Source organism: Schistocerca serialis, chromosome 11 (genome assembly GCF_023864345.2).
Source record: "Schistocerca serialis cubense isolate TAMUIC-IGC-003099 chromosome 11, iqSchSeri2.2, whole genome shotgun sequence".
Taxonomy (NCBI): Eukaryota; Metazoa; Arthropoda; class Insecta; order Orthoptera; family Acrididae; genus Schistocerca; species Schistocerca serialis.
Window position 1 is genome coordinate 124,616,087 of NC_064648.1, and position 144,179 is coordinate 124,760,265.

A 144,179-nucleotide genomic window follows, 5' to 3' on the forward strand; every position below is an offset into this window, starting at 1 on the left:
CCAGTCACTGCTCATTTCAGTTGTATTCTATGACATCTTGCAGACTTTCTCCATCTGTTATTGGTGTCATATCATACGCATACAGTACATTGTTGCATGGCATATAATTTCAGAAGTCATTGATGTAAATAATGAACAGGAAAGGGCCAAGCACTGAGCCTTGTGGAATTCCTCTCTTTACTTTCATGGGTGTTGACTTTTGATAGTTTGTTTTTACTAATTGAACCCTATTGCTTAAGTATGATTGAAAATACTGTAATTAAATAATTCTAAAACTACTGCCTCTAGCGGAAACACAACCGAGTACAAAATTTAATTACGTCAAATTTCATACAATAAGGTCATGTTGACTTCTTTCTGTGGCAGCAATAGTTCTCGCATAGTGAACGAGAGAATAGGAGATCTTGCACGTGGTTTTTGAAAGGAAGGTAGAACATTGCAGGTTGCATAAAATGACACTGGCAGGGGCAGCTGAATCAGGCTGAATAAAGAACGTGGATGACATCACCCCTACCTGCCCTGTGTTGCTGCACCGAAATGCTAATCAATAGCACTTCCAAGCACATAGTGCACTTCATGCTAGTCTGGTGTTTGTTGTACGTCGACATCACGGTAGTGCAGTTTTAGCAGCCAGCATGCACTTACAGCCAGTTGGGACTTTCTCGTGAAATACAGCTCGTGTACAACTGTACCAATATGATCACATATATCACGTGTGAAGGATAGACGGTGTCATATTAAGTGATGTCTGTTTCACGTTCTTTGCCGATTTTGAAGGTGAGGCACTGGGAAGGCAAGGAATTACGAGAGAAGGAAGCAATACTTGAAAGAGTGGGTGGAGAAGGAAAAACTAGAAGGCAAGTCCTGATGAAAACAGCAGCACACCATGAAGATGGCGACAATGGGTCATTTGGGTCGGCAGTCGTGCTGATGGTACAATACACATCCAATGTAGGTAGGCTTTGTGCCAAGCTTTTCGTCTGCTTAGTAGTTCCTTGTAATGCCTAAGAGGCATTATGTGTCTGTGAGAGAAGAACCTGAAGCAAAGTCCGCAGCTCGTGGTCGCGCGGTAGCGTTCTCGCTTCCCGCACCCAGGTTCCTGGGTTCGATTCCCGGCGGGGTCAGGGATTTTCTCTGCCTCGTGATGACTGGGTGTTGTGTGATGTCCTTAGGTTAGTTAGGTTTAAGTAGTTCTAAGTTCTAGGGGACTGATGACCATAGATGTTAAGTCCCATAGTGCTCAGAGCCTGAAGCAAAACAAAGCAGGCAACTGGGTGTTCAATGATAAATTGCTACTGATGTTCTCGTTATGTCAAACTGATACAAACACCATTAATGGTTAACGTCGTTTGGTAATTGTGAATAATATACACTCGGCTATGAATGTACACGCACACTCACATTAACAGCAGTGTTATTACTTGAAAAATAGTTCCTGCAGTCTCTTATGGTTGGTGTCAGACACATGCTGTCACCCATGATCCTATTAATTTTCCTGGCTTACTTAAATCTGTACGTGGCAGTAGTACTTTGTTGTGGTTTTATTTTCTAAAATTCTGCATTTAACAGTTCAGCAAGGAATGTCATATGGCCAATGACAGCAACAAATCCATTGTTTGTTACCGTTCCACTGTTATTAAGCCTGTACATTTTGCGAAATCTACTGGTGGCTATTCACAGACTTAAACACAAAAAATGTGCTGCTTGTTGAGTTGTTAGGCAAGTCCACTAATGTTTGTAGCTCAACTAGAATGATAGTAATATTAATTTTCAGCTGACAGCATCATTATTGCAGTATGTGTGATCAGGACCTGTCCTTTCTTTCCCATTCTACGAGTATTTTTGTGGGAACATTAATTCTAGAAGGAAGACAAATAGCTTTCTATAAACTGATCATACATCTTTTTGGAAGTGGTGAAGAGTAAAACAACACAATGTTTTGAGACATATAGCATTTTGTAACATAATGTGTTTGACTGCTGTAACTTATATTTACAATTCACAAGAAAAGTTTGGATTACTTCTTCTGTAGTATCAAAAATAAACTATTTTTTCTAATGAATCAATCTCAAAAATTTCAAATGTACTAAAATATTATGTTCATATACAAATCTCTGTACAAACACTTTCATGTAAGCTATGTACATAATTATCATTAATAAAAATGTGCTTTAAAACTTTTGTAATTATTATAAACAAAATTGCTTCTGAACAGGTAGAGAATTTATAACAAATCTTTTGCGAGATGAAGAAAATGTGTTCCTGATTTTATATTAATTAAGACACTGTTAACGTTGTGGATAAGTTAGTGTGGTATCTCTAGCCTTTGTCATTACTGTGCATAAGTGATAAATGTTTATATGTGGATAATCAAGTTGGAGTTTAACCAACACTGTCCGTCTACAATTAATAGTTTTACAGCTCATTTTAAACTTCAGACAACTTATACATATTTCTATAGCAATGAATATGACTGAGCATTCTTCTCTCTTTTTTTCTGTTTAGCTCTTTTGTGTCAGATTTAATTCTGGAACAAAACCTTATATTTTCTTGTTAAATGCTTATTCGCCATTTCAAATGAGGAGATACTGCACTATTACAAATATTGAAGTCGTGGTTTTAGGTACCAATTTTATTACATTGTTTAACTAACATTTGGATTACTTTCTTTGAAATGCTTGAAAATAAACTGATTCTGCACTGGAGAATCTATTCCGAGTCTTTTATTTAAAATAAAGTCTATTTTTGATAGTTTATGACTTTCCTATCTAACTGCAGCTATTAAGTCTGCTTACATAAGCCTCATGTGGTATGTCACACAAAATCTATGGTACCAGTAAAACAAGTTTCCTGGCAGTGAGAAACTGAGTGATTTGATATAAACATCTTTCTTATGTGTAAAAGTAAAACTAATTAATGATTTTATATGCTAACTGGAAACATGGAAAAACTTTATTGAAAAGTAATTTGTTAATAAAAGTTCTGATACCATTACATATTATATATTATTTTATTGTAAAAACCTAGAAAAAAGCGTAATTAATATATAGTAGAAAAGGTATAAAAAAGAATTACCCTCACATCACTATAGTAGAAAGGTATAAAAAAGAATCACTACCAATGAGATTTTGTTACATATGTTCATTGTCAGTGAAATATCTGATATTTTATAACAGAACTTATATTTCCAAGAAATTTAACTGATTTAAGAATGACCACTAAGTAATGTAGTCTTGAAACTAATTTATGGGAAGTTTGGGTTCGTGTCAGGATGGTAATGAATTGAGTAATAACTGATTTTTAAAATCGTTCATTTTTATTTTATACATGGCACTATTCTCATACAGAAAAATTACAGTATTACAGTAAAAAACTGTCTTCTGATATATTCAATTATTTTCTTTATTTCTAAAAATGTAAAATGGAAGAATGCAATGGCATTTGATTTTTAAATAAGGGTAGATATAGGTACAAAAAATTACAGTTATTAAGACTATCAAGACAAAAATGTCAACTACAGTCTCGAAAGAAATATTGCCACAACCATAGGCTGTTAAGCTTTATGCATTTCACCACAGAACTAACATATGCTGCTGTAACAACTACAGCAATATTTATGGTGATGCAATGCTAAAAATAAAGGAATATTGATCAAATCATAGTATACTAGTATGTAATACATTAGACATTAATAAAAAGAAATGACAGTTAATTCTCACTGTATGTAGATGTGGACAGACAGATAGTATACTTAGGGACACATTTAATAGAAAAACAAAAAGTTGGCCTTCTTCCTAATAGACCATTTTTGTCAGTTTTAAGTGGCAGTTTCTCATCTTCTTTATGAGCTTTTATACAGAAAATTTGATGTGCAGTTTATTAATTAAGATAATTTATTCAAATTTTGGACTTTAAGAAACATGGATAATAAATTTCTGTTCTAATCCTAAAATGTATGGTTCCCTGATATAAACACAGTTTTTGCACAATGTATTTGATGTCACTACACAGAATGAATTTCACTGCTATGATTAAGACCGACATGATTGAATACAGAGAACTCAGCCTGTAGAATAACTGGTAAGTTCTCCTGTGTCGGACTATGCTTCTTTGGCGTTATCAGTTCATATTTTCCAATCATAACTTCTTCTGTATTAAATCATTTTTTTTATTTCATGATGAAATTAGATCCACAAAATGTCATTGTTCAAGCAAAGTTTTTACCTTCACAGTACATGAATATCACAGCCATTGATTACAATACACCACAAAAATCATTGTATCAGTCAAACGCTTTCTCTTAAACAAAAATTTGCAGATCAAAATATTAAAAATACATTATGAAAATATATGTTAGAGCTCACAGAAAAACTGAAGTAGAAGCAAAAAACTTCAAGTTTTCATAAAGCAAATTTCATGAGTCAGGTTTCACTGCAAATTAAATTACAGCACAATATGGTAGGAAGTCTTATTTATAATACTGTGAGAACATTTCATTTGAAATTAGTTGGAATGCACTAGTATTTATATGATCTTTTTTTCCTTTTTACCAAGCATTATTGATGCAATCTGTAATCAGTAAAATAAATTAATGTATTGTTCACTTTTTCTTTAAAATAGTTGCCTGAAACATTAAGGCTTTATTGGGTAAGAATGAAAAGTTTTGTCCAATCAGCCAGATGGATGTTATACTATCAAATCTGGTGAAAAACAGAGGGTAACAAGTTTTTACGGAAACTTGCTCATTGTTTAACTACAAGGAGAGGTAAACATTGGTGCCTAGTCTCAATGAATACTTCAAAACGAAATAATATATTTAAAGTGGGTGCTCAGCATGCTTCTGGAATGCCTGGAGATATTACAATATGTGAGAGACATATGACTAAGGCGAGAACTGTCATGGTAGTAATATACTCCTAGCATATGTGGTGGCACAAAGCTGGAACATCACCAGCAACTTCAACTAAATGTGGTAGAAATATGGTTTATTATGTGGGAAAAATACCCTGCTGGGGTAAAACACCTCTATCGCACTTAAAATTAGGATGGGCTGGGACAGGAGTTACACACAAAAATAATAGAAAGTGAGCTATAATAGTACATAATCCACAGTATTCTGTTATTACGACAATTGTTGACAGTCTTGATGACATTTGACGAATAGGTGTCATGGTGAGAGCTGAGGGGCGTAAGGGGATGATGTGTAATGTGGACTGTTTGGGTGTGCGGAGTAATTTCAACACATCACATCCTATCTGGAGATACACCCACCTAGCAAATGAGAGGTATTAAGGCCACCTGCAAAGGATACTGGGGTCATTGACTAATAAGTGTCAGTCCTGATGACATTTCTGCCCCACTGGTGTGGTAGGGAGTAGGAACAAGGTGACTTAAAAAAAAAAGTAACTGGGCAACAATGGATAATCAGCTAAGAGCTGACTGATGGCAGTTCATTTCAAAATTTCATTCCTTACCAGTTACTACAGTTTCAGAGCACCAGGCAGTAGTGTCACATAATTGTTACAAAACACACTTCAAGAAGTGAGATGAATGCTGAAGACACAATTTGAGTTGTACTGGGCACAGTAGCTTCACAAATTGGGCAAAACAGCACAAGTGAATCTTCAGACGTCGACGACACCCGGGATGTTAACACGGGTCTCGACACGCTGCGTGGTGCGCACAGCGATCCAGGCGTGAGAGTCAGTGGGTTGCCCTTTGGCCGGCTCCATGACAGGGGCAGCTACAGAGACACCGGTAATGGAAGCGGAGGCAGAGGCCAGTGCCCCCAACACAGCTCCAAGTGCTGAGGCGGCAGAGGCGGCACGGAACAGGCGCAGAGGTGCGCCCCCACCGAGGGCAATGCCACCGTCGAAGACGCAGCCGTCGACAGAGAGCAGGAGGGGCCGGTTGTCAGCACGGACCGTACCTGGAAGTACACCGGCATCAATTGTCATGCATAGTAGTGGCATCAGTACCTGTCTGTACATAAGATCTTGTTGTTGTGGTCTTCAGTCCTGAGACTGCTTTGATGCAGCTCTCCATGCTACCCTATCCTGGGCAAGTTTCTTCATCTCCCAGTACCTACTACCACCTACATCCTTCTGAATCTGTTTAGTGTATTCATCTCTTGGTCTCCCTCTACGATTTTTACCCTCCATGCTGCCCTCCAATGCTAAATTTGTGATCCCTTTATGCCTCAGTCATGTCCTACCAACCAGTCTCTTCTTCTTGTCAAGTTGTGCCACAAACGCCTCTTCTCCCCAATTCTATTCAATACCTCGTCATTAGTTATGTGATCTACCCATCTCATCTTCAGCATTCTTCTGTAGCCCCACATTTCGAAAGCTTCTATTCTCTTCCTGTCCAAACTATTTATTGTCCATGTTTCACTTCCATACATGGCTACACTCCATACAAATACTTTCAGAAACGACTTCCTGACACTTAAATCTATACTCGATGTTAGCAAATTTCTCTTCTTCAGAAACGCTTTCATTGCCATTGCCAGTCTACATTTTATATCTTCTCCACTTCGATCATCATCAGTTATTTTACTCCCTAAATAGCAAAACTCCTTTACTACTTTAAGTGTCTCATTTCCTAATCTAATTCCCTCAGCATCACCCGACTTAATTCGACTACATTCCATTATCCTCATTTTGCTTTTGTTGATGTTCATCTTATATCCTCCTTTCAAGGCAGTGTCCATTCCGTTCAACTGCTCTTCCAAGTCCTTTGCTGTCTTTGACAGAATTACTTAGCAAAGGAATTATAGATGGAGGGAGAACCACTTTTACAAGTGGCTGTTAAAAACTCTTCTTTACTAACTTTCAACATTCATAGAATTTTCGAAATGTGCAACCTATGTATGAATCATATTTAAGTGTGTGTAAGCTGTCACATGTGATGGTGTCACAGTCACAGCCAAACCAGTTTGAAAGTGTGCGCTGCTGCACTGATCTGGATGAGTTCTTGTTGTATACTATGAGTGGACCTCTTGCATCACAGTTACAGCCATACCACAGTCAAAGTGTCCACCCCTACATTTATCCAGATGAGTTTACATTGTATACCATGAGTGAACTTCTCAATGTGGTGATAAAAAGTAATAGAGAACACATTTATCAGCTGTGGTAATTTTATTTACTGAGACTTTCAACATCAAGAAAATAAAAATAAAAAGGTATAAAGAGTGTAAAAAAGAAGAGAGTTGCAGAATGAGAGGGAGCTGAGCAGAAACAATGAGAGCTATAGAGGAAGGAAGGAAGGAACATATATTGCATGCATAGAGGGGAATTTATGAGGAGGATACATAAACATGCCCAAAAAGAAACTATATAAACTCAGAGGAAGACATAGGATTCAAAAGAGCAGAATAGAAATGAGAAGGAATCTGGGAACTTCAAGTTAGAGAAGAATATTGAAGATTCAAGGATGAGCAATAAACCTGAGGAGGAGCAAAAGTTGATGATGTCAAATCTAAGTCTAATTTCAAGAATAAGGAGATAACAAAGACTGAGGAAAACAATTACAAGAATTTGTAGACAAAAAGGAGAAGACTCAAGAAGGAACAGGTAAGAAACAAAGCAGGAGGAGAAATAGAACTAAAATTAGGAGATATGAAGAATCAGAGAGAGCTCAATAAGAGTAAGCAGTACAGGAAGCAGGATCAGAAATTCATGATATGTAGGTACAAGTCAGAGCAGAGTGAAGGAGGCAACACGAGGCTGAAGAGAAATTAGCATGCCAGGGAATGATGAATGGGGCCAATGTAGAAAAAAAATGGAGAAAGAAGTGGAATGAAAATAGGAATGTTATAGCAACAAAGAGTCTAGCAGCAGAAGAGAGAATATATAAATAAAAAAAGAGGAGTAGCGATACAACCAATGCAACATTTTGATGGAAGAAAAGACAGAGAATAAAGAGATAAAGTGAAGGAGAACGAGAATTTGCTGACATATAAAAAGGAGAGAAAATAAGTCATCAGTAAGTAAACTCAAGTGAAAATATCTATAACTGTGATACAGGTGGCAATGTTTTCACTTGATACTATTTACTGAGTATTTGCTTTTTAATCAAATAAGTGGAAGGCACAATCTGGATGGATACCTCAATTGTGAGTTAACATTTCTGCTGTATATATGAAGGCCTTATTTCAATAGTGGTACAAGTCCATTTTCGTTCATTCTGAGATAAAGAGTCCTAAAGTTAAATGAGTGCTGAAAAATCTGCAGTTGAGATACCAGAAATATTCAAGTATATAGCTTCTTGCTAGAGATGAACCTTTCTTTCTGTTTGTTTGGACCATTAATGTCAGAAGCATTATAGACAGAAAAGTGGAGGTAATGGACTTGTACCACTATTGAAATCAGCCCTTCATATCAACTGTTTAGTGACTTATATCATGGTTAGAAATTTTCTGTTGACCTCTGAAGCTTTAGTGAGAAGCTGATAGAATCTACAAGCTTCAGTGAATTCAAGAATGCTACTCATGAATGCCATGTGTTTGAGTTCCCTAGCTGCGCACTGTTTTAGCTTTTCAGAGCTGGCTGTATGGATCAGATTGCCTTGTGCAACACATGAAAAATATGGGTAACAGGAAACAAAGTCTACCACATGCTATTCAGTGTTGAACAACTGGTAAGTGGATATAAGAATGCTGATGGAATGATGGACCAAGAAAAACTGAAAAGTAGTACATTTAAAGGAAATGACAGAGTAATCTGTAAAGGAAGTCCCACTAAAGAAAGAATAGTGCAAGGGAGGAGTGAATGGATGTGCAGTTTGATGAAATGGTGAAGGAAGAAGAAAGTAGAGTAGATTTAGGTGAAGTAAGTAGGAGAAAAAAAAGTGGTAGAGTCAGGGAAGTAAGGTGGGATGTCCTAAGCAGATCCCAATAAAGAGAGATGGCACACATGGGAGAAGTAAAGATGCATGCAGATGCATGAAATGGTGAAGGAATTATGAAGGAGAGTAGAGTTAGGTAAGGCAGCATGAAATAAACCAGAAACTGGTGGAAATGAAGAAACTAAGTAAAAATTTTGTAAGAAGGAACCACTGAAGAGAGCAGGGGCGTATGGGAGAAGTGGACAGATGTGCAGTTGACTGAAATAACGAAAAAAGTGAGAAGACAAGCTAGGGGACTGAGGAAGAAACCAAACACATGGATTCAGGGGAAATAAGAAATAATGATGTAAGCAGAGTCCACTCACTCAGTAGAAACAGGATGCATGGGTGAAGTGAACAGGTATGCAATTCAATGCAATTGTGGAAGAAGTAGGAAAGAGTATAGAGGAAGTTTGAGTTGTGTAGGAGAAACTCAAAAATAGAAGAAAATACGGAAAAATTAAGGAGGAAATAAGAAAGAAGTTGTGAGGTGATGGCACTGAAGAAAGGAGTGATGCACGGGAGAAGTGAACAGATGTGCAGTTGAATGAAATAGTGCAGAAAGTAGACAGCAGAGCAGAGTGAGGAGGGGAAGACTCACCAGTGACGGCATGCACCTCCCCGCTGGCCTGCTGGATTTTGACAGTGACTGTGGTGTCGTCTCCCTGGCTGCCAGCAGAGGCCTTCTCGGATGTCACTGTGACACCCATGTCGCGTGCCAGTGCTGGGGCGTTGACCAGGTTCAACCCATTCGGTGTGCGCCCAGACAGCAAACCAGTAACGGCTGCCGTGGCAACGAAGGTCAGCCGCTCACTACCAGGGCCTGCCAACATTAGACAAGGCTTCACTTACCACGAGTTCCACATCAGTCAGCATACTAGCTGTTCCTAATTGAGTGAAGTAAAGCCAAAAAAACAAGTGGCGAGAAATTTGAAGAGGAATTAGAAGAGTAACATACATCCAGATGAAACAATTATGAACTAGCGTGTTATGTAACATCAAGTGAACTTATTTAAACACCCAGTATGTGTGTACATGAAAATTACACATGAAAATTATTTCTGTCAGAGCTAAAGACCTATAGTTTTGCTTTCCTTGTGGCATGGCAACAGACCTTTTCTATACATAAATTCCAATGTATGACTTTATTTTCTTAGTGCACTGCACAACCCTGGAGATGAATAATATGAACGATATGACATGACGAATCAGTGATTAATTTCTGCATGTTGTTTATTTCAAACAATAACTTTCATCACAGCCAAACAATATTGCCTTTACATTATGACACAAAGGCTTACATTTCAATATTCAGCCAGTGATTGATACTAATGTACTCAATAAAACCATTTCTTAAGTTGGTGCCACTATAGTAAATGAGTCTCAGAAAATTATGACTGTAGTCCAGTCAAAAAAGGAAGGTTCAAAGGGCCCTCAATGAAAATGTGGTCAAACAAAAGTACTGAACACAAGTAAGCCAATAAATTAAACAAACTGAAAATCAAAAAAAGTCATAGTAAGTATGGGTCACAAGGACAATGTGGCTGTTCTGATACATGATGACGATTACATTGGCAAAAGATCAGATATTTTTCGTGGAAAGTAATACTGTCAATATAGAAAGAGATCCAACAAGCAAATTTCAAAGTGAGATAAAAGAAAAGATAGATAATAGTTATTTCTTGTTCATAGAAGAAGAAAAACATAGATTGAAACTAATGAATCTGAAAAGACCTGGACTTTGCTGACAAGTAAAACTAAATAAGCAAAAAAACAGGATTTGGCAAATTGTGCGTAACACGTTGTGCCCTAACAACAAAATCAATAGGAATTGTGACTGAAAACTGAAAGCTGTGTATATATTCAAACAAACAAGTAACATAAGAAGTTGTTATGCATTTGCTAAAGAAGTGAAGGATTTTGTTATACCTATGGAGGTACCTATAGCCTCTTTGGAAGTAACCAAAAATGGTGATCAGTGACTGAAAATAATTGTAGTAAAAGTGCCATCATGATTTCAGGCTCTCAGTATCCCATTATGTCAATTTCTTATGAAAGCACTGTCAACTGTGCGGTATTTGATCATGATGATGTATCTTTGTGTCCTTTGCATGTCTACAAACCATCGTTAACAAGATCCAAGAAGCTGAGAAATAGATGTAATTAAACCTCCACAAGAAGACAGCCATTTCATATGAACTTGCCAAGACTGTAAGTCCCTCTCCCCCCCCCCCCCCCCTTTAAACCAGCTAACCAAGACTGTAGAAAGCCTATTTAGTATCTATGTGTACTTATGTTAAATTTTTTGTGTTGCCATTGTAACCTGAAGATGAAGTTTGTGCCTCAAAACATGTTATTTCATTCAATAAATTAAGTAAATTGACAAATAATTGTGAGTAGTAGTGGTCTCTGAAAAAACGTATTCGTATTTGTGACTCACAGTCGACAAATAGACAATACAGCTTTAAAAATAGTATCATACGTCAGAGTTACATAACATTTTAGAAAAGTTGTAGAGCAAATGGACAAATCCTCAGTATCACCAAGGTGCTGTCACAACCTGTAAGACGAGTGGTTATGATGGTCTTACCAGAGGCTGTCACGTTGATGGCCGTCCCGGGCAGCGAACCCTGGACCAGACGGGCGGCCAGTGAGCCCAGCTCCTTTGCCAGCTGGAGCCAGGGCTGATTCCCCTCGTCCAGTGATGCAGACAGTGCGGGTGCGTTCACAACACCTGTCAGCTGGAACCTGCACAACAGCAGAAGCAACAAAATCAGGTGGCTGTCAGTGCGGGCCCTCCAAAATATAACAAGGAACTTAGATTGCTGCAGGTTCTCAGCCACTTATCACAGAGCTAGTAGCATTTGCACTAGAGTGTTTATGTAGCTGACGATTAGCACCTGTCGGGCTACTGGATAGCGGTGATTCTTAATGCCATATTTCAATTGCAGTGTCAGATTCTACAAGTCACTTTCTTTTGGATTAAGATTGAGTGATTTAGCGGGTCACTCCAGATGACAGAACACCCTGGGTCTACGTCAAACCAGGAATGTATGCATGCAGCCCTGTCAGTATGGCTGCTGTCGTCTTGGAAGGTGGGGGTGTGTACTGCACATTCATGAAGAAGATTTAAAAGAGAGGACAAGCCAGAAATGTTGAAACAAACGTCATAATTGATGTTCATGGTGTCTCAAATGGATATTGCCAAGTCATGGTACAAATATCAGCCCTATGAGCAGTAATCTCGCATGCTTCAATGGGTTAGTGTGAGTCTTTCTACTGGATGCCACTACAGTGATTTGTGTGACCCTGATTGCCCCAGTTATCCATCTGGGGAAAGGGAACCTATTGTTTAACGTGGAATCCAGTGGAATGCCACAGCAGTACCTCTGCCCTGAGTTGCACCTTATATATACTGTGATTTAAACATTTCACTGGACCATCAGTGTGCTCAACATGTTGCATCATCTGAAAAGAGCCAAAATCGTGACTCCTCGGACTACATCACACATCTCCAGTCGGCTGTTGCCTAGTTTCTGTGTTGATGTCAGATTCAAGTGCGACTGTGCTGTCTCTTTCACTACGTTCACTCACTTGAGGTTTTCTTGCAGTCATAGACAACAGCATTTCCTGTTGGATTTGAAACCATTGACAATGTGTGACACTTGTCTCCCTCCCGGTTAGCTGGGATCCTTCTACGAGCACAGTTTTTGTGGTTTGTTACATGGCTGTGGGTGGTACACCATTCCTTGCAGACACACTGGACATGCCACACTGGTACACCAATAAGTCATGGGCCCGTAGGGTGTTAACACTGTAGTGTCACAAACAGCAGTGGAGCCACAGTAACTTGAGTTTCAAAGAAGAGAAAAGTGCATCCAAACTTTCTCCCGCCTAGTAAAAGATGATAAATGGACAACTGTTGTGACTTTATTGAAATGAAAATCGCTGACAACCCTGTTTTTGAGAAAATCATCAGTACCAGCTGTAAGTAGCCTGTTTGTATGTTGGCAGTGCTATAGACTGCTTTAATATTGCTGACAGCCCTCATTGCCCTCACCGAGAGATTCTGTGGTTGTATGGACTAGCAGTTAGCGAGTGGATAGGAAAGTGTATGGACATGACATTTTTAGTGGCGACCCTGTGTTGGTAGGACATGCATTGTAAAGTGAGGTGAAATGGAGTGTTTATAAGAAAATACACAAGGAAATGCATGAGGATAGATGTTTGGTTGATATTGTTTGGGCAGTGGAATTATTGACAACTACAGACTTATTGGAACTGGATGTCAAATGAATAAGGTAAAATTTTCTAAATACATTGTTTGCTCTTCAATAAAATCTTTCTTTTGCTAACCATACACCTCCTTGTAGTTAGAGCTCCGAGTAGTTAGAATCTTTTTATGTAGCTAGCCGTAGTTTCTACTTGCTGTAATTGCTGTAGTTTGTGTTATGAAGATTTTCTATGAGGTAAGTGACTTATGGAAAAAAATGGGGTTTGCACTGTTGGGATTCGTGATTGAAATAAGTTTAGGCAATTAACAGAGTTGGAGGTAGTTTCATATTTCTTTAATTTCATGTTTTTTCGATTTGTATTATTGTTAGGATTTCTTGAAATACAGAGCCATTGTTTTGTGTTAATTATTGGAAGTCATGTTTTCAATGTATAGTAGTCAGATAGTGTTGGGCTTGTATATTGTGGGTAATAAATGAATAGGTTATCTCCATCAGGGAAAATTCTGTAGATCTGTGTTTAATAAAAATAATTAAAGAGATATTTTCGCGGCCTAATACAATATGACAAAATGCAGGTGGCTCATCAAGATCGAAAAAAGTGTGAATGTGCCCTGCAAGTTGAACAACATCTTGAAATGGGATCTTGGTGGCAGTTTCATGTAGCTGTATGAACATTCTGCATACTGTACTCCTGTGGGGGCTGGGGTATGTAGCATCAAAACAAGCATGTTAATTTGTTTCACTTTTACCATGTTTTTATTAAGTCCCTGTCTTGTATATCTGTTTGATACAAATTTTGTAATTGGTTTAAAGTTAACTTTCTGATGAATTAGAGGATTGAAATTTCAAATGTAACTCAGAACTGGATGACAATGCAACATTAAAATGCTTTTGTGTCAGCCTTTTCGGTAGGGATAGGGGTAGGTTTGAAAAAGTTTGGTGATGCCTGACATGTTGGCTGCCCTGCGACAGCAACATGTTGTGTGGGTTGGATTAGAATATGTTACAGGTAGTATCTGAGATGACAGGCACAGATGAGCAAAGACAGCGGGAAGATAAGATGCATATTTCGTTTTTATTTGTCTGTGTCTTCGGTACGAATTTCGCTTTACAGCTCAGTGCTTGGTGAAAAAGCAATATTAACTCGCTTTATCACCTGGTGTGTGTTGAAGATTCCCAGTGAGCTAGAGAGGTGAAACTTTCAATATGTGAAACTTATAAGCTCAGAACTGGGTGTGCGAGCACAAATCTCTCTTAACTTTTAGTTTCATGGTCTTTTCATGAGATATACGTAGGAGGAAGCCCTACATTTCTTGGGTCAGATGAGGGGAGACTGAAATAAACCTGAAAATTACCATGTCTCCCTTATTATCTCATCAATACGTTTGAAATCTATTAAAATTTTCAAACATACAAGACTAAAAGCAGAACATAATTATTTAAAGGAAAAAGAATTTTAAATGTACCATCCTTTTAAATTAGATCAGAAAGTTCAAAATAATTTCGCACAGGCTTGTATAGATTCCTAACCCAATACAGATAGTCCTGGAAATTTGTGATTGTGAACTTTTTAAGAAGTACTTGTAAGATTTAAAACAATAACTACGGACACTTGCAGTATGCATAATTCATGTCCTTACTTGTATGTAGTGTATCTGTAGCTAAGTTTTCCCTTTAAATTTTACAAGTATTTGCATAGCTATAATAATTTCACAGCCACACGTTTTCAGAACTATCTACAGACTCTGTATGTGGCTAGGAGAAATTTGAAAATGTAGTGTGTTAAAAATTCGCCTTCATTTACATAATTATTTAGTAATTCAATCACAAAAGTTTTTGTGACTGATGAGTAGGCATATCCGTACATGACAGTTTGTTTCTGCCATTGTGTGGTCTGTCAATGGTGGCTCACATTACTTCACTAATCCCACACAAATATGCACCACCTCATTGCCTTCACTCACGTCAGCAGTGAATGGCCCCATGATGACACAGTGCCAGTTGTACACCTCTTACAGTGATCCAAAGCAACCACAGAGATTAGCCTACTGTCTCGTGAGCTTGCGTCTGCCATATCAGAGGCCCAAGCAGTTCGTGCAGCTGCAATTCACAGCTAGTTCGGAGGACCCTCGAGGTTCTACTGGAGGGTCGCGATGTCAGTCCACTCGGGCGTATCGAGAGGCGAGGCAGGCAGGCGTGCTGCGACTCACCTGGCCCTCTGCGCGGCGGGCACGGTGGCGGAGAGTGCCACCAGCTGCTCGGCCGCCTCCCTGGCGACCCGCCGCTGCGCCTCGGCGGTGCTGGCGCCCAGATGGGGCGTGGCCACCACCTGCGGGTGACGCACCAGCTCCAGCAGCCAATCGGAGCGCGGCGGCTCCTCTGTCAGCACGTCCAGTGCAGCGCCACCGCAGCGGCCGTCCTGGAAAACGGCATCACATTATTAGGCGCCCAGCAAGAAGTGTTACTATATGCAGTGTTCTCTATGTGCTTCCACAAGCGACCTTCTAAAACAAAAACAGGTAGATATAATAGATACGTCAATTAGAGTTAGGTTTCATAATGGAAGAAAGATCTGAGAAAAACTGAGATATATTCATACGATTCATCAACCTATAAAATCTGATGGCAATGTGAAATAGTGCAAGACATTCAATAGACAATACGCATAAGAACTGAGAACAGGGAGAGTGGAAGAGCCAGAATGAAGTGATCAGACTACAAAGGGTATAAGACTATGTTGTATTTTTTCCCTCTACTTTTCAACTTATACATCAGAGATAACTGAAATAAAAGAAAGGTGCAGGAGGGGATCAAAATTCTGGGTAAAGGTTTTGTCGATGATAATATTTGGTGAGAACATTGCTAGCCTCAGGAAAAGGAGGAAGAATTACGGACTTGCAGAAGGAAATAAAGAGCCTAATGAATATATACTATGGATTGAGAGTAAACTGAAGAAAGATGAAGTAGCAGAGTAGCACAAATGTAATTAGCGATAAACTTAACATCAAAATTGGGAATCCAAAAGTGGAAAAGGTGAAAGAATTCTATTACCTAGGAAGCAAAGTAATACGCGACATACCCAGCAAAGAGCAGACTAGCACATTAATGCTGCAGTTAATTCAACAAATACAATATTTTTAAGCCTTTTGAAAGCATCCTTTAATGAAAATTGTGACACTGAGCACTTAGCTGTACAGCTCCAACAAGTTCAAAAACTGGCTTGTCGTCTGGGATGGCTTGCACAATTTTGGTATGGACCGTACTTAAGACAATTCTCTGCAGCAGTTTCTAGCGAAATCTAAGGAAATAATGCGTCCAACTGTCAAAAGGCTGCCAAATCTTGGCTGGGTGAATGACAGCCACCGATACCCTGCAGCACACTGTAAATGCCTGAATCTGTCCTCGTGTATTTTCAAGGGCAACATAACTACTCAATCTTTTATTTGTAGAAAAAGCGTCCTGGAGTGTCGCATGCCAACTCCTCTTTAATTTCCTCAACTGGAATATTTACAATAGAATTAACTCTTCCAGTGACATTGCTGCTCCTCGCTATACACTCAAATAAAATTCGAAGGATGATAGGTTTTCGACGTCCATTTGAGGCGAGTTTATTGGAGACAGAATACAAGCCCACACTGGGAAGCAAATCAGCCCTTTCATTTTCAGTCGACACATGGAAACCACAGGGAACAATGGACAAAGATGTGAACCCCCATTCCTACTGAAAGTGAGTCCTGTGACGTAGAGGCTGAGGTTCAGTCAGAGGCCACCCGAGATCTTCCCACAGAGCTGGATGTGACACTACTCTAGTCCTGTTGTGGAAGATGTGAGGGGAGAATGAGCACTGGTCACGTGTTTTTCACTTCACAGAGCGACCACAAGTACAACTCACATAATTGGCAACCAAAAAGTTACCGTTTGAGTAAGTTGCTGCAGCCTGTGTGTAACCCAGCATGACTCCATTGCTAATATATAAGCACTGACATGAAGGGAAGGGGTTGGAGTGGCCTCTGAACAGAGACTTTTTCCATCGCTCATTATATATTTTCATTGTTTCTTTTACTCACCTATAAGCCCCAATCTCTTTACTTATATCTGTGCATCACCCTACATTTCTCTCTATATTTCTATCATTTTGTCTGTAGAGTGAAAGATGAAGGTTGTTGTTGTTGTGGTCTTCAGTCCTGAGACTGGTTTGATGCAGCTCTCCACACTACTCTATCTTGTGCAAGCTTCTTCATCGCCCAGTACCTACTGCAACCTACATCCTTCTGAATCTGCTTAGTGTATTCATCTCTTGGTCTCCCTCTACGATTTTTACCCTCCACGCTGCCCTCCAATACTAAATTGGTGATCCCTTGATGCCTCAGAACATGTCCTACCAACCGGTCCCTTCTTCTTGTCAAGTTGTGCCACAAACTCTTCTTCTCCCCAATGCCATTCAACACCTCATTAGTTATGTGATCTACCCATCTAATCTTCAGATTCTTCTGTAGCACCACATTTCAAAAGCTTCTATTCTCTTCTTGTCCAAACTATTTATCGTCCATGTTTCACTTCCATACATGGCTACACTCCATACAAGGTATATCACTATATTTCTTTTTTTACTCTGTCTGTCTGTTGCTCTCTGATTCTACCTCATGTTTCACTTCATTTCTATTTATGTATCACTCTACATTTCTATCTTCCTCTCTACATTTCCATCATTCACCCAATCTCCAAGTGCCCATCTCTCAGTATCTTTCAGTTACACTTCAGTTCTGCCTGTACATCTCTCTCCTTTTTATTTTTCCCTCCATCTCTCTGTGAGTATCACTCAATTTTCAACTTTTCTCTTTATCTCTATCAGTTTATCAGTCTTTCATGCTATTCTACTGGTGCATTGCTTAAGATGTTGTTGCACACTGCTCCATATTTTGTATATTTCTCTCTATAACTCTCTTTATATTTAGACAGGTTTTTATCTTTCACTATTTCATTGCATATTTCTTTATATTTTTATCACCCAATGTATCTTTCTCTCAACCTGTATCTATGTATCTCAATATATTCCTGTTTTTCTCTTCATTTCTATCTACATATCCCTCCATATTGCCGGCTGCTGTGGCCGAGCAGTTCTAGGCGCTTCAGTGCGGAACTATTCTGCTGCTACAGTCACAGGTTCCAATCCTGCCTCAGGCATGGACGTGCATGATGTCCTTAGGTTAGTTAGGTTTAAGTAGTTCTTAGGGAACTGATGACCTCAGATCTTAAGTAAGTGACCAAACTCACTAATTTCAATAAACTGACTACACCAGGTGAGAAAAAGTAGAAAGACAGACTTTCACCACATACATTCTGAGCTGCATTCTGCAGCTGCCATTGAGTCAGATATGAGTGGATGTATGCTACTTACGTTTAGAGCCACCAGCAGTGCCTTCTCATCGATGATCCCTCCTCTTGCGACATTGACGATGCGGACACCACGTTTGCATTTGCTGAGCACTTCATCATTAATCAGATCTGTAACATGCAAGCATCAAAGAATGTTACTTCAGCAACATAATGTGTAGTGTTTGATGAAGTTAACAAATTATACTTACAACGACCAGTTACGCATCCCATATGAAATGTAATCCTTATATCACCTTAATGCTTTAACTATTCTAAAATTCCTTAGTAAGCCAGGTTATTTCGCTTCGAGAGGCCACAACAGAACATTAGAAATGTAAATATTTTTTGGCAGAAAAGTGGATTAGCTATGTCAGTGATGCCTTACACATATGTCTTGTAATAGGCCCAGCACTTCAAATGTATTGACTGAAAAAAAAATGTTCCACACTATTTGTATCGAAAAGTAACTTTAAGCCTTGAAAGTATTATCTATCAAGATATTGCATGGAACAGTTGACTACAATAATTACAACATAACTATGTGTTCTTTAACTTTATAACTTGTAGTTTACCATTGATGACAGTTGTTAAGTCTTGCGCCCATCTTATACAGGGTGAGTCACCTAACATTACCGCTGGATATATTTCGTAAACCACATCAAATACTGACGAATCGATTCCATAGACTGAACGTGAGGAGAGGGGCTAGTGTAATTGGTTAATACAAACCATAAAAAAATGCACGGAAGTATGTTTTTTAACACAATCCTACGTTTTTTTTTAAATGGAACCCCGTTAGTTTTGTTAGCACATCTGAACATATAAACAAATACATAACCAGTGCCATTTGTTGCATTGTAAAATGTTAATTACATCCGGAGATATTGTAACCTAAAGTTGACGCTTGAGTACCACTCCTCCGCTGTTCGATCGTGTGTATCGGAGAGCACCGAATCACGTAGGGATCCAAAGGGAACGGTGATGGACCTCAGGTACAGAAGAGACTGGAACAGCACATTACGTCCACATGCTAACACCTTTTTATTGGTCTTTTCCACTGACGCACACGTACATTACCATGAGGGGTGAGGTAAACGTACACACGTGGTTTCCGTTTTCAATTACGAAGTGGAATAGAGTGTGTCCCACTGGAAACGCGTCGACGTATGTGGTATCAGCATGATGGTGCACCTGCACATTCCGCAATTAACACTAGGCTGACCCTTGACAGGATGTTCGACGGGCATTTCATAGGACGTGGAGGACGCATAAATTGGCCAGCCCGTTCTCCTGATCTTACACCTCTGGACTTCTTTCTGTGGGGTACGTTAAAGGAGAATGTGTACCGCGATGTGCCTACAACCCCAGAGGATATGAAACAACGTATTGTGGCAGCCTGTGGCGACATTACACCAGATGTACTGCAGTGCTTACGACATTCATTACGTCAGAGATTGGAATTGTGTGCAGCAAATGATGGCCATCACATTGAACATCTATTGGCCTGACATGTTGTGAAAATGACCAATAAAAAGGTGTTAGCATGTGGAGTTAATGTGCTGTTCCAGTCTCTTCTGTACCTAAGGTCCATCACCGTTCCTTTTGGATCCCTACCTAATTCTGTGCTCTCCGATACACACGATCGAACAGCGGAGGAGTGGTACTCAAGCGTCAACTTTAGGCTACAATATCTCTAGATGGAATTAACATTTTACAATGCAACAAACGGCACTGATTACGTATTTGTTTATATGTACAGATGTGCTAACAAAACTAACGGTGTTCCATTTTAAAAAACGTAGGTTTGTGTTGAAAAACATACTTCCGTGCTCTTTCTTATGGTTTGTATTAACCAATTACACTAGCCCCTCTCCTCACGTTCGGTCTGTGGAATGAATTCCTCAGTATTTGATGTGGTTTACGAAATATATCCAGCTGTAATGTTAGGTGACTCACCCTGTATAATAAATTTAGCATTTCAAATTAACTCTATTGCACACGTTATATTCACATTTCAGTGTTTCTTAGTGGTAGTTCATACTGAGTTTAAACTTTTTGAAAGACCTCATTGTCACATTTAGCTGCTAAAATTGTTTAGATTTCAAAATTCACGTTTTTGGCCATTCAGCCACTTTTCTAGGGAGGTGCAGCGAAAATCCTGTGCTCCAGCACATGTCAAATTTTCGAAAGTGCTACAAATGTATATCTTTTTATTTCATGTATAGGCACAGTGTTTTACATTTTTTGCATCTTTTGCATACATGACATCAAAGAACTTCATATTTTCACACAGTGTGATGATGACACATCACTGATGTGTTTAAAGTTGTGATGAAACACTAAATTTTCTCTATGTTCTACTTTAAAATAGCTAAATAGAGAAAATTTCAGTGTGTTTTATAAAGAAATTATTCAAACAGTCACAGCTGACAGTGATGTCCTTCAAAAGGTTGACATTTTTGTCACCATGAAGATCTATACCTCACAATCACAATTAATTTTGATAATGATGAAACCTGAAGAAATGAATTAAAATTCAAACCCCACTTGGGACTTGAACCCAGGTCTGCTGCATACTAGGCTGAAGTGCTGGCTATAACATCACCGTAACAGTGTAGCTGACAAAGCTACATGGACTACCCTATTCCAATGCCCTCCCTAGCACTTCAGTCATGCCTTCAGTTTATTTTCCCCTTCTTAAATCGTCAGTATTGCTGAGGCTCTCAGGTATTGGAATAGCATTCCAGCCTTGTATGTAATGGGAAAATCCTGCCTGTAGCTCAAATGTGAGTGACTTATCTATGATTGATAAGCTACACTGCTGCAAGGGTGTAGTGGCTAGCACATCTGCCTTGTAGGTAGGAGACTTCGGTTCAAGTTGCAGTTGTGTCACAAAATTTAATTCATTTCTTCAGCTCCTATCTTTTTGAAGCTAAAGCTGAGACTCATATGTCTCAGGGAAAATGTAATTCTACAGATCAATAGATCACCTACATTTGAGATACAGGCAGGATTTCTCCATTATGTACAAAGCGGGGTTGCTATTCCAATACCAGATAAGTTTGGCAATAAAGAGAATTTAGGAAAGGGAAAATACGCTGAAGGCATGACCTGAATGTTGTGTTAGAGAGGGCAGTGGACTAGGGTATTCCATGCAGGTATCTGAACTACACTGCTCCAGTGGGGTAATGGCTAGCAAATCTGCCTAGCAAGCAGGTGACCTGGGTTCAAATCCCAGCTGTGTCACAAATTTTAATTCATTTCTTCAGCTTCTATTGCTATCAAAGATAAAGCAACTTGGGGTAAACTGTTCATCCGGTACCAACACCGTTATCTACTATAGAAGATGTAAGAAGAAGGGTTAATGAGGGTGGTAGTAATCAAAAACTTATATTATTTATTCATGGAAATGCTATATCTGGTGCACCAATTATTAATGGTACAAGTCAATTACCAAATCCACCAGTTATAATGGTCATTACTATGAAGAAAATTATTACAAATGCATGGGCTGTAATAATAACATTATAAATTTGGTTGTCTCCATTTAGAGATCCTGGTTGACCTAGTTCAGCACGAATAAGTATTCTTTTTGATGTTCCTACTATTCCTGCCCATGCTCCAAACAGAAAGTATAAAGTACCAATGTCCCTAAGGTTTGTTCAGAATAATCATTTTTGTGGTAAGATGGCTGAATTTTAGGCGGTAGACTGTAAATCTACTTACGAAATAATTTCTCTCTTACCATACTTTGGTCTTGTATTCAATTATGATTCTAGACTGAAATTCTAGAGGTGTAAAGTTTCACCAAGGCCTAAAAGATTATTCTTTTAATTATAACTTTGAAGATTATTAGTTTAATTAACTAAAGTCCTTAGTATAATGAGATTAAGGTTGATGTTGAAATCAATCCTGTTGTTGAAATTATTACGGTTATAGGAAGAATAATTCTTGATTTTTGAGAATTTATCTTTATAGATCATGAATTTTTGGTATATGATATAATTAAGGCTGAGAATCTAATATGTATGTAATAATAAAGTCTAATTGTAGTTAGTATGAGTATAATAGTTATAATGGTTGTTATGTTGTTTTTTATTAATGATTGTATTACAATTCATTTTGGTAGGAATCCAAGAAATGGTGGTAAACCACCTAGAGATAGTAGGGATAAAAATATTATGAATTTTTATCCAGTTCTTATGTTTCTAGCTGAATAAATCTGATTTATAAAGAATAAATTTATTTGCTTGAGTAATAAGACTATGATTAGTCTTAGTAATGAATAAATAATAAAGTATAGTTCCCAGATGTTTTCTCTGACTGTTAAGGATCTGATTATTCACCCTAAATGTATAACTGAAGAGTATGCTAGAAATTGTCGTAAAGATGTTTGATTTAAACCTCCTATTGGCCCAATAATAATTCTTAAAATGATAATGGTTCAAATAAAGGATCTTAGTTGAATACAATATGATAGTACCATTATTGGGGCAATTTTTTGTCGTGTTATTAATGTTAAACAGTTATTTCAGCTTGAAGCGCCTAAGACTTCTGGAAATCAGAAATGAAAGGGTACAGCTCCAATTTTTAATAATAATCTGGATCTGATTATTATTGAGGGGATAAATTCTGTTTCCCACCCCCGTCTCAAGGAAAATGTAATTCCCTCAGATCAACATTAATTTTGTTATGTGAAGTGTGACAGTAGAAGAAAAGTTGCACTGACTTCTATCCAGGAGACGAGTCACGTTTTTGTGATACATATGACAGCTGTTTACATGTGACCTGTAGAAGTACGTTTGAGAAGGCAGTGCTGTGTGCTGGAGATGGTATGATGAATCGTGAGGCAGTGGCGACAAACTCACTTCTGGTCTGCGGGATGAGCGGTGTGTGCACGGTGATGTAGTCAGCGCGCGGCCAGATCTCTTCCAGCTCCAGCTTCTCCACGCCGAACTGCTGGGCCGCCTCAGCGCTCACCAGAGGGTCAAAGCCAATTGTCTGCAACACACAGAGATGTGTCCTGTCAGTTTCACTCATCTGCTCACATACCATCTTCCCCAATTCATGATACACTGCCTCCAGTTTCATAGTGTGGCCAAATTGCTCGAGTGATGTTTTGCAACATTACCATGCACGCATGAGCTCAGACTGAAAATGAAGTGGGGGAAGAAAGGATAAGCCCGATTAATTAACGTGTTGCTGCAACCAGTCCATTGCAATGTGATCGGACTTTCAATGTCGTGCTGTCCACAAGGTACGGGAGTCCATGCCGGTCGGCACTGACGAGGTTGAAATGGAATAAGAAATTCGCAAATCGCGTGTTGGATGATTCCAGTTCTGGTCACTGGAGGGGCAGCACTGGGCAACGAACGAAGGGGTTTAGCAGGAACATATCAGAAGGTTGTAGCTGCAATGTACTGAAAAATGGCTCTGAGCACTAAGAGACTTAATTTCTGTGGCTATCAGTCCCCTAGAGCTTAGAACCACTTAAACATAACTAACCTAAGGACATCACACACATCCATGCCCAAGGCAGGATTCGAACCTGCGATTGTAGCCGTCGCGTGGTTCCAGACTGTAGTGCCTAGAACTGCTCGGCCATCCCGGCCAGCTTGCACTGAATTGGCGAGAGAAAAAAAAAGTGGGAGATCTGTGGAGAGGCACGGTGAAGTATGATGATTTTGATTCGTTACAGCCTCGCGGGGTTAGCCGAGTGGTCGAGGCGTTGAGTCATGGACTGTGCGGCTGGTCCCAGCGGAGGTTCGAGTCCTCCCTCGGGCATGGGTGTGTGTTTGTCCTTAGGATAATTTAGGTTAAGTAGTGTGCAAGCTTAGGGACTGATGACCATAAGATTTCACACACATTTGAACATTTGTTTAAGGTATGGTATTCTGTTTATGTTTTTCAAAAAGTGTAGATATACCAATATATGGACAACAGCATAAGTTTTGGTGTTATTATTGTACAAGGCTTGAATATAGTGTGAGTCAACTAGTATTATAATTTTACAGATAATTATCTTAACGCTAGCAATACCAGTGATGGGTACTTTGTGCCCATCTTTCGTAAATATTGTAATCTAGCCATGTACTTCATATTTTAAAATTTTTAACAAGCCTTTATCTGGATCACTATTGGGTGCCATTACCGCGTACACAAATGAAGGGCCCGTTATTTACGCGAATTACGTGGCCTGTGCGTAGTCATCTATGGCCTCACACACTATGTGATCAAAAGTATCCGAACACCTGGCTGAAAATGACTTACGAGTTCGTAGTGCCCCCCATCGGTAATTCTGGAATTCAATACGGTGTTGGCCCACCCTTATCCTTGATGACAGCTTCCACTCTTGCAGGCATACGTTCAATCAGGTGCTGGAAGTTTTCTTGGGGAATGGCAGCCCATTCTTCACGGAGTGCTGCACTGAGGAGAGGTATCGATGTCGGTCGGTGAGGCCTGGCATGAAGTTGGCGGTCCAAAACATCCCAAAGGTGTTCTATAGGATCCAGGTCAGGACCCTGTGCAGGCCAGTCCATTACGCGGATGTTATTGTCGTGCAACCACTCCGCCACAGACCGTGCGTTACGAACAGGTGGTCGATCACGCTGAAAGATGTAATCACCATCCCAGAATTGCCCTTCAACAGTGGGAAGCAAGAATGTGCTTAAAACATGAATGTAGGCCTCTATTGTGGAAGTGCCACTCAAAATAACAAGGGGCGCAAGCCCCCTCCACGAAAAACACGACCACACTATACACCACCGCCTCTGAATTTTCCTGTTGGCACTACAGACACTGGCAGATGACGTTCTCTGGGCATTCGCCATTCCCACAGCCTGCCATCGGATCGCCACATTGTGTACCGTGATTCGTCACTGCACACAACGTTTATCCACTGTTCAATCGTCCACTGTTTACACTCCTCACACCAAGCGAAGCGACGTTTGGCATTTATTGGCGTGCTGTGTGCCTTATGAGCAGCCGTTCAACTGTGAAATCCAAGTTTTCCCACCTCCGGCCTAACTGTCGCAGTACTTGTAGTGGATCCTGATGCAGTTTGGAATTCCTGTGTGACGGTCTGGATAGATGTCTGCCTATTACACATTACGACCCTCTTCAACTGAGGGCAGTTTCTGTCAGTCAACAGACGAGGTCGGCCTGTACACTTTTGTGCTGTACGAGTCCCTTCACGTTTCCACTTCACTATGACATTGGAAATAGTGGACCTAGGAATGTTTAGGAGTATGGAAATCTGGCGTACAGACGTATGACAGAAGTGACACCCAATCACCTGACCACGTTCGAAGGCCGCGAGGTCTGCGGAGCAACCCATTCTGCTCTCTCATGATGTCTAATGACTACTGAAGTTGCTAGCAGTAGTGGTCCGATACGAAAAACGTATGTTTCTGGGGCTGTCCGGATACTTTTGTTCACATAGTGTATCTCCACTAACCGACCATCAAACTACCGGATCCCTTATAGGCAGAATGACTGATGTACCGGGTGATCAAAAAGTCAGTATAAATTTGAAAACTTAATAAAGCACGGAACAATGTAGATAGAGAGGTAAAAATTGACACACGTGGTTGGAATGACATGGGGGTTTTATTAGAACCAAAAAAAAAAAACACCCCATATTGCTAGACGCGTGAAAGATCTCTTGCGCGCGTCCTTTGGGCCGGCCGCGGTGGTCTCGCGGTTCTAGGCGCGCAGTCCGGAACCGCGCGACTGCTACGGTCGCAGGTTCGAATCCTGCCTCGGGCATGGATGTGTGATGTCCTTAGGTTAGTTAGGTTTAACTAGTTCTAAGTTCTAGGGGACTGATGACCTAAGATGTTAAGTCCCATAGTGCTCAGAGCCATTTTTTGAAGCGTCCTTTGGTGATGATCGTGTGCTCAGCCGCCACTTTCGTCACGCTTGGCCTCCCAGCTCCCCAGACCTCATCCGTGCGATTATTGGCTGTGGGGTTACCCGAAGTCGCAAGTGTATCGTGATCGACCGACATCTCTAGAGATGCTGAAAGACAACATCCGACGCCAATGCCTCACCATAACTCCGGACATGCTTTACGGTGGTGTTCACAACATTATTCCTCGACTACAGCTATTGTTGAGGAATGATGGTGGACATATTGAGCATTTCCTGTAAAGAACATCATCTTTGCTTTCTCTTGCTTTGTTATGCTAATTATTGCTATTCTGATCAGATGAAGCGCCATCTGTCGGACATTTATTGAACGTTTGTGTTTTTTTGGTTCTAATAAAACCCCATATCATTTCAAGCATGTGTGTCAATTTGGAACTCTCTATCTACATTATTCCGTGATTTATTCAGTTTTCAAATGTATACTGACTTTTTGATCATGCGGTATTTCGTTCCGAAGACCACAAACGTATTTTGTTCCAAAGGCGGACAGACAAGCTATCAGCCTGGCCGCAAGGTGAGACGCAGAACAACTGAATGGCGCTGCGCACAGAGCGCAGCGTGACGTGACGTGACGCAGTTGCTGCGCTTGGTGACCCTGCGCACCGCAGTCTCCTGTACGCAGTTTACTTTTTTTTTTTTTTTTTTTTTTGTGGTTTTAGGGCGCACAACTTCAATGGTCATTAGCGCCCTGACTACGTTAAGAATGCACCGCGAGGCACAAGTTTAAAACAACTAAAAGGGAAAACACGGTAAAAGACAGACTGACAGGCATAGGATTAAAAAACAGCATCATCAAATGTCCTTAGCGAGGTTTGTCAAATTGATAAAACGAAGAACACGAGAAGCTGCTCGTGGGTCATCCGCTAAAATGGCATCTAAAGTACATGGCAGGTTAAGATCTAGACGCAGTGTGTTAAAATCCGGACAGGACATTAAAATGTGGCGGACCGTCAGCAATTGCCCACATGGGCAGAACGGCGCCGGTGCAGCCGTCAGCAGAGCAGATGGCGATGGCTGAACCGGCAGTGTCCAATGCGTAACCGGGCCAAAACGACCTCCTCCCGCCGAGAAGGGCGGGAGGAGGACGTCCAAGCCGCGGGAAGAGGTTTCAAGGCCCGAAGCTTGTTGTCTGTAAGTGCAGCCCAATCGGCATGCCACAGCGATAAAATGCGCCGACAAATGACCCTGCTACAATCTGATGAAGGGACACAACAAGAAGCTGTCCGAGGCTGGAGGACCGCAGCCTTGGCCGCGGCATCTGCAGCTTCGTTCCCAGGGATACCGACATGGCCAGGGACGCACATAAAGCTAACCGGAGAACCGACGTCCACCAGCTGCTGAAGAGAGCGTTGGATCCGGTGCACGAAAGGGTGAACCGGATACGGATCACTGAGGCTCTGGATGGCGCTCAGGGAATCGGAGCAGATGACATAAGCAGAATGTCGGTGGCGGCAGATGTAAAGAACAGCCTGGTAGAGGGCATAAAGCTCAGCTGTGAAGACCGAACAATGGCCATGGAGCCGGTATTTGAAACTTTGTGCCCCGACAATAAAAGAACACCCGACCCCGTCATTGGTCTTTGAGCCATCTGTATAAATGAAGGTCATATTGATGAACTTTGAACGAAGTTCAACAAAACGGGAGTGGTAGACCGAACCGGGGGTAACCTCTTTTGGGAGCGAGCTGAGGTCAAGGTGAACGCGGACCTGAGCCTGGAGCCAAGGTGGCGTGTGGCTCTCGCCCACTCGAAAGGTTGCAGGGAGTGAAAAATTAAGGTGTTGAAGGAGGCGACGAAAGCGAACTCCAGGGGGTAGCAGGGCGGAGACATACAACCCGTATTGACGGTCGAGAGAGTCGTCAAAAAAGGAATGATAAGACGGGTGGTCGGGCATTGACAGTAGCCGAGGTTCACGGTGGCTCTGGCTGTTGGTAGTTGGAAATGGAAGAAAAGCTAACTGAAGCCGTACGTGTTCGCAAAGTTCTGTACGATACCAGCCATGAAGATTACTTGCAAACGAAGCTGAAAGCTGAGAAGTGGGAGGAAGTGGCCAAGGAAACGGACACATGAAATGGCAAGTTGCATTGTAATTCGTTGTTAACATTCTACATTGACATTGTTAAAACTCTGTAGCAAATTTTCGTGATGTGCTCTGTCCTGGTTAAATGTTTATCAAAAAAGATGCCTAGCTTCCTTACAATATCATTCCTTACTAGCGTGTAGCCCTCCATATCTACCAGTGAAAACGGAATAGATGCATTTAACCACGTCTTTGATATCAATATATTCCGAGTGATGACACGAAGTTTTATGAGCACCGTTTAAATTCATTTGTTGTTGGATAGTCCTTATGACTAATAGGATTCTGTTTCTGCTACGAAAATACCGTTTATATTAATTGATAATAATGAAATTTGCCCACTTCTCGCTATACATACAGTAGCCCTGGCGACAGCAACGGCTTTTCTCACCAGCTACTCTGCCCCTTCTGACTCACGCCATATGCTCCTCCTCGTGCTTTCTTCGGTGTGAGAACCTGTAGCCAGTTTCATCAGAGCGATGTAGCATACCCGTGTTCTAGGGGTAGCGTCTTTGATTCATAATCAAAACGTCTTCGGTTCCGGGTTCGATCCCCGCCACTGCAGAAGACTTCCGGCATAAGAAGTCAGCCTCATTCTGCCAACGGCCTTGTCAAAGAGGGCGGAGGAGCGGATAGAGGTTCAGGGCACTCTCTTGTCCTAGGGGTGGGAAATTGCCCCTAAAGGCGGAAGAATCAGCAATGATCAACGACATGAGGATGCAGAAGGCAATGGAAACCACTGCATTAAAGACACGCAACGTGTATCCACAGGACATGTGGCCTGTAATTGAAGAAGCGTCATGATGATCTCTCCACTGGCAAAAGATTCCGGAATAGTCCCCCATTCGGATCTCCGGGAGGGGACTGCCAAGGGGGAGGTTACCATGAGAAAAAGATTGAATAGTCAACGAAAGGATAACGTTCTACGAGTCAGGGCGTGGAATGTCAGAAGCTTGAACGTGGTAGGGAAACTAGAAAATATGAAAAGGGAAATGCAAAGGCTAAATCTAGATACAGTAGGGGTCAGTGAAGTGAAGTGGAAGGAACACAAGGATTTCTGGGCAGATGAGTATCGGGTAATATCAACAGCAGCAGAAAATGGTATAACAGGTGTAGGATTCGTTATGAATAGGAAGGTAGGGCAGAGGGTGTGTTACTGTGAACAGTTCAGTGACCGGGTTGTTCTAATCAGAATCGACAGCAGACCAACACCGACAACGATAGTTCAGGTATACATGCCGACGTCGCAAGCTGAAGATGAACAGATAGAGAAAGTGTATGAGGATATTGAAAGGGTAATGCAGTATGTAAAGGGGGACGAAAAACTAATAGTCATGGGTGACTGGAATGCAGTTGTAGGGGAAGGAGTAGAAGAAAAAGTTACAGGAGAATATGGGCTTGGGACAAGGAATGAAAGAGGAGAAAGACTAATTGAGTTCTGTAACAAGTTTCAGCTAGTAATAGCGAATACCCTGTTCTAGAATCACAAGAGGAGCAGGTACACTTGGAAAAGGCCGGGAGATACGGGAAGATTTCAATTAGATTACATCATGGTCAGACAGAGATTCCGAAATCAGATACTGGATTGTAAGGCGTGCCCAGGAGCAGATATAGACTCAGATCACAATATAGTAGTGATGAAGAGTAGGCTGAAGTTCAAGACATTAGTCAGGAAGAATCAATACGCAAAGAAGTGGGATACGGAAGTACTAAGGAATGACGAGATACGTTTGAAGTTCTCTAAAGCTATAGATACAGCAATAAGGAATAGCGCATTAGGCAGTACAGTTGAAGAGGAATGGACATCTCTAAAAAGGGCATCACAGAAGTTGGGAAGGAAAACATAGGTACAAAGAAGGTAACTGCGAAGAAACCATGGGTAACAGAAGAAATACTACAGTTTATTGATGAAAGGAGGAAGCACAAACATGTTCCGAGAAAATCAGGAATACAGAAATACAAGTCGCTGAGGAATGAAATAAATAGGAAGTGCAGGGAAGCTAAGGCGAAATGGCTGTAGGAAAAATGTGAAGACATCGAAAAAGATATGATTGTCGGAAGGACAGACTCAGCATACAGGAAAGTCAAAACAACCTTTGGTGACATTAAAAGCAACGGTGGTAACATTAAGAGTGCAACGGGAATTCCACTGTGCAGAGGAGAGAGAGCAGATAGGTGGAAAGAATACATTGAAAGATTTGTCTGATGTGAAGAAACAGGAGTCGATTTAGAAGAGATAGTGGATCCAGTATTAGAATCGGAATTTAAAAGAGCTTTGGAGGACTTACGGTCAAATAAGGCAGAAGGGATAGATAACATTCCATAAGAATTTCTAAAATCATTGGGGGAAGTGGCAACAAAACGACTATTCACGTTGGTGTGTGGAATATATGAGTCTGGCGATATACCATCTGACTTTCGGAAAAGCATCATCCACACAGTTCCGAAGACGGCAAGAGCTGACAAGTGCGAGAATTATCGCACAATCAGCTTAACAGCTCATGCATTGAAGCTGCTTACAAGAATAATATACAGAAGAATGGAAAAGAAAATTGAGAATGCGCTAGGTGACGATCAGTTTGGCTTTAGGAAAAGTAAAGGGACGAGAGAGGCAATTCTGACGTTACGGCTAATAATGGAAGCAAGGCTAAAGAAAAATCAAGACACTTTCATAGGATTTGTCGACCTGGAAAAAGCGTTCGACAATACAAAATGGTGCAAGCTGTTCGAGATTCTGAAAAAAGTAGGGGTAAGCTATAGGGAGAGACGGGTCATATACAATATGTACAACAACCAAGAGGGAATAATAAGAGTGGACGATCAAGAACGAAGTGCTCGTATTAAGAAGGGTGTAAGACAAGGCTGTAGCCTTTCGCCCCTACTCTTCAATCTGTACATCGAGGAAGCAATGATGGAAATAAAAGAAAGGTTCAGGAATGGAATTAAAATACAAGGTGAAAGGATATCAATGATACGATTCGCTGATGACATTGCTATCCTGAGTGAAAGTGAAGAAGAATTAAATGATCTGCTGAACGGAATGAACAGTCTAATGAGTACACAGTATGATTTGAGAGTAAATCGGAGAAAGACGAAGGTAATGAGAAGTAGTAGAAATGAGAACAGCGAGAAACTTAACATCAGGATTGATGGTCACGAAGTCAATGAAGTTAAGGAACTCTGCTACCTAGGCAGTAAAATAACCAATGACGGACGGAGCAAGGAGGACATCAAAAGCAGACTCGCTATGGCAAAAAAAGGCATTTCTGGCCAAGAGAAGTCTACTAATATCAAATACCGGCCTTAATTTGAGGAAGAAATTTCTGAGAATGTACGTCTGGAGTATAGCATTGTATGGTAGTGAAACATGGACTGTGGGAAAACTGGAACAGAAGAGAATCGAAGCATTTGAGATGTGGTGCTATAGACGAATGTTGAAAATTAGGTGGACTGATAAGGTAAGGAATGAGGAGGTTCTACGCAGAATCGGAGAGGAAAGGAATATGTGGAAAACACTGATAAGGAGAAGGGACAGGATGATAGGACATCTGCTAAGACATGAGGGAATGACTTCCATGGTACTAGAGGGAGCTGTAGATGGCAAAAACTGTAGAGGAAGACAGAGATTGGAATACGTCAAGCAAATAATTGAGGACGTAGGTTGCAAGTGCTACTGTGAGATGAAGAGGTTAGCACAGGAAAGGAATTCGTGGCGGGCCGCATCGACCCAGTCAGTAGACTGATGACCAGAACAAAAAAACATACCGTTTCGAACTCAGAATCGGAATCCGATTCTGAGCTTATATCTATTAACACAGCAGAAGTAGTCGCCATCTCTGCCAGAGCCAAAGTTCCTCAGCCAACTGCGAATTGAAACTGCGATCCAGCTTGCGATGATTGTCGCCGTGACTCCCGCTGCCGTGAGGAATTTGGCGTGAGCACCCCTGCGTCACCTCACGGGCCTGCGTCTCATCTTGCGGCCCGCCTTAAGGAGGTGGTCGTAACGTTCCGGCTCATCAGTGTAATTGACTCCACTGCTGGTGGCTGTATGGGAGGCCCCGGAAGCCAATTAAAAGTGAATTATAAGGCGGGGTCGGGCCGTTATAGTAGGGAGGCAGGTGGTGGGTGGGCAGGTGGGGGCGGAGCCGCACTCACCGTCATGCCGAAGGCGCGCATGCGCGCCGCCACCTCCCTGCCGATGCGGCCCAGCCCCAGCACGGCGAGCGTCTTGCCGCTCAGCTCCGAGCCGGCCAGCTTGCTGCGCTCCCAGCGACCCTCCTTCAGCGACTGGCACGCCGCCGGCACGTTCCTGCAACAACACACCGCAGATCATCACGATGACGTCTGGTTTGTGGGGCGCTCAACTGCGCCGTCGTAAGCGTCCGTACAAAGTCCCAATATTTACACAGTGCAATTTTGTGCTCACAAGGGGACGCCACGACGTTTGGAATGTGGATTTTGGGTTGGGTTGGGGAAAAGACCAAACAGCGAGGTCATCGGTCTCATCGGATTAGGGAAGGACGGGGAAGGAAGTCGGCCGTGCCCTTTCAGAGGAACCATCCCGGCATTTCCGTGGAGCGATTTAGGGAAATCACGGAAAACCTAAATCAGGATGGCCGGAGACGGGATTGAACCGTCGTCCTCCCGAATGCGAGTCCAGTGTCTAACCACTGCGCCACCTCGCTCGGTGCGGAATGCGGATTTACTTCCAACTTCGTACACACGTAGTACTCCACGAGGACAATAGAATGTGTAAGCAGTAGCCCGTACTTCTCAGGCGTTACTGACAAGGGAACGTCCCCATCGCACCCCACTTCAGATTTAGTTATAAGGTGGCACAGTGGATAGGCCTTGAAAAACTGAAAACAGATCAGTTGAGAAAACAGGAAGAAGTCGTGTGGAACTGTGAAAAAATAAGCAAAATATACAAACTGAGTAGTTCATGGGAAGATAGGCGATGTCAAGGACACTGGGAACGCAGGAGCGCCGTGATCTCGTCGTAACGTGAGCAGCTGCGGAACGAAATGTCCTTGGTTCGAATCTTCCCTCGAGTGAAAATTTTAATTTTTTGTTTTCAGACAATTATTATCTGTCCGTCCGATGCGATCACTTGGGAGTGATAATCACATCCACAAGAAAACCTAAATCGGGCAAGGTAGAAGAATCTTTTTACCCATTCGCCAAGTGTACAAGTTAGGTGGGTCGACAACATATTCCTGTCATGTGGAGCACATGCCGTCACCAGTGTCGTATAGAATATATCAGATGTGTTTTCCTGTGGAGGAATCGGTTGACTTCTGACCTTGCGATCAAATGTTTTCGGTTCCCATTGGAGAGGCACGTCCTTTCGTCTACTAATCGCACGGTTTTGCGATGCGGTCGCAAAACACAGACACTAAACTTATTACAGTGAACAAAGACGTCAATGAACGAACGGACAGATAATAACTATGCAAAAATACAGAAAATAAAATTTTCACTCGAGGGAAGACTTGAACCTAGGACCTCTCTTCAGCAGCTGCTCACGCTACCACGGGACCACGACGCTCCTGAGCTCAGTTTGTCCTTGATGTTGCCTATGAAACACGTGGACTACTCAGTTTGTATATTTTGCTTATTTTTTCACAGTTCCACACAACTTGTTCCTGTTTTCTCGATTGATCTGTGTTCAGTTTATCAAGGCCTATCCACTGTGCCACCTTATAACTAAATCTGAGGGGGGTGCGATGGGGAGGTTCCCTTGTGAGAAAATCGCAAGATAATTTCGGTCGTCAAAGATATATCTGTGCGTGGCCATTTTAACCATGAAGTGGCTGCACCCGAGTGCTGCCGGCACGGTAGTTTAGCGTGTTCGGTCAGAGAGCCGGTTGGCCTCTGTAACAAAAAAAACTGAGTGGAAGGATCAACAAATGAACTTGAACGGATGTAATGTAACGTCCGCAACGACCAAACACAACGGTCAAAAAAAAAAAAAAAAGCGTGACCGGTCAGAGCGTTAGCTTCACTTTCTGATAAAAGAACTGAGCGAACGGATGAAGGAACAAACTGGAAGGGTTATCATCCGACGTCCGCCCTGAACAAATTCAGTGAACAATATAGAAGAAAATGTTTCTTTTTTTTAAAAAAAAAAAGTGACTGGCGTTCCAGCCGCTGGATCGAGTTTCGATCGACAGTTTTTTTTTAATTTTCAACAGAGGAATTTTCGTTCGTATTTGTATTGCAATTGATATAATGGGAAAAATACGTGTAATCGGATGAACTTTTATTACATTTACAATGTTATTTGGGCGTCTACTAATTTTTATTATCACAAATAATATAATATTCATAACTATCGACTAGTAAACGACCAAACGCATAAAGTGATACTGAAAATGTATGCTTGTCCGTGTCTTCAAAACTGTTTGTATTTAATCGAAAGGGAACAAGAAATTGCTTCTCGGAAGACGCTACTAAAATACACTCGATACTGCATAACCAATTATCAGCGCCGATTTTTAAGCAAATACTGCGTTATGCATGGTTTGCTTCCAAACTATCGTCTGGAAGAGAGGTTTTTGAAAATGTTAACGAGGTTTGTTTTTCCACGGAAAACGTCAAAAGACCTTGCGTATGCCGAAACATAGCACTTATTCAAGGCAGCTGGTGCCGTTTAACTTTGTGTTTTCCATGTTTTTACGAAAAATACCATCCTGCAACTTGTAATATCGAAAGCGACGATTAATTGTACATCTTTCGAAAGCAGTCTGTGCCGGTCAGAACTTCGAGGTAACAAGTCGTTCCGGGCTCCTTCCAGGTACAAGGGATTTCTCAAATCACGGACAAGCATACGTTTTCAGTATCACTTGATAGTTATGAATATTACGTTATTTGTGATAATAAAAATTAGTAGACTGCCAAATAATATTTTAAATGTAATAAAAGTGCATCCGATTACACGCATTTTCCCCAATGTATCAATTGTAATATAAATAGTAAAGAAAATGACTGTGTTGAAAATTTAAAAAAACTGACGAACGGAACTCGATCCAGCAACTTGAACGCCAAACACATTTTTCCTCAAAAAAAAAAAAAAAATTGTTGTATATTGTTATCTGAATTTGTTCAGGGCGGATGTTCGATGACACCCGTTCAGTTTTTTTCGTTCATCCCTTCACTCAGTTTTTTACTGGAATGGAAAGCTAACGCTCTGACCGAACACGCTGAGCTACCCTGCCGGCACCACTCGGCTGGAAGCGCTTCATGGTTCAAATGGCCACGCACAGGTATATATTCGACGACCGAAATTATCTTGCGATTTTCTCAGTAACACTTGAGAAGTACGCGCTACTGCTTACACATTTTGTTGTCCTCGTGGAGTACTGCGAGTGTACGAAGTTTGCAGTAAATCCGTGTTTCAAACGTCGTGGCCTCCACTTGTCAGTCCAATCGAGCCACTGCCACGAACGATGATGAGACTATGAGGACAACACAAACACCCAGTCTCCGGACAGAGAAAATCCCCAACCACGCCGGGACTCGAACCCGGGGCCTCGTGGTCTAGGGGCAGCAACGCCGGCCGCTAGACCGCGAGCTGCAGACAACACACCGGTGATACCGACGTTCACGCTGCCTGCATGAGGTGACTGGTCCACTGCTTCCCGGCAGAATACTTAACACACCGTGAACGAAGGAATGCAACACACTGGTGCAATATTCTGCAATCTACATCTACGTGATTACTCTGCTATTCGCAATAAAGTGCTTGGCAGAGGGTTCAATGAACCACCATCAAGCTGTCTCTCTACCGTTCCACTGTCGAACGTCGTGCGGGAAAAACGAGCACTTAAATTTTTCTGGGCGAGCCCTGATTTCTATTTTATCGTGATGATCATTTCTCCCCATGTGGGTGGCTGCCAGCAGAATGTTTTCGCAATCGCACGAGAAGACTGGTGATTGAAATTTCATGCGAAGATCCCGTCGCAACGACAAACGCCTTTGTTTTAATGACTGCCACTCCAATTCACGTATCATCTCTGTGGCACTCTTTCCCCTATTTCATGATAATACAGAACTAGCTGCGCTTCTTTGCACTTTTCGATGTCATCCGTCAGTCGCACCTGATCTGGATGCCACACCGCACAGCAATACTCCAGAATAGGGCGGACAAGCGTGGTGTAAGCAGTCTCTCTGCCAATGAATCGCAGTCTTTGGTTTGCTCTACCCACAATATTATCTATGTGATCGTTCCAATTTAGGTTACTTGTAATTGTAATCCCTAACTATTTACCTGAATTTACTGCGACCGAGGTTGTGCTTGCAGGCAGTTACGGACTTCTTCACGCAGCAGGCCACGGTGTTTTACCAAACGGATATGTTGAACATGTTGCGTCGATGGTATTCTGGACTGTAGGCCCTTGGAAGGGAAACTTTTTGATCATCGCTTATATCTACCACCGCTAGGATACACACACACTTCAAAGTTTTTTCGAGTATTTTCCAGAGCTGTATCGTATTGTTTTAAGAAACTGACTCCTGTAAGTACGAATAAAATCGAAGAGAGCAGAGCAGTCTTTAACTTGTTCGTGCGTTTCCTGTGTAAGACTTGGTGACGATAGCGACTCCTTGTTTACGACGCTGATACAACCTGTAGAGTAGATGTGTGCTGCAGGTTGCCTGCAGCGCAGGCGTTCTCCGCAGACGCACGTGAGACTGCTTACGTATAAAGGACAGGAGCTACGGCGCTACCATAACGGCGGAACCCGTTAGCAGCTTTCCTATAGCAGTTTTTACATTTATTGGGCCACCGCTCTGAGCAGCGGCAGAAGGAGCATCCACAACCCGTGTTACACTTCTCTTCGGCAGTATCGAGCATGGGTACTGGAAGTGTAAATTGGTCAAATATTTGCCAGGTTTGTTTTGTCTGATCATAGAGACACAAGGCATCATAATACGGTTCCCTTTCGACAAATTTCGAATGAAGTGGAAGTTAAATCGTGGACACCAGCCAAGAATACCCAGACCTCGCCCCCACCATGGAACCACTAACACAAGGCATCCAACTTCCCCCACACCTCACCCAAAGACACAGAAACTGACCCCAGAATATACACACAAACGCGCCTGCGCGCACACGAACACACACAAAACATACACAAGAACTGTAGACCTAAGCTACATCTAAAAAGTAGCATAGAAATAACAAATTAAACATTAAAAGTAGCATACACACCAAACTACGGTACTACTATCGTATGCTACAACCTCAATACACACTAAAGTACTCCAAGAAAACAAAGAAAACAATCATAACGGAAAATACGGTATAATTTATAAAGAAACACTATATCACAACATGACTTAAAATCTTTAACACTTAAACCTCAACCTCTAACCTCATTTTATGTAATATTTTTGTACCTATCTAATATCCTTGTACCTACTTTATATTTTGTTTTATTTTGTATTATTGTATTATTTTATATTTCTGCATTTTTATATATGCTATATCTTTGTATACTCAATATGATCAAATGCACTTTGCAAGAAATATTGAACTAATAAATAAATGAATGTACGAGTTATGTACAGCAAATGGCTGAAAAGGGCAATGCAAGCCCTCAAACAGCCCGCCCATCCCCATAAGGGGTGGGAATGAAAAGTGCCAAAAAAAAAAAAAAAAAAAAAAAAAAAAAAAAAAGATAACATGTATATGAAAAAGTTTATTTTCACAGTAATACATGTAATAACCAACAATGGTTTGAGGCAAGTTTGTAAGAGATTGGGAATATTCGTGGCCCATTGGCTTGGACTTGCAGCGGGGTCTGGATGTGTGACATCTGTTGAATTTAAACTTTAATGGTTTCTAACTACCTTAAGTGAAACAGGTCTACTAAAGAGACTGCTTACACCACGCATGTCCGCCCTATTCTGGAGTATTGCTGTGCGATGAGGGACTGACGGAAGACATCGAAAAAGTACAAAGAAGGGCAGCTCGTTTTGTATTATCGCGAAATTGGGGAGATAGTGTCACAGACATGATACGTGAATTGGAGTGGCAATGATTAAAACAAAGGCGTTTTTCGTTGCGACGGCATCTTCTCATTAAATTTCAATCACCAGTTTTCTCCACCGATTGCAAAAACATTCTTTTGGCACCCCATCCTACATAGGGAGAAATGATCATCACGATGAAATAAGAGAAACAGGGCTCGCACAGAAAAATTTAAATGCTCGTTTTTCCCACTTGCCATTCGAGAGTGTAACGGTAGAGAACCCTCTGTCAGGCACTTATTTGTGAATGGAAGAGCAATCACGTAGATGTACCACTACCAATCACAAAATTTCTTAACTAATGTATCGTTCATTTACTGTGCGATCTGTTTCGAGTGTAGGCCTATACCTCACCATCAGGCCTTATGGCATTACAAAAACAATTTCACAATAGGATCATGCAGATCTTAAACAGTCTTTTCATAAATGCTGTGGTTATCCTGTGGGAGAAGAAGAGAAGACCAAGTAAGAATCGATGTCACTTTGGAAGCAGGACTGATGTTTGCATGAAAAGTTTTGTAACAGGCACTCACTTTGTTCTTATGGCGTGATAGTCTCTCTGTAATGAGCTGAGATGTTTCCTACCACGCCATAAGAACAAATTGAGTGGCATCGATTCTTACTTGGTCTTCTCTTCTTCTTCCCCAGGATAACCACAGCATTTATGAAAAGACTGTTCAAGATCTGCATGATCCTATTGTGAAATTGTTTTTGTAGTGCCATATAGCCAGATGATGAGGTATAACCTCGAAACACCTCGCACAATATATGAATGATACACTAGTTAACACATTTTGTAACTGATAACGGTAGTTAGAAACCTTTACATTCACGGTCGGAAAATAGTCAAATTCGAATTTCAACTTGTTTTCACAACATGATAATGTTCAGTACGACCTCGGCCAGTGAGATTATGAAGTAAGCAAACGTATTTGACAATATCGTCGGTCACATGTACAGAACTTCGTATCGAGTGTTGATAATTAAAGTGCACCTGTTCAAGGCCTTTATTGTGGCTTGTAACTATCGCACAACAGTGGAACTTGGTAGATATGCTAATGCGTTAATGCAGGACCGATTTACTCGGGAAAACACATTAGTTACAATTGTGTCCACCTTGCGCTGTACGTTGTTTGTATGACGGTATGACATACACGCTCTCATTTTACAAGCCATGGAACGAGTGAACAATACAGAACTGATTTAATTAATGAAAGAATGAGTGATCTGTTAAATTTTAAACTTCTTGTTTAGAAAAAACTCAAATTTCATATTTAATTATCTGAATTTTTACCACAGTTTTTAACAGATTTGGAAAATTCTAGAGTTTCATACTTATGTAAGTATATTTTGCATGCTGTGCAGAATTCATCGAAGAATCTCCCTTGTTTATGAAGAAAAGTGTACCTTTAGTAACAAATGCAGCCAATAATAAGTTAAAAAATTATGATATTCCACATGTAAAAAAAATTATTTTGTTATGTTTTTGAACTTCCACTGCTATGAGTATGAATCCTGAATAGTTCCTGGTCATGCTGACAAAGTTTTATGAATTTATTTGTAAAAGTATAGACAGTGCAAATTAAAATGTCCTGTGGTGCCTCTCCTGTTCCGAAAGCCAGACATTTCTGATTGCAGTAACACAGCTGTGTGAGATGTTCATCATTTAATCCTCGCATGTCCCAGGTTCCAGCAACACAGCGAATAATTCCTTGCAGATCTTAGGAAGTCCAGAAAATCATTTCTACGAGCATTATTAGTCTCTTAGTACAGAACAGTAACTCATTCCTTAGATGGCTGAGAAGCAATTGTAAAATACGACCAAGGACCTATACAGAAATCACGACTTTATTCATTAATTAACAAACTTTTCTTGAATAATATCATTGCGAAACTAACATATCGGAAATTAACATAATTGATTGTATGTCAAAGAGTTCTACTGTGCAGACCTGTTTGTAAACATTTTTCCTGAAGAAAAATTTAATTATTGTTGCTATATTCAGACTTTATGCAGCTGCCCTATTTCGCTAATAGTGAAAAAGTGTTGTTCTTAAGTAATTTGCACGTTCATACCCTTCTAAAAAAAGTCTGTTTGTTGTTGTAACTGACGATGGTTGAACAGAGTAATTGTTGAAAGCTGAAGAGTGTAGTTGTTTACGTCTGAATAGCATGTAATACATAAAACTGCAACCAGTCACTTTCTTGAATAGTTATTTATTATTCCATTAACCGGTTTTCGAATCTTTTGAGGTTCATTTTCAGATGGTTTTCTGGAAGCTACACCACTATTTCCAGCATGATGCTGGCTACTTGCTCTGTGACAAAGATGGAACATGCTTTAATCATTAAAGCATGTTAAAGTTTAATGTATCGCCATGAGTATTTGTTCATCTGTCGATATGGACGCAAAATTTTAGTTTTGTACTTACTGCGACAATATGGGCGGCTTTTTTTTCTGTTAGTGTCCATCCGTCTGCCTCCATTCTGATGGCCAGTTGGTACATCAATTCACGCACTTTCACACAATTTGTAAACATTTACACTGTGATCGCGAAACTTTGCCAGCATCCAGCGTGTGCTATACAACTGTTGCTTGTTACGAAGATTTTGACAAACGATATGACATGGGCCTACTTTGCTCAGTGATGTTATTTGTTTTTGTTTTTATGTTTTAAAGTCGATATAGGGCGAAACAAAAACAGATAGTGTCTCTGACCAAAGTAGACCTGTGTCATATCTTTTGTCAAGATCTTTGTGACAAGCAACAGTTGTATAGCACACGCTGGATGCTGGCAAAGTTTCGCGATCACAGTGTAAATGTGTACAAATTGTGTAAAAGTGTGTGAAGTGATGTACCAACTGGCCATCGAAATGGAGGCAGAGAGATGGACACAAACAGAAAAAAGGCGCCCATATTGTCGCAGTAAGAACAAAACTAAAAATTTTGCATCCATATCGACAGATAAACAATACTCATGGCGATACACTAAAGCGTGTTCCATTTTTGTCACAGAGTTAGTGCCCAGCATTATGCTAGAAACAGTGGTGTAACTTGCAGAAAACCATCTGAAGATAAACCTGAAAAGGTTAGAAAACCGGTTAGTGGAATAATAAATAACTATTCAAGAAAGTGGCAACGGCCTTGCCGCAATGGATACACCGGTTCCCGTCAAATCACCGAAGTTAAGCGCTGTCCGGCTGGGCTAACGCTTGGATGGGTGACCGTCCGGCCTGCCGAGCGCTGTTGGCAAGCGGGGTGCACTCAGCCCTTGTGAGGCAAACTGAGGAGCTACTTGAGTGAGAAGCAGCGACATAGGTCACAGAGAACCATCATAACGACCGAGAGAGCAGTGTGCTGACCACACGCCCCTCCAATCCGCATCCTGCACTGAGGATGACACGGCGGTCGGATGGTCGCGATGGGCCACTTGTGGCCTGAAGACGGAGTGCTGCTGCTGCTGATTCAAAAAAGTGACTGGCTGCAGTTTTATGTGTTTACATCCTGAATAGTGTATCGAAGCTGCAGTCAAATGAAAAACACAAACATGGTTTGAGACAGCGGTGAGTCTTGTGGACTTACTGACCTGGCGAGCACGGTGATGAGAGAGCAGGTGAGTTCGCAGGCGCTCACGGAGTTGCCGCCAGGAGTGCTGGAACAGGCGAAACACGGTGAATGGTTAGTTAGACAACAGACAGTACAGAATGACAACAAATTATCATCACTTAATGCTAAACAGCTGTCATCCTAGAGGAAACGGTATAGCTTATGGAAGCTTACTGCATACTCCTAGGCTGAGAGGTTCGACTCCTGCCTCGCGCATGGATGTGTGTCATGTCCTTAGGTTAGTTAGGGGACTGATGACCTCAGAAGTTAAGTCCCATAATGCTCAGAGCCATTTGAACCATTTTGAACCTAAGCTGAGGGATAATTCAAACCTGTTTCCATTTTCTTGAGCTCAACACTTCACTGATTGCAGTGGGATGCTGGCTCAGTCTTTTTAGGCGGGTCAAGGGGGCGACGTGAAGAATTCTGTCGAATGGTGGAAGTATAGTCAAGGTGCCTGCCCGGCTAGCCGCTGGTTCAGCGGCAGTATAATACGAGGCAACATAGTGTAAAATTAGATGTATGTACACCGAAGAGCCAAAGAAACTGGTACACTTGCCTGATATCGTGTAGGGCCCTCGCGAGCACGTACAAGTGGCGCAACACGACGTGGCACGGACTAGACTAATGTCTGAAGTAGTGCTTGAGGGAACTGACACCACGAACCCTGCAGGCTGTCGACAAATCCGTTAGAATACGAAAGGGTTGACATCTCTTATGAACAGCACGTTGCAATGCATCCCAGATATGCTCAAAAATGTTCATGTCCGGGGAATTTGGAGGAGAGCGGAAGTATTTAAACGCAGATGAACGTTCCTGGAGCCACTCTGTGGCAACTCTGGACGTGTGGGGTGACGCATTGTCCTGCTGGAAATGCCCAAGTCCGTCAGAACGCACAATGGACATGAATGGATGCAACTGATCAGACAAAATGCTTATGTACGTGTCACATGTAATTCTGGACGTGTGGGGTGCCGCGTTGTCCTGCTGGAATTGCACAAGTCCGTCGGAATGCGCAATTGACGTGAATGGATGCAGGTGATCAGACAGGACGCTTACGTTTGTGCCACCTGTCATAGTCGTATCTAGAAGTATCAGGGGTCCCATATCACTCCAACTGCACACGCCCCACACCATTAGAGAGCCTCCACCAGCTTGAACAGCCCCTGCTGACATGCAGGGTTCATGGATTCATGTGGTTGTCTCCATACCCATACACGTCCATCCGCTCGATACAATTTGAAACGAGACTCGTCCGACCAAGCAACAAGTTTCCAGTCATCAACAGTCCAATGTTAGTGTTGAAAGGCCCAGCCGAGGCGTAAAGCCTTGTGTCGCGCAGTCATCGAGGCTACACGAGTGGGCCTTCAGCTCCAAAAGCCCACATCGATAATGTTTCCTGACGTTTAAGTGGTTAGACACTGGACTCGCATTCGGGAGGACGACGGTTCAATCCCGCGTCCGGCCATCCTGATTTAGGTTTTCCGTGATTTCCCTAAATCGCTCCAGGCAAATGCCGGGATGGTTCCTCTGAAAGGGCACGGCCGACTTCCTTCCCCATCCTTCCCTAATCCGATGAGACCGATGACCTCGCTGTCTGGTCTCCTTCCCCAAACCAACCAACCAACCAACCTGACGTTTATGGCGCAGCATTCAAATCTGAAGCAATTTGCGGAAAGGTTGCCTTTCTCTCACGTTGAGCAATTCTCTTCAGACGTCGTTGGTCCCGTTCTCGCAGGATCTTTTTCCGGTCGCAGAGATGTAGGAGATTCGATGTTTTACCGGATTCCTGATATTGACGGTACACTCGTGAAATGGTCGTACGGGAAAATCCCCACTTCATGGCTACCTCGGAGATGCTGTGTCCCGTCGGTCGTGCGCCGACTGTAACACCACGTTCAGACTCATTTAAATCTTGATAACCTGCCATTACAGCAGCAGTAACGGATCTAACAACTGCGCCAGACACTTGTCTTATTTAGGCGTTGCAGACCACACGTCGTATTCTGCTTGTTTACATATCTCTATATTTGAATACCTATACCACTTTCTTTGGCGCTTCAGTGTACATAACACATACGTAAATAGGGGTCTGACACAACAACCGTGTCCTCTTGAGAGGAGGGACCGTGCTCAGACATGGTTGACAGTGAGCTGCCATTTGAGATTGGTGTAACAGGGAAATCGCTATCGTCAAAAATGGTTCAAATGGCTCTGAACACTATGGGACTTATCATCTATGGTCATCAGTCCCCTAGAACTTAGAGCTAATTAAACCTAACTAACCGAAGGACATCACACAACACCCAGCCATCACGAGGCAGAGAAAATCCCTGACCCCGCCGGGAATCGAACCCGGCAACCCGGCCGTGGGAAGCGAGAACGCTACCGCACGACCACGAGATGCGGGCGCTATCGTCAATGAATAGTTTAGTAACTGTCCAGAGAGAAGATCTAATCATTTGTGTAAAATATTCGAGGAGTGCGGGCGCAAATAAACAGGTATCAATAATTATTTTAACCAGAGTCGCAGTATGAGATTTTAACTCTGCAGCGGAGAGTGAAACTTCCTGGCAGATTAAAACTGTGTGCCGGACCGAGACTCGAACTCGGGACCTATGCCTTTCGCGGACAAGTGCTCTACCAAATGAGCTACCCAAGCACAACTCACGCCCCGTCCTCACAGCTTTACTTCTGCCAGTACCTCGCCTCCTACCTTCCAAACTTTACAGAAGCTCTCCTGCGAACCTAGCAGAATCTGCCAGGAAGTTTCACATCAGCGCACACTCCGCTGCAGAGTGAAAATCTCATTCTGGAAACATCCCCCAGGCTGTGGCTAAGCCATTTCTCTGCAATATCCTTTCTTTCAGGACTGCTAGTTCTGCTAGGTTCGCAGGAGAGCTTTTGTAAAGTTTGGAAGGTAGGAGGCGAGGTACTGGCGGTAGTAAAGCTATGAGGACGGGGCGTGAGTCGTGCTTGGGTAGCTCATTTGGTAGAGCACTTGCCCCCGAAAGGCAAAGGTGCCGAGTTCGAGTCTCGGTCCGGCACACAGTTTTAATCTGCCAGGAAGTTTCAGAGTCGCAGTGTTCGCGTGCAGAATGGGTGAGACAGACGAGAAGAATGCGGTGCACCTAATGGTTGTAAAAGGGACCCATTGAGACAGGTCGGATCTGGAGGTTCATTGGACGGGGCAGAGCGGCGGCCGCAGCGATCCAGTGTGCTTACTTGAGGACGATGACGCCGCGGCGGGTGGCGGCGTCGACGTCGATGTTGTCGACGCCAGTGCCGGCCCTGGCGACGGCGCGCAGCGACGCGGCCGCGCCCGCAGCCACCACCTCCGCCGTCACCTTCGACTCGGAGCGCACCACCAGCGCGTCGTGCCTCTGAAAAAGTAAACACGGCCACATCACCGCCACGCCGACTTCACCGTAACAGCGACTTGTCGACATCACCACCGTATCAAAGTCAACGCAATCACATCACCGTGACAAAAACATAATCATAATGACAAGCAGATCACCACCAGCGCGTTGTGCCTCTGAAAAAGTAAACACGGCCACATCACCGCCACGCCGACTTCACCGTAACAGCGACTTGTCGACATCACCACCGTATCAAAGTCACCGCAACCACATCACCGTGACAAAAACATAATCATAACGACAAGCAGATCACCACCAGCGCATCGTGCCTCTGAAAAAGTAAACACGGCCACATCACCGCCACGCCGACTTCACCGTAACAGCGACTTGTCGACATCACCACCGTATCAAAGTCAACACAATCACATCACCGTGACAAAAACATAATCATAACGACAAGCAGATCACCACCAGCGCATCGTGCCTCTGAAAAAGTAAACACGGCCACATCACCGCCACGCCGACTTCACCGTAACAGCGACTTGTCGACATCACCACCGTATCAAAGTCAACGGAACCACATCACCGTGACAAAAACATAATCATAACGACAAGCAGATCACCACCAGCGCATCGTGCCTCTGAAAAAGTAAACACGGCCACATCACCGCCACGCCGACTTCACCGTAACAGCGACTTGTCGACATCACCACCGTATCAAAGTCAACGCAATCACATCACCGTGACAAAAACATAATCATAATGACAAGCAGATCACCACCAGCGCGTTGTGCCTCTGAAAAAGTAAACACGGCCACATCACCGCCACGCCGACTTCACCGTAACAGCGACTTGTCGACATCACCACCGTATCAAAGTCAACACAATCACATCACCGTGACAAAAACATAATCATAACGACAAGCAGATCACCACCAGCGCATCGTGCCTCTGAAAAAGTAAACACGGCCACATCACCGCCACGCCGACTTCACCGTAACAGCGACTTGTCGACATCACCACCGTATCAAAGTCAACACAATCACATCACCGTGACAAAAACATAATCATAACGACAAGCAGATCACCACCAGCGCATCGTGCCTCTGAAAAAGTAAACACGGCCACATCACCGCCACGCCGACTTCACCGTAACAGCGACTTGTCGACATCACCACCGTATCAAAGTCAACGCAATCACATCACCGTGACAAAAACATAATCATAATGACAAGCAGATCACCACCAGCGCGTTGTGCCTCTGAAAAAGTAAACACGGCCACATCACCGCCACGCCGACTTCACCGTAACAGCGACTTGTCGACATCACCACCGTATCAAAGTCAACGCAACCACATCACCGTGACAAAAACATAATCATAACGACAAGCAGATCACCACCAGCGCATCGTGCCTCTGAAAAAGTAAACACGGCCACATCACCGCCACGCCGACTTCACCGTAACAGCGACTTGTCGACATCACCACCGTATCAAAGTCAACACAATCACATCACCGTGACAAAAACATAATCATAACGACAAGCAGATCACCACCAGCGCATCGTGCCTCTGAAAAAGTAAACACGGCCACATCACCGCCACGCCGACTTCACCGTAACAGCGACTTGTCGACATCACCACCGTATCAAAGTCAACGCAACCACATCACCGTGACAAAAACATAATCATAACGACAAGCAGATCACCACCAGCGCATCGTGCCTCTGAAAAAGTAAACACGGCCACATCACCGCCACGCCGACTTCACCGTAACAGCGACTTGTCGACATCACCACCGTATCAAAGTCAACGCAATCACATCACCGTGACAAAAACATAATCATAATGACAAGCAGATCACCACCAGCGCGTTGTGCCTCTGAAAAAGTAAACACGGCCACATCACCGCCACGCCGACTTCACCGTAACAGCGACTTGTCGACATCACCACCGTATCAAAGTCAACGCAACCACATCACCGTGACAAAAACATAATCATAACGACAAGCAGATCACCACCAGCGCATCGTGCCTCTGAAAAAGTAAACACGGCCACATCACCGCCACGCCGACTTCACCGTAACAGCGACTTGTCGACATCACCACCGTATCAAAGTCAACGCAACCACATCACCGTGACAAAAACATAATCATAACGACAAGCAGATCACCACCAGCGCATCGTGCCTCTGAAAAAGTAAACACGGCCACATCACCGCCACGCCGACTTCACCGTAACAGCGACTTGTTGACATCACCACCGTATCAAAGTCAACGCAACCACATCACCGTGACAAAAACATAATCATAACGACAAGCAGATCACCACCAGCGCATCGTGCCTCTGAAAAAGTAAACACGGCCACATCACCGCCACGCCGACTTCACCGTAACAGCGACTTGTTGACATCACCACCGTATCAAAGTCAACGCAACCACATCACCGTGACAAAAACATAATCATAACGACAAGCAGATCACCACCAGCGCGTCGTGCCTATGGAAACGTAAAGACGGCCACGTCACCGCCACACCGACTTCACCGTGATAGCTGCACGTCGACATCACCACCATATCAAAGTCAATGCAGTCACATCACCGTGACATAAACATAATCATAACGACAAGCAGATCACCACCGGCGCGTCGTGCCTCTGAAAAAGTAAACAAGGCCACATCACCGCCACGCCGACTTCACTGTAACAGCGGCACGTCGACATCACCACCGTATCAAAGTCAACGCAACCACATCACCGTGACAAAAACATAATCATAACGACAAGCAGATCACCACCAGCGCGTCGTGCCTATGGAAATGTAAAGACGGCCACGTCACCGCCACACCGACTTCACCGTGACAGCTGCACGTTGACATCACCACCATATCAAAGTCAATGCAGTCACATCGCCGTGACATAAACATAATCATAACGACAAGGAGATCACCACTAGCGCGTCGTGCCTCTGAAAAAGTAAACAAGGCCACATCACCGCCACGCCAACTTCACTGTAACAGCGGCACGTCGACATCACCACCGTATCAAAGTCAACGCAACCACATCACCGTGACAAAAACATAATCATAACGACAAGCAGATCACCACCAGCGCGTCGTGCCTATGGAAATGTAAAGACGGCCACGTCACCGCCACACCGACTTCACCGTGACAGCTGCACGTCGACATCACCACCATATCAAAGTCAATGCAGTCACATCACCGTGACATAAACATAATCATAACGACAAGGAGATCACCACTAGCGCGTCGTGCCTCTGAAAAAGTAAACAAGGCCACATCACCGCCACGCCGACTTCACTGTAACAGCGGCACGTCGACATCACCACCGTATCAAAGTCAACGCAATCACATCACCGTGACAAAAACATAATCATAACGACAAGCAGATCACCATCACACCAACAGCGCCATTACTACAAGGTGAGGCAAACTTTAATGGTGTGAGAAATCACAATGGCGTCTGGTATAGGGTCTCTGTAGGTGGGAGGGAGGGGGCAACTTACTGGTGTCGTGGTGACGGCATCGGCCATCTTGAGAGGCGCCATCTTGGATGTAGTCACTGTCTAGGTATGAGAATCATTATTGCTTGCAACTTTCGACCTGTTCGTTTCCGAACCAGGGGTCCTTGCCTCATATCGATATATTTATCCATCTCCATCGTTCTAGAAAGTTTGTAAAACATCACAGAAACAGATGTGCAGCTGCCGTAGCCTATAATTTTGTCACCCTGTGTCGTCATCGGATGATATTTCTTGATATGGGTTCCTATTCAAAATATTACATACCCCCTCTACAAGTCCCAGAAATTCGTAACTGGAATTTTCGAACACCTAATGGGGCGTCCTGCACGGTTTGTAACTCCCAAGCCTCCGAATTTGATGGTCCAAACCTTTCTCATCATTGTGGGCTGGCATTTTTCATTTGGTGTTCACGATGCACGTTAGTGGTGTGTTTTGAACATATCTTGAATGCAAGAAATGTCTACTTTGTGAAGTGTGTTAGACATAGTAACCAGGCTGATTGAACATGAATGCTGCTGGAAGCTGCAGAATTCTGACTGCACATTTCCTGAGCATGCTCTGTGCAAGGTTCAGGAGTACCAGTCAGACAGCAAACAAAGACGAAATACTCAGCCCACAGCTGGCCGGAGTGGCCGAGCTGTTCTAGGCGCTTGCTAAAAGCTGAACTTGCAACCTCGCGTCCGAGGGCTTCCTTGCCAGTTGAGCTCAGTTTGTGGACTGGGCTGACCTCTGCGGACAGTTAGCAGTCTGAGACGGACGCTGACCTCTGGTGCGGCAGAGGACGAACCAGTTGGCGCCGGCGGCAATTGGCAGAATGAGGCGAGCAGGCTGGACGCTGGTTCTCAGCAGCCAGCCGCTTGTCGACCGCTGTCGAAGTCACTGCACAGTCCTGGCTCGCAAGAGCGGAGCGCAGCCAGTGCGAAAATCAACTTATCTCCTTCGTTACCTTTTTTGTAACGAATATAGTGTTTCACGACATTTTAATTATTACGTAATGGGATTTTCGTACTATTACTATTTTTATCATGGTGTTTCAAAAATGACCGGTATATTTGAAACAGCAATAAAAACTAAACGAGCAGCGATAGAAATACACCGTTTGTTGCAATATGCTTGGGACAACAGTACATTTTCAGGCGGACAAACTTTGGAAATTACAGTAGTTACAATTTTCAACAACAGATGGCGCTGCAAGTGATGTGAAAGATATAGAAGACAACGCAGTCTGTGGGTGCGCCATTCTGTACGTCGTCTTTCTGCTGTAAGCGTGTGCTGTTCACAACGTGCAAGTGTGCTGTAGACAACATGGTTTATTCCTTAGAACAGAGGATTTATCTGGTGTTGGAATTCCACCGCCTAGAACACAGTGTTGTTGCAACAAGACGAAGTTTTCAACGGAGGTTTAATGTAACCAAAGGACCGAAAAGCGATACAATAAAGAATCTGTTTGAAAAATTTCAACAAACTGGGAACGTGACGGATGAACGTGCTGGAAAGGTAGGGCGACCGCGTACGGCAACCACAGAGGGCAACGCGCAGCTAGTGCAGCAGGTCATCCGACAGCGGCCTCGGGTTTCCGTTCGCCGTGTTGCAGCTGCGGTCCAAATGACGCCAACGTCCACGTATCGTCTCATGCACCAGAGTTTACATCTCTACCCGTACAAAATTCAAACGCGGCAACCCCTCAACGCCGCTGCCATTGCTGCACGAGAGACATTCGCTAACGATATAGTGCACAGGATTGATGACGGCGATATGCATGTGGGCAGCATTTGGTTTACTGACGAAGCTAATTTTTACCTGGACGGCTTCGTCAATAAACAGAACTGGCGCATATGGGGAACCGAAAAGCCCCATGTTGCAGTCCCCTCGTCCCTGCATCCTCATAAAGTACTGGTCTGGGCCGCCATTTCTTCCAAAGGAATCATTGGCCCATTTTTCAGATCCGAAACGATTACTGCATCACGCTATCTGGACATTCTTCGCGAATTTGTAGCGGTACAAACTGCCTTAGATGACACTGCGAACACCTCGTGGTTTATGCAAGATGGTGCCCGGCCACATCGCACGGCCGACGTCTTTAATTTCCTGAATGAATATTTCGATGATCGTGTGATTGCTTTGGGCTATCCGAAACATACAGGAGGCGGCGTGGATTGGCCTCCCTATTCGCCAGACATGAACCCCTGTGACTTCTTTCTGTGGGGACACTTGAAAGACCAGGTGTACCGCCAGAATCCAGAAACAATTGAACAGCTGAAGCAGTACATCTCATCTGCATGTGAAGCCATTCCGCCAGACACGTTGTCAAAGGTTTCGGATAATTTCATTCAGAGACTACGCCATATTATTGCTACGCATGGTGGATATGTGGAAAATATCGTACTATAGAGTTTCCCGGACTGCAGCGCCATCTGTTGTTGACAATTGTAACTACTGTAATTTCGAAAGTTTGTCTGCCTGAAAATGTACTGTTGTCCCAAGCATATTGCAACAAACGGTGTATCTCTATCGCTGCTCGTTTAGTTTGTATTGCCGTTTCAAATATACCGGTCATTTCTGAAACACCCTGTATTTGACTCCGTAGTCTTAACGTAAGCTTACGTAAATCACGAACGTTGTACTTCCCACGCCAGATGGTGGGTACTATGTTTTTTAAAAAATTGTGTTATACCTCATTTCATGTTATTCATATGTTATTCTTTTTCCTTTTCTTTTTCGCTTTTACCTGTCCTGTACTCTGACAACTTATTATCGATCTGTCTTATGTTTTGTAAGTTGGTTTTTTAAGAAAACAATACGCCAGTGTATTTTAGATGTGTCCTTCCCCCTTCGTCTGCTATGTTTTTCACGTACAATTTAAAATTTGAATTACTTCGTGTGTCACAAATGCACAAGAGGTATTTTTTGGTTAATATCTTGCAAAACCGAGCGAGGTGGCGCAGTGGTTAGCACACTGGACTCGCATTCGGGAGGACGACGGTTCAATCCCGTCTCCGGCCATCCTGATTTAGGTTTTCCGTGATTTCCCTAAATCGTTTCAGGCAAATGCCGGGATGGTTCCTTTGAAAGGACACGGCCGATTTCCTTCCCCATCCTTCCCTCACCCGAGCTTGCGCTCCGTCTCTGATGACCTCGTTGTCGACGGGACGTTAAACACTAACCTCCTCCCCCTCCTCCTCTTCACGTGACACATGTCACATTGAGGGCGTTCCAAGCCCTGTCCCACCGAGGTCTGCTGTACAGGACCATGTAAACAGCGGCCTCAGCTTATGCGATCGCTCTAAGCTTCTGGTTATAGCTTGATACCAGTGCCTACCAATTTTAATTGTATATTACAGGTATGTTCCTACCAACTATTATGTTCATACGCAGGTGTAGTTGTGATTTTCTGTTTTATACTCTCTGATCGTTATGTGAAAATTTGTAACTTCTAGCACTGAGGATGGTCACTAAGTGACCGAAAATCGATTTTGCTGACAATAAAACACCAAAATACGGCCAATGCTGATTTTCCTTCCAATTCGATTCGCATTAAGCCATCGGGCCCAATCACTTTGCAGCAGAGGATCGAATAGGTAAAACGACAAGATCTAGCAGAAATGCTTGGATAACACAAGTGATATTGAATGTAACTGATGAAACGAGAAAATATAAAAATGTGGCAAGTCAAGGACGCTAAAGCAAATTCAGAAGTTTGAAATAATCAAACTGACCGGAAAAATGTAAGGGCTTAGAAGAGTATTTCATCAGCGGAAAGGTAGATACCGTCAATACGAAAATCAGAGAGGCATTTGGAGGAAAGAGAAGCAACTGCTTGAAACTCAACTCAGATTGGGTTGGCTCTGAGCACTATGCGACTTAACACCTGAGCTCATCAGTCCCCTAGAACTCAGAACTACTTAAACCTAACTAACCTAAGGACATCACATACATCCATGCCCGAGGCAGGATTCGAACCTGCGACCGTAGCGGTCGCTCGGCTCCAGACTGTAGCGCCTAGAATCGCACGGCCACTCCGGCCGGCAACTCAGATTGAAAACCAGTCCTAAGCAAAGAGGGAAAGCTGAAAGCTAGAAGGAATATATAGATGGTCTATACAAGGAAACTCTAGTTGAAAGCAATATTATGGAAATGGAAGAGGACGTAGATGAAGATGAGATGGTAGATATGATACTGTGAGAAGAATTTGACAGAGCTCTGAAAGATCTAAGTCGAAACAAGGCCATGGTATAGATGATATTCCGTCAAAACTACTCTAGCCTTGGGAGAGCCGACCATTACAAAATTCTTCCATCTAGTGTGCAAGAACTGTAAGACAGGCTAAATACCCTTAAACTTCAAGAAGAATATAATAATGCCAATTCCAAAGAAAGCACATGCTGACAGGTGAGAAAATTACCGAAGTATCAGTTTAATAAGTAGTGGCTGCAAAATACTGACACGAATTTTTTACAGAAGAATGGAAGAACTGAAAGAAGCCGACCTCGGGGAAGATCAGTTTGGATTCCGTAGAAATGTAGGAACACGTGAGGCGATACTGACCCTATAACTCATCTTAGACGATAGATTAAGGAAAGCAAACCCACGTTTGTAGCTTGTGTAGACTTGGAGAAAACTTTTGACGGTGGAATACTGTTTTAAATACTGAAAGTGACAGCAGTAAAATACAGAGAGCAAAAGGCTCATACAGAAAGCAAGCGGCAGTTACAAGAGTCGAGGGGCACGAAAGGGAAGCAGTGGTTGAGAAGGGAGTGAGACAGGATTGTAGCCTCTCCCCGATGTTATTCAATCTGTACATTGAACAAACAGTAAAGGAACCAATGAAAAATTTGCGGTACGAATTGAAGTGCACGAAAAACAAATTTAAAAAATGTTCAAATGTGTGTGAAATCCTATGGGACTTAACTGCTAAGTTCATCAATCCTTAAGCTTACACACTACTTAACCTAAATTATCCTAAGGACAAACACACACACCCATGCCCGAGAGAGGACTCGAACCTCCGCCAGGACCAACCGCACAGTCCATGACTGCAGCGCCTTCGACCAACAAATAAAACATTTGAGACTTTCCTGGCAGATTAAAACTGTGTGCCACACCAAGACTCGAACGCGGGACCTTTGCCTTTCTGCAAGGTTCGCAGGAGAGCTTCTGTGAAGTCTGGAAGGTAGAAGACGAGCTGCTGGCGGACGTAAAGCTGTGAGGTCGGGGCGTGAGTCGTGCTTGGGTAGCTCAGATGGTAGAGCACTTGTCCGCGAAAAGCAATGGTCCCGAGTTCGAGTCTCGGTCCGGCAACAGTTTTAACCTGCCAGGAAAGTTTCATAACAACGCACACTCCGCTGCAGAGTGAAAATCTCACTCCAAAAACTTTGAGGTTTGCTGATGACATTATAATTCTGTCAGAGGCAGCAAAGTACTTGGAAGAGCAGTTGATCGGAACGGAAACTGCCTTGAAAAGAGGGTTTAAGATGAACATCAACAAAAGCAAAACAATGATAATGGAATGTAGTCGAATTAAATCAGGTGATGCTGGGTGAATTAGGTTGTAGTAGTAGATGAATTTTGCTATTTAGCCGAAGTAGAGAGGATACAAAATGTAGACTTGCAATGGCGAGAGAAGTGTTTCTGAAGTAGAGGAGTTTGTTGACACCGACTATAGATTTTCTGGAAGTATTTGTCTGGAGTGCAGCCATGTATGAAAGTGAAACGTGGATGATAAGCAGTTTAGACAAGAAGAGAACAGAAGATTATGAATTGTGGAGCTACAGTGGAATCTGAAGGTTAGAAGGGTAGTTCAAGTAACTAATGAGGAGGTACTGAATAGAATTGGGGAGTAGGGGCATTTGTACCACACAGCCAGACTAGAAGAAGTGATCGGTTGGCGGAACACATTTGGAACATCAAAGAATCACCTGTTTAGTATTGCAGGGGTAAAAATCATAGAGGGAGACCAAGAGATGAATACAGTACGCAGATTTAGAATGATGTAGGCTGTAGTAGTTACTCGGAAGAGGCTTAAAAAGGATAGAGCAGCATGGAGAGCTCCATCAAACCGAAGACGACAACAACAACAATTACTACTAGTATTACTACACTACTGGCCATAAAAGTTGCTACACCACGAAGATGATGTTTTACAGACGCGAAATTTAACCGCAGCCGCGAACAATTAACATTTTTCAGAAGGCACATTTGAATGGAGAAAGGGTGATGGCAGTGGGCCAAAAGACTACAATACACTACTGGCCATTAAAATTGCTACACCACGAAGATGACGTGCTATACACGCGAAATTTAACCGACAGGAAGCAGATGCTGTGATATGCAAGTGATTAGCTTTTCATAGCATTCACACAAGGTTGGCGCCGGTGGCGACACCTACAACGTGCTGACATGAGGGAAGTTACGAACAGATTTCTCGTACACAAACAGCAATTGACCGGCGTTGCCTGGTGAAACGTTGTTGTGATGCCTCGTGTAGGGAGGAGAAATGCGTACCATCACGTTTCCGACTTTGATAAAGGTCGGCTTGTAGCCTATCGCGATTGCGGTTTATCGTATCGCGACATTGGTGCCCGCGTTCGTCGAGATCCAATGACTTTTAGCAGAATATGGAATCGGTGGGATCAGGAGGGTAATACAGGCCGTGCTGGATCCCAACGGCCTCGTATCACTAGCAGTCGAGATGACAGGCATCTTATCCGCACGGCTGTAACGGATCGTGCAGCCACGTCTCGATCCCTGAGTCAACAGATGGGGACATTTGCAAGACAACAACCATCTGCACGAACAGCTCGACGACGTTTGCAGCAGCACGGACTATCAGCTCGGAGACCACGGCAGCGGTTACTCTTGACGCTGCATCACAGACAGGAGCGCCTGCGATGGTGTACTCGATGACGAACCTGGGTGCACGAATGGCAAAACGTCATTTTTTCGGATGAATCCATATTCTGTTTACAACATCACGATGGTCGCATCCTTGTTTGGCGACATCGCGGTGAACGCACATTGGAAGCGTGTATTCGTCATCGCCATACTGGCGTATCACCCGGCGCGATGGTATGGGGTGCCACTGGTTACACGTCACCCATTGTTCGCGTTGACGGCACTTTGAACAGCGGACGTTACATTTCAGATGTGTTACGACACGTGGCTCTACTCCTCATCCGATCCCTGCGAAGCCCTACATTTCAGCAGGATAATGCACGACCGCATGTTGCAGGTCCTGTACGGGGCTTCCTGGATACAGAAAGTGTTCGACTGCTGCCCTGGCCAGCACATTCTCCAGATCTCTGACCAACTGAAAACGTCTGGTCAATGGTGGCCGAGCAACTGGCTCGTCACAATACGCCAGTCACTACTCTCGATGAACTGTGGTATCATGTTGAAGCTGCGTGGGCAGCTGTACCTGTACACGCCATCCGAGCTCTGTTTGTCTCAATGCCCAGGCGCATCAAGGCCGTTATTACTGCCAGAGGTGGTTGTTGTGGGTACTGATTTCTCAGGATCTATGCACCTAAACTGTGTGAAAATGTAATCACATCTCGGTTCTAGTATAATATATTTGTCCGTTGAATACCCGTTTATCATCTGCATTTCTTCTTGGTGTAGCAATTTTAATGGCCAGTAACTTCAGACAACCATAATTTCTATACAGGCCAGCTTTTGAAGAGAATGCTAGGAAGTTTGGCGGATTTCCAGGGAGAAGTTAGAAAACGGTCACTGTACGGAGAGATGAAAGAGGAAGAGGAGACAGTGAAATATTGAAGAATTACTGGAAAGTCTGAAAATTAGGAACAAAGAGAAGATCAATAGTAAGTTACTTCACGTGGTCTATAGACGGCCGATATGGGGGAGAGCAGTGACGTTACCCAGCGGGCTTTGTGTAATGTCACGCCTCAATAGCGCCTCCTAGTGATTACAGAAAATGGTAAGGCGGCCGTGTTACGGTGCCTCGTATCGCTACCGCGCTGTCTGGTGGCGATAGAAGCGCAGTCCAGCTGTGTCATTGCGGGCACCAGAAGTAACCAGACCGACGCCTGCTCCTTGTTTGTCTTGAGGATCACGCCAGCCACAGGGGAACCGGTTCGGAGCGGTTCCCGCGCGCCTGAGGTTGACACGTCCTGTCATTAAATCAACGCCCCCCCCCCCCCCCCCCAACGCAACGCACCCATCCACCGCAGCTTCACTTCCTCGCCGGCGGCGGCGCTGGAGGCGTTCAGCAGCCAGCGCTGACTAAACTACGATTTTCCGATAGCAGTGATTTCTGCGAATGCCACTTCTCGGTAACTGCGATTTTCGCAGTTAATAAATTCACGACTTGCATCCGTCCGCGTTCGACTAATGCTATTTCTACATCTACACTACTGGCCATTGAAATTTCTACACAAAGAAGAAATTCAGATGATAAACGGATATTCAATCGACAAATATATTTCGGTGCATAGCTCCTGGGAAATCAGTACCCACAACAACCACCTCTGGCCGTAATAACGGCCTCGATACGCCTGGGCATTGAGTCAAACAGAGCTCGGGTGGCGTGTACAGGTACAGCTGCCCATGCAGCTTCAACACGATACCACAGTTCATCAAGAGTAGTGACTGGCGTATTGTGACGAGCCAGCTGCTCGCCTACCACTCACCAGACGTTTTCAGTTGGTGAGAGATCTGGAGAATGTGTTGGCCAGGGCAGCAGTCGAACATTTTCTGTATCCAGAAAGGTCCGTACAGCACCTGCAACATGCAGTCGTGCATTATCCTGCTGAAAAGTAGGGTTTCGCAGGAATCGAATGAAGGGTAGAGCCACGGGTCGCAACACATTTGAAATGTAACGTCCACTGTTCAAAGTGCCGTGGATGCGAACGAGAGGTGACCGAGACGTGTAACCAATGGCACCCCATACCGTTACACCGTTTGATACGCCAGTATCGCGATGACGAATACACGCTTCCAATGTGTGTTCACTTCGATGTCGCCAAACACGGATGCGAGCATCGTGATGCTATAAACAGAACCTGGATTCATCCGAAAAAATGACGTTTTGCCATTCGTGCACCCAGATTCGTCGTTAAGTACACCATCGCAGGCGCTCCTGTCTGTGATGCAGCGTCAAGGGGAGCCGCAGCCACGATCTCCGAGCCGCGCTGCTGCAAACGTCGTCGAACTGTTCGTGCAGATGGTTGTTGTCTTGTAAACGTCCCCATCTGTTGACTAACGGATCGGGACGTGGCTGCACGATCCGTTACAGCCATGTGGATAAGATGCCTGTGACTGCTAGTGATACGAGGCCGTCGGGATCCAGCACGGCGTTCCGTATTACCCTCCTGAACCCACCGATTCCATACTCTGCTAACATTAATTGGATCTCGACCAACCCGAGCAGCAATGTTGCGAGACGATAAACCGCAATCGCGATAGGCTACAATCCGACCTGTATCAAAGTCGGAAACGTGATGGTACGCATTTCTCCTCCTTACACGAGGCATCACAACAACGTTTCACCAGACAACGCCGGTCAAATGCTGTTTGTGTATGAGAAACCGGTTGGAAGCTCTCCTCATGTCAGCACGTTGTAGGTGTCGCCACCGCCGTTCCGTATTACCCTCCTGAACCGACCGATTCCATATTCTGCGAACAGTCGCCATCGGCGCCAACCTTGTGTGAATGCTCTGAAAAGCTAATCATTTGCATATCACAGCATCTTCTCCCAGTCGGTTAAATTTCGCGTCTGTAGCACGTCATCTTCGTGGTGTAGCAATTTTAATGGCCAGTAGTGTAGTTTATGTGACGTTTGGCTGAAGAGCGGATTTTATCCGCCCCCGCTGTGGAGAACTGAAATAAGAATAAAAGAATGGAAATGAACGTGCGGCATTGTGGGCCGGGAGTCCCCCATTCGGAGAAGTTCGGCCGCCGAGGGCAACTTAGTTATTGCATTCGACGCCACATGGGGCGACTTGCGCGTCGGAGATGGGGATAAAATGATTATGAGGACAACACAACATCCTATCCGTGAGCGAAGAAAATCTCCTGTTCTAGCCGGGAATCGAACCCGGGCCCCTTGGCGTAGCATTCCGCCGCGCTGAGCACTTTTGTTCGTTTTTTCTCTTTTTTTATTTATTTTTATTTTTTATATTTTTAACCAGCGCCTTAGGCCGCTTTTTTTTCTCCGGCTTTAGAGAGAGAATGTAAATTGATGGTATGGAAATGCACTTCTTCTGAACGACAAACTAAGTATGCCCCTTGTGTTGCCTTTGTTTGCAGCATGACTTGAATAAAAATAAATGTAAATTCCATTGAGAAGGCAGTCACATAATTGTTATGGAAATGTAACTGCGTCTATAAATTTCGTTCTCCGTGCGTGGATAAACGGAAAGAAGCAAACTCATTATTGCTGATAAGTAAAATTTTCTTCTTCAGAAGGTAATGAAGTAAAGTAGGCTTCTTCTGCTTGATTTTACACATAATTAACATAAATGTGCCTTACTGTGAAAAGAAAAGGAAAGAAAGGCAGAAACTAAATAAAGGGTGTATACCAGTTTCATCACTGTGCTTACCGCAAAACAAAGTAATAGATACACATGGGCTTAACTGGTCTATACTGATGATCTTCTCTGATTACTTTCTGCTGGAAATCCTCCTCCTGCTACGTGAAGTACAAACGTTAACCAAAAATCATTCGTCTAATATACGAAATGCTTGGATGTGTAATGTAAAGTACGCACTTTTTTGGTTACAGTGATGTTTTAGTTAAAAAATTTGCGTAATTTTCTTTGTATTTTTTAGTACACATCACATTGTGGTGCTCCGTTGTAAGGAATACCCAGAAGTCCTCCCTATTGCTTGATTCTATTGTGAGGATGTAATGCATCGTTTGGCCTTTCAACTAGTTAATTGGTTCAAAATGGTTCAAATGGCTCTGAGCACTATGGGACTTAACATCTTAGGTCATCAGTCCCCTAGAACTTAGAACTACTTAAATCTAACTAATCTAAGCACATGACACACATCCATGCTCGAGGCAGGAGTCGAACCTGCGACCGCAGCAGTCACACGGTTCCGGACTGAAGCGCCTAGAACCGCACGGCCACCACGGCCGGCTAACCAGTTAATCGCGTTTCGTTTTGTTTTAGGGTAAGGTATACGGTCAGGGTTTAAAAATTCAGCAGTCGTAACGGCGTTGGGCGTAGTTTTACCACTCAGCTAATGGGGGCGGATAGAATAAGAGAAAAAAACCAGTTCACGGAAGTCAGTTTTAGTATCTGACGATGACGCTGTAGGTTATCATCGAAAACTTGAAATTTTGTCCGAACCTGACGCGGTAAGTGAAGCGAGAACTTTTAATGTAAAACTGAACGAGTTTGGTGACCTGCAGTCAGTACCAGACGCTAGCGCGGAGAATTACCAGGGTTCACTGAACAGCCGGCATAAACATGTTTACCGTCCGTGCGCGCGTGACCGCCTTTGTGTAGCAGTGTTTGCGTTTCCGTTTGCGTTTCCATTTGCGTTTGTGGTTGTGTACGCACACTTCTGGCTGTTCCTTTCAGCACGCCGCAGCTGGCACCGTTCGTAATCTGGCAGAAAAATACCAGTGGGACATTGCGCTCCTATCACCATACATACGAGCGTCACTCCAAAAGAAATGCACACTATTTTTGTAAAAATACAGTTTTCATTCTGCATGACCCAGCGGGGTGGCGCAGTGGTTAGACACTGGACTCGCATTCGGGAGGACGACGGTTCAATCCCGCGTCCGACCATCCTGATTTAGGTTTTCCGTGATTTCCCTAAATCACTCCAGGCAAATGCCGGGATGGTTCCTCTGAAAGGGCACGGCCGACTTCCTTCCCCATCCTTCCGTATTCCGATGAGACCGATGACCACGCTGTCTGGTCTCCTTCCCCAAACCAACCAACCAACCAACCATTCTGCATGTGTGAAACTTTTACGGTGTGTAGATACATTCTTCCCGCTTGTTTTCAAACTTAGTTCAACCTGTTCCCGTGAGTGGCGCCGTCACAGCATGTCTTCAAGATGGCTGCTACACTTGACGTTCGTCAGAAGCACGTGCTGTCATAGAATTCCTGTGCTGTGAAAACGAGACAGTGGGAAACCCACAAGAGGTTGAAAAAGGTGTACGGAGATGCTGCTGTCGATCGCAGTCGTGTTAGTCGGTGGGCGAGCAGGTTACGTGATGAAAGCGGGCCCGGCAATATTGAGGATTGTTCTCGCAGCGGCAGGCCTCGTACTGCACACACTCCAGACAATGTGCAGAGAAAAAATGGTTCAAATGGCTCTGAGCACTATGGGACTTAACATCTGAGGTCACCAGTCCCCTAGAACTTAGAACTACTTAAACCTAACTAACCTAAGGACATCACACACATCCATGCCCGAGGCAGGATTCGAACCTGCGACCGTAGCAGTCGCGCGGTTCCGGACTACAGCGCCTAGAACCGCATGGCCACCGCGGCCGGCAACGTGCAGAGACTTAAGGAATTGGTGACTGCTGACAGACGCATCACAGTGAACGAATTGTCACGCTGCGTTGGGAAAGGGGAAGGAAGTGTTTGCAGAATACTGAAAGTGTTGGCGTTAAAAAAGGTTTGTGCCAGGTGGGTTCCCAGGATGTTGACACTGGCTCACAAACAAACAAGAAAAACGGTATGCAGCGAACTTTTGGAACAGTACGAGAAGGGTGGAGATGAATTTCTTGGAAGAATTGTGACAGGTGATGAAACGTGTCTCCATCGTTTTTCACCAGAGACGAGGAGGCAATCGATGGAGTGGCATCGTGCAAATTCGCCCAAGGAACAAAAAATTCAAAACCACACCTTCTGTTGGAAAAGTTATGGCTACGTTCGTTTTCGATTCCGAAGGACTCTTGCTTGTGGACATCGTGCCAAGTGGAACCAACATAAATTCCGTGACGATACTGAAGAAACTTCAAGCTCGACTGAATCGTGTTCGACCACATCGGCAAAATCAGGATGTTTTGCTGTTGCACGACAATGCACGGCCACATGTCAGTCAAAAAACCGTGGAAGCGACCACAAAACTCGGATGGACAGCACTGAAACACCCGCCTTACAGTCCTGACCTGGCTCCGTGTGACTATCATCTCTTTGGGAAACTGAAAGACTCCCTTCGTGGAACAAGGTTGGTTCAAATGGCTCTGAGCACTATGGGACTCAACTGCTGTGGTCATAAGTCCCCTAGAACTTAGAACTACTTAAACCTAACTAACCTAAGGACATCACACACATCCATGCCCGAGGCAGGATTCGAACCTGCGACCGTAGCGGTCGTGCGGTTCCAGACTGTAGCGCCTTTAACCGCTCGGCCACTTTGGCCGGCCGTGGAACAAGGTTTGAAGATGATGACTCCCTTGTGCACGCTGCCAAACAGTGGCTGCAACAGGTTGGTCCAGAATTTTACCGTGCGGGTATACAGGCGCTGGTTCCAAGATGGCGTAAGGCAGTTGAGAGGGGTGGAAATTATGCGGAGAAATGAAAATATTGTTCCTAAAGGATGTATCTACACACTGTAAAACTTTCAGACATGTAGAATATAAGATGGATTTTTAAAAAAATAGTGTGCATCTCTTTTCGAGTGACCCCCGTATTACGTCCCTACATTTTGGTGCTTATACGAGGGTAAGTCAACTGTTATCTGCAAAGTAGTATAAATTTTCATTGTAATCAAATAGGAAAGTTACAAGAACATCATTTTTCGACATAGTCTCGTTGCGTTTCAACGCACTTGGTCCATCGTTCTACAAGCTTCCTGATGCCCTCGACAAAGTAGGGTCTCGGTTCAGCTGCGAGCCAGGAATACACCGCTTCCTTCACTGCTTCTTCCGAGGCAAATCGAAGGCCCCTTAACGCCTGTTTAAGTGGACCAAACGAGTGATAGTCAGAAGGGGCAAGATCGGAACTATACGGAGGATGATCCAGTGCTTCAGATTTGAGTTTCTGGAGCGTTTCATCAGAGTGGGTAGCAGTATGCGGACGGGCATTGTCGTGCGACAACACAACACCTTGTGACAGCAATCCTCGGCGTTTGCTTCGAATTGCTGGCTTTAGCCTGGTAGTAAACATCTCACTGCAACGCACACTGTTTATTGCTGTGCCCCTTTCCCCTTAATGTTCCAGTACTGGACCTTGTGCGTCCCAAAAAAACCGTAAGCATCGGTTTTCCTGTGAACGGTTGGGTCTTTAACTTTTTCTTGCACCGTGAATTTGGATGTTTCCATTCCACACTCTACCGTTTGCTCTCTGGCTCGTAATGATGTCTCCATGTTTCGTCACGTGATCCTAAGAAGTTGTTCCCTTCGTTACCGTAGCCATCCAAATGTTTTTTTGCAGATGGCCAAGCGCGTTTGTTTATGCAACTGTGTGAGTTGTTTTGGGATGATTTCGTAGGCAGAACCGTGACTAATTTGCAGACGATCTGCCCCTTCGTCAATAGTTAATCGCCACCGCTTAAATTAACCTTGCCACATTCGATTAACCATGCCGACCCTGCGTCATTGCGGGAAAACGGCACCAGCAAAAGAGAGAAAAGAAAGGATCTTGTATTGTCCTTCCAAGACACTGTCCATTCCATTCAACTGCACTTCCAAGCCTTTTTGCTGTCCCTGACAGAATTACAAAGTCATCGGCAAACCTTAAAGTTTTAACGAGTTTTTCTTCTCCAATACAGGATTAATTACCAATATTTTATAAAACATTGTCAAAAATATTGTTTAAACTAAAAAACGATTATAAATTACAATTTTTCATCTTAATATATTTTAAGTACACACCAGTGGTCGTAGCGGATGCACCTTCGTTTAAAAATATGCATTGACTGAAAAGCGAACCGAGCTGCCGACATGGAGAACACCGTTGATCACCGAAAAGCTTAACTTCATCTAAGGTGCGACTGGATTCGTGATTTCCTGTCAGTAACGTCACGGTTCGTAGTAATAGACGGAAAGTCATCGATCAAAACACAAGTAATATCCGGCGTTCCCCAAGGAATCTACTGTTCCTGCTCTATATTAACGACATAGGAGACAATCTGAGTAGCTGTCTTAGATTGTTTCCAGATGATTCTGTCATTTACCGTCTTGTAAAGTCATCAGTTGATCAAAACGACTGCCAAAATGATTTAGATAAGATGTCTGTATGGTGCGAAAAGTGGCAATTGACCCTGAATAAAGAAAAGTGTGAAGTTAATTCACGTGAGTACTAAAAGAAATCAGCTACATTTCGATTACGCAAAAAGTCACAAAACTGAAGGCTGTAAGCTGAACTAAATACTTAGCGATTACAATTACAAATAACCTAAACTGGAACGATCACATAGATAATGTTGTGGGTATAGCAAACCAAAGACTGCGATTCGTTGGCAGAACACTTAGAAGGTGCAACAGGTCTACTAAAGAGACTGCTTACACCACGCTTGTCCGCCATATTCTGGCGTACAGCTGTGCGGTGTGGGATCCGCATCAAGTGGGACTGACGGATGACATCGAAAAAGTACAAAGAAGGGCAGCTCGTTTTGTATTATCGCGAAGTAGGCGAGATAGTGTCACAGACATGATACGTGAATTGGAGTGGCAATCATTAAAACAAAGGCGTCTTGCGTTGCGACGGGATCTTCTCATCAAATTTCAATCACCAGTTTTCTCCTCCGATGGTGAAAGCATTCTGTTGGCACCCACCTACATAGGGAGAAATGATCATCACGATAAAATAAGAGAAATCAGGGCTGGCACAGAAAAATTAAAAGTGCTTGTTTTTCCCGCGTGCCGTTCGAGAGTGGAACGGTAGAGAGACAGCTTGAAGGTGGTTCACTGAACCCTCTGCCAGGCACATTATTGTGAATAGCAGAGTAATCACGTAGATGTAGGTATTAAATGCGCTTGGAAACCCTTGCACTGAGTTGGTTTGGATGATTGATATTTGAGGCATGAACTTTAGGTACAATAAATACAAAAAATTTACAAAAATCCGATTGGCGTGTGGCCTTCTTCAGTGTAGAACACGTCAAAACGCTTCAACTTCCTTAGCGGATTTTTCTAGCTTTTTCGAAAAAAGTCTTAGCGGATGGGATAGCTAAAGTGGTACATGTATTTTGCTGTTTGGAGAGCATAATAACGGACGATGGCCGCAGTGGAGGGAATGCGACTGGCAATAGCAAGAGAAGCGTTTCTGGAGAAGAGAAAATTGTTAACATCGATTATAAATTTAAGTGTTGGGAAGTCTTTTACGACGATATTTGTCTGGACTGTAGCGTTGTACGGAAGTGAAATGCGGAAGATTAACCGTCCACATAAGAAGTGAATAGAAGCTTTTGAAATGTGGTGCTACTGACGAATTTTGAAGATTGGATGGGCACATTGACTAACGGCCGAGGAGGTACAGAGTTGAATTGGGAAGAAAAGAAATTTGTGGCGCAACTCGACTAAAAGAAGGGATAGGTTGATGCGAAACATCCTGAGTCATCAAGCAATTGTTAGTCTCGTACTCGGGGAGGGCAGTGAGGCCTGAAATTGTCTATGGAGACGTAGGCTTGACTAGCGGTGCAGGTGGGTGTGGGTTGCGGCTGCCGCACACGTGTGCAGAGGTAAGTGGGTCTCTGGTTCGCAACCCGGTTTCGCCAACCTCTGCATCCAGGACGACTTTCTCTGCCCGACTGAGCCTACCGGCTGGGTCCTCGCTATAGGCCCCCGCTGCAATAGCCTGTAACAAAACACTGAACTTCTTTTTCACGGCCTCCCGATCTCAGAGATACAGGAAAATTGTACAGGAGTGTGTGCTCTGACTCTTTTCCAGTGACCCGCCACCGTCTACTCTGAAGCGCCGTAGCGTTCCTCCTCAACGGAGTCGAGTTAACTACACCACTGACCATTAAAATTGCTACACCAAGAAGAAATGCAGATGATAAACGGGTATTCATTGGACAAATATATTATACTAGAACTGACGTGTGATTACATTTTCACGCAATTTAGGTGAACAGATCCTGAGAAGTCAGTACCCAGAACAACCACCTCTGGCCGATATAACAGCCTCGATACGCCTGGGCATTGAGTCAAACAGAGCTCGGATGGCGTGTACAGGTACAGCTGCCCGTGCAGCTTCAACACGATATCACAGTTCATCAGGAGTAGTGCCTGGTGTATTGTGACGAGCCAGTTGTTCGGCCACCATTGACCAAACGTTTTCAATTCGTGAGAGATCTGGACAATGGGCTGGCCAGGGCAGCAGTCGAACATTTTCTGTATCCAGAAAGGCCCGTACAGGACCTGCAACGTGCGGTCGTGCATTATCCTGCTGAAATGTAGGTTTTCGTAGGGATCGAATGAAGGGTAGGGCCACAGGTCGTAACACATCTGAAATGTAACGTCCACTGTTCAAAGTGACGTCAATGTGAACAAGAGATGACCGAGACGTGTAACCAATGGCACCCCATACCGTAACGTCGGGTCATACGACAGTATGGCTATGACGAATACACGCTTCCAATGTGCGTTCACCGCGATGTCGCCAAAAACGGATGCGACCATCGTGATGCTGTAAACAGAACCTGGATTCATCCGAAAAAGTGACGTTTTGCCATTCTTGCACCCAGCTTCGTCATCGAGTGCACCATCGCAGGCGCTCCTCTGTGTGATGCAGCGTCAGGGATAACGGCAGCCATGGTCTACGAGCTGATAGTCCGTGCTGCTGCAAACGTCGCCGAACTGTTCGTGCAGATGGTTGTCGTCTTGCAAACGTCCCCATCTGTTGACTCAGGGATCGAGACGTGGCTACACGATCCGTTTTAGCCGTGCGGATAAGATGCCTGTCATCTCGACTGCTAGTGATACGAGACCGCTGCGATCCAGCACGGCGTTCCGTATTACCCTCCTGAACCCACCGATTCCATATTCTGCTAACAGTCATTGGATCTCGACCAACGCGAGCAGCAATGTCGCGATACGATAAACCGCAATCGCGATAGCCTACAATCCGACCTTTATCAAAGTCGGAAACGTGATGGTACGCGTTTCTCCTCCTTACACGAGGCATCACAACAACGTTTCACCAGGCAATGCCGGCCAACTGCTGTTTGTGTACGAGAAATCGGCTGGAAACTTTCCTCATGTCAGCACGTTGTAGGTGTCGCCACCGGCGCAAACCTTGTGTGAATGCTCTGAAGAGCTAATCATTTGCATATCACAGCATCTTCCTTCCTGTCGGTTAAATTTCGCGTCTGTAGCATGTCATCTTCGTGGTGTAGCAATTTTAATGGCCAGTAGTGTGTAAAGTTATTGTTATTCACTTCAATGGCTTCTTGTTGTCAAATTTACTCCTTGTCCTAATACGATTTTTAAATGTCTTAAGCAAGTTACGTGGCACTAGTAATGTTCTACGACGACCGTCTTAACACGATGCTGCAGCTGATCGGGAAAACATTGTCGGAGCCGTAAGTGCTCGTAATACACTTAGAAAAAAAAAGGTAAGAAAAAAAAATGTTCACCATCACGCATCAGCGTGTTGAAGATCGACCGACGATTTTGCAAAATATTACGTTTAAAATTATAATCGCTTTTTCTCACTTTTGCTTCTTCTATTCTTTACAACCAACATTAGATTGTCATTAGTCGTATATTTAAGAAGTGAACTGCGTCACAATCAAGAAATATGTTTCCAGAATGATATTTTCACTCTGCAGCGGAGTGTGCGCTGATATGAAACTTCCTGGCAGATGAAAACTGTGTGCCGGACCGAGACTCGAACTCGGGACCCAGGCAAAGGTCTCGAGTCTCGGTCCGGCACACAGTTTTCATCTGCCAGGAAGTTTCCAATCAGCGCACACTCCGCTGCAGAGTGAAAAATCTCATTCTGGATTCATCCCCCAGCCTGTGGCTAAGCCATGTCTCCACAATATCCTTTCTTCCAGGAGTGCTAGTTCTGCAAGGTTCGCAGGAGAGCTCCTGTAAAGTTTGGAAGGTAGGAGACGAGATACTGACAGAAGTAAAGCTGTGAGTACCGGGCGTGAGTCGTGCTTCGGTAGCTCAGATGGTAGAGCACTTGCCCGCGAAAGGCAAAGGTCCCCAGTTCCAGTCTCGGTCCGGCACACAGTTTTAATCTGCCAGGAAGTTTCAAGATATATGTTGTCGCCTATGTAGACCATTAACCATAAGGTTAATGTTTCAGTAACCCAACTGACAAAAAGTTACATGAAGTGGTATTATTAATACACACATCAAAAGAAGTTTTGCATCACCTTGGTTCCGACAGTTTCGGAAACTACAGATAATTGGAATAGAGATCAACTTAAACATCATTTCCGCCCATTTTATTGTTGGTCCAGATTGTCCCACTCGTCAACGGCGATTTGGCGTAGATTCCTCAGAGCGGTTGGTGGGTCTCGCCGTCCATAAACAGCCTTTTTCAGTCTATCCCAGGCATGTTAAATAGGTTTCATGTCTGGAGAACATGTTTGCCACTCCAGCCGAGCGATGTCGTTATCCTGAAGGAAGTCATTCCGAAGATATGCACGATGGAGGCCCGAACTGTCGTCCACGAAGGCGACTGCCTCGCGAATATGCTGCCAATATAGTTGCACTATCGGTCGGAGGATGGCATTCACGTATCGTACAGCCGTTACGGCGCCTTCCGTGACCACCAGCGGCGTACGTCGGCCTCACATAATGCCACCCCAAAACAGCAGGGAACCTCCACCTTGCTGCACTCGCTGGATAGTGTGTCTAAGGCGTTTAGCCTGACGGGCTTGCCTCCAAACACGTCTCCGACGATTGTCTGTAACACTCATCGGTGAAGAGAACGTGATACAAACCTGAGCGGTCCATTCGGCATGTTGTTGGGCCCATGTATTCTACAGTAGGTTCCTCCGAGTCCCTAAGTGCATGGCAAAGGGTGGTGTTCGCTTTGTTTGTACCGCTCCGCCCTTCCCGTTCGCTGTTATACAAGCAACGCGCCACAGACCGTTGTAGCCGGCCGGAGTGACCGAGCGGTTCTAGGCGCTACAGTTCGGAACCGCGCGACCGCTACGGTCGCAGGTTTGAATCCTGCCTCGGGCATAGATGTGGTGATGTCCTTAGGTTTGTTAGGTTTAAGTAGTTCTAAGTTCTAAGGGACTGATGACCTCACATGTTAAGTCCCACAGTGCTCAGAGCCATTTGAACCTTTTAATTTCACTCCCCTCTCCAACTTTGTCATTTGTTTCCTTAACCACTTGCCCAGCATACAGACTTAATAACATCAATCTAATTTTATACGTATTTCGCGGCTTCAAACGTGACTGTATTCAGTACATTGGAAGTATGAATTAACAAACGCCTTCAGTCACAACTTTTCGAATTTTATTAAGTACACGATGCATTTCAGACCCTGTGGGTCCATCATCAGGCGTAATTTCTCTTCGTACATACTTTGCTTTTTTCGCTTGAATGAGGTGAAATGCATGAGAGAAATATACGTTTCACCTAATTGAAGGGAAAAAATAAAGCATTTATTAGGACAAGTTACACCTGATGACGGACCCACAGCGTCCGAAATGCATCGTGTACTTAATAAAACACGAAAAGTTGTGACGGAAGGCGTTTGTTAATTCGTAATTCCAATGTATTAGTAACATCAGACCTATCTCACTCCCTTCTCATATACGGCTTCCCTATCACCTCTTTTCGGCTCAAACTCGATAAGCGACCTGCATTCGTTACCAGATTTCTTCAAATCACATTTAAGTGCCTGGCAAAGGGTTCACCGAACCACCTTCACAATCCTCTATTATTCCAATCTCGTAAAGCGCGCGGAAAGAATGAACACCTTATCTTTCCGTACGAGCTCTGATTTCCCTTATTTTATCGTGGTGATCATTCTGCCCTATGTAGGTCGGTGTCAACAAAATATTTTCGAATTCAGAGGAGAAAGTTGGTGATTGGAATTTCGTGAGAAGATTCCGTCGCAACGAAAAACGCCTTTCTTTTAATGATTTCTATCCCAAATCCTGTATCATTTCTGTGACACACTCTCCCATTTTTCGCGGTAATACAAAACTTGCTGCCTTTCTTTGAACTTTTTCGATGTACTCCGTCGGTCCTACCTGGTAAAGATCCCACACCACGCAGCAGTATTCTAAAAGAGGGCGGACAAGCGTAGTGTAGGCAGTCTCCCTAGTAGGTCTGTTACATTTTCTAAGTGTCCTTCCAACGATACGCAGTCTTTGGTTAGCCATCCCGACAACATTTTCTATGTGTTCTTTCCAATTTACGTTGTTCGAAATTGTAATACCTAGGTATTTAGTTGAATTTACGGCTTTTAGATTAGACTGATGTATCGTGTAACCGAAGTTTAACGAGTTCCTTTTTGCACTCATGTGGATGACCTCACACTTTTCGTTATTTAGGGTCAACTGCCAGCTTTCGCACCATTCAGATTTCTTTTCTAAATCGTTTTGCAAAAAATGGTTCAAATGGGTCTGAGCACTATGGGACTTAACATCTATGGTCATCAGTCCCCTAGAACTACTTAAACCTAACTAACCTAAGGACATCACACAACACCCAGCCATCACGAGGCAGAGAAAATCCCTGACCCCGCCGGGAATCGAACCCGGGAACCCGGGCGTGGGAAGCGAGAACGCTACCGCACGACCACGAGATGCGGGCAATCGTTTTGCAGTTTGTGTTGATCTTCTGATGACTTTATTAGTCGATAAACGACAGCTTCATCTACAAACAACAGAAGACGGCTGCTCAGATTGTCTCTCAAATCGTTTATATACATAAAGGAAGAGCAAAGGGCGTATAAACTACCTTGGGGAACGCCTGAAATCATTTCTGTTTCACTCGATGACTTTCCGTCAATTCCTACGAACTGTGTGACCTCTCTGACAGGAAATCGCAAATCCAGTCACATAACTGAGGCGATATTCCATAAGCACGCAATTCTACTACGAGCCGCTTGTGTGGTACAGTGTCGAAAGCCTTCCGGAAATCCAGGCAAACGGAATCGATCTGAAATCGCTTGTCAATAGCACTGAGCACTTCATGTGAATAAAGAGCTACGTATACTAACGCGCACCGCGAGCTAGCGTAGCGTAGGACAGGGAAGGGCGTTCGTATTGCTGGCAGTGGGAGCCACAAACTGAGCCGGCCGTTGACCTTGGCAAGGGCACACACACACACACACACGACCTGTTGGCCTTCAGCCCTCCAGCGTAGCCAACAGCATCGGCGCGCCAGACAAACCCTGCCTCCAGGAGCTGCCTCTCACACTTAACGAGCAGCCGGTGTATTCTAGCCCTTGCAGTGCACGGGAGCGACAAGCCATCGTTTCGAGTCACAGGGGAATTACACAGCGGCCCAAATGAATGTTGACGTTGTTTCGTTTTGATACCTGATAATCGCCACATAAGCACTGTTTTGTTTCGTCATTTTTTTCTGTTTTCTGTCGTTCCGTAGCCGCTTCCAAAATTCATGGAGGTATGTTCCGTCTATGCAACTAACTGAAGACAGTTTGTTTATTACCATACGCGTTTCGCTTTTCTTATTTACAAGCATCTTCAGTGGCCTGTAATACATGTTTCTTTTTATACATATAGGAACTTCCAAAGGAGATACAAAGAACAGAAGTTTGGAAGGTGGGATGTTTAATCCATGGGAGGGTGTCGGAGAGATACTGAAGGAAGTGAACTGGCAGGCTCTTGAGGACAGATGTAAACTGTCCTGAGAAAGTCTGTTAACAAAAGTTTCTAGACAAGGCTTTAAATGGTCACTCTAGGAATCTGTCACCATTCGCACTGCCCTTCTCTGTATATGTTCAATATCCCCTATTAGTCCTATCTGGTACGGGTCCCACGCACTTGAGTAATCTTTTGGAATCGGTCCCACGAGTGTTTTGTAAGCAGTCCTAATATCTAGAATGAGATTTTCATTCAGCAGCGGAGTGTGCGCTCATATGAAACTTCCTGGCAGATTAAAACTGTGTGCCCGACCGAGACTCGAACTCGGGACCTTTGCCTTTCGGGGGCAAGTGCTCTACCAACTGAGCTACCGAAGCACGACTCACGGCCGGTACTCACAGCTTTACTTCTGCCAGTTCCTCGTCTCCTACCTTTACAGAGTACCGGCCGTGAGTCGTGCTTCGGTAGCTCAGTTGGTAGAACACTTGTCCGCGAAGGGCAAAGGTCCCGAGTTCGAGTCTCGGTCGGGCACACAGTTTTTTTATTTGCGTGTGTGTGTGTGTGTGTGTGTGTGTGTGTGTGTGTGTGTGTGACTGGCCGTCAACGGCTCGATGAAACCATTCCGAGGTATTCACCGTCAGTCACACTCGGTGATGGTACTAACAAATCTCTCATCTATCCTATCTTCTTTTTATATTCTTCTTAAAAACAACAAAATTTTATTTATATTTCAACCTCAAATTATTGTTATTTTGAATCATTCTTTGTAAATTTTGTAGATAAAACAAAAGGAAAGAAAACTGTAAAAAGATGAAAAACGAAAATTGTAAGATGTACGACCTGTTTTAAACATCAGGTAACAGGTCTATGATTTGGCAATAAATAAATATAGTCTGAACAGCGAACAGGTTTTAATCTCCCAGGAAGTTTCATATCAGCGCACACTCCGCTGCAGAGTGAAAATCTCATTCTGGAAACATCCCCCAGGCTGTGGCTAAGCCATGTCTCCGCAATATCCTTTCTTTCAGGAGTGCTAGTTCTGCAAGGTTCGCAGGAGAGCTTCTGTAAAGTTTGGAAGGTAGGAGACGAGCTACCGGCAGAAGTACAGCTGTGAGTACCGGGCGTGAGTCGTGCTTCGGTAGCTCAGATGGTAGAGCACTTGCCCGCGAAAGGCAAAGGTCCCGAGTTCGAGTCGCGGTCGGGCACACACTTTTAATCTGCCAGGAAGTTTCAGTCCTAATATCTGTGTGCGAAAGTAGGAACTCTGAATAATTCACACACGAGAACTAGCGGCTGTTTCACCGCTCATCAGATAAAACTTTCTTGCAACACAAGGCTAACACAGCCTGACCGCCACCAACGGCGTCCGAACCTAGACTCCCGTGCAAATAGCCGCTGTTCACCAAGGAAGCCTCGCTCAAGCACCACCGAAGTCAGTAAAAGTACTGAATGTGAAAACAGCTGAAATTTTTACTTTTTATAGCCGGCCTGTGTGGCCGTGCGGCTCTAGGCGCTTCAGTTTGGAACCACGTGACCGCTACGGTCGCAGGTTCGAATCCTGCCTCGGGCATGGGTGTGTGTGATGTCCTTAGGTTAGTTAGGTCTAAGTAGTTCTAAGTTCTACGGGACTGATGACCAGAGATGTTAAGTCCCATAGTGCTCAGAGCCATTTTACTTTTTATACGCATATGATACTTCAAATCACAAAATGGTTCATATGGCTCTGAGCACTATGGGACTTAACATCTGAGGTCATCAGTCCCCTAGAACTTAGATCTATACCGAAATATACCAAATTCAGGACAAGACAATTTGCAGACGAGATACAATGCATCATGACGAGCAGCTGTGCAAGTGAGGGATGATTTTAAATTGTATTTTGAACAAAATCCTGTAAAAATGAATGTACAGTACACTGCTTAAAAACGTGTTGTGTGCTCTTACTTGTGGTATCCTTTATATTGGCAATGAAGAAAAATTTTAAATTGTATGTTGAAGATAATCCTGCGCACAGAAAGTGAACAACACTGCTTAATAAATGTATGTTACACATGTAGTTACTTGCAGCACCAATTATATTCGCAACTTCCCCCCCCCCCCCCCAATCACGGTATGATATTAATCGCTTATGATAATTTTTAATTCTGTTGTCCCTCAATACACGCCGTTCTTGAACCAGCACTGATTAAAATTTCAGCCGTTTTAAGACGTGAAACACACTGCAAACCGCGTCGACTTCGCGCGGAAATACACTCCTGGAAATTGAAATAAGAACACCGTGAATTCATTGTCCCAGGAAGGGGAAACTTTATTGACACATTCCTGGGGTCAGATACATCACATGATCACACTGACAGAACCACAGGCACATAGACACAGGCAACAGAGCATGCACAATGTCGGCACTAGTACAGTGTATATCCACCTTTCGCAGCAATGCAGGCTGCTATTCTCCCATGGAGACGATCGTACAGATGCTGGATGTAGTCCTGTGGAACGGCTTGCCATGCCATTTCCACCTGGCGCCTCAGTTGGACCAGCGTTCGTGCTGGACGTGCAGACCGCGTGAGACGACGCTTCATCCAGTCCCAAACATGCTCAATGGGGGACAGATCCGGAGATCTTGCTGGCCAGGGTAGTTGACTTACACCTTCTAGAGCACGTTGGGTGGCACGGGATACATGCGGACGTGCATTGTCCTGTTGGAACAGCAAGTTCCCTTGCCGGTCTAGGAATGGTAGAACGATGGGTTCGATGACGGTTTGGATGTACCGTGCACTATTCAGTGTCCCCTCGACGATCACCAGTGGTGTACGGCCAGTGTAGGAGATCGCTCCCCACACCATGATGCCGGGTGTTGGCCCTGTGTGCCTCGGTCGTATGCAGTCCTGATTGTGGCGCTCACCTGCACGGCGCCAAACACGCATACGACCATCATTGGCACCAAGGCAGAAGCGACTCTCATCGCTGAAGACGACACGTCTCCATTCGTCCCTCCATTCACGCCTGTCGCGACACCACTGGAGGCGGGCTGCACGATGTTGGGGCGTGAGCGGAAGACGGCCTAACGGTGTGCGGGACCGTAGCCCAGCTTCATGGAGACGGTTGCGAATGGTCCTCGCCGATACCCCAGGAGCAACAGTGTCCCTAATTTGCTGGGAAGTGGCGGTGCGGTCCCCTACGGCACTGCGTAGGATCCTACGGTCTTGGCGTGCATCCGTGCGTCTCTGCGGTCCGGTCCCAGGTCGACGGGCACGTGCACCTTCCGCCGACCACTGGCGACAACATCGATGTACTGTGGAGACCTCACGCCCCACGTGTTGAGCAATTCGGCGGTACGTCCACCCGGCCTCCCGCATGCCCACTATACGCCCTCGCTCAAAGTCCGTCAACTGCACATACGGTTCACGTCCACGCTGTCGCGGCATGCTACCAGTGTTAAAGACTGCGATGGAGCTCCGTATGCCACGGCAAACTGGCTGACACTGACGGCGGCGGTGCACAAATGCTGCGCAGCTAGCGCCATTCGACGGCCAACACCGCGGTTCCTGGTGTGTCCGCTGTGCCGTGCGTGTGATCATTGCTTGTACAGCCCTCTCGCAGTGTCCGGAGCAAGTATGGTGGGTCTGACACACCGGTGTCAATGTGTTCTTTTTTCCATTCCCAGGAGTGTATCAAACAATTAGATCGTGTCCGCTTCGCCACAACTCGAGTCGCACACTGCCTCGTATGTGCCTAGGTGGCGTTACACGTGCGCGCTCGCCTAGGACAATTTGACCGTTGGCCGTTGTTTGATATTTCAGCGCGGTCGCTGCACCGCAAAACGTTCGGAACAGTTCGCTAACGTAGCTGCGTAGCTGCGTCCAAGGTCGCGTGTTTGTCATTGAATAAAGTGTTTCTTCCCTTTACAGTAGGCTGTCGTTTAGCCGGCCGCGGTGGTCTAGCGGTTCTAGGCGCGCAGTCCGGAACCGCGCGACCGCTGCGGTCGCAGGTTCGAATCCTGCCTCGGGCATGGATGTGTGTGATGTCCTTAAGTTAGTTAGGTTTAAGTAGTTCTAAGTTCTAGGGGACTGATGACCACAGATGTTAAGTCCCATAGTGCTCAGAGCCATTTGAACCATTTACAGGCTGTCGTGTTACAGATCCCAGTGCCTTGTTGACTTTGAGTTGACTTAGCTACATTGACTGGCCATTGTACCGTGTGGGAGTGTGTTTACTACAGCTCGTGGTTGTGTGTGTGTGTGTGTGTGTGTCGCTTCGTCATCTTACGACGCAACAGCTCGCGTTTAGCCAAGCACGCACGCGTTCCGAGAAGCAACTGAGCTTAGCCTGTTTACCTACCGCGGTTCCACGCGCTCGTGTTTATGTTCACAGCCACCAAGAGCGCGCTGTGACCTTGAAGTTGTTGTTCCGGAAATCGGTCACTTCCAAGGCCGTGACGTCACTAGCGATTGGCGGATACCCCCGTCTACAATAGGCGTATTACGAGGTGTGTTCAGAATGTCACGGCAGTTAGGTAATTTTGCGGCTTGTATTAATTCTATTCGTGCTATTTTTTCCGTCGTTGTATTTGTAAACATCACTGACAAGGGAACCTCCCCATCTCACCCCCCTCAGATTTAGTTATTATAAGTTGGCACAGTGGATAGGCCTTGAAAAACTGAACACAGATCAATCGAGAAAACAGGAAGAAGTTGTGTGGAAGAATGAAAAAAAAAATAAAAAATATACCATCTGAGTAGTCCATGCGCAAGATAAGTAACATCAAGGACCATATGTATTCAGGAGCGCCGTGGTCCCATTGTCAGCGTGAGCAGCTGGGGAAGGAGAGATCCTAGGTTTAAGTCTTCCCTCGAGTGAACAGTTTACTTTCTTTATTTTCGCAAAGTTATGATCTGTCCGTTCGTCCATTGACGTCTCTTTTCACTGTAATAAGTTTAGTGTCTGTGTTTTGCGACCGCACCGCAAAACCGTGCGATTAGTAGACGAAAGGACGTGCCTCTCCAATGGGAACCGAAAACATTTGATCGCAAGGTCATAGGTCAACCGATTCCTCCACAGGAAAACACGTCTGATAAATTCTATACGACACTGGTGACGGCATGTGCGTCACATGACAGGAATATGTTGTCGACCCACCTAACTTGTACACTTGGCGAATGGGTAAAAAGGTTCTTCTACCTTGCCCGATTTAGGTTTTCTTGTGGATGTGATAATCACTCCCAAAACAGTGATAGCATCGGACGGACGGACGGACAGATAATAATTGTCTGAAAATAAAAAATTACACTTTTCACTCGAGGGAAGACTTGAACCAAGGACCTCTCGTACTGCAGCTGCTCACGCTAACCACGGGACCACGGCGCTCCTGAGCTCACACTCTCCTTGATGTTGCATATCTTGTGCATAGACTACTGTTTGTATATTTTGCTTATTTTTTTTAATACTTCCACACAACTTCTTCCTGTTTTCTCGATTGATCTGTGTTCAGCTTTTCAAGGCCTATCCACTGTGCCAACTTATAACTAAATCTGAGGGGGGTGCGATGGGGAGGTTCGCTTGTGAGTAAAATGATAGCCACAGTGGCTATTTAGTTTGTTGTCAGCCGCCAAAGACCAACGGGTGTTTTGATAGTACTGATTGTTTATTTTGTATAAAAATTATCAAAAAATTTATATTGAATTGTGTTATAACTACACAACAAAGTACTGCAAAGTTTTAGAAATGTTAAACACCGCTTTTGGCGAGTGTGCTATGAATGAAACAAGGATTCGCGTGTGGTGGGATACGTCCCGGAAAGCTCTGTGAAGATATCCAGCGGACATCATTAGCCGACGAAGTCGTGAGAAATGACGGAGAAGTGGTGACGTACTATCCCCAAATCGCAGTCGGGAAAGTGGATGATGATGTTGGCACATCGGTTAGCTGTTTCGGGTACGAAAACTTGTTCCAAAATTGTTGAACTACAGATGGCTGAGCACTATGGGACTTAACATCTGAGGTCATCAGTCCCCTATAACTTAGAACTACTTAAACCTAACTAACCTACGGACGTCACACACATCCATGCCCGAGGCAGGATTCGAACCTGCGACCGTAGCGGTGGCGCAGTTCCAGACTGTAGCGCCTAGAACCGCTCGGCCACCCCGGCCGGCGAACTACAGATGAATGCGAGAATAGTTATATGAAGTCAGTAACGATGCAGAATTTCTGAAACACGTCAAAACAGGCGATTAAACATGGGCTTGCGGATACGACGTCGAAACTAAGTTCCATCTTCCCAGTGAAAATACTATAGATAGCTACAACACAAAAAAAACTGCACAAGTTGTATCAGATGTGCCTATGCCCACCAGGTTCTTCTATTTTAACGGCCTATCCATCACATCACGACTTCATGACACAAGGTCGAACGATCAAGAAGGAGTATTGCTCACAAGTTCAGTGATCGTGTTTGGTTTTCGGAGCCGCGCGGGATTAGCCGAGCGGTTTCAGGCGCTGCAGTCATGGACTGTGCGGCTGGTCCCGGCGGAGGTTCGAGTCCTCCCTCCGGCATGAGTGTGTGTCTGTTCTTAGGATAGTTTAGGTTAAGTAGTGTGTAAGCTTAGGGACTAATGACCTTAGCAGTTAAGTCCCATAAGATTTCACGCACGTTTGAACATTTTTTGGTTTGCTGGGCGCTCAATTGAATTTTTGCACATTCCAATCTAGCCACTGTCACGAATGATGAAATGATGAGGACAACACAAACACCCAGTTCCCAGGCAGAGAAAATCCCCAAACCCGGCCGGGAATCGAACCCGGGACCCCGTGATCCAGAGGCGGCAACACCAGCCACTACACCACTAGCTACGGACCACAAGCTCAGTGCCGTCTGCGTGAAGCAACCTGAAAGTAAGCCGGCAGGATCTGTGACGTAACAATTCACAGTTTTTACTTTACGATCATGCGCCTGGCCACATTTAGTTGCTGGTTCGCAAATTTTTTGGCCAAACACAATGCTGCAATGATGCCCAACCCTCAACATTCAGGAGACATGGCCCCATGTGATTTCACCCTGTTCCCAAAAATAAAGAAACTTAAAGGACCGTCGTTTAGCAGCCATATATCAGATTAAAGACGCTTCACTGAGAGAGCAACAGCTATACGAAAGACGGAATTTTTTAAATGTTCCGGGAGATAGAAAAAGCGCCGGCGTAAGTGTATACTATGAAGATGGTATCTGTTCTTTTGGACGTGTCCAAAAGAACAGATACCATCTTCATACAGTTAAGGCTAATCGGCCATTGACCTCCTTCGTCTCTGCTGGATGCACACGCATTGCCCCAACTCTTACGGCACTCGGTAAGATTGTCTGCCGCGAGTAATGAGTGTATGGGCAGGGGCACTACGAATGTAGTGTGCGGACATTAAGCTGGGCCGGACGCTGTGGCCGAGCGGTTCTACGGGCTACAGTCCGGAACCGCGCTGCTGCCACGGTCGCAGGTTCGAATCCTGTCTCGGGCAAAGATGTGTGTGATGTCCTTAGGTTAGTTAGTTTCAAGTAGTTCTAAGTCTAGGGGACTGATGACCTCAGATGTTACGTCCCATAGTGCCCAGAGCAGTTTGAACCATTTTTTTGAGCGAAAATCTCACGTTGTATCCTTGGGAGCTACTGAAGAGACTTTCACTAATGTATCTTTTTTCGCCTCCATTTCACGGTAGAGGCCATGTAAGATGTATATTCACATCGTGAATAAGTTTGCACCAACTCTTGTAGTCCGTCATAAAGTTTCAGTCCGTAGGGAAGTCCGATGTGTCCGCAGCTCGTGGTCGTGCGGTAGCGTTCTCGCTTCCCACGCCCGGGTTTTCGGGTTCGATTCCCGGCGGGGTCAGGGATTTTCTCTGCCTCGTGATGACTGGGTGTTGTGTGATGTTCTTAGGTTAGTTAGGTTTAAGTAGTTCTAAGTTCTAGGGGACTGATGACCGTAGATGTTAAGGCCCATAGATCTTAATTCCCATAGTGCTCAGAGCCATTTGAACCATTTTGAAGTCCGATGTCATCATGAAGATAGTAAAATTACAGATCGAGATTTTACTCTGCAGCGGAGTGTGCGCTGATATGAAACTCCCTGGCAAATTAAAACTGTGTGCACCGACCGAGACTCGAACTCGGGACCTTTGCCTTTCGCGGGCAAGTGCTCTACCAACTGAGCTATCCAACCACGACTCACGCCCCTTCCTCACAGCTAAGCCATGTCTCCGCAATATCCTTTCTTTCAGGAGTGCTAGTTCTGCAAGGTTCGCAGGAGAGCTTCTGTAAAGTTTGGAAGGTAGGAGACGAGGCACTGGCGGAAGCAAAGCTGTGTGGATGGGGTGTGAGTCGTGCTTGGGTAGCTCAGATGGTAGAGCACTTGCCCGCGAAAGGCGAAGGTCCCGAGTTCGAGTCTCAGTCCGGCACACAGTTTTAATCTGCCAGGAATTTTCAATGTGAAATTGATCACACCATATATCGAATGTTGATAAAAATAGCTCCATATTTATCAATCATATACAACGGCTCCCTTATAGAGAGATCCGTACCTAAAGGATAGAAAGTCGCAAAGTCACACCAATACCCAAGAAAGGAAATGGGAGTAATCAGCTAAATTTCAGATCAATATCACTAACGTGGATTTGTCGTAGGATTTTGGAACATATGCTGTGTTCGAATCTACATCTACATCTACATTTATACTCCGCAAGCCACCCAACGGTGTGTGGCGGAGGGCACTTTACGTGCCACTGTCATTACCTCCCTTTCCTGTTCCAGTCGCGTATGGTTCGCGGGAAGAACGACTGTCTGAAAGCCTCCGTGCGTGCTCTAATCTCTCTAATTTTACATTCGTGATCTCCTCGGGAGGTATAAGTAGGGGGAAGCAATATATTCGATACCTCATCCAGAAACGCACCCTCTCGAAACCTGGCGAGCAATCTACACCGCGATGCAGAGCGCCTCTCTTGCAGAGTCTGCCACTTGAGTTTATTAAACATCTCCGTAACGCTATCACGGTTACCAAATAACCCTGTGACGAAACGCGCCGCTCTTCTTTGGATCTTCTCTATCTCCTCCGTCAACCCGATCTGGTACGGATCCCACACTGACGAGCAATACTCAAGTATAGGTCGAACGAGTGTTTTGTAAGCCACCTCCTTTGTTGATGGACTATATTTTCTAAGGACTCTCCGAATGAATCTCAACCTGGTACCCGCCTTACCAACAATTAATTTTATATGATCATTCCACTTCAAATCGTTCCGCACGCATACTCCCAGATATTTTACAGAAGTAACTGCTACCAGTGTTTGTTCCGCTATCATATAATCATACAATAAAGGATCCTTCTTTCTATGTACTCACAATACATTACATTTGTCTATGTTAAGGGTCAGTTGCCACTCCCTGCACCAAGTGCCTATCCGCTGCAGATCTTCCTGCATTTCGCTGCAAATTTCTAATGCTGCAACTTCTCTGTATACTACAGCATCATCCGCGAAAAGCCGCATGGAACTTCCGACACTATCTACTAGGTCATTTATATATATTGTGAAAAGCAATGGTCCCATAACACTCCCCTGTGGCACGCCAGAGGTTACCTTACCGTCTGTAGACGTCTCTCCATTGATAACAACATGCTGTGTTCTGTTTGCTAAAAACTCTTCAATCCAGCCACACAGCTGGTCTGATATTCCGTAGGCTCTTACTTTGTTTATCAGGCGACAGTACGGAACTGTATCGAACGCCTTCCGGAAGTCAAGGAAAGTTGCCTGTATTTAATATTTTCTGGGTCTCATGAACAAATAAAGCGAGTTGGGTCTCACACGATCGCTGTTTCCGGAATCCATGTTGATTCCTACATAGTAGATTCTGGGTTTCCAAAAACGACATGATACTCGAGCAAAAAACATGTTCTAAAATTCTACAACAGATCGACGTCAGAGATATAGGTCTATAGTTTTGCGCATCTGCTCGACGACCCTTCTTGAAGACTGGGACTATGTGTGCTCTTTTCCAATCATTTGGAACCCTCCGTTCCTCTAGAGTTAACCTTGAAGGAAACGATTTATTGACACACAGTCAACACGGAGTCAGAAAATATCCTTCAAATGGCTCTGAGCACTATGGGACTTAACTTCTGAGGTCATGAGTCCCCTAGAAGTTAGAACTACTTAAACCTAACTAACCTAAGGACATCACATACATCCATGCCCGAGGCAGGATTCGAACCTGCGACCGTAGTGGTCGCGCGGTTCCAGACTGTGGAAAATATCGTTCTTGTGCAACTAAACTACCTCTTTATTCTCACCAGGGGATGTTAAACTGATCCCATATTTTTAGATTTACAGAACGCTTTTAACACCGTACCTGACAAGCGACTTCCAGTCAAATTGCGTGCCCATAGACCACCGTATCAGCTGTGCGACTGGATTCGTGATTTCCTGCCAGGATGTAGTAACTGATGAAATGTCATCAAGTAAAACAGAAGTAACGCCTCGCGTTATCCAACGAAGTGCGTTATGCTGTTCCCAGCGATATAGGAGACAATCTGAGCCGCCCTCTTAGATTATTTGCAGATGATATCATTCACCGTTTTAAAAAGTCATCAGATCAGTAAAACAAATTACGAAACGATTTAGAGAAGATGGTGCGACAAGCGGCTATTGACTCTAAGTCGTGAAAAGAGTGAAGTCATCCACATGAGCACAAAAGGGAATCCGCTAAATTTCGGTTACAGAATAAGACACAGAAACGTGAAGCCTGTAATTCAGCTAAATACCACTGCATTGATGATGACCTGCTGACACAGGTCGAAATCGGATCTGCGTTGTGACTATAAATGTCATATTAAAGCAACTTACTTCTACGACTGATTGCTGCTCTGTCTAACCCAATATAACCACAGTCTTTGCGTGCACCCACCCCACGGAGGGCAACCTGATGAAAATACCTAGGGGTTACAATTACGAATAACTTGACTTGGAGCGATTACACGGATAATTTTGTGGGGTAAGCAAACCAAAAAAATGCGATTTATTAGCAGAACAGTTAGAAAATCCGACAGGTCTACCAAAGAGACTGCCCACACAACGCTTGTCCGCCCTTTCGTAGAGTACTGCTGTGCGCGGTGTGGGACCTGCACCAGACAGGCTTGACGGAGAACATCGAAAAAGTTCAAAGAAAGGCAGCTTGTTTTGTATCGTCGCGAAATAGGGGAGAGGAGGTCACGGATATGACACACGAATTGGGGTGGCAGTCATTAAAACAGCGGTTTTTTCGTTGCGGCACGACCTTCTCATTAAATTTCGATCACCGATTTTGTCATCAGAGTGTGGAAGTATTTGGTTGTCTGCGACTTACGTAGAAACGAATGATCATGATAAGAAAATAAGGCAAATCAGAGCACGCGCAGCAAGATTTAAGGGGGCACGAAATTTTGACGGCGAATAATTCGAAATTTTTTTACTGCGGAATTCGGACGTATAGGCACTGAAGAATTATTACCCAAAATATTATGCGCGAACTCCAAAAAGTAACGATTCTGTGAACGTTTGAAGCCGAGCGTGCACGGACCGCCTAGGCGTTACAGATGAGGTTCAAAAAAATGGTTCAAATGGCTCTGAGCACTATGGGACTTAACATCTGTGGTCATCAGTCCCCTAGAACTGAGAACTACTTAAACCTAACTAACCTAAGGACATCACACACATCCATGCCCGAGGCAGGATTCGAACCTGCGACCGTAGCGGTCACGCGGTTCCAAACTGAAGTGCCTAGAACCGCTCGGCCAGATCGGACGACACAGAAGAGGTTGCCACAGTCGTTATCGATACCATCACGATTTGGGTAAACCTGATTTGCTGGAGCGTTACTCAAAATGTGAACGAAAGTTTCAATAGTCTGATTTGGAGATACGCTCCAAAAAGTAACATCCAGCCGAAGCGAAAATGTGAACTTTGCTTCAAATTTGACCGTAAGTCTATTCAGTGTAGGCCATACTGCAATAACGCATGTGGCAAACGTTCTTCAAATCAACATCGGCGAAGAAACGCGACTATTGCGTGAAGACAGAGACACCAGCGGCAAGGCGCTCAAAGACGGAGAGTTTTGAGGTCGAAAATGAGGGCTTATCAGGTCAAAGTAGCAGAATGCGGCCATCCACTATACCGTTACTATGGACCAGGCATCGATGATATCCCGTAAATTTCAAGCTTTGTCCCTTTTTTTATACAAAAAATTCTTGTCAAACTTAAAACACGTTTTTCTCAAAAACTTTGTTTTTCGGCATGGTTGTCGTCGCCCATACTACAATCTTCATCCGATTTTAGTAATTCTTGGTTTTCCTTGAAGCAAATTGAATTGTGTACAGTTCATCCTAGACGATTTTTTTGTATTGATATTTAGTATACTTTGGGTCAAAAAGGAGGGACCAAGTATTGTCATTTTTTTCGAATATCTATAATTTCACCTTCTTTTTTCAAATCACTATGACGAACTAAAATTACATCTCTAAGGCTCAGGGTGATACGTTGATGTTTCAGATAACCACAAACGGAGCTATAGCGACAACCCTCGATCTATCTCCTTCTACAGCTGCCTCGCGAAATCCTAATTACACAGTGAAGATATCAATATTTATCAGTAAAAAATACCAATAAAAACTTTAATATATGCTTCATTCATGGCAGCAAACCCCATTTGTCTACTACATTCCAGTACAGAGAAAAAAAATCCTGAATTTGGGCAATATTTTCGTCTGTCACCCTCTTGTTCCGCCGTAAGGGTTCGTTTATCCCACGCGCTGTTCGAGAGTGAAACTATAGAGGCCAGGCACTTAATTGTCAACTGATGCAGATGAACAGACACTCCGTCGCATTCATTCCGGAAGTATTCTGTGGCCACGAGGTGACCGTAGAGCAGACACTCACCTTGACTTCCTCCAACAGCTCCTCAGGTGTCATGCGTAGCCTTCGCGTCACGGAGATGCCGTACTCGCGCAAGATTTGGTCGCAGCTTTCGTGGACAGCGTCCGCGACCAGAACGGAAGCGATATTCACCGGCATGTCAGCGGTTTAGCAGTGCGCGTACTCGAGACACTGTAGAAAAGCAGACTTTCAACCACCCGTGTGCCCTCGCCGACAGCCGCGTCCGGAATGACGGCGCAGTGCCCGGAGCGTGGGGTTTTATACAGCGCGCGCGCGCCGGAGCTTCGCGCAGCGGCCGGTAGGGGCGCGCTCGTCGGCCACTTGTTGCGCGAAACGGTTGTCACGGGGTGAGGGGCGCGTGGTGTGACTGGGATGAACGGACGCTTGCGAAAGCTGTTGTCATGGGCCGGATTGTTGGCGTTATCTCGTCCGAGCGCTCGTGGGGTCTGACGCAGAACGGACAGATTGGCTCATTGATGGCCCACTCGGCCGCTAGCTCCACGCCGCCAGCGCGGTGCGTTAGCTCGCCGGCCCCCTCGAGCGAAATAATGCGTTTAATTATTGTAACAACAGTTCCATTTTACATCTCCGCTAGACTGCGGTCGGTCGGTTACTTCACAACTCGTAGCTTTTCCCACGTGACATCCCGGAAGCCTTGGAACAGGGCGGTCAAATGGATGCTGTTGATCTTGAGTTCTGAAAGGCATTTGACTCGGTATTACATACGCGGTTGTTATCGAAAGTACGATCATATGGGGTGTCAGGTGACGTTTGTCACTGGACTGAAGGTTTCTGCCGGCCGCTGTCACAGAGCGCTTCAGTCCGGAACCGCGCTGCTGCTACAGTCGCAGGTTCGAATCCTGCCTCGGGCGTGGATGTGTGTGATGTCCTTAGGTTAGTTAGGTTTAAGTAGTTCTACGTACTAGGGGACTGATGACCTAAGATGTTAAGTCCCTTAGTGCTCAGAGCCATTTGAACCATTTCAGGGTGTGAAGGACATGGAATGTTATCTTAGCTGGAGACTGATCGTCAGATGTAGAAATATGTTCAGGTGTAACCCAGGGAAGTCTGCTGGGTTTGCTCTTTATAATTTGTATTAATGACCTTGTAGAAAGTATTTATAGTAATCTCACAATGAGTAATGAAGCACTGTCTGAAAGAAGCTGCATAAATACACTACTGACCATTAAAATTGCTACACCAAGAAGAATTGCAGATGATAAACGGGTATTCATTGGACAAATATATTATACTAGAACTGACATGTGATTACATTTTCACGCAATTTGGGTGCATACATCCTGAGAAATCAGTATCCAGAACAACCACCTCTGAGCGTAATAACGGGCCTTGATACGCATGGGTATTGAGTCAAACAGAGCTCGGATGGCGTGTACAGGTACAGCTGCCCATGCAGCTTCAACATGATACCACAGTTCATCAAGAGTATTGACTGACGTATTGTGACGAGCCAGTTGCTCGGCCACCATTGACCAGACGTTTTCAATTGATGAGAGATCTGGAGAATGTGCTGGTCAGGACAGCAGTCGAACGTTTTCTGTATCCAGAAAGGCCCGTACAGGAGCTGAAACATGCGGTGGTGCATTATCCTGCTGAAATGTAGAATTTTGCAGGGATCGAATGAAGAGTAGAGCCACGGGTCGTAACACCTCTGAAATGTGACGTCCACAGTTCAAAGTGCCGTCAATGCGAACAAGAGGTGACCGAGACGTGTAACCAGTGGCACCCCATACCATCACGCAGGGTGATACGGCAGTATGGCGATGACGAATACACGCTTCAAATGTGCGTTCACCGCGATGTCGCCAAACACGGATGCGACCATCGTGATGCTGTAAACAGAACCTGGATTCATCCGAAAAAATGACGTTTTGCCATTCGCGCACCTAGGTCCGTCGTCGAGTACACCATCGCAGGCGCTGCTGTCTCTGATGCAGCGTCAAGCGGAACCGCAGCCACGGTCTCCGAGCTGATAGTCCGCGCTGCTGCAAACGTCGTCGAAATGGTCGTGCAGATGGTTGTTCTCTTGCAAACGTCCCCATCTGTCGACTCAGGGATCGAGACGTGGCTGCACTATCCGTTACAGCCGTGTGGATAAGATGCCTGTCATCTCGACTGCTAGTGATACGAGGCCGTTGGGATCAAATGGTTTAAATGGTTCTGAGCAGTATGCGACTTAACTTCTGAGGTGATTAGTCGCCTGGAACTTAGAACTAATTGAACCTAACTAACCTAAGGACATCACACACACCCATGCGTGGGGCATGATTCGAACCTGCGACCGTAGCGGTCGCTCGGCTCCAGACTGTAGCGCCTAGAACCGCACGGCCACTCCTGCCGGCCCGTTGGGATCCAGCACGGCGTTCCGTATTACCCTTCTGAACCCACCGATTCCATATTCTGCTAACAGTCATTGGATCTCGACCAACGCGAACACAAATGTTGCGATACGATAAACTGCAAACGCGATGGGCTACAATCCGACCTTTATCATAGTCGGAAACGTGGTGGTACGCATTTTTCCTCCTTACACGAGGCATCACAACAACGTTTGACCAGGCAACGCCGGTCAACTGCTGTTTGTGTTATGAGAGATCGGTTGGAAACTTTCCTTATGTCAGCACGTTGTAGGTGTCGCCACCGGCGCCAACCTTGTGTGAATGCTCTGAAAAGCTAATCGTGTGCATATCAGAGCATCTTCTTCGTGTCGGTTAAATTTCGCGTCTGTAGCACGTCAGCTTCGTGGTGTAGCAATTTTAATGGCCAATAATCTCGTGAAATCAGCGTAAGGATTCGCTCCTGAGTTCCAAAGTGGCACTGGTCAAAGGACTTACACCCACATCTACAGCTACATCTACATAGATACTCCGCAAGTCACCGTGCTGTGCCTGACGGAAGATACCCCGTACCACCACTTGTCATTAGATTTCCTGTTCCACTCGCAAACAGAGCGAGGGAAAAACGACAGTCTATACGCCTCCGTATGGGCCCTAATATCTCGTATCTTGTCTCTGTGGTCCTAATGCGCAATGTATGTTGGCCGCAATAGAATCGTTCGGCAGTCAGCTTCAAATGCGGAGTCTCTAAATTTTCTCAATAGAGTTCCTCTAAAAGAACGTCGCCTCCTCTCCAGGGATTACCATTCGAGTTCCCAAAGCACCTCCCTAACACTAACGTGTTGTTCGAACCCACCGGTAATAAATCTAGCAGCCCGCCTCTGAATTGCTTCCATGTCTTTCTTCCATTTGATCTGGTGCCGATCCCAAACACTCGAGTAGTACTCAAGAATGGGTCGCACTTGCCTCCTACATGCGGCCTTCTTCATAGGTGAACCACCCTTTCCAAAAATTCTCCCGAGAAGCAGAAGCCGACCATTGGCCTTCCTACCTTTCCCTCATATCGCTTTGCAGCGCCACGCCCACATACTTAAAAGATTCGACTGTGTCTAGCAGGACACTACCAATACTGTACCCGAACATTACAGGTTTGTTCTCCCTACTCGTTCGCATTAACTTACATTTTTCCACATTTACGGCTAGCCGTCATTCATCACACCAACTGGAAATTTTCTCTAAGTCGTTTTGTACCCTTCTACAGTGACTCAGCTTCCACACCTTACCTGACATCACGGCATCATCAGCAAACAACCGTAGATTGTTGCCCACCCTGTCCGCCAAATCATTTATATATTTAAATGTATCCACTGTTTAAAAGTCCATAACTTGCAAACAAATTGACGGAGTTGTCTCATTTTTGATGAAAGTGTAGCTTAAAGTGAAACTTAAAGATATCACTGTAGGTGTTCGAAATGGTCACCATTAACATTCACATACAAACGATGCCGCCGAACTGCAGCACGAACTACAGACGGCAACGTGTTCAGTTGGATATTTGCACACGAATGTACCATGGATTCTCGAAGCTCATCCAATGTTGAAAGGTGGCTACACGGAGCCACGGCGCCAGAGATTGCGCCAAAGAGTATTATTCAGCCGCCTCCACTGGCAGTGGCTGTCGAGGACTCGTAGTAGTCAGTGCTTGGGGAGAACTCGTAGTAGTCAGTGCCTGTCGAGGTCTCGTAGTAGTCAGTGGTTGTTAAGAACTCGTAGCAGAGAGTGTTTGTTGAGATGTGCTAGTAGGCAGTGCTTGCTGAGATGTGATATTGCAGAGTTCTGGTTGAGATGTGGTAGTAGCGAGTCGGTGTGGAGAGATTGTAATGTTTAGAGTGCTTTTCATCAATACAAACGAAGGTAAAAAAAAAAAAAATTTCTTTTCTCTCTCATTATTTCAGTGTCCTGAATAATGCGTCATTACAGGTTCAGTCAACAAAGCATCTGGCGTGTGTTCTTGTATTAGAGTGTAATTCTGGGTTTCTTGCGCAATTATAGTATTTCTACTTTTTTTCTATCACGTCAGTACAAATGGTATTTGAAATTTCTTGTCTTGTTGAAGAAGAACCGTGCCAGATGTGTACGTTGAGTCACACCCCCACACACAGAACAATTACACTTGTGCTTTGGTTTCGTAGGTTTTATAGTTGCTGGGGACTTGATTAATTAATTGTGTTAACGAAAATTTTCTTTCATTCTTTGTTGTTATTCTATGCAGTCAGATTGCGTACAAATACTAGTCAGGGCCAACCGTTTACGAAACAGCGTAATCGGACTTATAGCCACCAAAAATAAAAATCATTTTCAAATATTTTAATAATTAAGCCCCCATGCAATGTGCATGGCTTTTGTCGACAAACAACGTCCTTTAGTGTTCCCCACTGGTAAAGTCCAGAGGAGTTAGATCTGGGGAACGTGGTGGATGCTCCACAGCACCTCTTCGGCCCATCCATCTTCCTCGAGATACGCCCTAACACGATTTTGGTAGTGGGCTGGGGCACCATCTTGCTGAAAGTAAACTCTTCCCTCTCCATACAAGTCTCGGATGGCAGGTAAACTGGATGTCTGAAGCTTCTGAAGGTACACCTCACCGGTAAGTGTGCCGTCAAAGAAGAATGGCCCAATCGAGCTCCGGTAAGACAACACACACCACACATGAACTCCTGGCAAATTCACCGCTTTGTCTACACGGACGTTCGGATTTTTCCGCGGTCCAGTAGATGCAATTGTGGCGATTTACTGTACCACTGAGTTTGAACTGTGCCTCATCAGACCGCACAATCATCTCTGCAAACTCTTCATCGTTGCCCACCACTCGCAGTACTCCATTCTACTATCTGGGTCGTCCTCGTTCATTGCGTGTAGCCATCGTGGGATGCAGCACTTCCGGTTTACTGTCTTCAAAATTCGACGAACACTTGAGCGACTGTCTCCAGTTTCACGGGCACACTGCCTCACAGACTTCTGTGGTGAGCGAGTGGACTGTTGTAACACACGACGGGAGTTAGCTGGACTTGTTACTGTTACAGGTCGTCCAGATCGTTGTTTGTGTACACCTTTAACACAGCCTTCGGCTTCAAATTTGTTTCGAATGCTACGAATCGTTAAACGTGTCCGTGGATCTGTTTGATGCTCATTTCGCCATTGCCGTTGAACCTCATTAATGTTTTCGCCCTTAAAATACCACTTCAAAACTGACTTCTATCCATCGAATGTAACCCTTGCGCCAGCCATGTTTACTGGAGTACCTGGGTGCAACTAAGAACAAAACACTGACTATCTGGCGACTGTCATCTGACAAAACAAAACAACGCAATACAACGCTTGCGTGGCGATTGCCGGAACTACAAACTATTACACTATCAAAGATGAGACAACTCCGTCAATTAGTTTGCCAGTTATGGACTTTTAAACAGAGGATACATTTTTTTGGACCCCTCTGTATACAGAACAACAGCGGTCCTATCACACTTCCTCGGTGCACTCCTGATGATGCCTCTGATAATCAGTCGCCATCAAGGGAAACATACTGGGTTCTAATCCTTAAGAAGTCTTCGAGCCACTCACATATCTAACTGTACTCGTACCGTTGTGCGTTATTTCTGGTGCTGAGTTCCATAAAGTCAGCGACAGTCGATACTTGCAGTAAAAGAAGAATTTTATAATGTCTTTTCCGGAGCTGGCGTGCCTGTTGTTTCCACTAAGTTGAGGGAGTTCCGCTGTGAACCCTTAAACATCGTCCATACAGTCCTGACATCTTCCCACGCCATTTCTATATTTTTAGAGCCCTATAAAAAACTGTTCGTGTTTGTCGGTTCGATTCGGGCGAGGAGGTGCCAACTTGAGTAAGAGCGCGAAACCGTAGATAATAGCAAACATTTTTCATTCGCACTTGTCACTATTTGTACTGAGCCTTTCGTTTTCAAGGTTAAGGCTGGCCGCCGGCCCGAGTGGCCGTGCGGTTCTAGGCGCTACAGTCTGGAGCCGAGCGACCGCTACGGTCGCAGGTTCGAATCCTGCCTCGGGCATGGATGTGTGTGATGTCCTTAGGTTAGTTAGGTTTAATTACTCCTAACTTCTAGGCGACTGATGACCTAGGAAGTTAAGTCGCATAGTGCTCAGAGCCATTTTTTGTTAAGGCTGGCCGGAATATCCTCGCAAGATGATTGGGTTAATGAAACCTAGGATTTCAGTCACGTTCCTTGTGTTTGCAGCTGGACGATGTTGCCGAGCGGTTCTAGGCGCTACAGTCTGGAACCGCACGACCGCTACGGTCGCAGGTTCGAATCCTGCCTCGGGCATGGATGTGTGTGCTGTCCTTAGATTAGTTAGGTTTAAGTAGTTCTAGGTTCTAGGGGACTGATGACCTTAGCAGTTAAGTCCCATAGTGCTCAGAGCCATCTGAACCGACTTGTGTTTGTGTAAACACCATGAGCTGCAGAATGATCTTGAAACGCACCTGGCGGTCAGTGTATGGCGACACTTTGTAATGTTCCATGTGGTGCTCTCAGAGTTTTCGCCACTTAAAATCTGCGGCGCATCACTCGTGTTTAGCATGCTTTCTATCTTGTCCAATTGTCAAATACAAACGAGTAAACCAACAGGTAATTTAAGCTCGTGGCTGTCGCTGTATGACGAATCTTTGTTACTGTTCGTATGAGGCTCTCAGCATGCTTTTGTAGTAGAATTTATGGAGTAACATTTGTATTTAGTAAGCCGGCCGGTGTGACCGATCGGTTCTAGGCGCTACACTCTGGAACCGCGCGACCGCTACGGTCGCGGGTTCGAATCCTGCTTCGGACATGGATGTGTGTGATGTCGTTAGGTTAGTTAGGTTTAAGTAGTTCTAAGTCTTCAACAGAAACAAGAGTAACTTCAGGTGTGCCCCAGGGCAGCGTAATAGGTCCTCTGCTTTTTACGATTTACATAAACGATCTGGTTGATGGTATTGACAGCGGCTCGGACTGTTTGCCGATGATTCTGTAGTCTACAGGAAAGTAGTATCACACGAAAGTTGTGAACAAATCAATGAGGATTTGCAGAAAATAAATACGTGGTGCAATGACTGGCAGTTATCTCTCAATATTAGTAAGTGTAACCTACTGCGTAAGTTGTTGTTGTAGTCTTCAGTCCTGAGACTGGTTTGATGCAGCTCTCCATGCTACTCTATCCTGTGCAAGCTTCTTCATCTCCCAGTACCTACTGCAGCCTACATCCTTCTCAATCTGCTTAGTGTATTCATCTCTTGGTCTCCCTCTACGATTTTTACTCTCCACGCTGCCATCCAGTACTAAATTGGTGATCCCTTGATGCCTCAGAACATGTCCTACCAATCGATCCCTTCTTCTAGTCAAGTTGTGCCAGAAACGTCTTCTCTCCCCAATCCTATTCAATACTTCCTCATTAGATATGTGATCTACCCATCTAATCTTCAGCATTCTTCTGTAGCACCACATTTCGAAAGCTTCTATTCTTGTCTTGTCCAAACTATTTATCGTCCATGTTTCACTTCCATACATGGCTACACTCCATACAAATACTTTCAGAAACGACTTCCTGACACTTAAATCAATACTCGATGTTAACAAACTTCTCTTCTTCAGGATTGCTTTCCTTGCCATTGCCAGTCTACATTTTATATCCTCTCTACTTTGTATAACAAGGCGAAAATCCCCATTAATATATGAGTACAAAATAAATGATCAGTCCTTGGAAGCGGTAACATCAGTGAAGTATTTCGGTGTGGCTATTCGAAATGATCTCAAATGGAATGATCAGATTACACAAGTAACGGGTAAGGCGGTTTATTGGTAGAATCCTGAAGCGATGGAGTCCTTCAACAAAGGAAATAGCTTACAATACGTTAGTTCGTCCAGTCTTGGAGTATTGTTCGTCTGTGTGGGACCCTTACCAGTTGGATCTGGTTCAAGAGATTGAGAAGGTCCAAAGAAGAGCGGCAAGGTTCGTGACTGGTACGTTTAGCCATCGCTAGAGCGTTACAAATCTCATAGAAAGTTTGAAGTGGGACACACTTGCAGATAGACGACGCGCTAAACAGAAGAGGCTGCTCACTAAATTCCGAAATCCGATCTTCACCGAGGATGTAGAGGATATATTAGTACCAACAACTTTCAGATCGCGTAATGATTACCATTCAAAGATAAGGGGAATCAGAGCTCGTACTGAGGCGTTCAGACAGTCGTTTCTCCCTCGCGCGATCCGTGAGTGGAATAGAGGGGGGGGGGGGGGGGGGGAATATGACTTTGGAGCGAATTGTGCCCTCTGCCACACACCGCTTGGTGGCTAGCGGAGTATATATCTATGTAGATGCAAACTTACTCCATACGCTCGTAGCTTCGTAAACAGCCAGCACCGTGTCAAATGCTTTTCTGAAATCTCGAAATATGGAATCTGCCTGTTGCCCTTCATCCATAGTTCCAGTATATCATGTGAGAACAGGACAATCTGAATTTCACTCGATCGAAGCCTTCTAAAACCACGCTGTTCCGTGGACATGAGCTTCTCAGTCAGACCTTGCTCCAGTCAGTCCTAAACGACGCTCGAGGTGGTCTAAAGACAGCCGCCACTGGACAGCAAATGGATGGAAACCAGCGACTTGGAGTGGCGATCCACGCTGCACCCTGCTGCGGTCGGATGAAAGAGTTTGCGTGGAGCGAAGGCGTGGAGAACGTTACGAGCGATCGTGTGCGATGCCAGCTGTGGAGTACAGAACAGCTGGTGTTAGGGTTTTGGGGTGTTTCTCCTGTGATCCCCCTGTTGCGCTTAAGAAATCGATAAATGTGAAAGGACACGAACACGTTCTATACGATTCTCAACTGGATAGAGTAGGGGGGAACCATGAGGAGACGACAACTGTTCGTTTAATGGGCAAAATAAGAGCATATGGACTATCAGACCAATTGTCTGACTGAATTGAAGGGTTCCTAGATAACAGAACGCAGCATGCCATTCTCAATGGAGAGAAGTCTTCCGAAGTAAGAGTGATTTCAGGTATGCCACAGGGGAGTGTCGTAGGACCGTTGCTATTTACAATATACATAAATGACCTTGTGGATAACATCAGAAGTTCACTGAGGCTTTTTGCAGATGATGCTGCAGTATATAGAGAGGTTGTAACAATGGAAAATTGTACTGAAATGCAGGAGGATCTGCAACGAATTGACGCGTGGTGCAAGGAATGGCAATTGAATCTCAATGTAGACAAGTGTAATGTGCTGCGAATACATAGAAAGAACGATCCCTTATCATTTAGCTACAATATAGCAGGTCAGCAACTGGAAACAGTTAATTCCATAAATTATCTGCGAGTAGGCGTTAGGAGTGATCTAAAATGGAATGACCATATAAAGGTTGATCGTCGGTAAAGCAGATGCGAGACTGAGATTCATTGGAAGAATCCTAAGGAAATGCAATCCGGAAACAAAGGAAGTAGGTTACAGTACGCTTGTTCGCCCACTGCTCGAATACTGCTCAGCAGTGTGGGATCCGTACCAGATAGGGTTGATAGAAGAGATAGAGAAGATCCAACGGAGAGCAGCGCGCTTCGTTACAGGATCATTTAGTAATCGCGAAAGCGTTATGGAGATGATAGATAAACTCCAGTGGAAGACTCTGCAGGAGAGACGCTCAGTAGCTCGGTACGGGCTTTTGTTGAAGTTTCGAGAGCATACCTTCACCGAGTAGTCAAGCAGTATATTGCTCCCTCCTATGAGTATCTCGCGAAGAGACGGTGAGGATAAAATCAGAGAGATTAGAGCCCGCAGAGAGGCATACCGACAATCTTTATTTTCACGAACAATACGAGACTGGAACAGAAGAGAGAACTGATAGAGGTATTCATGGTACCGTCCACCACAGAGCGTCAGGTGGCTTGCAGAGTATGGATGTAGATGAAGACGTAGACGATGCACCCTTTCGTAGACTGGCATCTGTGAGGCAATGGTTTGTGCCCAGTAACATTCGTGAAACAGACTGGACTGTCCAGAGCCCTGCCTGAATCCACTGGAACACAACTGGGATGAGCCAGCACGTGGACTTGGCTCCAGACTCCAGTGTCCCACACCGCTCCCGTCTCAGGTTTTGCTCTGGAGGAGGAATGGACTGCCATTACACCACGGACATCCATCCACTATCAGTAGAATTCAAGCCTAACATTAATGTCCAGCGACACGTTTCTGTATACTTTCCATCAGCCAGCACACATTGACGTGAGAGGAGTCATGGGATACAAAATTGTTAAGGCTTTCGTGGGCACTTGTTGACAAACTGCCTCTTGGCTTCTGTCTCGGGTTCTTCGGCCGACGTTCGTCTAATGATTTTTCTGACGTTTCGCCAGCACGAGTGGCTAGCATTGTGAAAGCTTCACCCTCCACTGCCGGTGGTGAACTGGAGCCGAGCTCGCGGCCGCAGACTGTATGCACCTGGCGCGCCAACGTCCGAGGGCTCGGTCACTGTGATGCGTCTGTGAGCAGTCACCAATTCGTTAACTCTCTGCACATTGTCTGGAGTGTGTGCAGTACGAGGCCTGCCGCTGCGAGGACAATCCTCAATATTGCCGTGCCCGCTTTTATCACTTAACCTGCTTGCTCACCGACTAACTGTACTGCGATCGACAGCAGCATCTCCGTACACCCTTTTCAGCCTCTTGTGGATGTTTCCCACTGTTTCGTTTTCACAGCACAGGAATTCTATGACAGCACGTTGCTTCTGACGAACGTCAAGTGTAGCAGCCATTTTGAAGACATGCAGTTGAATGGAATGGACAGTGTCTTGAAGGGAGGATATAAGATGAACATCAACAAAAGCAAAACGAGGATAATGGAATGTAGTCGAATTAAGTCGGGTCATGGTGAGGGAATTAGATTAGGAAATGAGACACTTAAAGTATTAAAGTAGGTTTGCTATTTGGGGAGCAAAATAACTGATGATGTCGAAGTAGAGAGGATAGAAAATGTAGACTGGCAATGGCAAGGAAAGCGTTTCTGAAGAAGAGAAATTTTTTAACATCGAGTATAGATTTAAGTGTCAGGAAGCCGTTTCTGAAAGTATTTGTATGGACTGTAACCATGTATGGAACTGAAACATGGACGATAAAAAGTTTGGATAAGAAGAGAATAGAAGCTTTCGAAATGTGGTGCTACAGAAGAATGCTGAAGATTAGATGGGTAGATCACATAACTAATGAGCAGGTATTGAATAGAATTGGGGAGGAGTTTGTGGCACAAGTTGACTAGAAGAAGGGATCGGTTGGGAGGGCATGTTCTGAGGCATCAAGGGATCACCAGTTTAGTATTGCAGGGCAGTGTGGAGGGTAAAAATCGTAGAGGGAGACCAAGAGATGAATACACTAAGCAGATTCAGAGGGATGTAGGCTGCAGTAGGTACTGGGAGATGAAGAAGCTTGCACAGGATAGAGTAGCATGGAGAGCTGCATCAAACCAGTCTCAGGACTGAAGACCACAACAACAGAAGAATATCAACAGTAATGGCAATTACCACATTACGCTACGCTAGAGAAATATGGCTCAACATAAAAGTCACATTGTGTTTGCCACATACTGTGCATTTTGTCATTTTAGTTTCGCCCTCTCAGCAAGTGACCCGGCGTCTCATTCCACTTCACACCACGGGTGACACGTCACACTCAGCTAGCTGTCGAGCACCCAGCTTCACTGTCCCGACGACATTACGAGGAATCGGTCGCTAATCTTGTTTTGAAGTACTCGATCGCAGCTCATCCTCTCAAGATAAGGCGAGAGCGCCTCGCTATCTGTACGACAAACAGGGCTGTTGACAGCGAGAAAGCGGAAAACAGCTGTCCGCGTTAAGCGGTAAACGAGCGCGTCGTCTCGATAGCAGAGCAAGCAGCGCGTAATCGTGACGAGGCAACCACAGGCCCCCGGATGGGTCGCCGTCCAGCTGTTATCAAAATCCAGCGAACAAATAGACTGCGTGATCAAAAGTGTCCGCACACCTTGCTGGAAATGAATTACAAGTTCGTGGCGCCCTCCATCGGTAATGTTGGAATTCAATATGGTGTTGGCCCACCCTTAGCCTTGATGACAGCTTCCACTCTCGCAGGCATATGTTCAGTCAGGATGGGGCCCCTCCACGCCCACACCAACGTGGTGACCAAAAGTTCTACTCTCACCTTGTAACAACAACAACGCTCTACTATTGTACATATAAATATTATGTTTTTTTCTCTTCTGAATTTTCGATAAATTAGTGTAATCGATGTTCTGACTTCATTTCTTTTTTTTACATGTCATTGTGTTAAGAAAACTGTAAACAAATTTCGATGTGAATATTAATGTTTATGTCAAATGTCAAACAATATTGTAACAGAATTGAAATGTAAGAAACGTTGAAACTATTGTAAGATGTTAAAATTGTAATTGAGCGTCTGGTCCATACATAGGCAATGTATTAGGATATGTAGAGTGCAAAACCTCGGGTGAATACCCTGTCTGTAGGGGAGCGGTAAAAGGTGGATGGCAGGAGAGCGCGGGAAAATGCACACGGGCGCTGCACGGCATAACGGGCTCAGCAGTAGTAGTCGGAGTTGGCCATCGGTCTGAGAAACACGTTCTGGAGCGAGGAGGCTCTCCTGGAAGACGTAGTTTCATTGAGCCTCGGATATGCCGTTCCGACGCCTATACAGCTGGCAAAATTCCATAGGCACTAAATGGAAAAGTATTGCGACGCTATGAAGAAGTAAAGTGCCGATACATCAAGAGCCATTGCTGTGGTTGTGTGTGTGCCCTGTGCCTCGCCATCTCGCCGCCCGCCAACCGCCACATCGATACGAACAGGTTGAAACATTTAGTACTGTATTCGTGTGGACCAGTGTGTTACTTTTGTTCCATACTGTTCAATAACAACTTAACTTTTACCAGAACTGTCCTATCATTTAATTATCCTCACAACTAACCTAGACAGGGTCCTTTCCAAATGTTGTTCAATCCGAGTGTCCCGAGATGAAAAATTAAAGTTTGTGTTAATAATAATTACCTGCAGACCTAGCTATGTTAGAATGATGTTTAAAGAACTTTTTTTGTTAATGAACTAATAGACGAATAACAAAGGTCTGACAAAGTTGGAAGATAATTTTGATATCGATTTAGAAATGAAGTTTAATTATTTTGAGGCAGATATAATGGTATTTAAATGAGCAGGAAATAAGATAAAAAGAGTAGTAACTCATATATTGGAAATCTTGAGTGCATAATGACTTCAGTAATTAATTGTTTTAATACATGATCATAACAGTTTCAAGGTCCCCCCCCCCTCCCCCTCTTTCTTATTCATTTGAATTCTGAAGTGTACTGAACTGATTTGACCAACAAAGTGAAAGTCAATATAAAAACCAAAATTTATCAGTGTTTTACCTTTATCAAAATTGGCAGTGTGTGTGTGTTTCGAAAGTGCTATTTCTAGGGTAACCTATGCCCGATTTTAATCAGATCAATAGACAGTACGAAGTTTTGTAGTAAACATTATAGTGTAATGTGATGTATTTGTGGTTTATCCATATTAGTACAGAAAGGGAAATTATCAGTTCAGTAGATTTTCTGGTTCTAAAATTTACCATATTAGGCAGTGTTATTACGTGTTATTTTGCATGCACGTACATCAACTTGTACAGGGAAGAAACTCAGTTAATGCCTAATTAGGCTGGCGACCGTATTATTAACAAATTGGTAGCATCTTCTGCGTTGTTTCTTGTCCGTGTTGACGTGTAGTTGCATTTCGGACTTGCTTGACGTGTCATTGTTATTACAGACTGGGTGTAAGTCTGATTTGCCTCCATTTAGGTACACGCGGTCAATATCTATACGAAAATCCTTTCTCATAAGGTGAAGCCCGTCAACTTACCATAGTACAGGCTTTAATGAGTATCGTGTGCCCACAAGCGCGCCGCGTTACAACCTCCGTATAAGATGTTAGTTTTTGAATCAGGAGTCACAGGTTGCGAGTTGTGATGTTATCCATGCGTCTGGATAAGATTACTCATTAACATGGTCCATCTGGAGATAGAAGGTGGACGAAAGCGATCGAAGGGTAGCGGTTGTAAGGGCAGAGGAAAAAAAGTGCCAAAGCAAGCGCCAAGGAGAAAAAAACCTCTGCGACAGAAGGACGGGTAGTAAGGGCAGTAGCGGCTTGCTATCTGCGACAGTGCATGCAAGGTGTGGTTACTTTAGTGCGAGGTATCGTGCATCGTTACCTTTGTCGTTGCGGAAGCTCGTTGTGTGGCTTGCTGCAGTTGCTGCGTCCCTGCAACAGTTCAAGGTCGTCATACATTAGTGGGTGATCGGTCGTAGATCGGCTCACAGTGTAGGGTGTGTGTGTGTGGCTGGTTTGCGTGCTCTGTACAGTACGGCTTCCCTGCGATTGCCTGTTTTCCTGCGGGTCGACCATCTGGGCGTACCAGCAGTAGCTGTGTTGCAGGGGCTTACCAGTGCGGTCGTCTTAGCGTGCTATGGACCGTAGATGTTTAGTTCCTAGCCAATAGTGTGCTGGAAGGTTTCTTGGGGAATTGCAGCCCATTCTTCACGGAGTGCTGCACTGAGGAGAGGTATCGATGTCGGTCGGTGAGGCCTGGCACGAAGTCGGCGGTCCAAAACATCCCAAAGGTGAAACTTCCTGGCAGATTAAAACTGTGTGCCCGACCGAGACTCGAACTAGGGACCTTTGCCTTTCGCGGGCAAGTGCTCTACCAACTGAGCTACCGAAGCACGACTCACGCCCGGTACTCACAGCTTTACTTCTGCCAGTATCTCGTCTCCTACCTTCCAAACTTTACAGAAGCTCTCCTGCGAAACTTGCAGAACTAGCACTCCTGAAAGAAAGGATACTGCGGAGACATGGCTTAGCCACAGCCTGGGGGATGTTTCCAGAATGAGATTCACTCTGCAGCGGAGTGTGCGCTGATATGAAACTTCCTGGCAGATTAAAACTGTGTGCCCGACCGAGACTCGAACTCGGGAAGGTAGGAGACGAGATACTGGCAGAAGTAAAGCTGTGAGTACCGGGCGTGAGTCGCGCTTCGGTAGCTCAGTTGGTAGAGCACTTGCCCGCGAAAGGCAAAGGTCCCGAGTTCGAGTCTCGGACGGGCACACAGTTTTAATCTGCCAGGAAGTTTCATATCAGCGCACACTCCGCTGCAGAGTGAAAATCTCATTCTGGAAATATCCCAAAGGTGTTCTATATGACTCAGGTCAGGACTCTGCGCAGGCCAGTCCATTACAGGGATGTTATTGTCGTGTAACCACTCCGCCACAGGCCGTGGAATATGAACAGGTGCTCGACCTTGTTGAAAGACGCAATCGCCATCCCCGAATTGCTCTTCAACAGTGGGAAGCAAGAAGGTGCTTAAAATATCAATGCAGGCTTGTGCTGTCATAGTACCACGCAAAACAACAAGAGGTGCAAGAGCACTCTATGAAAAACACGACTACACCATAACACCACCGCCTCCGCCGCACTACACAAGCTGGCAGATGACATTCACCAGGCATTCACCATACCCACACCCTGCCATCTGATCCCCACATTGTGTACTGTGATTCGTCACTCCACACAACGGTTTTCCACTCTTCAATCGTCCAATGTCTACGCTCCTTACACCAAGCGAGGCGTCGTTTGGCATTTTCCGGCGTGATATGTGGCTTATGAGCAGCCGCTAGACCATGAAATCCACGTTTTCTCACCTCCCGCCTGTCATAGCACTTGCAGTGGATCCTGATGCAGTTTGGAATTCCTGTGTGACGGTCTGGATAGATGTCTGCCTATTACACATTACGACCCTCTTCAACTGTGGGCGGTCTCTGTCAGTCAACAGACGGGGTCAGCCTGTACCCTTTTGTACTGTACGTGTCCCTTCACGTTTCCACTTCACTATCACATCGGAAACAGTGGACCTGGGGATGTTTAGGACTGTGGAAATCTCGCGTACAGACGTATGACACAAGTGACACCCAATCACCTGACCACATTCAAAGTCCGTGAGTCCCGCAGAGCGCCCCATTCTGCTCTCTCCCGATGTCTGATGACTACTGAGGTCGCTGATATGGAGTACCTGGCAGTAGGTGGCAGCACAATGCACCTAATACGAAAAAAGTATTTTTTGTGAGTGTCTGGATATCTTTGATCACATAGTGTAACTCACACAGATCGGCGACAGGCGAAAGGTTGTCTGCGAATTGTACAGAAACGACACTACTGCAAGGGAAAAGACCGTGAGATGTGAAGATAATGAAATTTACCCCACCACGTAGGGACGGGGCACTAAAAAACAAATGTTCAGCATTACAGGCCTGTACATGTACTGTGATTGTGGAAATTGAGTAGGGATTAGCGCCACCAAGTGCTGAAATCACTGTCGCTAGACGTCGTGGGATGGAATGAAAGAGAGCCTGAATTCGCTTCTGAGGAATACTCTGCCACGTGCTTTGTGGGCGTGTCCATGAAGCATCAACCACAGCCGCAGGTGGAGCTGAACGTACAGGCTGCCGACTGGCCGCATCCGAGACATGCTCTGCGTGCAAACACGTCAGGTGTGGAGGCAGGGCAGGGAAGCGATGGTATCCTTCTTCGAAGAACGCTTGCCCATTCCTCGTCACATGAGACCGGGCATTGTCCTGCTGAAATATCGCATGTGGAAAGGCTCGCGCGCGACTGCTACGGTCGCAGGTTCGAATCCTGCCTCGGACATGGATGTGTATGATGTCCTTAGGTTAGTTAGGTTTAAGTAGTTCTAAGTTCTAGGGGACTGATGTCCATAGATGTTAAGTCCCATAGTGCTCGGAGCCATTTGAACCATTTGAAAGGCTCGCAACAAGGGCAGTGCCTCAGGCTGAGAAAGCGCCCTGATATAGCGGTAGCTGTTCAGATTGCCTTGAAGACGTAACATGCGAAATCGCTTGTTATAGGCGCAGGTGACTCCAGGAATAAGAAACGTAAAAGAACGGACCTGCAAAATTACAGACCACTACCCCTAACTTCTGTTCGCATATAATGAACTGTCTTGAGACTCAGAAGCTTGTCTGCACGAATCAGCATGGTTGCGCTCGCACAAAACTCAGCTTCACCTTTTCTCACATGATATACTGCCAAGTATGGATGAACGGCAACAGGCAGATTCCATATTTCTAGATTTTCGGAAAGTGTGAGACACGATGCGCCATGGCAGGCTGTTTACAAAGGTACGAGCGTATGAAATCAGTTCAGAAGTATGTGAGTGGCTCGAACACTTCATCCACATCTACGTCATTACTCTGCTATTCACAATAAAGTGCCTGGCAGAGGGTTCAATGAACCACCTTCAAGCTGTCTCTCTACCGTTCCACTCTCGAACGGCACGCGGGAAAAACGAGCACTTAAATTTTTCTGTGCGAGCCCTGATTTCTCTTATTTTATCGTGATGATCATTTCTCCCTATGTACGTGGGTGCCAATAGAATGTTTTCGGAATCGGTGGAGAAAACTGGTGATTGAAATGTCATGACAAGATCCCGTCGCAACGAAAAACGCCTTTGTTTTAATGAGTGCCAGTCCGATTCACGTATCATGTCTGTGACACTATCTCCCCTATTTCACGGTAGAACAAAACGAGCTGCCCTTCTTTGTACTTTTTCGATGTCATCCGTCAGTCCCAGCTGATGCGGATCCCACACCGCACAGCAGTACTCCAGAATAGGGCGGACAAGCGTGGTGTGAGCAGTCTCTTTAGTAGACCGGTTGCACCTTCTAAATGTTTTGATTTGCTCTACCCACAACATTTCCTTTGTGATCGTTCCAATTTGGGTTATTTCTAATTGTAATCCCTAAGTATTAGCCGAATTTACAACCCTCAGATTTGTGTGACTTATCGCGTTATCGAAATTTAGCTCATTTCTTTTAGTACTCATGTGAATTAACTTCGCACTTTTCTTTATTCAGGATCAATTGCCACTTTTCGCACCATACAGATATCTTATCTAAATATTTTGCAAGTCGTTTTGATCATCTCATGACTTTACAAGACGGTAAATGACAGCATCATCTGCAAACAATCTAAGACGGCTACTCACATTGTCTCCTATGTCGTTAATATAGATCAGGAACAATAGAGGGCCTATAAAACTTGGGGTACGCCGGATATTATTTTTGTTTTACTCGATGACTTTCCGTCTATTACTACGAACTGTGAACTTTCTGACAGGAAATCACGAATCCAGTGGCACAACTGAGGCGATACTCCGTAGGCACACAGATTGATTGGAAGACGCTTGTGAGGAACGGTGTCGAAAGCCTTCTGGAAATCTAAAAATATGGAATCAATCTGATATGTCTTGTGGATAGCACTCATTACTTCGTGAGTATAAAGATCTAGTTGTGTTTCACAAGAATGATATTCTCTGAAACCGTGCTGATTATGTGTCAATAAATCGTTTTCTTCGAGGTAATTCGTAACGTTCGAACACAGTATATGTTCCGAAACCCTACAGCAAATCGACGTTAGTGATTCAGCGGATTACTCCTACTTCCCATTTTGGGTATTGGTGTGACTTGAGCAATGTTCCAGTCTTTAGGTACGGATCTTTCTGTGACCGAGTGGTTGTATATGATTGCTAAATATGGAGCTATTTTATCAGCGTACTCTAAGAGGAACCTGACTGGTATACAATCTGGACCGGAGGCCTTGCCTTTATTAAGTGATTTAAGCTGCTTTGGTTCACCGAGGATATTGTTATATACGCTTATCAACACCCTCGTGATGATAAATTTTGCTTTATTAGGCGTAGCCAGAACACAATTTTACACTCCTGGAAATTGAAATAAGAACACCGTGAATTCATTGTCCCAGGAAGGGGAAACTTTATTGACACATTCCTGGGGTCAGATACATCACATGATCACACTGACAGAACCACAGGCACATAGACACAGGCAACAGAGCATGCACAATGTCGGCACTAGTACAGTGTATATCCACCTTTCGCAGCAATGCAGGCTGCTATTCTCCCATGGAGACGATCGTAGAGATGCTGGATGTAGTCCTGTGGAACGGCTTGCCACGTCATTTCCACCTGGCGCCTCAGTTGGACCAGCGTTCGTGCTGGACGTGCAGACCGCGTGAGACGACGCTTCATCCAGTCCCAAACATGCTCAATGGGGGACAGATCCGGAGATCTTGCTGGCCAGGGTAGTTGACTTACACCTTCTAGAGCACGTTGGGTGGCACAGGATAGATGCGGACGTGCATTGTCCTGTTGGAACAGCAAGTTCCCTTGCCGGTCTAGGAATGGTAGAACGATGGGTTCGATGACGGTTTGGATGTACCGTGCACTATTCAGTGTCCCCTCGACGATCACCAGAGGTGTACGGCCAGTATAGGAGATCGCTCCCCTCACCATGATGCCGGGTGTTGGCCCTGTGTGCCTCGGTCGTATGCAGTCCTGATTGTGGCGCTCACCTGCACGGCGCCAAACACGCATACGACCATCATTGGCACCAAGGCCGAAGCGACTCTCATCGCTGAAGACGACACGTCTCCATTCGTCCCTCCATTCACGCCTGTCGCGACACCACTGGAGGCGGGTTGCACGATGTTGGGGCGTGAGCGGAAGACGGCCTAACGGTGTGCGGGACCGTAGCCCAGCTTCATGGAGACGGTTGCGAATGGTCCTCGCCGATACCCCAGGAGCAACAGTGTCCCTAATTTGCTGGGAAGTGGCGGTGCGGTCCCCTACGGCACTGCGTAGGATCCTACGGTCTTGGCGTGCATCCGTGCGTCGCTGCGGTCCGGTCCCAGGTCGACGGGCACGTGCACCTTCCGCCGACCACTGGCGACAACATCGATGTACTGTGGAGACCTCACGCCCCACGTGTTGAGCAATTCGGCGGTACGTCCACCCGACCTCCCGCATGCCCACTATACGCCCTCGCTCAAAGTCCGTCAACTGCACATACGGTTCACGTCCACGCTGTCGCGGCATGCTACCAGTGTTAAAGACTGCGATGGAGCTCCGTATGCCACGGCAAACTGGCTGACACTGACGGCGGCGGTGCACAAATGCTGCGCAGCTAGCGCCATTCGACGGCCAACATCGCGGTTCTTGGTGTGTCCGCTGTGCCGTGCGTCTGATCATTGCTTGTACAGTCCTCTCGCAGTGTCCGGAGCAAGTATGGTGGGTCTGACACACCGGTGTCAATGTGTTCTTTTTTCCATTTCCAGGAGTGTACAGCAGATAACATTCTTTGGAAAATAAAAAGGCTTTTCTCCTGCACAAAAATTTAGCATCAAAACAAGAATATACAACGTTAATAAAGTTGAGTTTTATAACTGAACTGATTTTACGTTCCTTGGTAGTGCTCTCTCGACGCTCTGCAACGGATGCCGCGGAGTTAGGCGGGCGCCGCTTCCGAGTCGAAGACTGGCGTATTGAAGAGGGGCTGCGACCACGTTTCCCCCTGGCGGCGGTCCGCGGCGGGTCGAAAGACGCCCGTTTCCAATCCTGCCGGCTATTTAACCCGTGTAAGATAGATACTGCCTACAGGAAAACTAAAGAGACCTTTATATGAACATGAAGAGCTCTGATGGAAACCCAGTTCTACGCAAAGAAGGGAAAGCAGAAAGGTGGAAGGAGTATACAGGGTGTTACAAAAAGGTACGGCCAAACTTTCAGGAAACATTTCTCACACGCAAAGAAAGAGAATATGTTACGCGGACATGTGTCCGGAAACGCTTACTTCTCATGTTAGAGCTCATTTTATTACTTCTCTTCAAATCGCATTAATCATGGAATGGAAACACACAGCAACAGTACGTACCAGCGTGACTTCAAACACTTTGTTACACGAAATGTTCAAAATGTCCTCCGTTAGCGAGGATACGTGCATCCACCCTCCGTCGCATGGAATCCCTGATGCGCTGATGCAGCCCTGGAGAATGGCGTATTGTATCACAGTTGTCCACAATACGAGCACGAAGAGTCTTTATATTTGGTACCGGGGTTGCGTAGACAAGAGCTTTCAAATGCCCCCATAAATGAAAGTCAAGAGGGTTGAGGTCAGGAGAGCGTGGAGGCCACGGAATCTGTTGTTGAGAAGCGTACGAGCACTTCGACTGAAATGTGCAGGAGCTCCATTGTGCAGGAACCACATGTGTCGTACTTATAAAGGCACATGTTCTAGCAGCACAGATGGAGTATCACGTATGAAATCATGATAACGTGCTCCATGGTGCGTAGGTGGAAGAACATGGGGTCCAATCGAGACATCACCAACAATGGCTGCCCAAACGTTCACAGAAAATCTGTGTTGATGACGTGATTGGACAATTGCGTGCGGATTCTCGTCAGCCAACAAATGTTGATTGTGAAAATTTACAATTTGATCACGTTGGAATGAAGCCTCATCCGTAAAGAGAACATTTGCACTGAAATGAGGATTGACACATTGTTGGATGAACCATTCGCAGAAGTGTACCCGTGGAGGCCAATCAGTTGCCGATAGTGCCCGCACACGCTGTACACGGCACGGAAACAACTGGTTCTCCCGTAGCACTCTCCATACAGTGACGTGGTCAACGTTACCTTGTACAGCACCAACTTCTCTGACGCTGACATTAGGGTTATCGTCAACTGCACGAAGAATTGCCTCGTCCATTGCAGGTGTCCTCGTCGTTCTAGGTCTTCCCCAGTCGCGAGTCAGAGGCTGGAATGTTCCGTGCTCCCTAAGACGCCGATCAATTGCTTCGAACGTTTTCCTGTCGTGACACCTTCGTTCTGGAAATGTGTCCCGATAAAAACGTACCGCGCCACGGCTATTGCCCCTTGCTAATCCGTACATCAAATGGGCATCTGCCAACTCCGCATTTGTAAACATTGCACTGACTGCAAAACCACGTTCGTGATGAACACTAACCTGTTGATGCTACGTACTGATGTGCTTGATGCTAGTACTGTAGAGCAAAGAGTCGCATGTCAAGACAAGCACCGAAGTCAACATTACCTTCCTTCAATTGGGCCAACTGGCGGTGAATTGAGGAAGTACAGTACATACTGACGAAACTAAAATGAGCTCTAAAATGGAAATTAAGCGTTTCCGGACACATGTCCACATAACATCTTTTCTTTATGTGTGTGTGAGGAATGTTTTCTGAAAGTTTGGCGGTACATTTTTGTAACACTCTGTATAGAGGGTCTATACAAGGGCGATGTTCTTGAGGACAATATTATGGAAACGGAAGAGGATGTAATTAAAGATGAAATGGGAGATATGATACTGCGTGAAGAGTCTGGCAGAGCACTGAAAAACCTGAGCCGAAACAAGGGCCCGGGAGTTGACAACATTCCATTAGAACTACTGACAGCCTTGGGAGTGCCAGTCATGACAAAACTACCGTCTGGTGAGCGAGACGTATGAGAGAGGCGAAATACCCTCAGAGTTCAAGAAGAATATAATAATTCCAATCCCAAAGAAGGCAGGTGTTGACAGATGTGACAATTACCGAACTATCGGTTTAATAAGCCACAGCTGCAAAATACTAACGCGAATTCTTTACAGACGAATGGAAAAACTAATAGAAGACGACCTCGGGGAAGATCACTTTGGATTCCGTAGAAATTTTGGAACACGTGAGGCAAAACTGACCCTACGACTTCTCTTACAAGCTAGATTAAGGAAACGTAAACCTATGTTTCTAGCATTTGTAGACTTAGAGAAAGCTTTTGACAATGTTGACAGGAATACTCTCTTTCAAATTCTGAAGGTGGCAGGGGTAACATACAGGGAGCGAAAGGCTATTTACAATTTGTACAGAAATCAGATCGCAGTTATAAGAGTCGAGGGACACGAAAGGGAAGCAGTGGTTGGGTAGGGAGTGAGACAGGGTTGTAGCCTCTCCCCGATACTATTCAATGTGTATATTGAGCAAGCAGTGAAGGAAACAAAAGAAAAATTCGGAGTAGGTATTAAAATCCATGGAGAAGAAATAAAAACTTTGAGGTTCGCTGATGACGTTGTAATTCTGTCAGAGACAGCAAAGGACTTGGAAGAGCAGTTGAACGGAATGGACAGTGTCTTGAAAGGCGGATATAGCATGAACATCAACAAAAGCAAAACGAGGATAATGGAATGTAGTCGAATTAAGTCGGGTGATGCTGAGGGAATTAGATTAGGAAATGAGACACTTAAAGTAGTAAAGGAGTTTTGCTATTTGGGGAGCAAAATAACTGATGATGGCCGAAGTAGAGAGGATATAAAATGTAGACTGGCAATGGCAAGGAAAGCGTTTCTGAAGAAGAGAAATTTGTTAATATTGAGTATAGATTTAAGTGTCAGGAAGTCGTTTCTGAAAGTATTTGTATAGGGTGTAGCCATGTATGGAAGTGAAACATGGACGATAAATAGTTTAGACAAGAAGAGAATAGAAGCTTTCAAAATGTTGTGCTAGAGAAGAATGCTGAAGATTAGATGGGTAGATCACGTAACTAATGAGGAGGTATTGAATACAATTGGGGGGAAGAGAATTTTTGTGGCACAACTTGACTAGAAGAAGGGATCGGTTGGTAGGACATATTCTGAGGCATCAAGCGATCACTAATTTAGTACTGGAGGGCAGTGTGGAGGGTAAAAATCGTAGAGGGAGACCAAGAGATGAATACACTAAACAGATACAGAAGGATGTAACTTGCAGTAGGTACTGGGAGATGAAGAAGCTTGCACAGGATAGAGTAGCATGGAGAGCTGCATCAAACCAGTCTCAGGGTTAAGACCTCAACAACAACATTCCTCTGCGGATTCTGTCGTGAAGATTGGCGGCCGTTGGCGATACCCAACTGGCGGATGGTGATGTCATCGTATTACCATCCGTGTCGGAAAAAGCAGTCGCGCGCGTGCGTATTCCGCGGCTGCTTTCATGTTTGGCGGGAAACGCCTCTGGTGCCGGCTGGCGGAACGCGCCGGAACTACGTTGCAGGTGCGGCTTAAGCTGGGTTTACACTAGCAAGTCGCTTGCACAAATTATTGCTGCAAGTTATTCTGAGCAGCTTGCAGCTTCGTTTAGACAGCAGCGCAAGAATTAAGCAAGATTCTTCAAAAATGGTTCAAATGGCTCTGAGTACTATGGGACTTACCTACTGTGGTCATCAGTCCCCTAGAACTACTTAAACCTAACTAACCTAGGGACATCACACACATCCATGCCCGAGGCAGGATTCGAACCTGCGACCGTAGCAGTCGCGCGGTTCCGGACTGCGCGCCTAGAACCGCTAGACCACCGCGGCCGGCTCTTCCACAAGCTCTTTGGCAAGAAACTTGCGTCAACAACTTGCTGATACTGTTTACATATGCTTTCAGTACCACTACGAGTGTGAGCCGAAGTGTAAAATGACAAGTAGGCGGGTGAGATATGCTGCAGCTCATGTTATTGTAATGCAAAACGTGAAAAAGAAAAAGAGAAGTAATTGGGTTAGAGAGTAGATAATGAGAAGATCGCAAAATGGTGCCTATAAGAACCTTTTGCAAGAACTTAGTATCGAGAGCATGGATACTTTTGAAAACTTTTGCAGAATGTCCTCAAATGATCTGGAATATTTGTTGATGTTAATAGCGCCCGTCATATCATAACGAGACACAAACTTCCATATCGCTATTTCAGCAAAGGAACGTTTGCTAGTCACTCTATGATTTATAGCTACAGGTGAGCTACGAATAAAATACGCCTTTTCATTTATTTATGTGAAACATACAACCAAAAAAAGTTTGAATTTTGAAATCTTTTCTTTGTAGGAGACTCGTACAAGTCGCTAATGTACTTGTTTCATGTTCCCGTCAGCACGATTTCTCTGATCGTACCCGATGTGTGTAGAGCCATTTTTGACGTCTTGAAAAGGGAAAATTATTTGAAGGTATGTGAAAACACAACAATGAAATTAAATTTTTATTGAAATAAACTTCATTTTACAGAATGATATGCTTATAAAAAAGTTTTTTTCCCTTCTAACGCTCATAAAATGGAAAGTGACAAGCTAATTAAATAGAACATGTAATAATTACACATCGTCTTTTTCTAGACTCCTAAATCTACAAGCGATTGGATGCGGGTGGCAAAGGGGTTGTGTCTTCAAGTTATGCTACTTTCTCTGTACTTCTTTCACAGATGTGTCCAATATCGACGAGATTTCATTTAATGCGCTAATCTTCTTCACCTCATCCTTAAAGTCCCGGTTATGCACGTTCCATGTTTCGGGGTAGCTCCCCACGGCTTCAATAAAATGTTCTGTATCCTGCTTCGTCCATTCCCGTTTCTCCTCCATTTCTGAAATTTGTTTGCATATAATATGTAAGATGGTTACATAAAATTAAGTCACCACATTAAGTAAAATGTTAAATATGAGTGTTATGCAGACGACATACTTGCGCTTCCTACTTGCAGGAAATCGAAATAAATCCTAAAAGCTGCAAGTTACTTGCAGATACTTCTCGCGTAGTGTTCACACTGGAAGCGGAAAACGTGCAGCAAGTCACTTCCGCAATAAACTGCTACGGTCGCAAGTCGACTTGGCGATATGTTTACACTCGCAAATCGCGCGGCAAGTTCCTCCGTGCAAGTTAATTGCTGCAGTAACTTGCTAGTGCAAACCGAGCATTATTCTGCAGCGGTAGCCGCCCGTTGTACTTGCGCGGCTGTGTCCGCCACGGCAAACCCTGTCTCTATCCCTTCCCAACCACTGCTTCCCTTTCATGCCCCTCGACTCTTATAACTGCCATCTGGTTTCTGTACAAATTGTAAATAGCCTTTCGCTCCCTGTATTTTGCCCCTGCCACCTTATTATGTTATAATAAAGGGAAACATAATATAGAAATAAATATATTTAAGCCATAACAATTAATAGATGTAAACAGCACGTACCTTCTAGTGTTATACAAATTTTAACAAATTTTTTAAAAAAAATTTAAAATAGTTTTACCTAGCTGACGTAATTTAAATGTTTTAATATAATAACGGACTCACAAGGAGTGAACATGCAGATTTTATTACTTGATGGTAAAAATGAAATAAGTCGGACGACAATTTAAGAGTCTTGCTTGTTGTTGTTGTTGTGGTCTTCAGTCCTGAGACTGGTTTGATGCACCTCTCCATGCTACTCTATCCTCTGCAAGCTTCTTCATCTCCCAGTACCTACTGCAACCTACATCCTTCTGAATCTGCTTAGTGTATTCATCTCTTGGTGTCCCTCTACGATTTTTACCCTCCACGGTGCCCACCAATGCTAAATTGGCGATCCCTTGATGCCTCAGAATATGTCCTACCAACCGATCCCTTCTTCTAGTCACGTTGTGCCACAAGCGCCTGTTCTCCCCAATTCTATTCAATACCTCCTCATTAGTTACGTGATCTACCCACCTAATCTCCAACATTCTTCTGTAGCACCATATTTCGAAAGCTTCTATTCTCTTCTTGTCTAAACTATTTATTGTCCATGTTTCTCTTCCCTACATGGCTACACTCCATACAAATACTTTCAGAAACTACTTCCTGGCGCTTAAATCTATACTCGATGTTAACAAGTTTATCTTCTTCAGAAACGCTTTCCTTGCCATTGCCAGTCTATATTTTTTGTCCTCTCTACTTCGCCCATCATCAGTTATTTTGCTCCCCAAATAGCAAAACTCCTTTACTACTTTAAGTGTCTCATTTCCTAATCTAATTCCCTCAGCATCACCCGACATAATTCGACTACATTCCATTATCCTCGTTTTGCTTTTGTTGATGTTCATCTTATATCCTCCCTTCAAGACACTGTCCATTCCGTTCAACTGCTCTTCCAAGTCCCTTGCTGTCTCTGACAGAATTACAATGTCATCGGCGAACCTCAAAGTTTTTATTTCTTCTCCATGGATTTTAATACCTACTCCGAATTTTTCTTTTGTTTCCTTTACTGCTTGCTCAATATACAGATTGAATAACATCGGGGATAGGCTACAACCCTGTCTCACTCCCTTCCCAACCACTGCTTCCCTTTCGTGCCCCTCGACTCTTATAATTGCCATCTGGTTTCTGTACAAATTGTAAATAGCCTTTCGCTCCCTGTGTTTTACCCCTGCCACCTTATTATGTTATAATAAAGCGAAACATAATGTAAAAATAAATATATTGAAGCCATAGCAACTGATAGATGTAAACAGCACGTGCCTTCTAGTGTTTTATAAATTTTACCATTTTTTTTAAATTTAAAATAGTTTTACCTAGCTGACGTAATTTAAATCTTTTAATATAATAACGGACTCACCAGGAGTGAACATGGAAATTTTATTACTCGATGGTAAATATGAAATAAGTCGGACGACAATTTAAGATTTTACTTATGTTTCATTTTATGTAATTAAATCTGAAGTGTTTTACTTCCCTTGAGGTTTATATGTAGTTCACATAGATGGCGCCATGTAACCAACCGATGTGTTCTCCATACAGCCCGCCTTCCGCAAACAGAAGTATTCAATGAACCGTGGATGAAGCCCGACCAACAGGCATTACATCCATTGATGAAAAATGATAGTGGTATGTAATATAAAACCATATGAGTTAAGCAATTAACTGCAACCTTTTATGACATCATCTAACTATGTAACCTCCTGTATTCTTAGCAGTGAGATTAGCTAGTTCCTAGCTGAAATCTAGATCTGCCAACAAAATTTAAAAAGGACGACTGATAGCTAAAATCTATTACTTACAAGCTTTCTGAATGTAAGGTAACCTAATGTCATATATGACACACCAGACGTATGTTCCGGTGGAGGATCTTACCACTAAATCTGAGGGGGATGCGACGGTGAGTTTGGCGTGTGAGAACAATTCCGACTGTTTAGTGAAAAAAGAAGGCCAATGATATATGCAGATAGAATATTTACACTACTGGCCATTAAAATTGCTACACCATGAAGAAATGCAGATGATAAACGGGTATTCATTGGACAAATATATTATAGTACAACTGAGATGTGATTACACTTTCACGCAATTTGGGTGCATAGATCCTGAGAAATCAGTACCTCTGGCCGTAATAACCGCCTCGATACGCCTGGGCATTGAGTCAGACAGAGATCGGATGGCGTGTACAGGTACAGCTGCCCATGCAGCTTCAACACGATACCACAGTTCATCGAGAGTAGTGACTGGCGTAATGTGACGAGCCAGTTGCTCTGCCACCATTGACCAGACGTTTTCAATTAGATCTGGAGAATGTGCTGGCCAGGGCAGCACTCGAACATTTTCTGTACCCACAATGGCCCTTACAGGACCTGCAACATGCGGTCGTGCATTAGTTTGCTGGTATGTACGGTTTCAGAGGGATCGAATGGAGGGTAGAGCGACTGGTCGTAATAGATCTGCAATGTAACGTCCACTGTTCAAAGTGCAGTCAATGCGAATAAGGGGTGACCGAGACGTGTAGCCAATGGCACCCCATACCATCTCGCCGGGTGATACGCCAGTGTGGCGATGACGAATACACGCTTCCAATGTGCGTTCACCGCGATGTCGCCAAACACGGAGGCGACTATCATGAGCTGTAAACAGAACCTGGATTCATCCGAAAAAATGACGTATTGCCATTCGTGCACCCAGGTTCGTCGTGGAGTACACCATCGCAGGCGCTCCTGTCTGTAATGCAGCGTCAAGGGTAACCGCAGTCACGGTCTCCGAGCTGATAGTCCGTGCTGCTGCAAACGTCGTCGAACTGTTCGTGCAGATGGTTGTTGTATTGCAAACGTCCCCATCTGTTGACTCAGGGATCGAGACGTGGCTGCACGATCCGTTACAGCCGTGCGGATAAGATGCCTGTCATCTCGACTGCTAGTGATACGAGGCTGTTGGGATCCAGCACGGCGTTCCGTATTAGCCTCCTTAACCCACCGATTCCGTATTCTGCTAACAGTCATTGGATTTCGACCAACGCGAGCAGCAATGTCGCGATACGATAAACCGCAATCGCGATAGGCTACAATCCGACCTTTATCAAAGTCGGAAACGTGATGGTACGCATTTCTCCTCCTTACACGATGCATCACAACGACGTTTCACCAGACAACGCCGGTGAACTGCTGTTTGTGTATGAGAAATCGGTTGGAAACTCGCCTCATGTCAGCACGTTGTAGGAGTCGCCACCGGCGCCAACCTTGTGTGAATGCTCTGAAAAGCTAATCATTTGCATATCACAGCATCTTCTTCCTGTCAGTTAAATTTCGCGTCTGTAGCACGTTACCTTCATGGTGTAGCAATTTTAATGGCCAGTACTATATATCCGTATTGGAGGCCATTCGTGATTAAGTGAAGAGAAGCTAGTGACTGCCTCATCCTCCCTGTGCCACACTCCGGGGAGACTCCCTCTGTCACTGCGTTTACATGCGACGCGTCTTCTGAAAGACGAAAACCGAATGTCGGAAACCGTTTCCCGCTCTCGTCTTTACATGTTAAGGTCTCAAGCCGATTTGCTACCCCAGTTAAATATCGCACTTGCAAAACAGGTGTTACGGTTCTCATTTACTCAGCACAATCGCTATTTTTCGATTACACGAGGTGTAAACAGCTTGAATCTAATATTTCTACACTACTGGCCATTAAAATTGTTACACCACGGAGATGACGTGCTTCAGACGCGAAATTTAACCGACAGGAAGAAGATGCTGTGATATCCAAATGATTAGCTTTTCAGAGCATTCACACAAGGTTTGCGCTGGTGGCGACACCTACAACGTGCCGACATGAGGAAAATTTCCAACCGATTTCTCATACACAAACGGCAGTTGACCGGCGTTGCCTGGTGAAACGCTTTTGTGACAATCGTGTAAGGAGGAGAAATGCGTACCATCAAGATTCCGACTTTGATAAAGGTCGGATTCTAGCCTATCGCGATTGCGGTTTATCGTATCGCGACATTGCTGCTCGCGTTGGTCGAGATCCAATGACTGGAATCGGTAGGTTCAGGAGGGTAATACGGAACGCCGTGCTGGATCCCAACGGCCTCGTATCACTAGCAGTCGAGATGACAGGCATCTTATCCGCACGGCTGTAACGGATCGTGCAGCCACGTCTCGATCCCTCAGTCAACAGGTGGGGACGTTTGCAAGACAACAACCATCTGCACGAACAGTTCTACCACGTTTGCAGCAGCAGGGACTATCAGCTCGGAGATCGTGGCTGCGGTTACCCTTGAGCCTTGACGCTGCATGACAGACAGGAGCGCCTGCGATGGTGTACTCGACGAAGAACCTGGGTGCACGAATGTCAGAACGTCATTTTTTCGAATGATTCCAGGTTCTGTTTACAGCATCGTGATGGTCGCATCCGTGTTTGGCGACATCGCGGTGAACGCACATTGGAAGCGCGTATTCGTCACCGCCATACTGGCGTACCATCCGGTGTGAAGCCATTGGTTACACGTCTCGGTCACCTCTTGTTCGCATTGACGGCACTTTGAACAGTGGTCGTTGCATTTCGGATGTGTTACGACCCGTGGCTCTACCCTTCATTCCAACCCAGCGAAACCCAACATTTCAGCAGGATAATGCACCATCGCATGTTGCACGTCCTGTACGGGCCTTTCTCGATACAGTCAATGTTCGACTGCTGCCCTAGCCAGCACATTCTCCAGATCTCTCACCAACTGAAAACGCCTGGTCAATGGTGGCCGAGCAGCTGGCTCGTCACAATACGCCAGTCACTACTCTTGATGAACTGTGGTATCGTGTTGAAGCTGCGTGGACAGCTGTACCTGTACACGCCATCCGAGCTCTGTTTGACTCAATGCCCAGGCGTATCAACGCCGTTATTACGGCCAGAGGTGGTTGTTCTGGGTACTGACTTCTCAGGATCTATGCGCCCAAATTGCGTGAAAATGTAATCACATGTCAGTTGTAGTATGATGTAATTGTCCAATGAATTCTCGTTTACCATCTGCATTTCTTCTTTGTGTAGCAATTTTAATGCCCAGTAGTGTACTTATCTGTTACTGTACGAGAGGCCACTCCATCCGTATTAGCCGAAAAAATTTTAGAAACAAGACGAAACCTGGCATCCCAAGCATGTTTCAAAACCGGTTGTGTTTACGTGGGGGCGAAAATCGATTGCGGAATTAGAAAACAGGCAACTAGAAGCGGACTTGCAGAATCGATTTTGAAGTCTTTCTCTCCAGTCGTTTAGTCAGTTCCGACTCTCCGTCATCCCATGAACAAAAGCATGTCAGTTTCTTCTTTCCTCCACCATCTCCAGAAATTTTTCGTTTTTCAATCCATTACTTCTGTGATCCCATCGATCCAAATCTTCTTTTGCTGCCTTCTCCTCGGTTCTGCTTTCGATCTTGCCCAGCGCTAAAGTCTTTTTTTTTGCATTGAATCATGTTTTCCCATGCCGTGCACGGAGTAGGCTAGTTTTTATTTCAGTATCTTCCAAGGATAAATTTGATTTTATTTGCTGTAATATCGATCTTTTCGTTCTGTTTGGAGTCCATGAAACTGTTGCGTCGGTGCCATTTGTTACGTTATATATAAAAATTATATACACATATTTTTATTGTTAATTTATCAGCATGAATTTTTCTTTTGTTAGAGCATGATTCTTTCTCTCAGGGGTATTGTCTTTTCTTATCACTTTTACTTACGTGCATAAGTGAATATGAAACAGGTTCTTGAAGGGCCTCAGTTACTCATGTACCAGCTTTAGATTTTGAACGTGGTGACTAACGTTGTAATGTCTCTTCTTATTCGATGAATTATTCTGATACAATTCTACCCTTGAATTACGTTTACTAATTTTCTGTCTTCATACTCGCAGAATCCATGCGCAAAGTAGTTTCACACAATAGCTATGCCATGAGCTTCGACCATAGATACTAGTAGACTGGCCTTGCTGTGCAGAAGCTATAGGGCTGGTGTGGCTCCAACATAAACCACGTGACTGTTGGCAAAACGTGGCGGGATTTCAAATCAGCGGTCTGCCATCCTATGTTTGTAATGTATTTTCCCCACATTTCTCAATTGACTGGCAAACGCTTCCCACAAAAATTACTTCTTTATTTTCGAAAAGTTATGCCAGAACTACATTTGACCTGGATTTGTTCACAGTACCATTTATAAAATCTAACAAATACTTCGAACGCCACTCTGGTGGGCAGCGGGACGAAATTACCATAAACTATCAATTAAAGTAAAATGTCGTTAAAATTCTTTTAAACAGTAAGAGTGGGCTCATGTCAAAACTTTAAACATTGTATTCGCCGCGTTTCGAGCTCTAGTCACTTATAAAAGAAAATGGGCTATGGGAATTATGTCAACTATAGGTGTCAAAATTGTTTACTTTAGGAGCAGGTCCATTTTAGAGAATCAATTTTAGGTGCACTTCAAAGGTTCAGTTCCCACTATTTTTACAAAAGTTTAAACTATCAGTTTAAAAAAAATAATATTTTAGATGAAAAGTGTGACTTTGAAGTTTCAGAAAATAATTTTGGAGTCTAGGTTTAAAAATGACAGGCACTGTAAATATAAATTATAAATATACATTGTACATAATAACTAACCTATCAAAACACTTCTCCGCGAAATGTTTCGAGCAAAGGCGCGTATGTGCAGATGGCTTAAAGTTTTTCCGTTTCAGGGCCTGTATCCAAAGCTGCCTTCTGTTTTCATCCTTAGGGAACTATGAGTAGGAACGAGAAACGATTATACTTACTTCTGTAACCGAATTATCACAGATCCTTTCCAAAATGTAATATGAGTCTGACTTTACAGGCACCACTCTTAACACTTTAATTTACGTGATACTCTATTTCAAGCGTAAAAAACATATAAAAGTCACTTCAGCAGATTTCAATAAACGCATCTGCACTATCATAGAAACACTTACACGTGAAAGGTAATGCCATTTCCCCCGACAAAACGCTGAGTACAGCCATAAGCGCAACACGAAACAACCATGTTTTGCCAACATTCACGTGACTTCAGCCCAGAGATGTTGGAGCCACGAAAATGACGTCAGGGCCAGTCTGTTATATTTATGGTCGAAGGCCATGAGCGCATAATTATTCTTTGTAGTACTCTCTCTGGTGGTTGTTAGAAGAAAAAGCTTCCGAGATTGTCTTCGTGCCGATTAGCTTGAGCTTTGTTTTGAAGAACTGTAATCTGATTATTGAGATTATATTATTATATCATTAATTCTCAAATGTCAAATACACACCTTTTGTATGAAGGAGCAATATATATATTGCTCCTTCATACAAAAGGTGTGTATTTGACATTTGAGAATTAATGATATTCATCGATATATTGCGTAGTTGTTAATCAGAAGGGAACTTCCGAAAGACTGGATATGAACGTGCAATTAATAATCCAAGAGCTCCATTACTTCTTCGGAAGGTTAAACTTCATCAAAGCCAAATATCCGCTTGATCTGAGGTTTCCCGACTGATTATACAACGCCCCCAAAAATTACGAGGCATTTTATTTGTACAGATTAGCAGACTGCCGCAAAGCACGAGCCTCCAGAGAAGAAGAATCATCGCCTGATTTCATTCTAACAAGTAAAATTTCTGAATCATTTTGAGTGAATGAGCTATGACTGTGTTTCATATTATGAATGACTGATTGCTCGAACGAATTGAGAGCTACATAATCACGTAGATAGGAGGAAAAATTACAACATATATAGAGCCGTAAACTGAACTAAATGTAATTTTGTTAATTTCTATTTATTGACTGCAGAGCAAGGCCCGACAAAATTTCGATTGTTGCTGTGGAGCGGCCAAGATAAAACTTACTGAACTCATGGAATCTGTATAATTAAAAAAAAGAGCTTTAACGTTAATTAATCATCTGTTGCAATTTAGAAAGGTTCTTACAACGAAATCTTTCGCATTTACAGTTACTGTTAAAAAAATAAATTAATACTTCGGCGCGTGATGGCCGACCAGAGGCTGCATAGGAAGATGAGCTTCCCGCAGTGCAAATTACGGAAAAAATGCTTATTGAAAATAATTAGCCACTGCGAGCATTTGAGGTGACAACTATTACAAGGAAATTCATTTTGTGATAACAATAATTAGTTTATTTTAGCGGAATACTGAGTAACTAACATAAAATATGTGTAGCCGCTCAATGGCTGCCTTCCGTATCGCGAAACAAAACAGTGGGTGTACCACTAAATACACTCCTGGAAATTGAAATAAGAACACCGTGAATTCATTGTCACAGGAAGGGGAAACTTTATTGACACATTCCTGGGGTCAGATACATCACATGATCACACTGACAGAACCACAGGCACATAGACACAGGCAACAGAGCATGCACAATGTCGGCACTAGTGCAGTGTATATCCACCTTTCGCAGCAATGCAGGCTGCTATTCTCCCATGGAGACGATCGTACAGATGCTGGATGTAGTCCTGTGGAACGGCTTGCCATGCCATTTCCACCTGGCGCCTCAGTTGGACCAGCGTTCGTGCTGGACGTGCAGACCGCGTGAGACGACGCTTCATCCAGTCCCAAACATGCTCAATGGGGGACAGATCCGGAGATCTTGCTGGCCAGGGTAGTTGACTTACACCTTCTAGAGCACGTTGGGTGGCACGGGATACATGCGGACGTGCATTGTCCTGTTGGAACAGCAAGTTCCCTTGCCGGTCTAGGAATGGTAGAACGATGGGTTCGATGACGGTTTGGATGTACCGTGCACTATTCAGTGTCCCCTCGACGATCACCAGTGGTGTACGGCCAGTGTAGAAGATCGCTCCCCACACCATGATGCCGGGTGTTGGCCCTGTGTGCCTCGGTCGTATGCAGTCCTGATTGTGGCGCTCACCTGCACGGCGCCAAACACGCAAACGACCATCATTGGCACCAAGGCAGAAGCGACTCTCATCGCTGAAGACGACACGTCTCCATTCGTCCCTCCATTCACGCCTGTTGCGACACCACTGGAGGCGGGCTGCACGGTGTGCGGGACCGTAGCCCAGCTTCATGGAGACGGTTGCGAATGGTCCTCGCCGATACCCCAGGAGCAACAGTGTCCCTAATTTGCTGGGAAGTGGCGGTGCGGTCCCCTACGGCACTGCGTAGGATCCTACGGTCTTGGCGTGCATCCGTGCGTCGCTGCGGTCCGGTCCCAGGTCGACGGGCACGTGCACCTTCCGCCGACCACTGGCGACAACATCGATGTACTGTGGAGACCTCACGCCCCACGTGTTGAGCAATTCGGCGGTACGTCCACCCGGCCTCCCGCATGCCCACTATACGCCCTCGCTCAAAGTCCGTCAACTGCACATACGGTTCACGTCCACGCTGTCGCGGCATGCTACCAGTGTTAAAGACTGCGATGGAGCTCCGTATGCCACGGCAAACTGGCTGACACTGACGGCGGCAGTGCACAAATGCTGCGCAGCTAGCGCCATTCGACGGCCAACACCGCGGTTCCTGGTGTGTCCGCTGTGCCGTGCGTGTGATCATTGCTTGTACAGCCCTCTCGCAGTGTCCGGAGCAAGTATGGTGGGTCTGACACACCGGTGTCAATGTGTTCTTTTTTCCATTTCCAGGAGTGTACGTCCTTCCTCCTCGGCCGTACAATCGCGTCTCTTCACGATCCTTTTTTATTTTCATAGACATCTTTTAAATAAAGATGTTACTCTTAAATTATCGCTGCATATCAGTTGTTTCAAGAACATTAACTGTATTTTTTATACTAATTATATTCATAAAATACGTTAACTGCGGTTTACAACCGATAAAAATGTCAATATTTATGCGACGTACCGTCACAAAACTCTAGGAAATTTCATCCAACACCAAAGTGCGAAGGTTGCTATCCTACAAAATTCAGTCTTTCTTATTGTTCGGGTCTCAGATCCGTACATCACAGCTGAAGTCCCATCGCCTTCACTTCATGGATCTTTGTTATTAAAGTTATGTCATTACTCCTTAAGACATTGTCAAATTTGAACACTGTTGGATGAACGTTAATAAATTAAGATTTCACCACATCAACTTCTGTTATTTACTAACTACAAGTTTCACCTTTGCAAATATTAGTAACGAGTTATCTCAGCCACAAACTGGTGTGTTATCGCCACAGTAAATGTAGTAGGGACATTATCCAACACGCAAAGAGAGTGAAGTTGCACAGTAATCACCTGATTTACTACATCCGAGGTGACAGCACAAGGTACCTTCACTTAACAGGAATGGCAGATCTGAGATAAAGTAGCCGGCCGTTGTGGCCGCGCTTCAGTCCGGAACCGCGCTGCTGCTACGGTCGCAGGTTGGAATCCTGCATCGGGCATGGATGTGTGTGATGTCCTTAGGTTAGTTAGATTTAAGTAGTTTGAAATATTACTGTATCTCATTGCTACCTATCAGGACCCCTCAGAGAGCATTAAAGATAAACACTAGTCCTAATTGTCCAATGTGAATAACTAAATAACTGTTTCAAATGCAGTCATTTCGACATAAAGAACAAAATGTAAAGTGACCTGTTTCCAAATTACATGCAAAAGTAACTAGTGTGATATATAAAACAACGCTGTCATGCTAAATGTAAATGTTTAATGTGTAATATAGCATTTGTGGAAGGTAGAATTGGTCAGATACAACATTCTATTTCAGTATACATATAATTCGAAAACGATGTTTTGCTGAAACCATATGTGTAAAAGCCACCACGTGTATTCTGAATGTGCCAAAAGCATTTACCATTGTTCTTATGTGAGAAACACAATATAAATGTGAAATTAATACTGTAACTAATGGAAAGAAATCGTGCAAATTAATTGGAACATATAAATAAAGCACGTTAATTGAATCTCCGATATATGTTAGCACTAAAATTCAGGCATTAGTTGATTTGTTAAAAACAAATTTAGAAAGGTAATTGTTACCTGTAACATAATTGGTCAGAAGATGTATTAACTCGTAACTAAGTTGAAAATAGGTTCACATTGTTCAGCACTGAGATTGCAAATTTTTAGCAATGTGTATCTCATATTCTGTTCAACTTCTAATTGTGATATTACATAAAACCGTAATTTTCATTGTATATAATTGTTAACAAAAGTATAAATAGAGGTCGCGCAGGCGCCTCTAGGAACTCGTTTTTTGGCTATGGTTGCGAGCAAATGTATTGTAGGCTCACTCGTTTGTTGACTTTTGTGACGTGACCCTGTGTCGTTTGATGTCAACTTTTGTGTACATGTGATGTAACCGGTACAGTTCACCAGGCTCGGACACCAGAGTCCTGGAAATATATTGGTATTAAAACTACACCGTGCTTTGGAATTCATTTGGGAGTCTTCGGCAATCTTTTTCATAGGCTGCACAGCGAGAGACACGAATCCTGCAATTTTACAAAACCCCGACAACTAAATAACTCTCAATGTTGGTAGAACTGACGTGAAAACAGCAGCGCATCGACTGGGCATTCCACTCTAAACATTTGCAACGCAGAGGTGGATCAGCTGGACTGTGAAATCGACAACGACGCGGTGGTGGAAAGTAAACATCACAAGTTCTAAGTCTAGGGGACTGATCACCTCAGACGTTAAGTCCCATAGTGCTCAGAACCATTTGAACCATTTCAGATAAAGTATAACATTGAAGAATAGCTAAATCATAGTTTTCTTCAGACGAAGAAGAGGAAAGACACGAAACAGCTAAAAGACAGTGTACAGATGGTGAATTGAAAGAAAAGTCAAACTGCAGATAGCAGATAAGACAAGGACAGGCACGTATTTCAAAGTAACAGTGGACGGAAGTCGAAATTTCATTTCGATTACAATTATTTCTTTCTTTCTGTTTGCAACCTGTTATTTCTGCAGGAGCTAGCTGTTTATGATTTGTCAAGAGCTTGTTATCAGCAGAGCTCTGGCATTTGAAGCTCATTTTGCGTTCCAATCTTTGTCCATGTTTGTCACTTAACTAGTTATCTTTCTCACTGTTACACAGAACTGTATTTCATGTCTGTGAACACAGTAATACGATAAAAATGTCTTGAGATGGGAGGAAAACAACTCATTCTGAGAAAATGGCAGAGTTTTGAAAAAGGCTGAAGGAAAAGATAAACAAATAATTGTCCTGATGTCGTCCTTAAGCTAGCCTCACAAGGAAAGTAAATTCTGGTTGGAAGTGGAACTGTAGTGGTTTTGTGGCGTCAGTTCCTTTCTTCCTGTTTTTTTTTTTTTTTTTTTTCCTTCACGTTGACGAAGCTGTGCCGCTCGTGAGGGAAGAAATGAGTTCTGCGATAGTTCACCAACGTACAACAAAATATCTAACGAATGGAAGGGAACAACCCTATCCATGAATAAGCAGGAATTGCGAAAAAATGTTCAAATGTGTGTGAAATCCTATGGGACTTAACTGCTGTCATCAGTCCCTAAGCTTACACACTACTTAACCTAAATTATCCTAAGGACAAACACACACACCCATGCCCGAGGGAGAACTCGAACCTCCGCCGGGACCAGCCGCACAGTCCATGACTGCAGCGCCTAAGACCGTTCGGCTAATCCCGCGCGGCGGGAATTGAGAGGCATAATACAAGATGTCGCGTTTTCATTTGAAGCCAACTTTTGATGGAATTTGTATTATAACTTACGACCTTCCACATTGAGGATCTCTCGAAGATCTACATCTACAGCTTCATCCATAGTCCGCAAGGCACCTGACGGTGTGTGGCGGAGGGTACCTTGAGTACCTTTATTGGTTCTCCCTTCTATTCCAGTCTCGTGTTGTTCGTGGAAAGAAGGATTGTCGGTATGCCTCTGTGTGGGCTCTAATCTCTCTGATTTTATCCTCGTGGTCTCTTCGTGTGATATACGTAGGAAGGAGCAATATACTGCTTGACTCTTCGGTGAAGGTATGTTCTCGAAACTTCAACAAAAGCCCGTACCGAGCTACTGAGCGTCTCTCCTGCAGAGTCTTCCACTGGAGTTTATCTACCATCTCCGTAATGCTATCGCGATTACTAAATGATGCTGTAACGAAGCGCACTGCTCTCCGTTGGATCTTCTCTATCTCTTCTGTCAACCCTGTCTGGTACGGATCCCAGACCGGTGAGCAGTATTGAAGCAGCGGGCGAACAAGCGTACTGTAACCTACTTCCTTTGTTTTCGGATAGCATTTCCTTAAGATTCTTCCAATGAATCTCAGTCTGGCATCTGCTTTACCGACGATCAACTTTATATGATCATTCCATTTTAAATCACTCCTAATGCCTACTCCCAGATAATTTATGGCATTAACTGCTTCCAGTTGCTGACCTGGTATATTGTAGCTAAATGATAAGGGATATTGGTAAAATTTGTTGTAACAAAATGACGGGAAACGTCATATTACCGGTTAAACAAAATTGGTATCCAGCTGTTTTCGTATTGTACGAGGCGTGTTTTTTAAGTAAGTACCGTTTTGAAATTAAAAAAAGACGTGCTAAGATGTCTCAATTATTTTATTTTTACATGAAAGCCAGTACCTTAATTTGCGCACTGACGCCATTACGGTCTGATTCTTCCTTGTTTACGTTGTGTACTGAGTGTTTAAGAGTCCCGCAGACTGTGAAGTACGGGCTGTTATAAGATTTCTTAGTGCTAAAGGCCTAAAAGGGATCGATATTCATCTTGAGATCTGTGCAGTTTACGGAGAAAACATTATCAGTGATGGAATGGTAAGAAAGTGGGTGAGAGCTGTTGTGTCTAGACAAGACAGCCTAGACACAATGAGAGGAAGCCGAAAGGCACGCGCTAAGCTAAAGCAGGATGGCGTGAGGTCTGAAACAGGATACGTAATGAATGCTATAAAGAAAAGTACGTAACTTCTGGAATACTTAACATTAATCCATCCTTTTCGTACATCTGGAGATTGTGGCGATACAAGTGAGACTCTTTAGATACATGCAATGTTACTAATGCCGCCTTGCTAGGTCGTAGCCATGGACTTAGCTTAAGGCTATTCTAACTATCTGCTCGGCAAAAGGAGCGAGGCTTCGTCAGTGTAGTCGCTAGCTACGTCGTCCGTATAACTGGGGCGAGTGCTATCCCGTATCTCGAGACCTGCCTTGTGGTGGCGCTCGGTCTGCGATCACACAGTGGCGACACGCGGGTCCGACATGTACTAATGGACCGCGGCCGATTTAAAACTACCACCTAGCAAGTGTGGTGTCTGGCGGTGACACCACAAGAGCATTTAAAGATGGCCCCACAAATGTGCACGACAAACAACGGAGTGGGCGTCCTTCGGTCGTTAATGAAAGTTTGGTGCAGGAAGTGGACAGTAAGGTGAGAGAAAACAGACGCTTTACGATTTCCTCCTTGCGGGATGATTTTTCTAATGTTTCTCGTATTGTTTTGTATGGCATTGTGACCGAGCACTTGAATTACCGAAAATTGTGCGCACGTTGGGTACCGGAAATGTTGACGGATGTGCACAAAACCAAACGTTTAGACAGTGCTTTGACTTTCCTTGAACGGTACCACAACGACGGTGACGATTTCTTAAGCCAAATTGTTACGGGCGATGAAATATGAGTGGTCCACGTCACGCCAGAATCAAAGCAACAGTCCGTGGAAGTTGAGCAAGTGCATAGTTTTGCTGCAAGACAATGCCCGTCCGCATGTGGCGAATCAGACCAAATACCTCATCACATCTTTCCGATGGGAAACTCGAGATCATCCTCCGTACAGCCCCGATCTTGCGCCCAGTGACTACCATCTGTTCCCGCACTTGAAGAAACACCTGGGCGGTCAGCGTCTTCAAGACGACGACGAAGTCAAAACAGTGGTGATGCAGTGGTTAGCAAGTCAGGCGGCCGACTTCTATGAGGGGGGTATTCAAAACCTGGTACAACGTTACGACAAGTGCTTCAATATTGACGGAAATTATGTAGAAAAGTAGATTACGTACAGGATTTCATGTAAAAATAAAAGTATTGAGATATCTTAGCACGTCATTTTTAAATTTCAAAACGGTACTTACTTAAAAAACACGCCTCATAACTTGCGTGTTGCAAAAGTATGAAGTATCAAGTCGCTTCCGCGTAGCGCTATCGCTGCTGGTCCTCCCTTCGCCACGTTTGTTTGAGACGAGGGTCATCCCGCATGATTGGCTGGGCTAACAGCCACACGTTCCAATTGATTTCAAACACGTACCCAACTCATCCGATTATACACTCCTGGAAATGGAAAAAAGAACACATTGACACCGGTGTGTCAGACCCACCATACTTGCTCCGGACACTGCGAGAGGGCTGTACAAGCAATGATCACACGCACGGCACAGCGGACACACCAGGAACCGCGGTGTTGGCCGTCGAATGGCGCTAGCTGCGCAGCATTTGTGCACCGCCGCCGTCAGTGTCAGCCAGTTTGCCGTGGCATACGGAGCTCCATCGCAGTCTTTAACACTGGTAGCATGCCGCGACAGCGTGGACGTGAACCGTATGTGCAGTTGACGGACTTTGAGCGAGGGCGTATAGTGGGCATGCGGGAGGCCGGGTGGACGTACCGCCGAATTGCTCAACACGTGGGGCGTGAGGTCTCCACAGTACATCGATGTTGTCGCCAGTGGTCGGCGGAAGGTGCACGTGCCCGTCGACCTGGGACCGGACCGCAGCGACGCACGGATGCACGCCAAGACCGTAGGATCCTACGCAGTGCCGTAGGGGACCGCACCGCCACTTCCCAGCAAATTAGGGACACTGTTGCTCCTGGGGTATCGGCGAGGACCATTCGCAACCGTCTCCATGAAGCTGGGCTACGGTCCCGCACACCGTTAGGCCGTCTTCCGCTCACGCCCCAACATCGTGCAGCCCGCCTCCAGTGGTGTCGCGACAGGCGTGAATGGAGGGACGAATGGAGACGTGTCGTCTTCAGCGATGGGAGTCGCTTCTGCCTTGGTGCCAATGATGGTCGTATGCGTGTTTGGCGCCGTGCAGGTGAGCGCCACAATCAGGACTGCATACGACCGAGGTACACAGGGCCAACACCCGGCATCATGGTGTGGGGAGCGATCTCCTACACTGGCCGTACACCACTGGTGATCGTCGAGGGGACACTGAATAGTGCACGGTACATCCAAACCGTCATCGAACCCATCGTTCTACCATTCCTAGACCGGGAAGGGAACTTGCTGTTCCAACAGGACAATGCACGTGCGCATGTATCCCGTGCCACCCAACGTGCTCTAGAAGGTGTAAGTCAACTACCCTGGCCAGCAAGATCTCCGGATCTGTCCCCCATTGAGCATGTTTGGGACTGGATGAAGCGTCGTCTCACGCGGTCTGCACGTCCAGCACGAACGCTGGTCCAACTGAGGCGCCAGGTGGAAATGGCATGGCAAGCCGTTCCACAGGACTACATCCAGCATCTCTACGATCGTCTCCATGGGAGAATAGCAGCCTGCATTGCTGCGAAAGGTGGATATACACTGTACTAGTGCCGACATTGTGCATGCTCTGTTGCCTGTGTCTATGTGCCTGTAGTTCTGTCAGTGTGATCATGTGATGTATCTGACCCCAGGAATGTGTCAATAAAGTTTCCCCTTCCTGGGACAATGAATTCACGGTGTTCTTATTTCAATTTCCAGGAGTGTAGTTGGTGGTGACTTTAATTTACCCTCAATATGATGGCGAAAGCACAATTCCGGAGGTACGCATAAAATATGATCCAAAATTGTGCTAAAGGCATTCTCTGAAAATTATTTCGAGCAGTTAGTTCATGAACCCACGCGAATAGTAAACGATTCTGAAAACACACTTAACTTCTTAGCAAAAAATAATCCTGCATCAAAACCGATACAGGGATTAATGAACACAGGGTTGTCGTAGCGAGACTGTATACTGTAATCCTCAAATCCGCGAAAAATTAGCGAAAAATATACCTGCTCAAAAAAAAAACAAATAAAAATTCACATGACGCCTTCCTGAGTGACAATGTCCACTAATTTCAAATAAATAACGTAAGGGTAGACCAGATGCGGCTTAGATTCAAAGACATTGTTTCAGCAGCAATTGAGAGATCTGTACCAAATAAATTAACAAACGACGCAGCTGACCCTCCTTGGTACATGAAACGTGTCAGAACACACTTGCAGAGATAACTAAACAAACATGCCAAATTCAAAAGGACGCAAAATCCTCAAGAATGGCGATTTTTTACAGAATCTCGAAATTTAGCGAGGGCTTCCTGCGAGATGCTTATAACAGTTTCCACAGCGAAACTTTGTCTCGAAACCTGGCAGAAAATCCAAAGCGATTCTGGTCGTATGTGAAGTATGTTAGCGGCGAGAAACAATCAATGCCTTCTCTGCGCGATAGCAATGGAGATACTACCGAAGACAGTGCTGCCAAAGCAGAGTTACTAAACACAGCCTTCCGAAATGCCTTCACAAAAGAAGACGAAGTAAATATTCCACAATTCGAATCAAGAACAGCTGCCAACATGGGTAACGTAGAAGTAAATATCCTCGGAGTAGGAAAGCAACTTAAATCACTTAATAAAGGCAGTCTTCTCATCCAGACTGTGTACCAATTAGGTTCCTTTCGGATTATGCTGATGCATTAGCTCCATACTAGACAATCATATACAACCGTTCGCTCGACGAAAGATCCGTACCCAAAGACTGCAAAGTTGCGCAGGTCACACCAGTATTCAAGAAAGGTGGTGGGAGTAATCCACTAAATTACACGCCCATATCGTTAACGTCGATATGCAGCAGGATTTTACATCAAATATTCTGTTCGAACATTATGAATTACCTCGAAGAAAACGTTCTATTGACACACAGTCAACATGGGTTTAGAAAGAATCTTTCCTGTGAAAAACATCTAGCTCCTTATTCACATGAATTTTGAGTGCTACAGACAAGGCATTTCAGATAGATTCCGTATTTCTGGATTTCCGGAAGGGTTTTGACACTGTAACACACAAGCCGCTTGTAGTGAAATTGCGTACTTATGGAATATCGTCTCAGTTATGTGACTGGATTTGTGATTTCCTGTCAGAGAGGTCACACAGTTCGTAGTAATTGACGGAAAGTCATCGAGTAAAACAGAAGTGATTTCTGGCGTTCCCCAAGGTAGTGTTATAGGCCCTTTGCTGTTCCTTATCTACAAAAATCATTTGGGAAACAATCTGAGCAGCCGTCTTCGGTTGTTTGCAGGTGACGCTGTCGTTAATCGACTAAGAAAGTCATCAGAAGATCAAAACAAATTGCAAAACGATTTAGAAAAGATATTTGAATGGTGCGAAAAGTGGCAGTTGACTCTCAATAACGAAAAGTGTGAGGTCATCCGCATGAGTGCTAAAAGGAATTCGTTAAACTTCGGTTAACCTAAAAGCCGTAAATTCAACTAAATATCTAGGTATTACAATTACGAACAACTTAAATTGTACGGAACACATAAAAAATGTGGGGAAGGCTAAGCATAGACTGCGTTTTACTGGCAGGACACTTAGAAAATGTAACAGACTTACTAAGGAGACTGCCTACACTACGCTTGTCCGTCCTCTTTTAGAATACTGCTGCACGGTGTGGGATCCTTACCAGATAGGACTGACGGAGTACATCGAAAACGTTCAAAGAAGGGCAGCACGTTTTGTATTATCGCGAAATATGGGAGAGAGTGTCACAGAAATGATACAGAGTTTGGGGTGGACGTTACTAAAACAAAGGCGTTTTTCGTCGCGGCGGAATCTTCTCACGAAATTCCAGTACCAGCTTTCTCCTCCGAATGCGAGAATATTTCGTTGACGCCGATCTACATAGGGAGAAACGATCACCATGATAAAATAAGGGAAATCGGAGCTCGTGCGGAAAGGTATAGATCGGTCTTCCTTCTTTCCGCTCGCTGTACGAGATTGGAATAATAGAGAATTGGAAGGTGGTTAGATGAACCCTCTGCCAGGCACTTAAATGTGATTTGCAGAGTATCCATGTAGATAAAAATCGTCCATAGTCTTGTAATGCTATTAGAGATCTGAACCCAACTTCCATTACTCTGCTCCTGACAGCTGGTGGTGGCTCTGTGGCTGTTACCCTCTGGAGGGATTTCAGCTGTTGTCCCACGTCTATTCGTGACAGCTAAGCGCGCAGCTCTACACTACTAGCCATTAAAATTACTACACAAAAAAGAAATGCGGCTGATAAACGGGTATTCATTGGACAAATATATTATACTACTCCTGACATATGATTACAAATGGTTCAAATGGCTCTGAGCACTATGGGACTTAACTGCTGTGGTCATCAGTCCCCTAGAACTTTGAACTAGTGCATGGGGGCTTAATTAAATATTAAGATTGAAAATATTTTTGGAAGCTGTTTGTCCGATTACGCAGTGTCTCGTAATCGGTTGGCCCTGACTAGTATTATTACGCAATCTGACTGCAACAAACAATGAAAGAAAATTTTCGTAAACACAGTTAATTAATTAAGTCCCCAGCAACTATAAAACCTACAAAACCAATAAGCACAAAAGTAGCTGTTCTGTATGTGGGAGTGTGACTCAACGTCCACATCTGGCACGGTTCTTTCCAACAAGACAAGAATTTTTAAATACCAATTATACTGACGTGACAAAAGAAAATTAGAAAAACTATAATTACGCAAGAAAACCAGAATTCACTCTAATACAAGAACACAAGCCAGATGCTTTGTTGACTGAACCTGTAGTGACGCATTATTTCAGACACACAATTAATAAAAGAACATTGTAGTTTTTACCTTCATATATATTGACGAAATGCACTCATTACAATAACATCTGCTATCTCTCCCATCAAATAACTGCATAAAACATGGAACAACACTCTTTACTACCACATCTCACTCCGACTTCACGACAAGCAGTGCCCACTAGCACATCTCGGTACGAACTCTTAACACATACTGTCCTCTACGATCTCTCGACAAGCACTCACTTCTACGAGTTCTTAACAGGCACTGTCCTCTCCGATCTCATAACAAGCACTGACTGCCACGAACTCTTGACAAGCACTGTGGAGGCGGCTTAATAGCACTCTTTGGCGCAATCTCTGGCGCAGTGGCACAGTGTAGCCACCTTTCATATGCCCCTCCTCCACAGGCCAGAATTTGATGGTATTTTTGCCAGCATTGGTGGTGAAAATACCACCAAATTCGTCCACAAAAATACAGACAAAAATAAAAGATAATATTAATACCTAAATATCACATAATTAGTTAAAAATTTTGGCTTTGCACTGACCTTTCACTAACCTAATATATAAAATACAGTAGGCAATACAACTTCTTTTCATACATGTGGCTTTACATAATAGTTTACACAATATACAAAAAATCAGTTTATACAAATGTTCACATAAAATGCTTTCAATGATTAGTTTATACAAAAAAGAACACCAACAGGTAACATCTTTTCAGTAAAAGCAGTCCATCAGTTGCACCCAGTAAAGTTTAGCAGGTACACCCAGCAACAAGTCACATTAGTTCAGTAGAAGCAATCCATCAGTTGCACCCAGCAATGTTGAGCAGGTGCAGACACCAACAAGTGACACCATTTCAGTAGAAGCAGTCCATCAGTTGCACCCAGCAATGTTGAGCAGGTGCAGACACCAACAAGTGACACCATTTCAGTAGAAGCAGTCCATCAGTTGCACCCAGCAATGTTGAGCAGGTGCAGACACCAACAAGTGACATCATTTCAGTAGAAGCAGTTCATCAGTTGCACCCAGTAAAGTTTAGCAGGTACACCCAGCAACAAGTCACATTAGTTCAGTAGAAGCAATCCATCAGTTGCACCCAGCAATGTTGAGCAGGTGCAGACACCAACAAGTGACACCATTTCAGTAGAAGCAATCCATCAGTTGCACCCAGCAATGTTGAGCAGGTGCAGACACCAACAAGTGACATCATTTCAGTAGAAGCAGTTCATCAGTTGCACCCAGTAAAGTTTAGCAGGTACACCCAGCAACAAGTCACATTAGTTCAGTAGAAGCAGTTCATCAGTGGCACCCAGCAATGTTGAGTTGGTGCAGACAGCAACAAGTGACTTCATTTCAGTAGAAGCAATCCATCAGTTGCACCCAGCAATGTTGAGTTGGTGCAGACAGCAACAAGTGACATCATTTCAGTAGAAGCAGTTCCATCTGTGGCACCCAGTAAAGTTGAGTAGGTGCACACACCAACAAGTGACATCATTTCAGTAAAAACAGTCCATCAGTTGCATCAGCAATGTTGATCAGGTGCACACAGCAACAGGGGACATCCTTTCAGTAGAAGCAGTCCATCAATGGCACCCAGCAATATTGAGTAGGTGCAGACAGCAAAAAGTCACATCTCTCAGCAGAAGCAGTTCGATAAAATTCACTAGCACTGATCACACTGTTCATCAGAGTTTATGAGCAGAAATTAAACATGTCCTAGTGGCACCAATCATGTAGAAAAGGTACAGGTACCAGTCCATAATAATTTTTTTTTTTTTTTTTACAATCACTGATCACACAGTTCATCAGCAGAAATTAAACACGACCAAATGTCACACATCATGTTGAAAAGTGCAGGTAACAATTCAGAATATTTATCTTCACTAATCAGACAGTTCAGGCATGAACAATAGTTTGAATGCACTTACAAATGCTTTTACAGTAACATACAAATCATAACAAACACACAAATGATATCAGATAATTGTCCTATTAACTATTACAATACACACATACCAGTAAACCTATAATATTTATGGGTGTCAGTGCAAGCCACTACAAACAAATAAAATAATATTTAGGAGATAGGTGGGTAGGATTAGTAAAGGAAAACACACAGAACACACTCACTCATCTCTCATCCACATTAAGTACTACTGTGTAACTGAATAGTGTTAATTGTGTAAATGAAATTCTGTCTAAATCTGATGTTCATCATGTGTATCAAGTAGTACTGGCAGCAATGTATAACAGTCAATAATAGTTAGTCAACGTCATAGTCATCATGTCAAGACCAATGTTTGCCAAGCCAGATCAAAATGTACTGTTGTTGAACAACTGTCAGTGAGCCAAGATATGCAATTACTTCCTCTCTCCAAAAAAAAGTATATACTGCTTAGTGATTTAACAAAGTGTGTGTATAGACTATCTTCCTTCTATTTTAGTGTTCTAGTCTGCTATCTTCATCCTCCTTGTTCCATAAGACCAACAAAAAAAATATGCTCCTCACTTACTTTACCTCTTATACACCAAAACTCCAACAATCATCAGCTTCACACAATCTCAATAATACCTCAATAATACCTCTTCAATACGTCTTATCATCAATATCATTTACCTTACCTCTTGTCCACAAAAACTCCAATAATCATCTACTTCACATACTCTCAATACCTCAATAATACGTCGCTACATATAAACCTCAGCACCAACATCATTACACTTCCATAACAACTCTTTCCTCTAGTCAGTCTCCTCGAACAAGTACAGATAAAATCCTAATGCAACTTCAATTCAGCATCCCATACAATCCGAAGACACAGTGTCCACACACAACCTCTGTGTAATCCATCTGAGCCCAATCTTCTACTCATTATGAATTATAAACAAAAAAAATGCATACCTGACCTCTAACAGACTTAGTTCGAATAACTCTCAGTAATTAAGTACGATTACGGAGTGTGAATGATCACAATGTTTCACAGTGTGTACACCACTTCAAGAATCATAGCAGAAGCAAACATGTGGAGTATTTTTTGCGTCAAGTGTCACTTCCTATTTCAATTGCTCACGAAAAATGCAGTGTAATAATTGTTAATGGTCTAAACCTAGTTTCGGTCTGTCATGTCGTTAGCCTCCTTCCTATTAGCATAAATTTATACAGCTTCCATAAAACCTCAGCTCATGTGACTTCTATGACTTTCTTGTACTAATGTCGTTCGTCGAATGATAGCAGTTAATTTTTTTATCTTAAAAATATGGCACTGAGCGTAAGCAAAACATGCAATAGCGAGTAAATATACCAGTAGAGAACAGAATGTCAACAAGTGGATGCAGCACAATTCCTACAACGAGGCTCTGCCAAGCGAATAATCTATAATTAATACCATAGTGTGACCTAAACTCTATGTTTGTACACCTTATATCAGCATTTCTATATACCAAATTAAAGAGCAGTTATGGCAACAAAACAGAAATGTGTAAATATGTAATCCATACAAAAAGCAGCAAACATATATCTTACGTAATAAACAAGTCATTAGCATCATATCAGCCTAAGCAAATAAATGTTCATATGTAATCTTAATAAGTAAACATGAAGGCGCAAGCAGATAAATCACAAAGTATAACTTACATACCTAAACACATCAGCACAATAAATCAGGTTACCATTATAATTTAAATAAATAAGCACAGCAGGCACATAATTAAAAAATATGACATCAGTGAAATAGCAGTGCAGCCAAGCGATGCATAATATATACAAGTTACAACCCAGTTCATTAATAATCATTGTCAAAATCAGTTAACGTACGCAAGCGCGTCGCTTCACACGTAAATTCATAGAACATAAAATTTAGCACAAAGTATGAGTCACGTAATCGCGAGCAGCAAATTACGTCTAAAGTACGTACCTAAGTGGAAACATGTTACCTGAAAAATAAACTCAATTAATAGTTACCCTTTTTTAGTTTATTAGTTTCTTCTTCGAAATTACATTCTTCCTGAAAATTTCTCGATAGCAGGTCGTCGTAACGTCGGACACGCACAGAATTTACCTGAAGGTCTTAAATACTTTATACAACCGTATCCTGCAAAATACTGAATGTTAATAACACAATTTAACAAGTCCTTATAGCTTTATACAGAATTTGGTCGGAGAAATTAGACTGTGTATTTGTTTATGGCTGTCAGTGCATTCGCACTGAGCGCTCGATCAGCTGTAGACGCGTGACGTAGGAAGCAATTGTTCGCGGTCAACGACTGCCTTGTGCGGCGCGCAGACTTGACTGTTGCTTTGAGTATGTGCCGCCGCCAAAACACAGCGCGGTATCCTTGTACTCTCCGCGTGTTTACATCTAGCTGTTAGTTTCTCACAAGTATGTCATTCCACAAAAAATTTTTACGTTTGATATATGATGTATTCCTTTAGAGCGTCGAGATTTAAGAGTTTCTACTTCAACAGTGTTATCATGTATAATTTTGCGAATTCTATATGGACCGTTATAAAGCAGAAAAAATTTGCGACACAAGCCTTTTCCTTTGCGAGACAAACGGTGGGACTTAATTAATACCTTTTGACCAACTGACAAGATTTTTGAACGACCAGGACGTCTAGCTGATTTCTCTCTTCTTGCAGCCGCAGACGCAATATTTTGTAGAGCCAGGTTGACAACTTCAGAATGTCGCAGTTTCCGTGAAGGCGGAAAAGGAACGATTTCAGAAATGCGATTTGTCGGTGCTTTGTTTTTTAGTATCATTATAGGCGGTAAAGAAGTTGAATCATTAGGGAGTTCATTCAGAATGTTTTGAAAAATATGAAGACACTGATCCCAAGTTCTGTGATTCTGATGACAATAAAGACGGCACAATTTATTGATTTCCTTCATCCATCTCTCTGAAGCGTTAGATTGAGGGTGAAAAAGTGAGATGAAGATTGGTTTAATTTTACGACGCTGTAGAGTACGAAGCCAAACTTTAGAACGAAACTGTGATCCATTATCTGATATAACCTTATCAACATGACCAACTTCTTTAAGAAAATGTTTGATGAAAGCATTAGATACTGAACGAGCTGTTGCTTTGCGTAAAGGTGTAAAACACACATATTTTGATGTCAACTCCACTGCTACGAAAATGTACGCAAAACCATTAGTAGAACGAACCACTGGACCAAACAAATCGACTGCAGCCATCTCCTTTAATTTCGCTGGAATGATGGGAAACAACGGTGCTCTGTGAGAAATCGTTGGAGGCTTAGCCATTTGACATAATTTGCATTTGGCAAGAACAGATCGAATACGTTTTTCCACATTACTGAAGTAACAATTTTCTCGTAATTTATGAAAGCATTTTCTGGGACCAAAGTGTGCATAACTGAAATGCGTACACCAAATCAATTTATTGACCCACTCATCAGGAATACACACTAACCAAACAGAGTTGTCGACCGATTTCCGTTTAAAAAGAACTTTCCAGATAGATCGCAAAAACGAGGTGTCGCCAAATCGTCCAAACTAACAAAGCGTCTAGGAAAATTAGAGACACCAAGGAAACTACGAACGTCACGTTTTGTGCTAGGAACAGCATAATTACGAATAGCATCTAATTTTTCTGGATCAGGAAGAATACCTTCTGTAGAAATAATGTGACCGAGAAATTTCACCTGTGAACGACCAAATTCAGATTTTTCCTACTGTAATGCCAACTTTTGCAAAGATACGTAATAATGAGTCCAAAATTTTGTTGTGCTCACTCCAAGAATGTTTAGCAATAAGAATGTCGTCAACATATGAAGTAATGTTGTCACGAATATAAACAGGTAAAATTTCGTTTAAACTACGAATGAATGCTGCTGAAGATACAGTAAGTCCAAATGGTAATTTTCGAAGTCACTTTTGGGTAAATTAGTCAAATCCGGTTATTGTTTACTTACTCACTAGATAGATTGATAGTCGAAGAGCTGGTTTGACAGATGCAAAGAATAGTAAAAGAGTAGGCAGCGGTGCAGAAAACTAAAAGGGAAATAGCACCACTACAGCTCGGGGCCCTATGCTCGCTACGGCACATATTCACTTAAGAGTAGTGAATCCCCTGAGGACACTAATAGCCGCACATAATTTCTAGTTCGTGACTTAGTGGCAAATTTGGCGGAAGTGCGTACGTAAATTGATCTAACGATGTACATGGATGTATGTCATTCTTAGAGTTGCGGAAGATATTAAATTTCCGGACAGTCAAAAAGTGTTTATAGTCAAAGTTTTCATCTCGTGGCGACAAAGACCTGCTGCGTCTGTCCCAGTCCGAATGTCGATTATTGTGAAGTTCGCGCGCCTGGCGCTCTCTTGTTGCATCCCGTAAATGAAATAAATTATTTTCTTCACACCCTTCTGCTAAACTAACACTTGTCAATTTATCTGAGATCTCCTCGACTCTTTCCGATGAGTCACTTAATTGTTCTTTCACTTTATTTACGTCTTCTGTAAATGTCTCGACTCGGGTTTCGGTGTTGTCACATTTAGTAGTTAACTGTTCATACTGTTGTGTTAGGTTATTTAATCTGTCATTCGGTACGGATTCCTCGATTCTCTCAAATATTTCTTCCTTATCGTGTGCGCGTTGTAAATTTAACTCTGAATATTTTTGCACTATCACCCGATCTTTTTCTTCCCGTTCTCTGTCTTGTTCCTCTTGTCTAATTTCTGTTGAAATTAAACTATTATTGTGAGCATTCAAAATTGGTTGTACTTCTTCTCTAATTTCTTTCTTTGATTCGTCATTCGTGTATTTGAAAAATGTCCCTGTTCGTGAGCCTAACTGAGTTTCCATTGTTCCCCTATCAGTTTCTAATTCAGATCGTAACTGTGATCCCACTGCTTTCATCTCGGTTTTAGTTGTTCCTATTTCTGTTTCAATTGTTCCTATTTTTGAGCATAAACGTGTTGTCATTGCTTTCATCTCAGTTCTAAATGTTTTTATCTCTGTTTTAATTGTTCCTATCTCTGTTTTTAATACCGATCTAAACCGTGTTTCCATTGTTCCCATTTGTGATCCCAGTGAGTCTAACTTTGTTCCCATTGTTCCCATATCAGTTTTAATAGTTCCTATTTGTTTTTCCATATCTGTCTTTAATTCAGATCGTAACTGTGATCCCACATTTAATATAGCACTCATCAACTGCTCCATAGTAACTGTTTCAAAATTCTTTTCACCCCTCACATTTCCCACAAAACCAGTTTCCTTCGTCATATCTGTAAAGCTATCTGTGTTCGATACTATTTCAGAATCTTCTATCGTTAATCTCGGATTCTGTGAATTTTCTGATTGAGAAAAATTTTGAAATGGTTCCGGACTATTTTCCCGACTTATTACATTGTTTTCAACTCCATTATTCATCATACTGTTGTCCTGTGTTGGCGAGTTCGCCATGTCAACAATTTCGTTATTCTGACTATTCATCATTTTTGCCTGTTTCATTGCTCGCGTAATCATTTACAAAACATAAAAAAAAATTCGTCACTGTTCGAAAATCACACACAATGACTCCTTATCTCCAACAGTACTATTCACACGAGATGTTTCCCTCAAACACGATTAACGAACAATTGAAATAATTGCACAAAATTGTCAAACGCGTATACAAGGCAATAAAATTAAATTTTGAAAAATACCATTAGAAGAATGCCAATTACCAAATCTACACATGCAAAATAGACTACAATTAATAAACTACAAATTACTATAACAATACTACGGTCTACTATTCTCACAATCAGAAGAATTCCAAGGGACGATCCTGGCAGGGTCGCCACGTGCATGGGGGCTTAATTAAATATAAGATTGAAAATATTTTTAGAAGCTGTTTGTCCGATTACGCAGTGTCTCGTAATCGGTTGGCCCTGACTAGTATTATTACGCAATCTGACTGCAACAAACAATGAAAGAAAATTTTCGTAAACACAGTTAATTAATTAAGTCCCCAGCAACTATAAAACCTACAAAACCAATAAGCACAAAAGTAGCTGTTCTGTATGTGGGAGTGTGACTCAACGTCCACATCTGGCACGGTTCTTCTCCAACAAGACAAGAATTTTTAAATACCAATTATACTGACGTGACAAAAGAAAATTAGAAAAACTATAATTACGCAAGAAAACCAGAATTCACTCTAATACAAGAACACAAGCCAGATGCTTTGTTGACTGAACCTGTAGTGACGCATTATTTCAGACACACAATTAATAAAAGAACATTGTAGTTTTTACCTTCATATATATTGACGAAATGCACTCATTACAATAACATCTGCTATCTCTCCCATCAAATAACTGCATAAAACATGGAACAACACTCTTTACTACCACATCTCACTCCGACTTCACGACAAGCAGTGCCCACTAGCACATCTCGGTACGAACTCTTAACACATACTGTCCTCTACGATCTCTCGACAAGCACTCACTTCTACGAGTTCTTAACAGGCACTGTCCTCTCCGATCTCATAACAAGCACTGACTGCCACGAACTCTTGACAAGCACTGTGGAGGCGGCTTAATAGTACTCTTTGGCGCAATCTCTGGCGCAGTGGCACAGTGTAGCCACCTTTCACTAGTTAAACCTAACTAACCTAAGGACATCACAAACGTCCATGCCCGAGGCAGGATTCGAACCTGCGACCGTAGCGGTCTTGCGGTTCCAGACTGCAGCGCCTTTAACCGCACGGCCACTTCATATGATTACACTTTCACGCAATTTGGGTGCATACATCCTGAGAAATCGGTACCCAAAACAACCACCTCTGGACGTAATAACGGCCTTGATCCGCCTGGGCATTGAGTCAAACAGAGCTCGGATGGCGTGTACAGGTACAGCTGCCCATGCAGCTTCAACACGATACCACAGTTCATCAAGAGTAGCGACTGTTATATTGTGACGAGCCAGTTGCTCCGCCACCATTGACCAGACGTTTTCAATTGGTGAGAGATCTGGAGAATGTGCTGGCCAGGGCAGCAGTCGAACTTTTTCTGTATCCAGAAAGGCCCGTACAGGACCTGCAACATGCGGTCGTGCATTATCCTGCTGAAATGTAGGATTTCGCAGTGATCAAATGAAGGGTAGAGCCATGGGTCGTAACACATCTGAAATGCAACGTCCACTGTTCAAAGTGCCGTCAATGCGAACGAGAGGTGACCGAGACGTGTAACCGATGGCATCCCATACCATCACGCTGGGTGATACGCCAGTATGGCGATGACGAATACACACTTCCAATGTGCGTTCACCGCGATGTCGCCAAACACGGATGCGACGATCGTGATGCTGTAAACAGAACCTGGATTCATCCGAAATAATGACGTTTTGCCATTCGTGCACCCAGGTTCGTCGTCGAGTACACCATCGCAGGCGCTCCTGTCTGTGATGCAGCGTCAAGGGTAACCGCAGCCACGGCCTCCTACCTGATAGTCCGTGCTGCTGCAAACGTCGTCGAACTGTTCGTGCAGATGGTTGTTGTCTTGCAAACGTCCCCATCTGTTGACTCAGGGATCGAGACGTGGCTGTACGATCCGTTACAGCCGTGCGGATAAGATGCCTGCCATCTCGACTGCTAGTGATACGAGGCCGTTGGGATCCAGCACGGCGTTCCGTATTACCCTCCTGATCCCATCGATTCGATATTCTGCTAACAGTCACTGGATCTCGACCAACGCGAGCAGCAATGTCGCGATACAATAAACTGCAATCGCGACAGGCTACAATCCGACCTTTATCAAAGTCGGAAACGTGATGGTACGCATTTCTCCTCCTTACACGAGGCATCACAACAACGTTTCACCAGGCAACGCCGGTCAACTGCTGATTGTGTATGAGAAATCGGTTGCAAACTTTCCTCATGTCAGCACGTGGTAGGAGTCGCCACCGGCGCCAACCTTGTGTGAATGCCCTGAAAAGCTAATCATTTGCGTATCACATCATCTTCTTCCTGTCGGTTAAATTTCGCGTCTGTAGCAAGTCATCTGCGTGGTGTAGCAATTTTAATGGCCAGTAGTGTAGATACACTGACGGAAAGAAAACATCTCAATACGAAGAAGGAGTTGTGCGACATAAACGAAAGTTGGTAGGCGTGTTTCTATACCTGACAGATGAAGCCAGTTATAATATGGCGCCAGTCGCATAAGAATGGCGGTAGTAACGCCACTATGAGGACGCAAAACAAGTTTGCTTTAAATACCCGCTGTAACGGTGGTGAGCGCTAATTGCCTTTGAGAGTGGACGTAGTGAGATGATATTAATTAAGAACGGCTGTGAGGCGACTAAGACGCCATTGTCAACACCTCACTGGGTTTTAACGAGGTCGTGCGATGGAGCCGTGGGAGACTGGATGCTCCATCTGCGGCATTGCAGAAAGACTTGGCGGGAATGTGGCCGGTATACAAGATTGCTGGCAGTGAGAATGTACGGTAGCGGGCACGCCGGGCTCCGAATGGCCACCTGGCACTACCGACAGGGAATACCATAGTGTTTCATGTATAGCTCCGGCACACCGTACTGCGATGTTACTTATAATCCGTCTTGACTGCAGAAATACGAGGGCCGTTCAGAAAGTAACCTCCGGTTGATTTAAAAAAATACACCAAGTTAAATAAAAATATTTTAATATATACATCTTACAACTACATCTTTGCACTATTTTTCTACATAGTTTCCATAGCGATTGAGGCACTTATCGTATCTCTTCACAAGCTTTGAAATTCCTTCTGCATAAAAATCACCCACTTGTGCCTGGAGCCAGCCTGTGACCGCATCTTTGAGCTCTTCGTCGTCATCAAACCGCTGTGACCCGAGCCATTTCTTCAAATGCATGAAGAGGTGATAATCACTTGGCGCCAGGTCTGGGCTGTAAGGTGGATGGTTGATAACATCCCACTTGAAGGACTCAAGAAGGGCCGTTGTTCTGCGAGCAGAGTGAGGACGGGCGTTATCGTGCAAAAAAACGATACCGGAAGTCAGCATACCACGGCGTTTGTTCTGTATAGCCCGTCGTAACTTTTTTATTGTTTCACAGTACACGTCTTGATTAATGGTCGTACCACGTTCCATGAATTCAACCAACAACACCCCTTTGGCATCCCAAAACACCGTTGCCATCAGTTTTCTGGCAGAAAAATCTTGCGAGGCTTTTCTTGGTTTGGTAGGCGAATTTGAATGTGCCCACATCTTTGATTGTTCTTTTGTCTCAGGGTTCACGTACTTAATCCAGGTTTCGTCACCGGTCACGATTCTGTTTAACAATGGTTCTCCTTCGTCCTCATAACGTGACAGAAAGTCTAATGCAGAGGCCATTCTTTGAGTTTTGTGGTGGTCGGTAAGAATTTTGGGCACCCATCGTGCACAGAACTTACGGTAACCCAATCTTGCTGTCACTATCTCGTACAAGAGAGTCTTATAAATCTGTGGAAAACCAGTAGACAACTCCGACATTGAGAAACGTCGATTTTCACGAACTTTTGCATCAACTGTCTGAACGAGTTCGTCAGTCACCAATGATGGTCTACCACTCCTCTCTTCATCATGAACGTTTTCTCGTCCACTTTTAAATAAACGTACCCATTCACGGACAACTCCTTCACTCATAACTCTTGGTCCGTACACGGCACAAAGCTCACGATGAATAGCTGCTGCAGAATATCCTTTGGCTGTACAAAACCTTATGACAGCACGCACTTCACATTTGGCGGGGTTTTCTATTGCAGCACACATTTCAAACTGCCACAAAAACTAAACTACCGCAGGTACGACGTCCACTCGACCACGGCTTGATGCCGACTGACCTGTTGAGTGCGTGAACGCACAGATGGCGTCGCTACTCCCCCCACAACCCGCACTGTGACCAATCGGAGGTTACTTTCTGAACCGCCCTCGTATTTATTCTCATGACCGGTTTCGGCTCCTCTAGAACCGTCATCAGATCTGAAACGACAGTGATACTAATTTACTATTTCACGAATGCAAACCTTTTTCATCCTGAATGAGATTTTCACTCTGCAGCGGATTGTGCGCTGATATGAAACTTCCTGGCAGATTAAAACTGTGTGCCGGAGCGAGACTCGAACTCGGGACCTTTGCCTTCCGCGGGCAAGTGCTCTACCATCTGAGCTACCGAAGCACGACTCACGCCCCGTCCTCACAGCTGTACTTCTGCCAGTACCTCGTCTCCTACCTTCCAAACTTTACAGAAGCTCTCCTGTGAACGTTGCGGAACTAGCACTCCTGAAAGAAAGAATATTGCGGAGACGTGGAAAAGCTTGGAAGGTAGGAGACGAGGTACTGGCAGAAGTTGTGAGGACGGGGCGTGAGTCGTGCTTGGGTAGCTCAGATGGAATGCCGGCATGGTAACAGTGTGTTCGGTCAGAGAGCCGGTTGGCCCCTGTAATAAAAAAAAAAAACTGAGTGTACGGGTCAACAACGAACTTGATGGGATATCATGTGACGTCCGCAACGACCAAACACAACGATCAACAACGAACGAAAGGAAAAAAATGGTAAAGTACTTGCCCGCGAAAGGCAAAGGTCTCGAGTTCGAGTCTCGGTCCGGCACACAGTTTTAATCTGCCAATAAGTTTCATATCAGCGCACACTCCGCTGCAGAGTGAATCTCATTCTGGAAACATCCCCGAGGCTGTGGCTAAGCCATGTCTCCGCAATATCCATTCTTACAGGAGTGCTAGTTCTGCAAGGTTCACAGGAGAGCTTCTGTAAAGTTTGGAATGTAGGAGACGAGGTACTGGCAGAAGTAAAACTGTGAGGACGGGGCGTGAGTCGTGCTTGGGTAGCTCAGATGGTAGAACACTTGCCCGCGGAAGGCAAAGGTCTCGAGTTCGAGTCTCGGTCGGGCACACAGTTTTAATCTGCCAGGAAGTTTCATATCAGCGCACACTCCGCTGCAGAGTGAATCTCATTCTGGAAACATCCCCGAGGCTGTGGCTAAGCCATGTCTCCGCAATATCCATTCTTACAGGAGTGCTAGTTCTGCAAGGTTCACAGGAGAGCTTCTGTAAAGTTTGGAATGTAGGAGACGAGGTACTGGCAGAAGTAAAGCTGTGAGGACGGGGCGTGAGTCGTGCTTGGGTAGCCCAGATGGTAGAACACTTGCCCGCGGAAGGCAAAGGTCCCGAGTTCGAGTCTCGGTCCAGCACACAGTTTTAATCTGCCACGAAGTTTCTTTTCCAACCTATCCGATCAACATCAGGTGTACCAGAACGTACCTGCAATTTCGGTTGCAGGAGTAACCCGCTCACACACACAGCAACCTTCACGTGCTGCGCCACATTGAATTCGTTGCCAGAATGCACGGCATTTATGTTAATTAT

The 144,179-nt window shown here is 44.3% G+C and overlaps 1 protein-coding gene and 1 non-coding gene across 2 annotated transcripts; both read right to left on the minus strand.

Moving 5' to 3' along the window:
• Nucleotides 1-3,294: 3,294 nt before the first annotated feature.
• LOC126426679 (D-3-phosphoglycerate dehydrogenase) lies at nt 3,295-84,921 on the minus strand. Its single transcript, XM_050088570.1, has 10 exons — nt 84,686-84,921; nt 45,372-45,529; nt 42,127-42,192; nt 32,663-32,816; nt 23,369-23,501; nt 18,523-18,629; nt 15,335-15,543; nt 11,480-11,637; nt 9,491-9,712; nt 3,295-5,929 (listed from the first exon to the last, which is right to left on the minus strand). The coding sequence occupies exons 1-10, from the start codon at nt 84,818-84,820 to the stop codon at nt 5,625-5,627; spliced, it is 1,647 nt and encodes a 548-aa protein (XP_049944527.1). The 5' UTR covers nt 84,821-84,921; the 3' UTR covers nt 3,295-5,624.
• On the minus strand, nt 72,044-72,118 carry Trnas-cga (transfer RNA serine (anticodon CGA)). Its single transcript has one exon. It is a non-coding gene; the product is annotated as a tRNA-Ser (tRNA).
• Nucleotides 84,922-144,179: the final 59,258 nt, after the last annotated feature.

What these genes read in the sequence shown, in the direction of transcription:
- LOC126426679 (XM_050088570.1), bottom strand. Translation starts at nt 84,820, where the DNA reads ATGCCGGTGAATATCGCTTCCGTTCTGGTCGCGGACGCTGTCCACGAA. An exon ending in CTCATCACCGTGCTCGCCAG is followed by an intron (nt 32,817 to 42,126) that starts GTCAGTAAGTCC and finishes GTGTTGTTGCAG; the next exon opens with GAACGTGCCGGCGGCGTGCC. An exon ending in GCTCATCCCGCAGACCAGAA is followed by an intron (nt 18,630 to 23,368) that starts GTGAGTTTGTCG and finishes TGCATGTTACAG; the next exon opens with ATCTGATTAATGATGAAGTG.